This window comes from Macaca thibetana, chromosome 2 (assembly GCF_024542745.1).
Source record: "Macaca thibetana thibetana isolate TM-01 chromosome 2, ASM2454274v1, whole genome shotgun sequence".
Classification (NCBI taxonomy): Eukaryota; Metazoa; Chordata; class Mammalia; order Primates; family Cercopithecidae; genus Macaca; species Macaca thibetana.
In genome coordinates, this window is record NC_065579.1 from 11056068 (window position 1) to 11175646 (window position 119579).

Here is a 119579-nt window from a genome sequence, read left to right on the forward strand (position 1 = left end):
GTGTTTCTGCATCCACATTACAATTATTAAATGCCACCCCTTTATTAAATTTACTATTATCGGTGGCATTTAATAAATTTGAATCATATGTTCAATGTTTGGTTTAGAAAATATGGCACCATGTCTATGGGTGGCCTGTTCTGGATTAGAGTTTATGCTTTCTTTCTGCCTGAGTTAATCTTATTCAATGGAGAGCAAGAATCAAAGAAACACCACCACAAAGAAGCCCTTCAAGCTAGAATTGGGCAAGAGTTAGGGAGGGGAATATAGACCACTCATATGACAGAGGTGGAAACCAATCTTGGTCTAGAATAAGTCTCAAAATCAAAAGACTTGAATTCTGGTGCAGCATAGGTTGATTCCCTTATTTATTTAATTTTCTCATCTATACATTTGTAGAATAACCTCTCTTCTGAGGTTGTTGAATCTGATGAATTAGCAGATAGGAAAGAACTTAGAAAATTATAAGTTTACTCAAATATAAAAAGTTATATGGGAAATAATAATCACTAACATTTTTGAGCATTTACTATCTGCTTGTTATACACTTTCTCTAATTTGATTTTCCACAAGAAAATATCATGAAAGGACTATGCTTATCCTCCTTTTACAGGTGAGTAACCTGAAGTGTGGTGAAGTGTAAAATGTGGGCCAACTTAGCAGCACAAATACCCCAGCAGCAGTGAGCACTCTTAGTGTGCAGGTCTTGGTTTATCATCGTCCGATAAAAGTAACACGGGCTCTTTAAAGAAAGGGCTGATTCCAGGATTGGGGCAGGAAACACACAAGTTGAGCCCGGAGCATCTTGTAGTCCCAGAAAGTGAGGAAATGCTCAAAGTGCTACACAGTGCTGGGGATATGTCAAAGGGACACAGGAGGCAAGTGAAAGAGCTCCACTGGCCAAAGCTGGAATGTTGAGCAACAAAACAACACAGCATTGGATAATAACCCAAAGTATAAAATAAATATTCACGAGTACACACTTACATGAATAAATTATTGAACAAATAAATCAACTGGGAGAATGGACAAATCTCCCATTGAAAAAATGCAAAATCGTGCATCGCTCCAGAGATGCAGCATGAGTCCCCATCCCTTAAGTGTTGGCAGCACATAGTGACTTCTTTCCAAAGAATATAGTATAAAAGGCGGGGTGGGGTGGGACCCTGTAATTCTGCTATGCAGAAGCCTGATAAACACTACCTCAGCCAGGTAATCAAGGTTAATACAAAAGTGTTAAGTCACATGGATGCTATGTGACTTTGTGTGCCATGATGAAAATGACTTTGTACCTCTGTGTTCTTCCTCTCCAAATCCCATAACCCCAGGCTAATCATGAGAAACACATCAGGTAAATCCCAACTGAGGGACAGTCTACTAAGTACCTGACCAACACTCATCAAAACTGTTAAGGTCATCAAAAACAAGGACATTCTAAGAAACTGTCACAGCCAAGAGGAGCCAAAATGGGAAAGATATGTTAAAGTCCCAGCCCTCACTACCTTCGAATGTGAACTTATTTGGAACTAGGGTAATTGCAGACATAATTAGTTAAGAAAATGTCATACTAGAGTAGAGTGGGCCCTTAATTAATCCTGTAGGACTGGTGTCCTTATAAGAAGAGTAGGCCAGGCATGGTGGCTCACACCTGTAATCCCAGCATTTTGGGAGGCTGCCAAGGCTGGCTGATCACTTGAGGTCAGGAGTTCAAGACCAGCCTGATCAACCTGTGAAACCTCATGCGTACTAAAAATACAAAAATTAACCAGGCATGGTGATGGGCACCTGTAATCCCAGCTACTTGGGAGGCTGAGGCAAGAGAATCACTTTAACCTGGGAGGCGGACCTTGCAGTGAGCTGAGATCACGCCACTGCACTCCTGCCTAGGCAACAGAGCAAGACTACATCTCAAAAAAAAAAAAAAAAAAAAAAAAAAAAAAAAAAAAAATGTGACCCAAGATCTCTCAACTAGGGCGTAGAGGAACCAGGATTTGAAACCAGTTCTGATGGACTCCGGAGCCTAATCCCTTAACTCGCACACCAGTGGTTCTCAATTGAGGCTACACACAGGCATTTCCTGGGGAGTTTAAAGAAATGCCAATGTCTGCATCTCAACCACAGATATCCAAATATAATCAACCTAGAGTAAGGCCTGAGCACCGGAATTTTTAAAGATCTACAGGTGATTCTAATGGACATCCAATTTGAGAGTCATTATTCTAGGCTATCCCACCAGTGTGCAACCTCTGACTTAGGTCACTCAGCTGGCAAGATACAGAGATGAGGTAGATTCCCTGGTATTGTAGCCCATGATCCAAAACTATTTGGTGACTCTCAGTAGCAACACCATTGCTAAGACCTTTCTGCACTAGTGTTTTCTGGAAAGAACAGTGCTGTTTTACCTTGCGGTAGTAAACCAAAGAAGAGGAGGAGCATCCCAGGCACCGGGGAGTAGCATATGAGAAAGCAGAGATATGAAAGGACTCCGGGCTTTGGGGTAAACTGAGTGATATGGTCCCTAGAGAGACAGACAGTTTGGGAGAAAGAACGTCACACCATTTGGGAAGATCTCTGTGTGCAGGATTATAAAAAGCCTGGAATACACAGCTTGCTTTTGGGAATAGGGAGCCATCTAAGGATTTTAAACCAAAGACAGATGTGATCAGCTTTCCCTTTCGAATGAGGCATTAAATGCAGTGAACTGAGGGAGACTCAAGATGGCTACAGTACATTAGGCAAGAGACTTAATGGTCCTGAATGAGGCAGGCCAGCTTACAGGGAGGAGAGGAATCTCCTTCTGGGGCTCTGATAAGCTGGGGCTGGGCCTAGAGAAGTCACTTTTAATAGACTCCCAACCTCTGTTAGCACTTCACAGTGAATTAGTAGAGAAGTAGAGAGAAAAGAGGGCAGAAACCAAAACCCAAAAGCAGAAATGGTTTTCCAGGTCCCTGGTCTTTCTGTGACCCACTGGTACCAGCACTTGTCCATAAAAGGAAGCCATGGGTTCTCTGAACTTGAGGGAAGGAGACAAATGTGCCTTTGCAACAATTTCCTGTGTTGCCATTTTTTTTTTCTTTTTCAAGAAGAAAAGAAAAATGTCATTTGCATGCAGAAACACAAGCTTAATTCCTAGCAATGAGCTTCTGATAATAAGAAAAAGAACCAGGACTATTTCAACACCTAGGCAGATCACAAAGCCTCCAAGGGAGTCTTCTGTGAGGAATGGGGTATTAGGATAAAGCAGTGTGATGACAATGGGAAGGTGTGTCGGGCCTGGATGACATCCAGGATGAGTGCCTGAATGACAAACAGATCAGCATGGGCAAAAACATGTCTTCCCCACCAGCATCTTTCAGTCCCAGTGGAGACCTCTGCAAAGTAAGAGGTTATGATACCCCACCAACCAGAGCAAGCCTGGGGATCCGAAGGTCACAGTGTAGATGCAGACCAGGCCTGTGGCCTCAGAAGATGCTGACCTAGTTTGAAAGTGAGGACTCTCTTCTCCCCATGGGCTATTTGTCCTGTGATGTTATCCCATCTTGCCCATCGCCTGGAACCATCTGGCTTATTTAATCTATGCCAGTTAAATGCTCACATGTGGCCCAGGCCTGCCAATGGGATCCAAGACAAGAGAATCCTTCTTTTAACAACTCTGACAACATCTCCCTTTGGTCTGAGTTTGCGTGTCTGACGCCCAAATCCATGATAGCAGTCTGGGCCTCCCACCAAGTCTTTTCAGTTGAGTGCATTTTAAAAATATGAAGTACTTCAAGTGCACTTAAAAAAAAAATAGAGACAAAAATCCACCTCCTGCTCAGATTCAATGAAACAATGTGTCCCATGCAAAGGACATCAGCAGGATTCCAATACGAGAAGTAGTTGGTGCCATGAGAGAGAAGGAGCCTTGGGCCAGTAGACAGAGCTCTGAACCTGGCTGTGAAGGCCTGGATTCCAGTCCTCACTCTGCTCCCAAGGCTCTGAAAGCCCCAGGGAATCCTGCTCTGTGTGTCTCAGTCCCCACAGTCTCTCTGTTGGTTTCTCCTTATTTTTCCAACCTCTCTACATGGGGATTCCCTGGGCTCAGCTCTTTGGCCTCTTTTCTTTTCTCTCTACCCTCACTCCCTAAATAATCTCATCTAGGCTTATGACATTTAAAACCACCTAAATGCTGATGGCTCTCCAATTTCATCTCTAGCTTGGGCACCTCCTCTCAACTACAGGCGTGATATTTCAACTGCCGTCTTGGCATTTCTCATGTTTAATGTCTAACAGAATGCCCATGTCCAAAACTGAGCTCCCCATATTGCCCCAAAATTTGTCCCCCACAGCCTTCCTCATCTCAGAAAGTAGACACTCCATTCTTCCAGTTGCACAGGCCAAAAATCCTGGGGCATCTTTGATTCCTCTCTCATCCTGCACATCTGAGTCACCAGCAGATCCTCTCAGCTCCACCTTTAAAGTTTATCCAGATTCAACCACAGCCGCTACTACCCTGGAACAGGCCACTACCACCTCTTTCAAGGAGGACTGCTGGAGCCTCCTAGCTAATATTTCCTCTTTCATTCTTGTATCTCTATGGTCTATTATCAACTTGGCGACAGTACATTGGGTAACATCACCCTGCCACTCAACTTCTCCAGTGGCTTCCTGTCTAATTCAGATTAAAAAACAAAGTTCTGACAATGACCTGATCTCCCTTACCACTCTGGTCCTAACTGCACACATTAGCCTCCTCGTGTATGAACATTTCAGGATGCTCCTGCCTCAGGGCCTTGGCACATGCCATTCCTCTTATTCATTTCCTTCATCTTTTATTTTTTTTCCCCAGTGTCATCTTCTTAGTAAGGCCTTCCCTCACTACCCAGTTTAGATTGTAACTTCATTCCCTACCCTTCCTATCTCCCTTGCCTACTTTGTTCTTCTTCTTAGTATGTAACCCTATCTAATATACCACACATCTCAACTTATATTGTGTATTGTCTAGCTCTTCTATCCACAATAACAGCAATTTAGTAGCTCTTCTCTCTGCCATATCCCCAAGTGTCTAGAAAAATATCTGACACATAATATGCACTCAATAAACATTCATTAAATGAATGAATCTTGAAAATACAGAATATTTTATTACATTCTGTAAATATCACTATGATCCTATTAAGATGGTGATGTAGGATTTTGGGGCTTGTTTTAAAAGAAGTGAAAGGATAAGAAAAAGACTGAAATTCCATCACTACCACCCTTGTATAAGACAACACCTCTCAAGGTAACTGCCTTTAAAAACTTGAATTCTTTTAGAGAAAAGTCAGAGAGTAAGAGATATGTTTGTTTCCAGATAGGAAAGGAAAGAAAGATGTTATGAAGGTTTCAGACAAGAGGGTCAAACACCAAACCAATCTAGGCAGTCTGAAATCCTGCGGTAACAACCAGATGACCTGTTGGAAGGGTCAGGGTTAGGAAATCATTCCAAATTCCTCTCCTCCCCCAAAATAAGGCTAAGTAGCAGTTTGTGATTAAGGCCAAAGGTGGCAGAGACCCTTCAGGGCACTTTATCTGTTTGATTTACAAATAAGGAAACTCATATCTAGGGGAGAGGAAAGACCACGTCACCCAAGGCCAGCAGCCTAGATAATGGTTAAACCAGGTCTGAAAACCAAGGTTGTTGACTCCCAGGCCAATGAGCTCTTCTGTACCACAGCCACTAACACAACCACCTCCACAGGCCTCTGTAACGGCAGAGTCATACAATAGGCGGATTTCATTTCCCTGGTGCATGTGGCAGTACCCAGGCAATGCCAAAAACGACTCCACAGGAAATTCCTTAGCTGGGAGTCCCACAGAGAACCAGAATGGGACTTGAAAAAAAAACTAAATTCCACTGGGGTATTCCAGCCAATGGGAATGGAGCCCAGAAAATCACTGGTGTTTTCTGTTTAAAGATATTTTTTTTAAATAGCTATCTTTGAAGAATGAAGAGTGGTCATGTGCTTCTGGAAAAATGAAATCATTGCTTTGAAATAAATATGAGGGAAGAAAATAAATAACTCTACATATATTAAAATAAACCAGTTCCAAGCTGCAAAGTTAACCCTTGCCTTTTTTTTTTTTTTTTTTTTTTTTTAAGTATTTACCAACCAAGCTTAACTGAAATCACAGAGAAGAAAGAGCCTTTCAGGACTCAAAGAGGAAGCTGCAAATTAAAAGGGAAAGAGGATGAAAGAAGAGCATGAACATTCAGTGAGCATGTGCCCTATAGCGGGCTTTATCACAGACAGGGTATTCTTTATTCCTGGCAATAGTCCTCCAAGGCAGATAGTATTATTTGCATTTTGATGAGGAGGAAAATGAAGCTTACTTAAGGTTATAGAGCTGGTAAGTAGCAGAACCAGCACTCAAGTGTTTTCTGACCCCAAATTTCATGATCTTCTCTTACCCCATGATATACAATGCTGGACAAGTTTCCTATTTCTCTGGGCTTCAGTTTCCCATCTGCAAAATAAGGGCCCTAGCTCAAAGCATCTCTAATTTGTCGTATAGCTCTGATAGTCTATGGACTTACTATGTTGGACATATTCCTTACTTGGTAGTCCTCTCAGTTCTCAGGGATCCTGATCCCCAGGAAGAATCCTAGCATTGAGCTGGTCTCTGTCCAGATGGGCATGAGGAAAGCAATAAAGGCAACAATTTTTCCCAACCCTACACCAGGAATTTCAGCCTCTGGAACTATAATTCAGTGCCTGTAGTTCTATTCCTGGCTTGAACATCAAGACAAGCAAACAAAAGCTCCAGTGGGAGAGGCCCAGGATCCAGGAATTTCCCTGAGGAGTTTATTTATAACACATAAGATACATCTAACAAGTTCATTATGTGGCATGTGGCAATGTATGCAAAGAAAGAACCATCATAGAGAAATCTTCGCCAAGACAGGAGCAAAGCCCATGAGCAAACCTAGAATTCCCTATATGTAGCAAGTATAAGAGGCAGTAAGAGAGGAAGGTGAGGCCTCCTTAGATTGAAACATCTTCCTAGCAGATCAGGAAGAGTCTTGGGAAACAGTTCTGGACTAAAACTAGGTGAGACTTGGATGCTTCGCTCTACCATCACCTGACAGTGGGCCCTGGGGTTAGTTACTCCCACCTTCTCATCACATTTTGTCATTTTTGAAATGAAGCGATTGAGTCTCTAATGGTTCTTCCAACTCTAACATCCCATGACTCTGTAAATACTTGCTTCCCTAAGTAGACTTTGAGAATCATAAAGTCTTACAGTTGGAAGGAAAGCGTATGAAATAGAAAGGAGAGAGAAATATATGAGTTCTTAGCAGGAGCATCTATTCTATTCTCGAATGGATAAAATGAAGAGGAAAGAGTGTAGGCTGGAAACGGAATGAGTTGGAATTAGCCTGGCAAAGGGACAAGAGGAACAGATGGAACAGCATGTGTGAGGTGTCATTATGGCCCTGTGTGGAGGCCGGGTTGTAGGAAGGCAAGAACAGGGAGAACAGTTGAGTGTGTTGCAGTGAGATGGCAGACAAGGCAGATCCAAACCCATGTTCCCCTCTAGAAACATTACAACAACCAGAAACTCGACGAAATTAACTTTATAGGAGTGTTGGAAAATGGCAAAAGGTCCACAGCAAAGAAGTGAATACTCAGTCAAGAAAAAGCCACATTCGAAACATCAGGAAATTCGTGGTGTTTCTACTCACCCTTGACCCACCCTTTCCCTGGTGTGGCACAGGGGAGAGGCAGCAGCCCATGCCCAATATCCTCCCTCAGAACAGAAGGAGCAGATCAGACCTTATTTGCAATGTTTTAACATCTTTGTGGGGCTGCCTGGAGGGCTGATCTCTCTCTTTAACCTAGGGTCGCAGGCATGGGAGTCTGCTTTAGAAAGCTTCAGGGAAACTGCAGATCCACAGACACCCGTGGCGAGACATTATACGTGGAGCTACACAATAGATCATCTAAGACCCAGAGGAGAAGCTGGAGGGAGACTCTGGGAAATGAAGACATTCAAAAGCAGACCTGTATACTGGGAAACTGAAAAAGCCATAGGCCCAGGCAAGATGCATGCTCAAAAAAGAACTGAAAAGACTTCAAGCTTTCACCTCTAGCTGATCCCTAGGTACAGGACATTCCCAGCTAATTGGTGAAGAGCTTCTCTGGCACAAAGCCAGTCTGCAAAGACTGGAAGAGGTGGCTGTACTCCAAATGCCCCATTTTTGAACAACAACAAAATTACCTAAAGAATTGAAAGCAAGAATTCAAACAGATGAATCCTTGTCCACTAATGTTTGTGAAAGCATTATTCATAATAGGCAAAAGGTAGAAACAATTCAAATGTTTTTCAATGGATGAATGGAGTTTTAGGTATCCTATTAGAAACAACAGAAAACAGACTAAGACAGAAAATTGGTACCAAGGAGTGGGGTGCTGCTGGTAATGAATACCTGAAAATGTGGAATTGGCTTTAGAATCATGTAATGGGCAGAGGCTGAAAGAATTTGGAGGAGCAGTCTAAGAAATGCCTAGATTCTGATGAAGGCTTAGAAGACAAAAAGACTAGGGAAAGTTTGAAACTCTTTAGAGATTGGTTAAGTGGTCCTGACCAGAGTGCTGATGGAAATATGAACAGTAAAGGCCATTCTGATGAGGTTTCAAATAGAACTGAGGAACAAGGTATTAGAAACTGGAATAAAAGCCATCTTTGTTATAAATTTGCAAAGAACTTGGCTGAACTGTGTCCACACTCAAGAACTCTGTGGAAGGCCAAATTTGGGAGTGATGAGCTAAGGTATCTGGCAGAATAAATTTCTAAGCAAAACAAGCAGCTGCATGGTTACTTTTGGCAGTTTACACTGAGGCTGAGGAACAAAAAAATAATTGAAAGAATTTATAATTAAAAGGGAAGCAGGGTGGAAAGATTTGAAAATTTCTCAGCCCGGCTGTGTAGAGAGTAAAAAAGCAAGGATGTAGCCCAGAGGCCATTTGCTAAAGAGATTAGCATGGCTAGAACGGAGCCAGGTGCTATTCCTCAAGACAATGGAAGAAAGACCTCAAAGGCATTTTAGAGATCTTCAAGGCTGCCCCTCTTATCACAGATCCAGGGGCCTAGGAGGACAGAATGGTTTCAGGGAGCGAGCCCAGGCACTTTCTATGGGCTTACTATCCAAGACCACCTCCAGACTCTGTGCCCTGGCACAGTTCTCTGAGGCCACCCCAGCCAGAACTGAAGCAGGCCAAGGTGTAGCTCATGCTGCAGATCTGGAAGGTGAGTCATAAACCTTGGAAGCATCCACATGGTGCTAATTCCGCTGACTTGCAAGAAGCAAGAGCTATGGAGGCTTATTAAGCCTTCATCTAAGTTTCAGAAAATGTCATTGATAACCTGACAGCACAGAGACTTGTTGTGACAGTAGAGCCACCACAGAGAACCTCTACTACAGCAATGCCAAGCAGAAATATAAGGCCAGAGCTGCTGCAGAAGGTCTTCAGTAGGTTGATGCCTCATGGAGCTCTGGGAATGGAATTCCGCCAAGACCCCAGAGCTTTCAGTATGTAATGCCAGCCTAGAAGAGCTGGGTGGATGGACCCCAGCCAAGCTTCAGAAGCAGAGCTGCCCAAGGCTTGTGGGGCCCAACCCCCACACCAGTGTGTAGAGGATGCCAGAAATTGAGTCAAAGGAGACCATTCCAGAATCCTAAGACCCAATGTCTGCTTTCTTGGGTTTCTGAGTTGCTTAGAGCCTGTTACTGCTTCTTTCTTTTCTCTTTATCCCTTTTGGAATAGGAATGTGTACCCTATGCTTGTCCCACCATTGTATATTAGAAGTAGATATTTTGTTTTGATTTCACAGGCTCATATGTAAGACTTAGGACTTTGAACCTTTAAGTTGCTGCTAGACCAAGTTAAGAGCTATGCAGATGGAATGTATGTCTTTGTAGGTGGGAAGGACATGAGTTTTGGGGGGCTAGGACAGAATGCTATGGTTTGAGTGTCCCCTCAAAACCTCATATTGAAACTTAATCCCCAATGTGGCAGTATTGAAAGGTAAGGCTTATAAAAGGTGACCAGGTCATGAAGGCTTTGCCTCACAAATGGAGCAATTCATTCTTGGATTAATAGGTTAATGAATTAATGAGTTATCATGGGAGGAGAACTGATGGCTTTATAAGAAAAAGAAGAAAGACCTGAGTGAGCACATTAGCATGCTAAGTCCCCTTACCATGTGATGCCACCTTGTGATCACAGAGTCCCCACCAGCAAGAAGGCCCTCGCTAGATGCAGCCCCTCATCCTTAGGCTCCTGAGCCTGCATAATTGTAAAAAATATATTTCTTTGCTTTATAAATTACACAGTTTCAAGTATTCTGTTGTAAGCAACAGAAACTGGACTAAGACAAAATAAATAAGTAAAATGTGTTATATACATTCAAGGAAATACAATTCAACCTTAAAAAGGAAGGAAATTGTGATACATGCTTTAATATTACATACCTTGAAAATATTATGCTAAATGAAATAAGCCAGATGCAGAAGGACAAATATTGTGGCTACTATGCCACTGGAAACATGATTGCTTTCAATCAAGTGAATGCTTGAAATAAATATGAGGGGAAGAAAAGAAATGACTCTCTATATATTAAAGTAAACCAAGTAAAATAGTCAAATTCATAGACAGAAAGTTGAATGGTGGTTGTCATGGGGCTGTGAAATAGATTTGACAGTTTCAGTTTGGGGTGATGAAAAGGTTCTGGAGATAAACAGCAGTGATGGCTACACAGCAATGTGAATGTACTTCATGTCACTGAATTGTGCAATTAAAATTGGTTAAAATAAAAAATTTTATGGAAAACCAGAGGGAAAACATATTTTAGAATCAGGACATGTTGACTTTGAAACGCCTGTGAAACAGTCAAACAGAACTGTCATGGAAAACATAAATGTAAGAAGTCCAGAAGAAAATTCATGCCTTGAGATGTATATATGAGTCATTAGCATACAGATATTAAAGAACACTCAGAATAGATTCAATCAGCCAGAGGACATGGACAAATATGAGAGGATCAAAGAGACTAAGACTTGGAATTGGAGCTTAAAGAATACCAACATTCAGGAGGCAGGTAGAGGCAGAGAAACCTGTGAAGAAGAGAGGAAGGAGACAGAAAAGCTGAAGGTAAATCAGGAGGGTGCGTGTCCCTGAAACCAAGTAAAGCAAGTGTTTGGAGATGGTCAGTAGTGTTGAAGTCCTGTGAGAGGTCAAGAAAAATAAGGTTTAAATGTGTTGATTTTATGTAGCCATAAGATGCCTGCTGGTGAGCTGGATGAGGACAGTTTCTGCAACACTGTGGGATGAACACTAGCCTGCAGGATTAACTGGAAGTGTAAACATGGAGGCAGCCTATGAACAGTCCTTGAAACATTTCATTGTAAATGGAAGGAGAAAAGGCAGGATTTGGCTGGGCGCAGTGGCTCATGCCTGTAATCCTAGCACTTTGAGCGGCTGAGGCAGGTGAATCACCCAAAATCAGGAATTTGAGACCAGCCTGGCCAACATGGCAAAACCCTGTCTCTACTAAAAATACAAAAATTAGCTGGGAGTGGTGGTGGGCACCTATAATCCCAACTACTCGGGAGGCTGAGGCAGGAGAATCACTTGAACCCAGGAGTCGGAGGTTGCAGTGAGCCAAGATCACGCCACTTCACCCCAGCCTGGGTGAAAGAGTGAAACTCCATCTCAAAAAAAAAAAAAAAGAAAGAAAGAAAGAAAGAAAAGAAAAGAAAAGGCAGGATTTGGAGGGAATGTGTGGGGTTGAGGCAGGTGCTTCAGCGCAGAGAACAGAAAAGTTGGAGGTCCAGGGAGAGGGCAGATGGAGCTCTGGTCTGAGCTTTCATCGTCAGAGCTGACCCAATGGAGAAGACCTGGTGTAACAGTCAGAGTCCTTTGGTTGAAACACACAGAAATGGCAGCTGATTTAAGCATAAAAGGGCAAGTATTGAAAAGCTATGGAGAAAGTTCACAGAATCAAAAAGAAGAATGGAGAACAAGTCGCAGCAAAGGACAAAATTTGGCCATGCTGGGGATACGAATAGCAGAAACAATTTACAATCATGCCAGGGACCACCACTGGAATTGATAGGCTCCATCTGTTTTTAGTGTTTTTATCACTTTGCTCATCATTGAAATTCCAAGCAACTTCTCTTAGGCCATGTGCTTCTTGCTTGGGAGTTGAGGGGAGGTACAGAGTTCCTTGATATCCTACCATGTTATATTGCACGGGGAATAGGTAATTCCTGGAAAAGGAAGTCAGAGTGCTATTTTTAAAGGATATGGAGTAGACGTTGGGCCCCCAGAAAGAAACACAACCAGCACAGGACTGCAAAAATCAGAAACTGGAACTTTGACCTTGAGAAAGTCAGAGCAAGGCCACTAACCTTGTTTTCTGATACCCTTTCAGCACTTATTCATTCATGTTTTCATTCAGTTAGTGTACCACAACCCAAAGTGGAGGGAAGTTAACATCCTATGGGGCAACCTTCAGCCATTGAAAGATAGGAACCAGGGGACAGACACCCCTTTACCCCCAAGTGATCTGGAGATGCATTTCATCCGGCTTCTCAGATGGTTCTGTGGGACTGAAACACCCTTCACCAGTAGAGATGGCCAACTTGACAAGGCCTCCTTCCATTGGATTTCCCTCCTGCTTTGCTGTGCTCCCCCTATCTTACTCCAGCTTTCTGAGGTCACACTCCTCAGTCAAGTACTATCATATAAACCTCTGCCTTGACTTCTGCTTTCTAGAAACACAGGCTAAGGTAAGTGCAAGGCAAATCAGGAGCGAGAGGATGGGGTGGGGGAACAGGTGACAGCACGAAGTAGAAGGCCTGAGAAGAGCATCTGAGATGAGACTTGAGCCAACACTTGAGGGAGGTCAGACAGTGAGGCAAGCGAATTTCTTGGGAAAGACCATTCTAGGCAGAGGGAACAGGTAGAATAAGGTCCTAGGCAGGTACATGCCTATGTATTTGGGGAACAGCAAAGAAACCAGGGTAGCTACAGAAATGAGGGCAAAGGGTACTAGAAGATGTCAGTAACGTGGCTGAAGCCACATCACGTTTAACCTTGCAGGACTTGGCTTTTACAGAACAAAAAAGGGAGCACAAGAATGGCAGGATCTGACTTAATTTAAAAGGATTGCCCTGGCTGCAGTGCTGAGAAAAGATCTGTATGGGGAATGTGAAACATCCTCCCCTGTAGGATCCTGCTTGTAAGAACCAGAACTAGAACTAGAAAGTAAAAAAAAATTCAAACCCTTTCGAGGGAGGCTTGAAAGGAAAAAGTCTTCTTTAAAAGGCAGAACTATCCAAAGATGGCATGAGCTGCCTTAGGTGGTAATGATCTCCTGTCACTGGGGGTGCTCAAATACAGGCTGGAGAACTTGTCATTGGAAAGTGTGTGAAAATGCTTTATATGGGCTAATATAGGATGGCACAAAGACACTTCCGAATGCTTCATATCATGAGAGCCTCTAAGACCCAGAGACCCAGAGAGAATAATGACCCCCCTAAAGTCCCAGCAGAACCCAATTAAAATTGAACGAAAACCCACAGCTCCCAATGCAGGGCTCAGGGTCCTTCACCTGACCCCATGCTATCATCTTAAAACAAAACAAAAACAAAAACAAAAACAAAATGCTGTTCCCACTTCAAGTACCTTAATTTAAACTGATTTGCTTTGGGATATATAAGTGCAAGACCTAGAAAGAATGAGTGGTAAAGTGAGAAGGAGACTCCGAATACTGTCACAAGCGTAATATGCTAGAGAGGTGAGGATCTGGCTGGAGATGGCTCAGCTTATTGGTTCATTTATTCATTCAATACATTTTTATTGAACATTTGTTAAGCATTCAATAGAGGTGAATGAAATCCATGGAGCCTATGCTTCCTGGAACTTACATCCTCGCAGGGATGAGTAATTATAACTCATCTAACTGAGCTCTAACACCCTTGCTGGGACATTCATCCAAATTATAAGTTTGATGAATGTCCCAGCAAGGGTGTTAGAGCTCAGTGACAAAGACTCTCAGAGCAGAACACAGCCATTGGAGCAGCAAACCGGCAGGAGCAAGGGGGTGTGAGGGAGGGTGAAATCCCCAGAACACAGGTTGGGGACTGAGTAGGGCAGCTAGAGAAAGGGAAGCCGAGACCCAGTCCTAAAGAATCCAGGGCAAGTCATCAAGAAAGATCTCAGGGCTCAGTTTTCATAAAACTAGATGCAAAAGGAAGTCTATCCCTCAGTTAGAAGGCATTACACCAGGCAGTACAGGTCGATCACCTGGGTGTTTTATTCTAATTCAGATGCTCAGGTCCCACTCCCCCCAAATTTTGATCCCATTGGTCTGGGGTAGAGGCTAAGTACTTATATTTCTTTAAAATCTCCCCAGAATTTCTGAAGTACAGCTGGGGCTGAAAACTTCTGTAGCAAGCAGAGATGTCTGAGAAACCAGAGAGCACCCCCTGTATTCCCCTGCACTCACAGTATTCATTTCTTTGTCTAGTACACATATTCTGAACACCTGCTATCTAGCAAGTAAATCAGGACTTGCTAGATAGCAAGTGTTCAGAATATGGACTAGATGAAGAAATAAGTACTCTGTGAATGAAGTAAAGGAAGCCATCGCTGCTTACTTGCATTCGAGCCAGGATAGGAGTAAAACTGACTTTATGCTGATTCCCTGAATGACTGCCCTCCATCCCTCCTGACTGTGGACAAGACTGGCCCAGAACTGGAGCTAGATAGAGCCTCATGTGGCAGTGGGTGAGGGGGCAGAAAGGAGAGAAGGGGAGACAGGGTGGTGGGATGGAGGGGACCAACAGCTCATTACAGATCAGGGACAGTGGGGGAATCTCAAACACACATTAATGACTACTAGGCCTTTTTGAAGATATCTTGTCTTTATTAAAGTGTCCCATCTTTATATAAGTGACGCCCCCTTCCTCCATCACTACAGATGATGGTGACTTTCTAGTAAAGAGGAGAGTAGTCAAGTTTTTAACAGAGGTAGGGTAAATGAGGCCCCTCAAAAGTGCAAGGAAGGAGGAGAGGGAGTCAAGATATTAACAGAGGTGGGGTAAATGAGGCCCTTGAAAAGTGCAGCTTGCTGCCTCTCCCCACCAATTCCATTCCAGACCCCCACTGTCAGAAAGTCTTCTCTCCTCCCATTTCAAGCCATATCACATCTCATTTTAGAGCCTTGTAAGGTTCTCTCACGTATCTGTGCACTTTCCCATGGACAAAGCATTTTACATCTTTAACATCCTCTCTCTTGCTGAAGATACCCCATCCCTGTGGCTTTAGGGGACAGCTGATCTTTGGCAAGAGGCCTCAAGCTTGGCCAATGTGGGAAAGCCATTCAACTACAATTTCAGCAAAGAACCCAGGAGGCCAGGCCCCTGCTCCTGTATTTTGGCTGAGAATCCGCTAGACTTGGTCCCTGAACTCTGAAGACCCTCCATTGTAATGCTTCCCAGAGATCTTGTGCTTTGCTTCTAAAACTCTGTCTTCTAAATCTCCCCTAAATTCTCTGCCAGTTCATACGCAGTGGGTAAGAAGTCTAGCTCCACGAGACCCCACCCCAACCACCATCTTTCAGGCCGGCAGATCCCAGAATCTGGCCTGAGTGGAAAGAAGCTGGAATCTGAGAAACAAAAGCAAGAGACCCTGTGTACTCAGCAGCGAAGGAACAGCCTTATCTCCCCCCTCGTGCACTTCAACGGAAACCTCTGCTGCGTGGTGAAGGCAGAATCATGGATGAGGCTCACAGGGTGGGCAAAGAAGCTAATTTAAGGCTGCAGCTAGAGAAAGTGGGAGATCATGAGGTGCAGGGGTGAGGGACTAATAAGAGCAAGGTCGAGCTCATTACTGTGGAAAGCCCTTTTGAGATCACCCAGTCCTCTAATTTTCAAACTTTTTAAAAGTAGTTAAACCCTTTTTTTTTTTTTTTGTACAAAAATCTTAAATGGAACTCCATCTAAAGTAAAGCTGATATGATCGAAGCAAGAGGAGGAGGCAGGAGTTGGAGGATGGGTGGTTAGACCAGGAGTTGGAGACACCCACTAGCTTAGCCTACTTTCCAAATCCAAAAGTCCCTGAGGCACCTACGCAGAACTTTGGGGTCCTGGGTTTCACTATGATAAACCAATGATCTTGCCCAAACCCTAAGTTTTATAGATGGAAAAAACTGTATAATTTGTCCAAGATCCCCACTGAGTCAGTGGCATCACCAGCACTAGAAGTTGACACTGTTCCCAACCCAGGTCTCTCTTCTACCTTCCCATCAGCTGACTGGCACCCTCGACAGGCTCTGGGCCCACCCAGGGAATCTTAGACGGAGCTACGGAAGGATAACTGCAGGTAGATGATCAGCAGCAGGACCGTGGCCCAAAACAAGCACCAGGGGATAGAGCAGAAGTTCCAGCCTGAGCCCGTCTCATCCTGAGGCTTGGTGGGGCTGGGCGCCCGGGAGAAGGTGTAGGTGGTCGCCTCCTCCTCCAGCAGCTTCTCGCTGGGCTTCCAGTGCACGATGCCCTCCTGGCAGGCCTCGCAGAACTCTCCGCGGTGACGCCGGTTGTCCTGGCGGCTGGCCACGTGGATGCGGTACTGGCCGCCGCGCTCGCCGTAGCACTGCTCGCGCAGGCTGGTGATGAGGTTGTCCACCAGGCCCTCGATGTTCTCCTCCAGCATGCTGGACTCGTCCAGCCGCGCCGAGCCGCACTCGTAGCACAGCTGCTTGAAGACGCGCATGCGCACCGAGCCCGCCCGCTGGGCGCGGTCCAGGAACATGTGGAACAGGATGACCAAGTGGGGTGACTGCCAGGTGTGCCAGCACCAGGAGCAGTGGAACCTGCGGAGACGGCAGGAGAGGGAGGAACAGAAGACGGGCGGAGGTGGTGGAAACAGCCCTAGGAATGGGGTGAGGGGACATGGGGGCTCCGCAGAGCCTGGAGGTGGAGGAAGTGTGTTGCCGGTGCCCTGGGTTCATTAGCTTTCCCCAGGAAGCCACTCGGCTTTGCGAGTGCCCCTAGGACTCGAACAGGTTCCTCGGGATGTCACCTGGCATCCAGCAGTGCTCTACCTCCTCAGTGCTTTCCAGAGGCCTAATTCCCTCCACCCCAGCGCTGGGCGTCATTCTTATTCCTCATCTGCAAAATGCCCATGGTGCACTAGGCGAGTCCTTCCTGCTCACACCAGATAAGAAACACATAATCCATCTGCACATTTCTGTCTGTTAACACGTGACTGTGAATAGGCTAGATCCAAATCAGGAGAAAATGACGCCATTACTAGCTATCAGCGTCCAGGCCAGTGCCAGAGTTAATGCATCACAAGGCCTGAAGGTGGAGGCGGTCTGTGCCCAGAGCCCCAAGGCCTGTAGTCTCCCAGGCCTGACTGGGGCCAGCTGGGGATTACAGGTCCCCACCCAGGTCTGGGGCAGCCACAAGTCCTCCCCACTCAGCCCCCACAGACTCCCAGGTCTTCGAGAAGCTCCTGAGTCCCGCCTGTAAGTGTCCAGCCCTTGACACCCCTCCTGTCAGCCAGTCTAGGAGCTTCACATTTTCATTCTCTTCTTGTTCACTCACATCTTTTGAGGACTGTTTCCTCCTTTCGGACCAGACTAAAAAACCTGGATTGAAAAATGTAACTGGAGGGACCTGGAAATCACCTAATTAATCTTTTGTTTTATGCTGAGAAAAAGAGAGTGAGAGAGGCATCCATGTACACATAGCTACAGGCAGAGCCGGCGCCCAGCACATAACAGGTGCCCAGTAATGTTTCCTGAATTGAAGTGAATTGGCTGAATCGGGGCAGGCAGGAAGGCCTTGCTTCTGACTTCCAGGCTGCACCACTCAGCCTCCCCATCTTATGTCCCAAAGGTAAGCCCCTACACTCTGGACCCGTGAACAAGAGTGCTAGAAAATCATCTCAGATAGTTTTTACATACTAATCACCTAGAACTCTTCTTGAAATCAGACTCTGATTCAGGTCTAAAAGGGGCCCACGATTCTGCTTTCCTCACAAGTTCCAGGTGATGCTGACCCCTGCTGCTCTGTGGACCACAGGCTGACCTCTCACTGTGCAAATGGAGAAAGTCAGGTCCAAGAAGAAAATCGAATTCCTCAAAGGCCCTGGAGCCAGCAGTAGAGCCAGTTTCTGGCACATCTCATGTATTCAATATTTTAAATGAAATTAAGTTGAATTAAATAGATTTAAACTGGTCCCAGGACCAGAGCACAGACCTCTTGACCCTCAGTGGGCCTCAAGCCCTTCTTCTCTGGTCTTAAATTACTTTTTAAGAGATTGTTAAAATAGAAAATATGTAAAATGTCAGTGTGTAGGACTCATAAGTATATTCTATGTCTTTATTTTCCAGATGGAAAAATTGTGACGCAGAGAGGAAGAGTAACACAGGTGATCAGTGGAAGAACTGAAATCCAGCTCAAGTGTCCTAGTTCCCAGTTAGGGACTCTTTCTCTGACTTCCAGTCTATGCCAGCCTAATAGTGAGATTGAAGCTAAACACATGGGTTCTATGTAATCTTCCTCTCCTTGGAAGGTGCCCTAGAGCTAGGGACTTAGAGGCGGCCTGCAGGGATCCACCTTCCTGGGCTACTTACCTGCCTGAAGCATGCAACTCCACGTACTGCTTCCAACCAGGACTCAGCACATTGTGCTTGAGGTTGGGGTCTATGATGAGGTCCCAGCTGTCAGCCGGCTTTGCCTCCTCCATCTTCTCATAGAAGACTTTCTTCCACTCGTCTGTGGTCACGCTTTTACACATGGTCTTGTCAGTAGTGAGGGAGGGCAATTTCCACCTTAGTGAGAACACGGAGAGTGAGGGTAGGTGCAGGGCAGGGCAGCGCAGTCTCCAAGGTCTAAAAATCCTCATCGACAAGACCAGGAGGAAGCAGGACCCAGCTCCCTCCTTTGTCCGCAGTGGAACCTGTTTCCACGGCAACCAGGCAGGGTGCCAGAAGACAGAGCTTGGGGAGGAGAGAGTCTCTGAAGAGGTGTTTCAAGGCCCTGAACTGAGATTGCAGAGGCAGAGTTTGTGGGTCTAAGTGATCCAAGACAGGGTAGAGGACCTGACCAGAGGTTGAGCTTCAGACCATCTCACCCCGGCCTGGAAAGAGTATGGGGAGGTGAGGACTTGGAAACTGGCTCAGTTTCACCTTGCCACACCCTGGAGGCATCATCAGCATCTGGCTGCTATGGTAACCATGATGCCTTAGGGAGCCAAGGAGAAATAAGGGATGGGGAGGTGTAAATTTGTTAGTAGATGGAGCAATAATAATAAACTCTCCCTCGGCTCCCCCAGCCATCTTGTGACCAGCACTTTGCCATTTTCAAAACACAATTGGAGGTCTCTTAAGTTATGATTACTATTGCCGCAGTACAGATCAGGAGCCTGGGGCTCACCTAGCCTATAAATGGCAGAGCCTGTATACAAATTCAAGTTGTTGACCCCAGACCAGTTCATTAATTCATTCATGTCAAACATATCCTAATATGTGGGTAGAGTTTGCAGACATGTGCCAGGCTCTATGTCAGTGCTTGTAGCTGACTGTGTACCCAATTATTGTGCAATAGGATCCATGCTGTAATGGCCTTGTGCAAGAGCAGCCACCTGTGCACAAAGGTAGGAGCATTGCATCAGCCAGGCTGGAGTAGACAAGATTATTTCCAAGTTGATTATAGAAGTATAGAAGAGGAGCACCACCCACAGGCAAAATACCCTTTACTATATCTGCCTCTCCTGCTATTTTTAATAAATTATTTTTCCTTTGAAAAAATCATATGGGTTTATTCTAGAAAAATTACAAACTATAGATGAAAGAAAAGAAAAGGAAGACTCTTCCATAATGCCCCACCCGAGATGACTACTGTTAACATTATGATATGTACATCCCACTTACCATTTTTCTGTACATGTACATGTGTATATGTGTGTGTATACACACACACATTCTGCACACCACATACATTCTACATACCACATTATGACATTTTCAAAAAATAATATATCATGAATATTTTTCTAGGTCATATTCCATAGTAGGATATTATAGGCTACCTATATTCTGTTATATGGATAGGCATAATTTATTTAGCCCGTCCTGTCTTTTAGGGCATTTCGGTTTTATTTCAGTTTCGCACATTACACTCTTGCCATCTATTTGTATAAAACTTGTTGGCGAAGCTCATTGCAAGGATTAGAGACAACACTTCCTACAATTAGAAAACACATCTCTCGACTCCAGTCTCTCCAGAAGCCTGGTGTGGCTAGCAGAATCTGCGCAGGCTCTTCAAACAGTATGAGTTTCAGGCAGACAGCAGATCTTGAAGTTTAGTGATGAGAAAGAAGGACCTAAAAATCACCCGTCTGATAGCAGAAACCATCTTCCAAGTGCTTCTCCTGCCGCTTCATGAATGTTTGATGCCTTGATTTATACTATTTTAGCCTCAGTTTATTCATCTTCTCACTGGGATAATAACAAAACAGTATCTGCTGTGACTAAAAATAGGGGCTCTAGAATGGCTTGCCTGGTTGCTTTGTTGCTGTTGTTGTTGCTGTTGTTGTTGTTGTTGTTGTTGTTGTTTCTGAGACAGAGTCTCGCTTTATTGCCCAGGCTGGAGTGCAGTGACACAATCTCAACTCGCTGCAACCTCCACCTCCCGGGTTCAAGTGATTCTTTGGCCTCAGCCTCCCAAGTAACTGGGATTACAGGCATGCGCCACCACACCTAATTTTGTGTTTTCAGTAGAGATGGGATTTCACCATGTTGGTCAGGCTGGTCTCAAACTCCTGACCTCAGGTGATCTGCCCGCCTCGGCCTCCCAAAGTGCTGGGATTACAGTGTGAGTGCCCGCACCTGGCCGCTTTTTTAAAAAAAAGAAAATTTCCATGTAGCCTCGTAGGTAGCAATTCTAATATATGTAATCTGTATCTTTTCATCCTAGTAAAAATACATGTTAATGTTTTACACGAATATATTTTTAATTTGCATAGTAACAGCAATCACTATATAGCACTACTATGTAGCAATCACTATATAGCACTTACCTGGTAAGTGCTTAGAAGGCATTGTTCTGGTGCTTTATAAATATCAACTTATTTCATTCAATAACAACCTTGACAGGTAGGTATAGCAGCAGCAGCTCCATTTTGCAGATATGTAAGCTAAAGTCTAGAGGTTAGATAACTTGTGCAAGATTTAACAGCTAATAACTAGTTGAATTGGGACTTGAACCTATATGACTGTCTACAAAGCCCCAGCTTTAGCCATTGTGATGCTCAGCATGGAATCTAGAACATAACATCTGCTCATTAAATATGTGTTTCTTCATCATTCACATGGCCATTACAAACCCCAAGAATTGCAAATGAAGTTTATATCATTTCAGCAAATGGGTCACTGGGCCCCCCCACACTGAGGCCACATCTCCCCAAAAGAGGAGTGAGTTGTACTTGACCCACCATGCTCCCTGCTACTGCTGGGGATGCTGCCTCTGCTGCCAAACTTAATGAAGCAATGGTGTCCAAAGACCCCTGATACTCGGTGTAAATATTTTAGAACTGAGAGAGATATTTAGCTTGAAATCTTACCAAAGAAAATATGGTACAGAAAGTCATCTCTAGTCACAGCAACCCTGTAAAGCCTCAATCATTTGATGCCAGGCATCTTGGCTCAATGGAGAGAGCACTTAACAGGAGACACATAGCCCAGCTTTGCTCCTGGCTGGCACTGTGACCTTGGGCAAGTCACTAATTTCCCTTGGCCTCAGTTTGTCCATCTGTTCAATGAAGAATTAGGGGGGATGACAAAGGTAAGGTCCCCTCTGACTTTAGTCATATATGGTTTCAAACAGCTTTATACTTGGAAAACTGAATCCTGGGAGGGCAGGAGGTAGGATGGAGGCCACTGGCTGGAAGAGGGAAGCTTCTAAGAGGCATGGTAGGTAATGCCTGGAGCCAGGCTCTGTCTCCTGGGACCTGCTACATAGTTGACGATCTCTGGGGAGGTGCCACTTTACTAAATTTGTACTGAACACAGCAAGAAGGACAGAAATTAAACGTATCAAGCCACTGAACATTAACATTGGAAAAACCGTTTTTTATGTAGAGATGGAGTCTTGCTATATTGCCCAGGCTGGCCTCAAACTCCTGGGCTCAAGCAAACCTCCTGCCTTGGCCTCCCAAAGTGCTAGGATCACAGGTATGAGCCACCTCACCTGGCTGGCATTGGGAAAAACTTTTAAGTTCTTCAGGACCCTTCATTAAACTCTTAGTCCTTCAAGTCAGTATTCTTACCTCTGAATTAAGGCAACCAACACCTAAATAAGTAAACTAGTTTAACTAACCTCACAGATATGATGGGAACTGCCTCAGGTGGGAGCTACTGGCCAAAATGAGAATGGGGGCTGTGGACCTTCCCAGAAAATACATGAAGCTGAGAGGAGCTTATAACAAACAGTGCTACCCAGAACAAATCCTCTAGAAGTATTTTGCAGGTGTTGCTACAATAAACACTATGATGACAGAAGACAGAAAGTAAGAATCACCAGAGGGTGTGTGTGTGTGTGTGTGTGTGTGTGTGTGTGTGTGTGTGTGTGTGTGTGTGTAACCAGCTGATGCAATCCCCATTGGCACAAATTAAGTTTTATTTAGAACCTGAGCTTGCTGTGCAGAGGCCAGTATAATACATCCTTCTGGATAGCAGAGTATTTTCTCTAATAAAAATTTCTATCAAGACAGAAAATAACACTGTGGTATTGCAACTTGCTCTCTATCAAATGACCTCTAACACCATGGAATCCACAATATAAAGAATGCCAATTCAGATATCTCTAAAGCTGTTGGCCTCACCCTGGCCAATTTCTTAAAGTTTGTGATCATGCTTTAAGCACATAAAACGGTTCAAACTAAATTCCCAACTAGAAAATAGAGTGATGAAAAGGAAAAACAAGTCTCTAATTTTTTTTCTTGAAATGATGCCCTCATGAAAAATCATTCTCAACTGTGGGCAATTTTCTATCCCTAAATGGCATTTGAGAAGAAGGAGGGATGTGTTTTAGGGCTGGACCCATGACTAGAAGTTTCTATTGGTACCCTGTACCAAAGACCTAAATGTGCCTCACCGTCCCCAAACAAAGACTCTTTCCTCCTAGAATGCCCCAACATTGCTGAGCCAGAGCAGTAAGCCCCTCCATAATCTGTTGACTTAATGATATTAAGAGCGCATGTAGTGGTCTCAACTTCAAAGGAACTTTTAATTTTCTTCTCTAATGGAAATTTTGTTTTCCTTGAAAACTAAGATTTCTAAAATAGCAGAGCTCAAAATTGCGGGTACAGAAAGAAAAGAAAAAAAAAAACTAGTTTACCATCAGGGGTAATTTTGAGAGAACCATTCCATTCCACCCTTTAATTCTTGGAACTAAGCACTATATCATCGTGGTTGCTAATTCTGAGCATATACCAAATCCTGGAGAACATTATCCTAGCCCTGCAAGGTCCTGTCCCCCAGCTGATTCTATAACTGAGTATTCCAAAGACCACCACATTGTTCAATCAGGCCAACTGCTTCGGGATTATGGGTGATACCGTTAAGACTAATGAATTTCATGAGTGTGAGCTCATTGCCAGATTTCCTTTACATTGAAATGAGTTGCCAGTCAGAAGCAATGCTATATGGAATATCACAATGGTATATAAGGAATTCTCTAAATCCACTGCTGAGTGCCTGATATGGTTTGGATTTGCATCCTCACCCAAATCTCATGTCGAATTGTAATCCCCAATGTTGGAAGGAGGTCCTGGTGGGAGGTGATTGGATTATAGTGGTGGATTTCCTCCTTGCTGTTCTGGTGATAGTGATAGAGTTCTCATGAGATCTGATTGTTTAAATGAGTGTAGCACCTCCCCCTTCACTCACTCTTCCTCCTGCTCCAGACACGTAAGCCAAGCCTGCTTTGCTTCACCTTCCGTCATAATTGTAAGTTTCCTAAGGCCTCCTTGGCTATGCTACCTGTACAGCCTATGGAACCCTGAGCCAATTAAACCTATTTTCTTTATATTAATAAATTACCCAGTCTCAGGTATTTCTTTTTAGCAGTGCAAGAATGGACTAATACAATGCCCAAATTCCAAGAACAGAGAGAGATCAACACTGAACCACTGAGTGGGGCATGATTCCATGGGGAACCAACCAACGACCTGATGGCAGGTTGATTACACTGGACCATTTCCATCAAGGAAGGGGTAGACCTTTTTTTCACTGGAAGAAACAATTACCGTGAATATGGACTTCCCTTCCCTCTCCACAATGCCTCTGCCATTTGTGAACTTACATAATGCCTTATTCACTGTTATGGTATTTCTCCACTTGGGACTTTCCTTTTAGCTGCTTAGGCTTCTTCACTACATGGTAGTTTGTTTCCAAGAAGATTCATTCTAGGAAGAATAAATGGAAGCTTCCAATCCTCCTTAAGGCTAGAGTCAGAAGTCCCAGAACATCACTCCTGTCATATTCTGTTGATGAAAGCAATCACAGGGCCAGCCTGATTTCAGGGAATGGGAAATAAACCAATTCTTGATGGGGAAATGACTTGTGCCTATAGGAAGGGAAGGAATTGGTGGCAGCCATCTTCGGAGACTTTCAACCACAGTACCTGATTATTTTTCTTCATCCTTCAAAGAGCTTAGTGCCTTGAGAACACTATGTCGAATTCTATGATGTAGGTAGAGGCTGACATTATTTTGCAAAAGCAAGCAAACTAAGGATCAAAAAGGCAAAGTAGCCAAAGCCAAAGAGTAAACTAATCCAGCAAGTCCAATCCCAAAACATAGGCAGATAGGAACAATAGGGCTGCTCCCTTTGGAACAAAGCAAAGGAAAGCATTACAGGTTCCCAGCCTGCCAGTACCACCCCCCTCTGCATGCCCAAAGTCATGATTTATAAGAATCTCTTCCTCTGCTTCCCCTCCACCCTGACAGCAACCATTGAACTTCTTTTCCAAGCTCTTGCTCAATCAAGTTTGTGAGGCTTATGTGCCTACCATCAGCAAGGGGGCCCTTCAGAGATATACAGCCCAAAATCCAAAGTCCCCCAGTCTTCATTCTGTTGAAGTTTTATTGCCATAAAACTGTGCTTTGTTGTTTTTTTGTTTTGTTTTGTTTTGTTTTTCAGAGATAGGGTCTCTCTATGTTGCCCAGGTTACTCTTGAACTTTTAGGCTCAAGCAATCCTCCTTTTCAGCCTCCTGAGTAGCTGGAATTACAGGCACACACCACTGTGCCCAGTTTATGTGTTTTGTTTTTTCTATGTTTGTTTTTTGAGACAGGGTCTCACTCTGTCATTCAGACTGGAGTGCAGTCGTTCAATCATGGTTCACTGCAGCCTTGATCTCCTGGGCTCAACGGATCCTCCCATGTCAGCCCCACAAATAACTAGGACTACAGGCATGCACCATCATGATCAGCTGATTTTTTATTTATTTATTTTTTTGTACCGTTAGGGTCTCACTATGTTGCCTAGGCTGGTCTCAGACTCCTGGGCTCACGCGATCTTCCCACCTCAGCCTCCCAAAGTTCTAAGACTACAGGCATGCACCACTGTGCCCAGTCTCTGTGCTTTTTTTTTTTTTTTTTCAAGTGCAAGATCTTGTCTTTGAGAAGAGCATTCATTAGAAAATGTTCTATGGATATTACCAAGGGAACAGGGCCATGGTCCAGGAAGTGAAAAAGGGCATACTTGAGATAAATTATCAAGTCCTCAAAAACTAATTTCCCCATTTTCAGGATATTCGATCTAGAATAAAAGACAGCTACCTTCCCCTTATTCTGAAGAAGGGGCAAGGTAACATTACATGTGGGGAAGCAACAATTTTATTCATTTATTTGTTTTTTAAAAAACTCTGAATTATCAACTACCATGTGCCAGGCTCTATTCTGGACTCATGGGATGTAGAGATAAATTAGTCTCACTCATTTCATGTCCAATGAACATCAATAGCCAGGTGACCCACACTAACCCAGAGCCTTTGGCTTAGGACATGAAGACTGAGCCTTAAGCATGTTCCTGTTGCTGAGCAGCCACTACTATGGGAATGTATCTTCAGATTGTACCCCCAAGAGATTATTCCTGAAGCAGTTTTGGAAAGACATGCTACTGTTCAACCATAATAACATTTCCTGGAAGGTCTAGTAGGAAATGAAGTCACCGTACATTATCAGACCATCTTACTGTGGTTGAATGGCATATTCATGGGGTTCAGAGGACAGGACACAACTTTCCTTTACTCTTCATCAAGTCTCCAATAGGTTCACTGAGAATCCACCTAGAATGCATGTCCAGAACTTTCCCTTATTTTTCTGGTCTCCTTTCTAGGTCTTCTCTTTGATCTCTTCTGCTCTTCTACTTTCTCTTCAGGACTTTGTTCAACCTTCAGTGCAGAGTATCTATAAGCTAATAACCTTTCTCCCACTAATACTGACCACATTCTATTGCATAGCTGTCATTTCTTACTATGCTAACAAAGTTTATGTCCCTTCATTCTTTTATATCAAAGACCTCTACTCACTAGGGTAAAAGGAAGAAAGAAAATAGAGGAAGGAGGAGAAAAAAAAATCCATTCTGAAACATATTTGCCCCTCCTCTGAGCATGACCTTTCCAAGAAAAGCAATAAAACAAGAAAACTTGGTTCTCTCTTTTGGAAATGAGAGGAAACTACTCTGGACAGCAGATGTGTACTTCACAGTGGCCACAAAATAAACCTGAATCACATTTGCATTCAGTCACTTTGGCTGAGTCTCTACCACATGACCTGAAAATACAAAGATGTATAAAACAGAATTAAGAGTAAAAGGGATCCTGGAAATTATCTAGTCTGATCCTGATCAGATGTGCCAGTGACTCTGAGACATTTCATGTGAAGATTTAAATAGGCATAAAATAATCAGATTTTAATTTACAGAGAAGGTGATTCTTCACATAGAATGAGGAGACTTCATTGTCTATCTTTAGACAGACCCAGTGATCTGGGATTAGGGTTGCCTCTGAAATCCAAGTAATAACCAATGCCTACTGAGAGCCAAGCAGTTACCAGCCTGAATGTGAACATTTCCAGTGACATGGAGCTCATTATCCACTGGTAGCAGCACTATCTAACCCCTGGCTATCAAGAAGCTTTTCTTTACTGAGTGCCACCATCTCACTTTCTAAAACCTTGGCTCTCTGTGCCTTGCAATAGAAAGCACTTAACAACATGCCAGTCCACATAAGTAGGCAGCTAATAGTGACTACTTTTGGGGGGTAAAAGGGGTGTTGTAGTTTTATTGTTACCACTATTAAAGCCTATGTTTATAAGTTGTAAAATTCTGCATTGCCAGAACACCACTGGCTTGTTTTATTCTTTAAACATGAAAGCTTTTTAAAAGAATACCTTGTAATGAGCTGAAATGCAATTTTAGGAGAAAGACGGAGCACTATTTATTCTCTTCTTTGACACAACTTTCCATAATGGCTAACAATCTCTACTTGCTAATCTGAATATTATGGAAACTTTCAAGCACATAGAAAAGCGAAACAGACAATGAAACTCCACGTGCCCATCACCCAGCTTCAGTAACCATCAGTTATATGTCTTCTAAAATATTTTCTTTAACCCGGTATCTGAGATTTCCTTCAAATAACATGGGTAGGGGTGTAGACGAAATATGATTGACCATGAGTTGGTAATGTTGAGGCTGAGTAGTTGATACATGGACATTTATTATACTATCCTATGTATTTTTTTGTATATTGAAACTTTCCATAATAGTAAATAAATAAATAAGCATTTTTTCTTTTGCTTATTGCATTAGTCAGAGTTCTCTGGAGAAACAGAACCAATAGGAAAAAGAGAGAGAGAGAGTATAAGGGATTGGCTCACATAATTATAAGGACTGAAAAGCCCATGATCTTCCCTCTGTGAGCTGAAGACCTGGGAAAGCTAGTGGTGCAGCTGGTTCAAGTCCGAAAGCTTGAGAACCCAAAGGACCAATAGTGTAGCTCACAGTCCAAGAGATGTCCTAGTTCAGGTAGTCAGGCAAGAGAGTGAATTCTCCCTTCCTCTGCCATTTTGTTCTATTCTATCCCTCAACAGATTGGATGATGCCCCACCTACACTGAGGAGGGCAATCTACTTTCCTCAGTCTACAGATTCAAATGCTAATCTCATTTGGAAACACTTCACAGAGACACACCAGAAATCATGTTTAACCAAATATCTGCACTCCGTGAACCTGTCAAAGCGACACATGAAATTAACCGTCATTGTTCTCTCCTAAATTTTTGCTTTCAAAACAGTGAACTCATGTTCTTGTTCCTTGTATCTATAGACTTCCAGTTTAAACTTCTGTGTTCTGAATTTTTCCATACTGTTCCTATCATTGTAATGATAACCTTATATATGTAAAACAGTTCAAAAATGTTCCTCGGCCGGGCACGGTGGGTCATGCCTGTAATCCCAGCACTTTGTGACGCCAAGACGGGCGGATCACGAGGTCAGGAGATCGAGACCATCCTGGCTAACACGGTGAAACCCCATCTCTACTAAAATACAAAAAAAAAAAAAAATTAGCCAGGCATGGTGGCGGGCACCTGTAGTCCCAGCTACTCGGGAGGCTGAGGCAGGAGAATGGCATGAACCCGGGAGGCAGAACTTGCAGTGAGCTGAGATCACGCCACTACACTCCAGCCTGGGCGACAGAGCGAGACTCCATCTCAAAAAAAAAAAAAAAAAAAAAAAAAAGTTCCTCTTACAGCCTCACATATACTTACCAATGAATGTCTGTATTTGAAATACTCAGGGCATACATAAGAAGTAGGTAATTAGCATAGTAAGTAGGTCTATTATCCAGAAGCCTGGCTTCTCAGGCCAAAAGAATTATCATTATTCTAAGGCCTCAACTTTTGATTGGCTTTTCTTTGGAGGTTAATTTATAAGTTTACATGGAATTTCGGGGTTGCAATAATTTGACATAGGTGAATGAAATTGGAAAGTCATGTACATCAGGCAAACAGGACAAAAGACAGTGAAACAACCAGGTGCATCCTTCACTGCCAGTCACATCAGCTGTGAAGTCCATTGCTTTATCAAAATCTGTTCTCACATTCTCTTGAAAGTCAGTGTTGGTCTCTCAAGGATCTAAGTTAATTCCTTTGTAGACCTCGTTCAGGAGAAGAGGGCTAAGGGAGTACTCACTTGTTAGCCACTAAGGAACCAAGAATCCTCAAACTGCAGATTCTCTCTTTGGTGTCCCAGAGCAGATATTTACTTCCCTGGGATCCAATTCTTGACCTAGATTAACTCCTGTATGAATCACAAAGAGAAGTTCCAGTGAGAAAGAGTCCTGATCTACATATCCTGGAGGGAGGTCCTTCCCTTGAGCTGGGTATAGGCCACGCCTCACTTTGTGGTTAGGGGTGGCAGGATGGTTAGTGCCAGACACAGCCTGAAAGAGAAGTAGGAAAGGTGAGCCCTGAGGCTAGACTGGGCAACGTCCCAGAACTGAGAGGCTGGCCAGCAGGGCAGGTGTGAGGTCAGTCCTATTGCAGGCTGTCTGAGGCAGCAGCTCCAGGAGGTGCACCTCTCTCAGCTTCCAGGAGCCAAGCCCTGCTCAGGAAGAGACATGGCTTTCATACCAGGTAGGAGGCCAAGGGGCCTAAAGCTCTTTATCTGTAAGCCCATGGGGAACAGATTCAGAAGGCCCGATCAAATAAACACTCCAGCCCAGAACTGGCCAAGTCTGCACCAGAATAAACTCATGAGTCATACTGACCCTGGTGTTGCCTTACATGGCAGCTAACAAGGCTGGCTAGTCTAAGGGCTTTGGCATCCATAGCCATTTTGACTTAGCACTACCTTTACTATTTTAACTTCTTGCCGTTGTTTGACTGACTGGTATTTCAGGCTTCTTGGACCCATGCTTCTGAAAGCAACTGACATCTGGTGTGATAAAATGGTGCCTTGTACCCCTGCATATCTATGCAGGTCTGTCTTAGGCGTAAATATGAAACTCAGTTAACACATTCTACATTGATAACTCTCAGAAACTACAGGGGAGAGATAGTATTAGCAAGACCTGTGTGGAAAGAACAAGAAAGGGAGAAATGAGAGGTCCATATTCTGTCACTGCTATGAGACTTGCCGTGTGACCAAAGAACGTGGCCTCTCTGCTTCTGCATTTCTGTGTACTTAAAATCAGCGGAAGTGTATTACGTGATCTCAAAGTTTCCTTCCTGCTCTAGCAATTTGTGGGTCAAGATTACATGAAACACCTATAGCTCTGGTAAAAGCAAAATTCTCCTCTCCCAAACCTCTTAGATACTCAGAAACATATAGAATGAGCTACTTTCTATTTTCCCCATGAAGGAGTATTGCTGTGCTCATAAAGTTTTTCTTATTAAATATTTTCGGAATAAATAAGAAATGATGGCTATCTAGAAACCTCCCCCAATTTTTAATGTCCAAAGTTGTAATCACTCCCTGATCTAGACAGTTCTTGGCTATATCTTTACCCAAATAAATATGTCCTCCAATATTTTCTGAATCCAAATAAACTCAGCAGGACCTACAAAAAAAAAAAAAAAGGTATGTAACCATGGAAATCAATCCCTGCTCTCACACTGTAGGACTGCCCCACTGGGTGAACTGCTTAACAAGTCACTCAAGTTCCAACCCATGATCTGGTCTTATTTAACTTGCAAAGCACAGCTCCTACCACCTGACCCTCTCTCAACAGACATAGCAGATGCTTTTCCTTTCCCACAAAAGGATGCACAATCCCACCTCCATTTCTTTGCTCTTACTCTTTCTTCTACCAAAATTTCGTTCCCCTCTTCATGGAGCACTATTTTATCCAGCCTGGTGTGCTTCTCTCCTATACTTGGGCCGAGGAGGAGGCAAGTTTCTATGCTCTCTTTAGCAGCCCACATTTTCCATACCACAGCATTTATAAGGATTGCTAGCATTTAATGAACACTTACTATACGCCAAACAGGCACCCTGCTAAAGATTTACATTTTCTTCTGATATCAACCCTATGATAGGCGCTTGCTTTTCCACCTTTCATGGGTGACTCAAATAATCCATCCACTTCCCCCAGTGTGCGTGTTGAGCTCCAGTCAGCTATGGGCATGCCCACACAAGCCCTGGGCAGGTTCCCTCATCTGCACAAAAGCATCTGCTGTAAACACTTGTGGGATGGGTCAGAGATTCCCTGGAGATCACTTTTTATCTGCCTAGGTATTTGGCTGTCTCTAAATTGTATTTAACTAATATGGTAAATGTTGAATAAATATTAGTCATTATTGTATTATTTCTGAGCTAGAATGAGCTTTGAAGATCATCTAGGTCAACTGCTCATCCCAATGAAAGAATCCTCTTTAACCTTGTCTGCATTTCAAACGTCTGCTTGAATACCTCCTCCTACACTTACTCACTACTTCATACCCTGCTGAATTTGACAAAGCACTGCCTTTTTTATACTATTGCTTGAGAGTTTAAAATAAAACATGCAAGCCACCTGTTTTCATCCATATAGTGACCTTAGGTTTGCTTTTCGGACTCACATTGACTGCCTGCTATCCTTCCCACAACTTCATGGCACACTTCAGATATTTAAAGGCCGCAGCTATTATGATCTTTAGAGCTTTCCCAGCCTTCATCTCAAAACACAAGCCTCAGAAAATGGCTCTGTGACTAACTTCCATTATATACAGGATACTAAAGTCATGGGGGAAAGTAAAGAGGTTTCCAGGTGTTGATGAAAAAAGTTGAACTCTGTGAAATATTTGAAGAGATTTATTCTGAGCCAAATATGAGTGACCATGGCCTACGGTACAGCCCTCAGGAGGTCCTGAGAACATGTGCCCAAGGTGGGCAGGGCGCAGCTTGGTTTTATACATTTTAGAGAGGCATGAGACATCAATCAAATACATTCCTAGCTACTCAGGAGGCTGAGGCAGGAGAATGGCGTGAACCCAGGAGGCGGAGCTTGCAGTGAGCCGAGATCGCGCCACTGCACTCCAGCCTGGGCAACAGCGTGAGACTCCGTCTCAAAAAAAAAAAAAAAAAAAAAAAAAAAAAAAAAAAAAAAAAGAAATACATTGGTTTGGTCCAGAAAGGCAGAACAACTCAAAGCAGGGGCTTCCAGACCATAGGTGAATTTAAACATTTTCTAGACAACAACTGGTTGAGTTTGTCTTTAGACCTGGGATTCATACAAAGGGAATGTTCAGGTTAAGATAAAGATTGTGGAGACCAAAGTTCTTTTAAAGTCTTATAGTGGCTGCCCTTAGAGACAACAGGTGACAAACGTTTCCTATTCAGATCTTAGTTAATCTCTTTAGGATTGGGAAGGTCTGGAAGAAAAAGATCTAGCTGTGTTAGTAGAGATTCTTTACAGATGCAAATTTTCCCCCACAAAGAACAACTTTGTATGGCTATTTCAAAACATGGCAAAGAAAGGTGTTTTGGAGTAAAATACTTTTATTTTCTTGTCTCATAATGTTATGCCAGAGTCGGGTTGGAAAGCAAATCATGATATACAGGGTTCAATCAAACCCATCTGATGGGAATTTATGAATTGTAGGGCATGACTCCCCAGACCCCTTAGACAGGAATTCAGGCAAGATAAACAAATCAGAGTTTAGTCCTCATGGGGAACGCCTCCATATCCGCAGCTTCCAGCCATCTTCCAGGTATTAACACGTGGAAGCACCTGCAGGGCAAGGCCTCTTGGGCTTCTCTTCCCTCTATCCTACTCATTCGAGGCTTTGCTCCAGGTCTTTAAGGGATATTTATTTTAAGGAACCAGGACTTCTTTCTTCACAGTGATTTGCAGCTTGGAGGCCTGCACAGACTTCAGGGTGCAGTCATCACTCAGTATCCATGGGGGGGTTGGTTCCAGGATCCTCGATGGATACCAAACTTCAGAATGCTCAAGTCCCTGATATAAAATGACATAGTACTTGCATGTCACCCACACACATCCTCCTGTACACGTTAAATCATCTCTAGATTACTCATAATTTCTAATGCGGTGTAAATGCTAGGTAAACTGTGTTATACTGTATTTTTTAGAGAATGACAAGAGAAGGCCCGGCACGGTGGCTCACACCTGTAATCCCAGAACTTTGGGAGGCCAAGGAAGGAGGATCATGAGGTCAGGAGATCGAGACCATCCTGGCTAACATGGTGAAACCCCATCTCTACTAAAAATACAGAATAATTAGCCAGGCGTGGTGGCAGGTGCCTGTAATTTCAGCTACTCAGGAGGCTGAGGCAGGAGAATGGCGTGAACCGGGAGGTGGAGCTTGCGGTGAGCCAAGATTGTGCCATCAGGCGACAGAGTGAGACTCCGTCTCAAAAGAAAAAAAAAAAGAAAGAAAAGAGAATGACAAGAGAAAAGGTCTGTACATGTTCAGTGTAGACCAACCATCATAGGCATAACTACATTATCTGCAGTTGGTTGAATGAATAGATGTGGAACCCACAGATACAGACGGCCGACTGCACTGAAAAAGATGACTTCTGTCTGCGTTCCTGCTTCTCTGCCACTTACCTCTATCCTTCAAACTCTGGCCTTTTCCCTCAGGCCCAGTTCAAAGTTACCTCCTCAGGGGGCTTTTCCAGATTGTCCCCTGAAAATAATATATCCTCTTCTTGATTTTTTTTTTCTTGCTTTAAAGAAAATTATTTTGGTCATTATCTCTTTGTATGAAGGTCAAATTCATGTCTAATTAACCCATGTCTCATTCATCATTATGGCTGCAGAAGAATGGAGTATACTGGATGGGTGAAGACAGAACACCCATATTATGTGTACCCTAGATATAACTCCTAGATCGCCTCCTCTCTGCAGATGCCCCCATTCCTCAGCTGGGAATACTGGCTGCTGATGGCTCAATAGGAATTGCCCTTCACAACTGGTGCCCAAGACCAATAACTGGCTGACTGAAGGACCCAAAGGCCTGTACCTGACTGAGGACAACTCTGAAGAGCCATCTCAGATCCAGAGCTGCCCAAAGGATGAGCTGAGGCTCAGTTGCAATCTCATTGCATGTCAGTTTCTTGTCTGTCTGTTCCTGCCTTCTTCGTCTCCCTGTACATATTAACTCCCAAAAGCACTTCCCAGAAAATGCTGTATGCAACTCTCCATCCCAGAGTCTGTTTCCAGGAAACTCAACTGAAAGCACCCTTAGCTTCACCGTAGAACATCACCATGGCCACACACCTGGTGCATCCTCCCTTCCTTAATGAGTCTCAACAAATGGACATGGAGCCAAGGGAATGCTGATGTAAGGTGTGAACTCAAAGGCTGCAAGGGAGGGAGTCTCAGGAGAAGAGATTTGCCCCTCAGGATGGAGGAGACCTGTAGCTTCAGACCCCAGCACTCCCTCCATGACATGGGACAAAGAGCAGAAGGAGCCTCAAAAATGTCTCCCCTGTTATCCTCAGCAAGGACTACATAAACTGAACGGAATGAAGGGGAAAATAAGACACAGAGGAAGGGAAGACAAGTGGAGGAGAAGAAAGAGGAGAGAGAAATAAAGAGGACAAACTAAAGGGAGAGACAAAGGAGCCACAGAGAGAAACAGAACTGGAGCGAGAAAGAAGGCAGATTCTCCGTAAGTGCACTTCCGAAAACGGTAGAGACTCATTTCAGTCTATGCTTCCTTTGCATCCTTGTGGCTTAATTGTTTTTACAGGTTCAATTTGGGTTAAATTTTTATTTTGATTTGGCTTCATTTGGTTTGTTTTTGTTGTTGTTTAAATTGGTATATATTACACTTTTATTAGTGAATATGCCTCTGAAATGAGCAACAATATTTTTTAAAATAATCATTTCACTACTTAGTCAAGCAGAACTAGCAAATTTGATTTTTTAAAAAAGTACAAATCTCTCAAAAATTTCATATATGTGTATCATATAGACATATATATGTATGTATATATATATAATGCAACATACTAGTTATGTTAAATGCTAAAAACCGGTATAAAAGCAATGGAGTGGAAAAAATACATATTTAAGCTATAAGAACCACTTTTTCTCTGTATATTAGCATTTTCTCAAATACATACAAGGGGAAAAGTAAGGTAACTAAAATGTGAAACAAATGGGCCCCCAAAATTACATGTATTTATATATATATAAGTATATATATATATATATACACACACACACATATATACATATAGGTAATTATGTATTTATATGCAAAACCTTTCTGACACCCAGAACATAGGCCCTGGGCTAGGGGAAGGTGCCCACTGTCATGCCTAGGCCAGAATTTGGTAAATACAAGAGTAAACAATGACAAGCTGTCAGCACAGGAAATCACTGGTAACATGGCATCTACAGCAAGGTTGGCAAATTACAGGCATCCTAAGTAATTGTTTTATAATATTTTTTTGAGAGGTTTCATTCTGTCAGCCAGGCTGGAGTACAGTGGCTCAATCATGACTCACTGCAGCCTTGACTTCCCAGGCTCAAGCAATCCTCCCACCTCAGCCTCCCCAGTAGCTGGGACCACAGGTACATGCCATTATGCCTAGCTTATTTTTGTTTTTTGTTTTTTGTGTTTTTTTTGTAGAGACATCGTTTTACCATGTTGCCCAGGCTGGTCTCAAACTCCTGGGCTCAAGCAATCCTCAACCTCAGCCTCCCACTGCTGGGATTACAAGCATGAGCCACAGCACCTGGCCAATCTTTTTTTAATGATGATTTTTCTGTAGGTTGTGTTCTCCCACTCCCCAACAGTGCCTGCCCCGCCCCACCACCACACACACACACACACACACCCTGGAGCTGCTTTTTGGATTCATCGCTGCAGCCAACACACAAGCTGTGAGCCTGTTTCCTCCTGACCCAGGAACCATAAGAGTTTGGGAAACCTTTGGTTGGGGGTGGGAAGGAAGGGGGTTTGGAACACCGCTATAAACATAGGATCATCACCTGGAGTTACATACAGTAAGACTTTGGGTTCTCCATGGGGGTGGGACCAGGCTGATGGGCCCACAGCAGGCTGGGATGGAAGGCGGAAAGCGAGGCCTGCTGCAGGGAAGACCGAGGTGGCTGGAGCATCCCTGAGGCAGCAGACACCAGCAGTGGCCTGCCAGGATGTGTGGCCCCACATGTGGTTTGCTCTGGGCAGCAACCTCAGCTGGGGGGAAGAAAGGAAAGGAATGAGACCAAGGAAAGAGAGTTGGGAGCTCAGCCAGACACTATTGAAGCCTCCTCCAGACCTTGGAGGCGAGGGATCAGGCTTGCTTTTTGCTTTGAAGATTTGTTTTTGTTTGAAGATCCACAGAAGCTCAACTGTCTCCCAGCAGAGTTGGCACAGATTCCCCTCTGTACTGCCTGCCTGCCTGCCTGGGCCCCCTCCTCAGATCACAGGACAGGGGATGACTGTCCTGTAGACATGCATCAAGTCATTCACCCAGACTAAGAAGTAGTCCTTTGTTTCTTCCACTGCCCGTTGGCATGACCATGCAGAGGAGGTAAGTTTGGACCACCTCACAGTCATTCACTACACAGAGCCACAGCAAAAAGAAGCACATTGCAAAAGGGCATTGAAAAACAATTGGCATGATTATTAACATCTCTCCAACAGGTGGCAGATGAGGAATTTCCCTATATAACACAAAGCAGTGTCCTAAGCTTCCTTTTCACTCCTTCATTTCCCATTTACCATGACTATTCTTCTGAAATCTTTTTCTTCTTTTTCTCTCCAGCCCTCTGCCCAGTAACTCATTCCTTGCTGGCTCCCCTGAGTACCTTCCCCCAACAAAACCTGTTAACTCACGTGCCTCCTTCTCCCCAAATCACTTGAGTTCTTTCCTGAGTGGCTTTATGGCCAATTTGACTTCTCTTTGCTCCTTCCAGTTCTCCCTATCAACTATTTCTGTTGGCACAACATGGGCATGACGGAGGAGGGAGGAACAGGGCAGTGCTGTCTCAAGAAACCAGCTCTCTGACCACTCCACTACCAGGCTTTAACTCTCTGCCTAGGCTGTTTTCACTTTGTTTTGCTTTGTTTGAGATGGAATCTCACTCTGTCACCCGGGATGGAGTGCAATGGCGCAATCTTGGCTCACTGCAAACTCCGCCTTCCAGAGTCAAGCAATTCTCCTACCTCAGCCTCCTGAGTAGCTGGGACTGGGCATGCGCCACTGTGCTCGGCTAACTTTTGTATTCTTAGTAGAGACAAGGTTTTGCCATGGTGGTCAGGCTGGTCTCAAACTCCTGACCTCAGGTGATCCACCTCCCTCAGCCTCCCAAATTGCTGGGATTATAGACATGAGCCACTGTGCCCAGTCACGCCTAGGCTGTTTTCACATCTCATGCTGGGAAGAAACTATCACAGACCCTACTGCTGTTTTCCTCCCATTCCAGACAACTGCTGTGTTCAGTGCATATGGCGAGTTAGAAAGCGGGGATGGCACGGCCTAGAGAGAGGAACAGAGAGAGGGAGTGTTAAATCTGCTATTAGACATCATCATGACCAGCCTTGCCATTTTGTTTCACAGGTCAAAGTGAGTGTTATTCACCTAAAGTTTGTCATTTGAAGCTCCGCCATGTCTCACTTAGAATTTTTCCAGACATTGGCAAGTGGTCTGTTGCCATCTTTATTTCTCAATGCTATGGCAAAATGTGCTTTTATGGCCGGGCACAGTGGCTCACACCTGTAATCCTAACATTTTGGGAGGCCGAGGCGGGTGGATTGCCTGAAATCAGGAGTTCGAGACCAGCCTGGGCAACATGGTGAAACCTCATCTCTACTAAAATACAAAAAGTTAGTCGGGCATGGTGCCATGAGCCTGTAATCCCAGCTACTTGGGAGGCTGAGGCAGGAGAATTGCTAGAACCCGGGAGGTGGAGGTTGCAGTGATTCGAGATCAGGCCACTGCACTCCAGCCTGGGTGACAGAGTGAGACTCCATCTCTTTAAAAAAAAAAAAAAAAAAAAAAAAAAAAAAATGTGCTTTTACGCATTTCAGTGGGAAGTAGAGATGGCATATCAAGGATGGTTAGAATGATGGTATATTAAACAGCCATGTTTTAAAAAGAGCCAGTTAGCTGGCAGCCCGAAGTCTGGACTGAAATGAGGAGAAACAGCAGAGTGACTTTTTGAAAGTCATAGCTGAGGCAGGAGAATCGCTTGATCCTGGGAGGTGGAGGTTGCAATGAGCCGAGATCGCGCCACTACACTCCAGCCAAGGCGACAGAGCAAGACTGTCAAAAAAAAAAAAAAAAAAAACCATTTACTTTGGAGTGAGGCAGACAATGCTGACTCTACCACTTAAGTGGGCCTGTAACTTTCAAGGAGTTTGTACCCTCTAACGCCTTATTCCCGCTTTTGGCTGATGGAGGGAGGCAGTTAATTATTGCTACCTCACAGGGTTCTTATGAGGATAAAGGAGATACATATATGGAAATTTTACATTTACTGTTAAAACTTTAAGGTGAAACCACAGCAGTGAGCAGGAAAAGAAGGAGCTGCCCTCAGGGCAAATGCCAATATCAACGCAATAATCCAGAGCTGGACTTTGAGCAGAGGAAGAGCAGAATCGACTCGGGTTCCCAGATTAGCCTGACACAAGGAAAGGGGCTAAAGGAATTGCAGGTCTGTAGCTGTCCAAGGCTGTTGCAAACACAAGCCCAAATCTTCTCTGGAAGAAAGAATCCTGAATTCAGCTCCTAAGTTTTCCACGGACTGAAATAAACTAAATCGAGGATTACAAAACCCTTCTCTCAGGGAATGCATTTCCAGTCAGTCCTAAATGCCATCAGGGACTTGGCCCAGAAGGCTCCTTTCCAGTGAATGAATTCTGTGTGTGGCAGGATCTGGCTTCTCCTCGGGCTTTGATCTGGGGCAACCTGACCTCAGTTTCTCCTTAGAGGGAGAATGTTTGCTAACATTTTGATGCCCCGGACTATTCTGTTTAGCTAATGTACTGGCTTTGCTAAGAATCAGATTCTACTTTCTGTTGCTATGGGGTTTTTTGTTCTTTTTTAGATATTTTGCCAGTGATCTTATATAATTTTATGCCAGAAGACTTGGACTCAAGCATTAAGATGTAAGTGGACATCTGGTGTGACTCAGTCTTGCCTTATAGGTCTGCTTATGATTAGAAAGAGGCATACCTGCATTGTAGGGATCTGGGTGGGCTTCAGTTAGTATGTAGGCTACAGCACTTATATTAATTCATACATAATTTATTTATGTATGAATGAATTTATTAAGTTGGCACTGACAGCCAACTTAGATCTCAGTATTGTATTATCTGTAAACTCTCAGGTGTTTTCATTACGAAGACTTGATGCCCTGTGGAAGTCACGGTCCATATAGATCAGTCTCTATGTGGTGTCATGTTCAAGATACACAGTATAAGAGCCAGAAAAGTAATTATAGAATAATTTTGTTAACTTGCTTTTCCAAAAGAAGATGAGAGTGGATCAATCTCATGAGTTATAGCAACACTTCTCATATTCCTAGGTCTCTTCCCCTCTACTTCTTCCCTTCTGTGTCCCCCAGCACCTTTCGTTTGCTGCCTCCACCTCTCCAACACGTTGTGCACCTTCAGCCTCCCTCGCCTCCACTTTTCCCACCTCCTATCCCTCCAACTTTCTCCCTGGGTCATTCTCCCCGCCATGAAATCTTTCTTGATCCATTCTTACAAAAGTCTAGAGACTGGTCTGGCAATGACAAATGTAGGGAGTGAGGGATGAGAAAAGCTTGTGGAGGAGTGGGGAAAGGTCCATCAGGCAATTGCATTCACTTTGGTGGACCAGGGAAAAGGGAAATTTGTGGATAATCCCTGATGAATATTAACTTTTATAACAGCATCTTATGCCTATAAAAGATAGATACTCATATAATTATAAATGTATGCCGGGCGCGGTGGCTCAAGCCTGTAATCCCAGCACTTTGGGATGCCGAGACGGGTGGATCACGAGGTAAGATCGAGATCCTGGCTAACCCGGTGAAAACCCCGTCTCTACTAAAAAATACAAAAAAACTAGCCGGGGCGAGGCGGCGGGCGCCTGTATTATCGGGAGGCTGAGGCAGGAGAATGGCGTAACCCGGGAAGCGGAGCTTGCAGTTCCGGCCACTTTGAGTGTCTCAAAAAAAAAAATAAAATAAAAATAAATAAATAAATAAATAAATAAATGTATGTTATTTAGTGCTTGATATTGTTATTATAATAAATATTCAAAGTAATCTATACCCCAATGTTCTTTTTTTAAAAAAGTTTAAAGTAGCTTTCAAAGATGCATCCAACATAATAGTAAGTTCTATTTTTAAAACAGTCAAAAATATCTAACAAAATAATACATGCATTTCTCTTTGACCCAGCAATCCTATGTCTAGAAATCTATGCCTAAGATATGTTGGCAAAAATAGAGAATGATATACACAAATTGCTATTCACGACTATGTTGTTTGTAGCAGTCAGAATTGGAAACAACCTCGAGTGTACTGCAGACCTTACCTATAGTAAGGTACGAGAGGAATAAAATATGAAACATCACCCAGTGAAGAACTATGGAGCTAAACAAAGGAATGAGGATTATCTCTATAAACCATTATGGAGTGATATCCAGGATAGCCTCTTAAAAACAAAAAAAGAAAAAGAAAAAACCAAGGGGCAGAACTATATATAAAGATTGCTACCTTTCCTCTAAGGATGAAAGATACATATTTGACTATATTAAAAATAAATGGGAAGATAAGTTAAAAACTAAGGAATATTATTGCTCACTGGGGAGGAGGGAACAGGGTAGAGGAGACACAGGTAGAAGACAAATATTTCTAAATGTGTTTTGTTGTGTTGTTTTGTTTTGGGTCCATGTTATTTTTTACATAGTTATAAAACAAAAAACTGAATTTTTAAAAATTCTGAAAACTTGGGGAAAAAAATTAATCTCACATTATGAAATCTGTAGCTTCCTCAATAGTGAATTATTTCAAATGACTTTAAAACATAATAATTTGACTGTTTCCGTATATCTCAAAGAGGTTGAAGTGTGGGGATGGGGAGTAATTATAGTGTTATTATTTTTATTTTAATAGAGTAAGTAACACATTGTATTAGTCCTTCCATTAATGTTACTGGGAACCAAGATTTGTATGGTAATCAAAAAGAGATTAGAAATACATAAAATCTAAGATGGTAAATAAAAACTCCTATTATCTGAATTTGAATTGGAAATATAAGTACTGTATCATAATGAAATTGTATTGCCAATAAAAATTACGAACTTCCTAACTTTGTCTATTACACAGACCTGAAAGAAATAAATCATCAATCCATTAGCAACAAGTGCCTCTCATTACCTAGATCACCAAAAGTGATCAGAACTTTCTGGAAAAATAACTCCTTCAGATCTAAGTCAATAAATGCATAAAATGAGCCCAGAATATTTTCTTGCACCAGATTTCAAAAATTCCTAGGGTCACATCAAAAGACAAAAGGCAAATGAAACTAACCTGAAGAAGCTTTCACTGGCCAAAAACAAAATAATTGGGTCATCAAAAAGAATAATGACTGCAACTCATTGAAATACATCAAATATGCTAAAAATCCGTAAATTAATAGTGATATTTTAAATAAAAGAATACCAACTTTTTATTTCAAAAATAGGCAAGGGAAAAATATGACATATTTATCTTGGCTTTCTTATGTAATCTGCATTTTGTGATAACCAAATAATAGTTGAGGGAAAGCTATTATTTATAGAAGAATTACAACTAATAAAAGAAAGGGGGCTAGGTGCAGTGGTTCACACCTGTAATCTCAGCACTTTGGTTGGCCAAGTGGGGAGATCACCTGAGGTAAGGAGTTTGAGACCAGCCTGACCAATGTGATGAAACCCCGTGTCTACTAAAAATACAAAAAAAATTAGGTGGGCCTAGTGGCCCACACCTGTAATCCCAGCTACTCAGGAGGCTGAGGCATGAGAATTGCTTGGACCCACATATGGCGGTTGCAGTGAGCTGAGATTGCACCACTGAACTCCAGCCTAGGTGACAGAGCAAGACTCTATCTCAAAAAATAAATAAATAAAAAATCAAAGGGAACCATAGGATCAGAAAATCACTATGCTGCAGTCCTAATGAAATAATGATAAAGATAAAAACAATCTAAATCTGCTAAACTCATTAATTAAGATGTTGTGGGGAACGTTATAGTGGATGGGTCAGGCTGACACCATCTGATCTTACTGATAAATTAAGAAAAGAAAAGCAATCAGACATCACATGTCTCCTAATATAACCCTGCAGGAACTGTCCAAAGCTAGCACTGAAATATTCACATTAAAAAATCCAAATCTGGCTGAGCGCGATGGCTCACACCTGTAATCTCAGCACTTCGAGAAGCCAAGGTGGGCGTATCACGAGGTCAGAAGTTCAAGACCAGCCTGACCAACATGATGAAACCCTGTCTCTATTAAAAATACAAAATTTAGCTGGGCATGGTGGCATGTGCCTATAATCCCAGTTACTCAAGAGCCTGAGGCAGGAAAATTGCTTGAACCCGGGAGGCGGAGGTTGCAGTGAGCCAAGACTGTGCCACTGCACTCCGGCCTGGGTGACAGAGTGAGACTTCAAAACAAACAAACAAACAAACATATCTGATCAGCCTGTAGATAATCTAGAAGAAATATGAAGTATGAGGAAACGTCTCAGACAAAAACCACAAGAATGTATCAGCAAAGTCCAAAATGTGAGCAATTCTACAAGATACATGAATATTTTTTTTCCAAATAAAAGAGGGAAGGAGGACTGCTACCAAGTTAAAAAGAATTGAGATGTACAACCCAATGTGATGTGTGGACTTTCTGATTGAATCAAATCAACTATAAAAAGGCATATTTGAGATAACATTGACAATTTATTTATGCACTAAATTAGATGATTTTAAGGAATTCTTTTTGAATATGAGGAATTATGAAGAATGATTAAGAAGAATTTCGAGGAGTTGCATTTGAAAATTTGAAATTAAAAAAATGTTTTAGTAGTAAAAACAAAAGCAGAAGGTAAAGGGGAATAAAACTGTAAATAAGATGGATCCAGGACTGGATTTGGTGCACAGATGTACACATGTGTACACATGTGTTACAGGAGTACCACAAAACAAGCTCTATGTTTGCAGCTACCAATGTGAGAAGGGAGAGAAAAATAGTGAGAAAGTGTTCAGTACCTATTCAGCAAAAACAAACAAGATTTTCGGGTAGAGCATCATTCTAGTGCTAAGTCCTGAGCAAATCCTCTGCCCTGGATCATCACTTAAAACAAACCCAGGACAGTTTCCCTTCAAATCAAATTAGATTTGCCAAACATTTAAATCCTTTACTCCATACCCCAACTACCTGAACTATATGAGACCAAAAGACCCCCCATCATTTAAGAGACATTTGCTGAACTCTACTATATTTCAGTATGTGTGGTAAGAGTAAAGTATTTATTTACAGAGAAGGCAGGCTCTGCTGTCAGTGAACTTAGAGTCTATGGGGATTCGCTGGCATTCATCTAACCATCAGATCATGCAAAGATGAGATGGGTCATGAGAGCGAATAAGAAAGATCTCTGGAAGTAGGGAAGGATTCCACTTCAAATTCTCAGGACAAGTTAAGGTTTCTTAGAGAAACGCCATAACTGTGTGTCGTTGCACAAGATGGGTTTTGCTGGGGTTGGCATTCCACATAAACCAAAGGCAGAGGTGGTCTGCACATTCTTTTGTGGTGCTTGGTACATGAGCTCCCCTCTTATCCGAGGTTTGCTATCCATGGTTTCAGTTACTCATGGTCAACCACGATTTGAAAGTAGGTGAGCACAGAGCAACAAGATATTTTGAGAAAAAGAGATCACGTTTACATAATTTTTATTACAGCATATTGTAATCATTGTTCTATTTTATTATTGTTAATTTCTTACTGTGTGTAAGTTTTGTTTATTTGTTTGTTTTGTTTTTTGAGATGGAGTCTCACTCTGTCACCCAGGGTGGAGTGCAGTGGCGCGATCTTGGCTCACTGCAACCTCCACCTCCCAGGTTCAGGCGATTCTCCTGCCTCAGCCTCCCAAGTAGCTGGGACTACAGGCATGCACCACCACACCCAGCTAATTTTTGTATTTTTAGTAGAGATGGGGTTTCACTGTGTTGGCCAGGATGATCTCAATCTCTTGACCTCGTGATCCGCCTGCCTTGGCCTCCCAAAGTCCTGGGATTACAGGCATGAGCCACTGCACTCTGCCCACTCTGTGTAATTTATAAATTATCATATATCATATAATTTATCATAGGTATGTGTGTATAGGAAAAAACGTAATATATATAGGTTTCAGTACTATCTGCAGTTTCATGTATCCACTGGAGATCTTGGAATGTGTCTCCCATGTACAAGGGGAGACCACAGTACAGAGACAAGCATTAAATTAGTGTTTACAATTGACCATCAGTCAGAAAAATTATACACAAATTTTGATAGGCTCCCACAGTGGTAGAGATGTTTACAGGGTTCGAGGCCCTTTAATGACTATTCTTCTCCTTCAAGTAAAACTGATAAGTTATTAGTTAGTCAGACAGTAGCAGGGGTTTTTGTTCATTTGGTGGTATTTGTCCAGCTCTTGAGGTGCATGTGGTCTTCTGTGTTGACTTTTAGAAATGTCAGATTTCTAGAAATTCAAGTCTATATAATTTTGTTCATGCATACATATATAACATGTGAGTTATTTGATTAAATACATATATGCCTAAAAAGGTATATCCACATGTAAATGTATTTATATGTATGTATGTATTACATATAAGCACCTAATTTATGTAAACATCCATGGTTTTATTTTTAAAAACTTAATGCGATTGTCTATTCTCAGTGTCTAGAGAATTATTCAGTATGAGCTCTGTAGCAACACATAAGTGATAAAGTCTATAACATAATGGCATCTCTCGAAAGCCAGCCTTGGGCCCTGTCCAGGTAGCTGAAACATTTGGCTGCCCAGTGCTCTGGAGGATTGCTAAAATTAGCTAGAGAGAAAAGAGGCAAATATATCTTAAGGATGGCCAGGAGCTGAGTCTAACTTCACTTCTTTTCCAATAAAGTGACTGTCAAAAACCTAAGATCTGGGCTAAAAAGGGCTTCAGAAAGCCATTTGATTTCAGTTCCAACTGATGTGTGAATTTCTTGTACAGCACAAAATTAGTTATCTATTGCTACATAAAAAGTTGTCCTAAAACTTGGCTTAATTCACCCAAAGCAGTTATTATCTGATAAAGTTTTTGTGGGTCAGGAATTAACACACAGCTTAACTGAGTCATTTGGACTCAGGGTCTCTCATGAGGATGCAGTTAAGATGTTGACCAGGGTCACAATGCCCTGAGGGTTTGTCTGGGGTTGGAAGATCCATTTCTGAAACAGCTCATTGGCATTGCTGGCTGTTGTTAGGAGGCCTCGGGTTTCTAGTCTCATGGGCCACTTCAAAAAGCTGCTAGAGCACCTCCTGACATGATGACTGGTTTCTCCAGAGGCAATAATCCAAATACCAGGGAGGTAGAAACCACAATGTCTTTTATAACCTAGTACCAGAAGTAACACTGTCATTTCTGCAGTATCTTACTAGTTACATAGTTAATGCCATTCACTAAACAAGGTACGAACACCAGGAGGCAAGGATCCTGGGGTGCCACCTAGGAGTCTGGCACACTCACCCACAGTCCTCCCACTGTTGCTTGAATGCTTGCAGTAATGGAACCTCATTCCACAAGGCAGCCTACCTTACCATTAGCCACTCTGATGGAAATTACTCTCTTGCTTTGGGTTGTGATATGGTTTGCTTGTGTCTCCACCCAAATCTCACCACGAATTGTAATAATCCCCATGTGTCGAGGGTGGCGCAAGGTGGAGATAATTGAATCATGGGGGTGGTTTCCCCCATATTATTCTCATGTAAATGAATAAGTCTCTTGAGATCTGATGGTTTTATAAATGGGAGTTTCCCTGCACATGCTCTCTTGCCTGCTGCCATGTAAGACATGCCATTGTTTCTCCTTTGCTTTCCACCATGATTGTGAAGCCTCCCTAGCCATGTGGGACAGTGAGTTCATTAAACCTCTTTCCTTTATAAATTACCCAGTCTTGGGTATGTCTTTATTAGCAATGTGAGAACAGACTAATACAGGTTGTAAATATTATCCCCATCTTTTTAATTCTTTTTTGTATAGGGAGGCTGAGGAAACAATGCTAATCCCTTCTGGGGAAAAGAAAATAATCCTTCAGATATTCGAAGATGGTAATTCTGTACCTTCTAGTCATCCTACCCTATGCTCCACCCCATTCTCCAGTTCCTTCACTTCTTTTTGTCTATGTGAGGAGCTTTAAGACAAGACTCCTTACCTCAAAATATTTATTTAAGAATAGGTGAGGGCACTTAACCCCTCCCCAGCTCTTCCTTCACCTGCTGTCTAGCTGTTGTGTCAGTGTCCTCACCTCTCCTAAGCAGGTCATCTACCCTGGGGGAGTGTCCACAGGCCATCTCATCAGCTACCAAAGCTCAATTTTCAATCAGGAGTTTCATCCTTCTTTAAAAAGATCAACTGAATCCCATACAAATTTTATGTGGTAACAAGAGAAGGAAAAGAGAGCCCTGGCCCAGTAGGGCTTCTCATCAACTTCATGACCCACACAAACCCCAATGATCACTAACCTAAGACTCAAAGGTCTAAGCAATAAAGAACTCTGTCTTGGGGCAGTCTATATTCTAGGGTGATGGGAATATTTCTGTCAGCAATAATTTTCTATTTTACCATCCTACTTCCCTTTTTGTCACCTAGATTCATTTTTCTGCCCAGCAGTCAGAATGACAGCTTAAAAATATAATTTAAATCATACTGCTCCCCTGCTCAATTCTGCAATGGATTCACATCACTTTCAGAGTAATATCCAATTTTCTCATCGTACATACAAGGCCCTACCTATCTTTCCATCTCATCTCTTGCTACTTCAGCCTCCCTCACTCTGCTCTTACCAAACTGACTTTCTTGCTGTTCTTCAAACATACCAGACTCTTTCCACCTCAATGCTTTTGCCCTTGAGGTTTCTTCTACCTACACTCTTCCCCGGACCTTCCCATGACTTGCTGTCACTTCATTCATGTTTCTGCGTATCACCCTGAGTGGTTTCCATGAATCACCCTATTACCCTCTATTTCTTCACCATTAGTTCATTTTCATGTTAGTACTTATCACTAACTAGCATTATATTGCACTAGTTGTTTGCCTATTTGCTTATTGTATTTGTTCAGCTTTGTTTTCTAATGCCAAGAACAGTGTCTGGCACTCAGTAACATCAGGTAAATAAAAGAATGAAACACCCATTAAAATGAATTTGCCTAGCCTGCTTTCTGAGTAGCGCTTGGTATCTGAGTTAATGACATTACAAAATACATCTTTTTTGAAAGCATTCTATTTGGTACCTGAGTACTTGCTGACTGTATCTTGGTAAATCTATTCATGCCGAATTTCTTTCTGTTCTGATGATTCAAACCCTAGCAAAGTCAGACAGAGCTGAACTTGGTGCTGGTAATAAAAGCCTTTCCCTTAGGAGAGCTCTTTGCAACTGAGAGATGTGGTCTCCTAAACCCCTAGGTGTAATTTGAGCAAGCAGGCAAGGTGAAACCCGAGCTGGTAAGCAGTAAGACCGGATACAAATGATGATATTGTTATGGCTGTTCTAAGACACAAGGGGGCAGCAAATCCAGTTCTTATTTATTTATTTAACCAGGTAAGAATCTTATTATTTTTTTTTTCAACTTTTATTTTAGATTCATGGGGAATATGTGCAGGTTTGTTACCTGGGTATACTGTTTGGTACTGAGCTTTGGAGTACAAATGATCCCATCGTTCAGGTACTGAGCATAGTACCCAATAATTATTCAACCCTTGCCACTGTCCCTCCCTCCCCGCTCTAGTAGTCCCACTGGCTATGGTTTCAGCTCTTATTTTTAAAGGTAAAACAGGAATTTTGACAACTGTCATTAGTTATCAAAACTGATGGAAATGTTCAATAGATTAGATAAATCTATGGAGATTCAATCGATTAGATAAATTTCAGTATGTCCACACAATGAGTTTCTTCTGGAGGAATGCAGTAATAATTTCAGCTAAAATTTAAACCTTGGCCTAAGTTATAAAAGGACTGAGAGGTTAAGGAGTGAGGGCTTAACCGTTACCAGGGAGACAGCCCATGTGTTCTCTCGGGCCACTGGGAACTTTGTGAGGACGTGAGCCACAGGAGAACATGCTTTCCAAGCAGGAAGTGGGGCTTCTGTTGAAATCAGGATTGTAAGATGCTTAAAACCTAATTGCCACGCCCTTGGGCCTACACACTGGGGCAGGAAACTTACCAAGGTGTCCCTATCAAAACGTGCTTTGCAGCCCACACTCTTAGCTCTTTTTCCACCCAAACTTTATAAAAACATCAAAAAGTTCAAAAATATTGAGTAATCACCTGTAATACCCTGAACAACAAGGAATAGCGTCATGAACGAACCAGAAACTTAAAAACATTTTTTCAGGAAACGATCCAGATGGGAAGAGATTGCACAAAGTCTTGACCAACTAGTCACATGTGAAAAGAGGGCCTGAGAGAAAAGTAAATTAATAAACCCCTTACCAGAACCTGAGAAAACCATCAAAGTAGAGCAGAAAGGCTCAGGGTGAGGGCAGGCATGGGCAGCTGAGGGGATCTGACCGAAGGAAGATGGGATAGAAAGAAAGTTGTCCCATTCCAGCAGGTATAGCTGAAAATAAAAATTAAAAAAAATAGAAAGTCATGGAAAGCAACAATGTAATCATTTTAAACATAGTTATGGAACAATGTTAGGTTACTATGTAATTCTTGAGTGATAAAGTATGCTGTAAAAAATCAATAATCCATATAACTTAATACTAGATAAGCTTTATTGAGCAACTACTATGTACAGGCACTATGCTAAGTGCTTGACATGCATTATCTCATTTAATCTTAACATAATTATCTATATGGTAAATTCCATGGTTATAGCCACTTAAAGGATAAAGAAACAAACTCAAAGAGAACTTGACCAAACCCACACAGCACCAAAATGCTACGTAGGCTGGTCTGACTCTGAAGCCCACACTTTTAATGACTACAGGCAAGCCACACCTTGGCATCTTACTCTGACATCACCATATTCTCGCTGCAGACCATTGCGACTAAACAAGCCACAACTTTGCCAAGGATTCCTACCTTCCAAGCACCTACAGATTTCTACCTTCAAGTTATGAGCCCAGAAATTCCCTTGGTACTTCATCCCTACTTCATACTACACACCTATTGATTTTGTTCTTTCTTTCTTTTTTTAAGAGAGGGTCTCACTCTGTTGCCCAGGTTAGAGTGCAGTGGCATGATCATGGCTGACTGCAGCATCAACCTCCTGGATTCAGGCAACCCTCCCACCTCAGCCTCCCAAGAAGCTGGGACCACAGGTGTGCACCTCCATGCCTGCTAATATTTTTTATTATTTTTGTAGTGACAATATCTCCCTATATGGCCCAGGCTGGTCTTGAATTTCTGGGCTCAAGTGGTCCTTCCACTTCAGCCTCTCAGAGTGCTGGGATTACAGGCATGAGCCACTGTGCCCGGCCTATTAATTTCATATCAGAATTTTCCGATCCAGCAAAGCCTAGGATCTACTGACCAGCTTTAACAAAAACGCTAAGAGACCTCCACTGCTTCTCTCCCCATCTCTAACTGTTAAAGCAAATCCATCTTTCGGGGGCTAGCCCAAAAGCCATCTTTTCCCAGAAGCTTTCCTGATTCTCCCAGAAACAATTTCTCTCTCTCAACTCTGACTCCAGGGGTCAATTGTGGCTTTCCCTTACAGTCTTCATCCATGTAGATAAAGGTGCAGCCTCACACAATCCTAGCAACATGCACAGAGCCTATCAGAGAAAGCACTGGTTGTAGGTTCAGGCTCAGCAACAGGTAGATTACTCATATGGTCCCAGACCTTGCCACTGTGTCCATCCTGATTAGCTCACATTAGCGATCATAATTTTTCTGGCTTAATCAGTACCTAACCCAAGAAGCAGCTATATCAGGAACACCACCTCAGCTGAGACATGGGCAATGTGGGATACACAGCAAAGGACCAACCCACAATAAGGCCTCCTCTCAGCTTCAGCTAAATATGCATTCTGGATGGAGAATACTCACTGACCACACACATAGTCACTCCCTAGAAGGAGGTATAAGCAAGAGTATTCAGGAATCATTGCAAAGAGAATGCAGGCAGACTCGAATCTTCTTGTTGCCTACATAAGGCCAAGCTAAAGGGTTCTTAGAGGCTGCCTGATCAATATTAGAGCTGAAAGTTCTAATATTGTGGCTCACAGTTCCAGAGGCCTGAGAGAGCATGATCATGGGAGCTCCTCCGTCATAAAATTCGCCATTACCAGGATTTTTCAAAGGGGTGCCTTTGCACATGTGCGGGAGGAGAGAGGAGGAGTTAAGGGAAAAACAGTTTGTTTCACATGGACTCTGACTTTACGCAGCAGCAGGCCCCACTCTGGATGTTCCTCAAGATGACCCCTCTCCCTGGGGGTGGGGTCCTGACTTCTTTGGCCTCTCTCAGCGCTGCGAATATGACAGCCAAGGTCATGCTCCTGCAAGCCTGGACCTATTAACACTGCCCAGAGGGGAGCAGCTGAGGAGAGGCCCCAGAACAGGGAAAAGCCGCAGCTTCAGAAACCCACAAGCCAAAAAGAAGGAGGTAGCAGCTACAGGACTTCACTGTTTTTCTTGGCTAGGGTGGCTAGGGGAGATGGCAGATCACAGCAGAGGAGAAAGTAAGAAAGGAAAATGGGGAAAGGAGAGTGGATGGAGAGGAAGGAAGAAAATATAATAGTGATAAATGGGTAAAAGGGAAGAAGGAAAGAAGGAGGAAAGGAGGGTCAAAAAAGGAACACAAATAAGAGGGAATCTTTAGAAAAAATAAAGCAGAGACTCAGAGAGAGAAACAGAGGGAGAAAGAGTAATACAAAGAAGAAGAGAAGCCAAGGAACAGTTAGAAACAAGAACAATAGGAAGAAATAAAGGGGAGAGAGAGCAAAAAAAAAAAAAAAAAGGATAAGACAGAACGTCACTGTCCTTCTTGGCTAGGGTGGAAAGATCAAGGAACAGAAGAGCAAGAAGAAAGCCACCAGGGGAAGTAGAGGTAGGAAGGGCAGGAATAAAGAAGAGCAAGAGACAGAACCAGGAAGATTGAGAGACAAAGAGAGACATGGGGAAGGGGGAGGGAGAGTCCTTGAGATAAGTGATATAGGTGGAATGAAGAAAGGAGAGAAGAAAAAGACAGTCCAAGAGTACCAAAAAGAACCAAAAGAAGAAAGGAAGGGAAAAGAAAGAGAGAAAAGGGCAGAGAGCATGAAATAGGAGGAGGGAATTCAGAATGTGGAGACAAAAGACATGGGAGAAACAGGAAGCTAGAGAAACAGAAGCACAGAGGGAGAATTTGAAAGGGAAAATTTCTTCCCTTAACTTTCTACCTACACACCTGGACATTATCCCCTCCCAAGGGCCCTCTTAGGAGTCAGTTGCCTTGATGAACTAAAGGGGCTTGAAAAAAATGTAGATAACAGGAGTGGGTGTTAAGGAGAAGAAGGAAGCGGAATGGGAATAACAAACAGAAAAAAGAGAAGAGCAAATGAGAAAGGGTTGGGTTAGAAACAGGATGCAGGGGCTTTGTCCACCCATTGTCTAATTGCAATCCTGTCTGAGCCTCAATTTTCTCACCCATTAAATGAAATGCTTACTTTACTAATTTTTTAGGACAATTAAACTCAAGAATGTACATAAAGCACCTGAAATGCCAGACTCTCTTAGTGATTCTTTTTATTTTGTGGGTTGTAGTTCTGATGCCAACAATGAACTAGGTTACAGAAAAACAGGATCTCATTTTACTCACCTTTATATTCCCATCCCCTAACACATACCCTGTTACATAGATGCATCTAATGTGTCAAATGAATTGAACAAAGACAGAGAAGGGAAGATACAGAACTCTTAGAAGCAAAGAAGAAAAGAGAAATAGAGACAAGAGAGATAAAGAAGAAAAGAATTTTTTTTAATGGAGGAAGAGAAATAATGTAGAAGAAAAAGAAAAAGGAAGCAAAGAGCTTTGCTATGGTGACAACCAGGCAGCTCAGTACAGAGCTCCCACTCACAGTGAAATCTGTAGTTCTGTGGATCTCACCCTGATGTAAAGCTGCCAGACTGACATTGAAGCCACCTTTGCAAAATTATGACTGAGACCGTGAAAGAGATCTAACTTAATCAACTCCATCTTGCTTCTAACCTCCAAGCTGTCCTTGTTCATTCTTGGGTGTAGGCTGAACTAACTTTGGGAGAAACTTAGTGTATAATTTATAGTTTAAAACGAAAATGATAACAGCTCTTTCCCAAAGCAGAGCTCCTTCTTGCCTGGGGACTAGACTGCCTTTGTAGAACTAACATTAGCCACAAGATTAGAAATTATGGTTTGGGAGTCATGCAGCTGGAGGCTACAGGATTCTGACCCTCTCTAAACTGCTCCTAAGGTCAGTGCTTGAGATATTTTGCAGACCCTGCACGTGATGGATCAACTGGCACCACCCAGATCAATAAACTGGCTCATTTGATCTTGTGGCCCCCATCCAGGAACTGACTCAGTGGAAGAAGACAGTTTTGACTGCCTATTATTTCATTCCTGACCAATCAGCACTCCTGGCTCACTGGCTTCCCCTTACCTCCCACGTTGTCCTTAAAAACTCTCCTCCCTGAATGTTCTAGGAGACTGATTTGAGTAACAATAAAAATCCAGTCTCCCACACTGCTGACTCTGTGTGAATTACTCTTTCTCTATTGTAATTCCTTTGTCTTGAGAAATTGGCTCTGTCTAGGCAGCAGGCAAAGTGAACCCCTTGGGTGGTTGCAACATGTCTGCCTGAGACCTGGATCTTCCATAAGATCCAGGGCAGGAGGCAACCCTGAGGAGGGTCACAGGGATGTATGGAGGATTGAAGAGTAGCTCACAACCATCTGTCACCTTTTGGGATGAAATTAAAACAAAACCCTCTGCCCAGCCTGACTTCTTCAAGCTTCATCTCATTTCAGCATCTATTCCCAGGCAGTAAGCTCTGTTTGTCACAGCCACACCATCATCCTGCTGAACACTAGAGAGCTCAGCCCATGGTCACCTTCAGCAGAAAATGAAGTTACGAAGTTAGTGAGGGCTCAGCAACCATCTCACCAAACAGAGAAGTTTGCCCCAAGCTGCAGAAGAACTAGATGGGATTGAATAATGAATGAATGAATCAGCCAAACACTTCCCTTAACTTTCTGCCTACACACCTGGACATTATCCTCTCCCTCTTAGGAGTCAGTTGCCTTGATGAACTAAAAATGGGGATTTGGTATCAGAATCTATACCTTATGTTAGTAGATATCTGGGTAAATAGTGAATTGGCTAAATGAGCTCATTAAAAGCAGTGAACATGAAAAACAGGGGAGAAGTTCGGGCAGAAGAACTTGATAACCCAGTGACATCAGATGGGAAGGGACCATTCTGAGTATAACATGCTGTTTATCATGTGTCCTGGGAACAGGGTTGGGGTGGAAACTAGAATGAAAATTAAAGAATGATTTTGCTAGATACCATGTTGAACCCTGAGGCACAACATCATGGTCATGGTGCCCAGTAGCCAAATACAACACCCAAAAGAGAGGGATGTTCTTTCCCATAGAATGCTGAGGAGTTCTGTCATATGACAGCACCACTGCATCATGGTCACCCATCCCAGTGGGAGTTGTAGCACCCAGGAGACCAGCAGCAATGCCCAGTAAGGCAAGGCGCTATCCAATGGGAAATGGTAGCTCCTGAGAACTACCACCAACAGCCAAAAAAGGATTTTTGCAAAGGAGCAATCTCTTCAGGACAGGCAGATTGCAGGGCTTTGCTTCCAATATCACCAGGTAAAGTGTCTCTGTGGAGTTTCATTTCAGGTGTTCCTAGAAGGTAGGAAACATTGAAGTCCATTGTTGGGCAAAGACTCAGGGTACATCAAGTGTGTTTCTAATAACAGGAAAATTTTAGGTGGCTCATGAATGAGATGGAATCTAGTAAGGCAACAAAAGTTGTGACAATATGCATCACACAGGGAACAGGGAACCCGGGAAAAAGACATGCTTTTCCTAGGCTATAAGATAATACCACTTATCTGACTAGAAGTGCTCATGGCTAGGACAAAGGCCAGAGAAAAGTCACCATACTAGATATTCAACAGGAAATGTGCAGTAAGACAAATATCTACTACTATAGTTTATATATTTGTGTCCCCTACTCACCCCCAAAATTATGCTGAAACCTAATCCTCACTATAAGGATACAAGATTGGGCTTTTAGGAGGTGATTAGGTCATGAGGGTAGAGTCCTTATAAGTGGGATTAGAGCTGTTATAAAAGAGACTCCAGAGAGCTCATTTGCCCCTCCACCATTTGAGGATGCAGCAAGAAGATGCTATCTATGAACAAGGAAGTGAGCTCTTGCCAGACACCAAATTTGCTGGTGCCTTGACCTTGGACTTCCAGCCTACAGAACTGTGGGGAATAAATTTTTGTTTTTTATAAGCCACCCTGTCCGTATTAGTCCGTTGTTGCATTGATGTTAGGAACTACCTGAGACTGAGTACCGTATGAAGAAAAGAGGTTTAACTGACTTACAGTTCCACAGGCTGTACAGGAAGCATGGCTGGGGAAGACTCAGGAAACTTACAATCATGGCAGAAGGTGAAGGGAAAACAGGCACAACTTCACGTAGCAGAACAGGAGAGAGAGAAAGTGAAGGAAGAAGTGCTACACGCTTTGAAACAACCAGATCTTGTGAGAACTTGTTATCTCAAGAACAGGAATGGGGAAGTCTGCCCCTGTGGTCCAATCACCTCCTACCAGGCTCTTCCGCCAACATTGAGGATTACAATTCAACATGAGATTTGAGTGGGGACACAGACCCAAACCATATCATTCCATATCTGATGCTTCCCATAGCTCATGTCCTTTTCACATTTCAAAACACAATCATGCTTTCCCAATAGTCCCTAGGAATCTTAACTCATTTCAGCATTAACTCAAAAGTCCAAGTCCAAAGTCTCATCTGAGACAAGGCAAGTCCCTTCTGCCTATAAGCCTGTCAAATCAAAAACAAGTTAATTACGTCCAAGATACAGTGGGGATACAGGCATTGGGTAAATGCTCCTGTTCCAAAAGGGAGAAGTTGACCAAAATAAAGAGGCTACAAGCACCACACAAGTACAAAACCCAGCAGGGCAGTCATTAAATCTTAAAGCTTCAAAATGATCTCCTTTAACTACATGTCTCAAATCCAGGCCACACTGATGCAAGGGGTGGGCTCCGAAGGCCTTGGGCAGCTCCACCCTGTGACTTTGCAAGGTACAGTCCCCATGGCTGCTTTCACGAATTGGCATTGAGTGCCTATAGTTTTTCCAGCTGCACAGTGCAAACTACTGCTGAATCTACCATTCTGGGGTCTGGAGTATGATGGCCCTCTTCTCACAGTGCACCAGTGGGAACTCTGTGTGGGGGCTCCAACCCCACATTTCCCCTCTGCACTGCCATACTAGAGGTTCTCCATGAGGGCTCCACCCCTGCAGCAGATTTCTGCCTGGACATCCAGGCATTTCCATACATTCTCTGAAACTAGGTGGAGGCTCCCAAGCCTCAACTCTTGCCCTCTGCACACTTGCAGGCTTAATGCCACGTGGAAGCCCCCAAGGCTTGCAGCTTACACCCTCTGGAGCAGTGGACTGAGATGAATCTGGGGCCCTTTTAGCCACAGCTGGAGCTAAAGTGGCTGGGATGCAAAGAGCAGTGTCCCAAGGTTATGCAGAGCAGTGGGACCATTATTCTCTCCTAGACCTCCTGTGATGGAAGGGGCTGCCTTGAAGATCTCTGAAATGGAAATGGAGACATTTGTCCCACTGTCTTGGCTATGAACATTCAGCTCCTTGTTACTTATGTAAATTTCTGCAGCTGGCTTGAATTTCTCTCCAGAAAATGGGTTTTTCATTTTTACCACATGATGAGGTTGCAATTTTTCCAAATTTTTATGTTCTTCCTCCATTTTAAACATAAGCTCCTGTTTTAGCTCATCTCTTTGCTCACAAATATAAGCATATGCTGTTAGAAGCAGCCAGCCCACATCTTGAATGCTCTGATGCTTAGAAATTTTTTCTGACAAATACCCTAAATCATCTCTCTCAAGTTCAAAGTTCCACAGATCTCTAGGGCTGTGGCACAATACTGCCAGTCTCTTTGTTAAAGCATGGCAAGAGTGACCTTTGCTCCAGTTCCCAATAAGTTCCTCATCTCCATCTGAGACCACCTCAGCCTGGACTTCATTGTTCATGTCACTACCAGCATTTTGGTCACAACAATTTAACAACTATCCAGTAAGTTCAAATTTTTCCCTCATCTTCCTATCTTCTTCTGAGCCCTCCAAACTGTTTCAACCTCTGCCAGTTACCCAATTCTAATGCTGCTTCCATATTTTCAGGGATCTTTATAGCAATGCCCAACTTTTCAGTACCTATTTTCTATATTAGGCCATTCTCGCATTGCTAGAAGGAACTACCGGAGACTGGGTAATTTATGAAGAAAAGAGGTTTAACTGACTCACAGTTCCACAGGCTGTACAGGAAGCATGACCGAGAAGGCCTCAGGAAACTTACAATTATGGCAGAAGGTGAGGAGGAAGCAGGCGCATCTTCACATGGTGGAGCAGGAGATGGGCAGGGCAGGGAACAGGAAAGTGCTACACACTTTTAAACAACCAGATCTCATGAGAACTCACTCACTATTATGAGTCCACCCCATGTTCCTCCCACCATACCCCTCCTCCAACATTGAGGATTACAATTCAACATGAGATTTGCCAGTGGGGGGAGGACACAGTGTGAAACCATATTGCAATCTATGGCATTTTGTTATAGCACCTGAATGGATTAAGACATCTGCCACTGGAAATTTCTCACTAGCTACATTTCCCCCACATACTCGAGTCTCCTATAAGCATCAAAAAAATCTTCAGTAAGTCTTGATGATTGTATATTGGTAACTACAGTTGACCAAACTTCAGCAAGATAAGAGTCTAGTGTAAGGACTTCTGGTTTGAAGACTGGGGCATGTTTTCCTCTCTTTCTTTTCTTGAAAATTAACCCAAAGCAACCAGCAGAATGAGAAGCAGAAATATAAATCCTTCCTTCAAAAAATCTAGATTGGGAGAAATGGAAAGAGAACACTGACAGCTACAGATCTTGGAAAGAGATGATAAAGTGTATAAAGTATACTTCTAAGCACAGGGCAAGCTCTGAGATGGAAAACCAAAATCTTTTGTTCATAACTGAAGGAATATCATGCACGGACAATGGCAGTTTCCCTAGACCTGGCTTTGATATGACAAGTGGAGAAGGCAGGATTGAATTATACAGACAAGACATATAATTTCAAATAACAGTCGACCTATGTGGTTGGGGGAGAAGAGAGACTTATGAAGTGAAAAACTCTATAGCCCCCTTTTCCCATTACTGGAGACAACTAAAGGCTATAAAAATTAATGCTTAAAACTCAGAGTCTAAGGAGTATTTTTGCTCGCCTAAAACTAAGGCCTGGCTCATCTTCAATATGAAACTCCCATAAATATCTGATGCAGGAAAACCACACCTCATTCAAAAATGGGGTTGCCAAAAAGAACTGCAAAAGATCTATGCAAAGACCCTATAAGAATAAATAACACACAAAAAAAGGAAAACAAATAGGATACAAAAGACATTTATCAGGAGAAAAAAAAGTTGGCTTGGACAACTTGAAAATCGTGAATATTTAAAGATTTAATAAAGAAGACACACACACACACACACACACACACACACACACACACACACACAGAGTTAGTCCTCCATATTGATGGGTTCCACATTGGTGCTTCAACCAACTATGATCAAAAATACTTGAAAAAAAAAGTTGCACTTGTACTGAACATATACAGACTTTATTTTTGTCCTTGTTCCCTAAACAATGCAGTATAACAACTGTTTACCTAGCATTTACATTGCATTAGGCATTATAAGTAATCTAAAGATTATTTTAAACATAAAGGAAAATATACATAAGTTATATGCAAATCCTACTCATTTTCTGTCAGGGACTTGAGCATCCATGAATTTTATTATCAGAGGGAGGTCCTAAAATCAGTCTCCCATGGACACTGAGGGACTACTGTGTGTATACGTACATGTGTGTGCACACACACACACATATTTAAATGCAGAAATACAAGAGATCAGGGCAGAATTGACAAAATCATGAAAACAGTGAATTATGAGCTGGCACAGCTTAGGAATGAGGTGAACAAAAATTAAACCATCACAAAAAAAGGTGAGTGTTAATGGGAGCAGCACAAGGAAAATACAAAATGTGAAAAAGCAGCAATGGCCATAGGAAAAATGAGACACCCAAATAAATGTCTAAAAGGGATAACAGAAAAAAATAATAGATAGGAAAGATATACAAAGGAAAGCCTATATAAATCAATACTTGGAATCTCTACATTCAAACATGGACCAGATAAAAATTAAAGAAATGATTCAGAAACACTTTCCAAAAAAAATACAATTTGATTAAAATTGAAAAAACACACTATATCCCAGGAAAAAGTAACAGAGACATACTGTAATAAAGTTACTTAACTTCAAAGACAAAAAGTCCCTTGGGGAATTATGAAAAAATATTAAGTCATTTGCAAAGGAGAAAAATACAACTGACTTCAGATTTCCTCAGAGGAAATTCCAAATCAGAAATTAGTACAACAATGCTTATAAAATCCTCAGGAAGACAAATTGTAACCAAAGACTATTTTAATCACTCAAAATGCCATGCAAATATGATGGCAAGAAATGCACATTTTGAATATCTGATGAGCCCTTCTTGTAGAAAATACTAGATGATGAACTTCAGTCAGCCAAGCAATAAATGAAAAACAAGAGTACTGACGTTGAGATTGAATCTACTTTACTGTAGGACAAAAATTAAAGCAAATGCAGGGATTATAGTAACAGAGTAGAGTGCAAATGTAGTAATCTTGGCAGTACGGAAATCATACATCTAACAGACCTGAGAAAATAATTGGCAGAATAAGTAGATATTAATGTATACTGAATTCACTCATCCTTTATAGCAAGGGGTCAAAAGACATCATTGGAGGCTGATAAATCAAGCAAAAATAATGGAAATTTATTTAGTAGTGCAAAGGTAAGTGCTAAAAAAATAGCAACTAAAATTTAATGGGAAGGTGATAGGCAGGAAAAAGAGAATACACTAATTTGAGACTGCTCAGTGTGGAGTTAATAGATTCTGTCTAAAGAGAGGATTAAAGGTTTTATTCTAAGTTATGTTCATAACAGTAATCTTTAGATTAAAAACAAATACTTTCTAAAGCAATAGAAAAAACACACATTCAAAAAAATACAAAACACATTTTATGGTAGCTATTACAATACAAAAACGTAACATGAAATCACATGAAAGAAGGAAACCAAACTCGGTGATAGCCAGTGGTGTGCCGGTAAATGTTTAACAATAGGACTTGAGATGGAATCAGATGAACAAAACAAATACACCTTGACTTGTAGCTTTGATAATTTCCATGGTGTACGTAACTTTCATCATGGCCAGCTTCAAGCTGTGAACCTGACATTGCTGAACGAGGAGCTGAGAAGAGATACACGAATTTGGCTCTCATGAGCTAGTATGAGCTGGCTCCAGCACACCACTGTTGATAGCAGTAAATCAAAATCAGCCAAGGACAAAACTTTTGTATTGTGTCACAAAGCAAAGCCAACTTAGTACTGTATATAAGAGACTCTTAAAACAAAGGGGTCGAAAACTTTGAAAGTAAACTGGTGGGCAAACATACATGTACTAGATAAGTGGAGGAAAAAAAGTGAAGAGAGGGATCATTCTCTTACATCAGACAAGATAAATTTAAGGAAAACAGTATCAAATAGGATGTCTCAAGAAGTGCTTTTATAGGCCGGGCACGGTGACTTACACCTGTAATCCCAGCACTTTGGGAGGCCGGAGTGGGCGGATCACCTGAGGTCAGGAGTTTGAGACCAGCCTGACCAACATAGTGAAACCCCATCTCTACTAAAAATACAAAATCCCAGCACTTTGGGAGGCCAGGGCAGATGGATCAGTTGAGGTCAGGAGCTCAAGACCAGCCTGGCCAACATGGTGAAATCCCATCCCTACTAAAAATACAAAAATTAGCCAGGAGTGGTAGTGTGTGCCTGTAGCCCCAGCTACTCAAGAGAGTGAGGCAGGAGAATCACTTGAACCTGGGAAGTGGAAGTTGTAGTGAGTCGAGATCGTACCACTGCACTCCAGCCTGGACAACAGAGTGAGACTCCCTCACACACACACACAAAAAGTTAATCACTATTAGGCCACAAGAAAGCATCAATAATTTCTTTAAATAGAGAAATACTATTAATAGACAACTTTCTCTAATAGTAAAGATGAAAACTAGCAATATATAAGTTTTTAAAACAAAATTCTACCACCTGGAATTTTTTTTCCCATAAGTTATGGGGGTACAGGTGGTATTTGGTTGCATGAGTAAGTTCTTTAGTGGTGATTTGTGAGATTTTGGTGCACCCATCACCCGAGCTGTATACACTGCACCGTATTTGTAGTTTTTTATCGCTCGCCCCCCTCCCACTCTTCCCCTCAAGTCCCCAAAGTTCATTGTATCATTCTTATGCTTTTGCAACCTCATAGCTTAGCTCCCACATATCAGTGAGAACATACGATGTTTGGTTTTCCATTCCTGAGTTACTTCACTTAGAATAATAGTCCCCAGTCTCATCCAGGTCACTGCAAATGCTATTAATTCATTCCTTTTCGTGGCTGCATAGTATTCCATCGTGTGTGTGTGTGTGTGTGTGTGTGTGTGTGTGTGTGTGTATGTATGTATGTGTATGTATGTGTACATATATATATATATAACAATTGCTTTATCCACTCTTTGATTGATGGGCATTTGAGTTGGTTCCATGATTTTGCAATTGTGAATTGTGCTGCTATAAACATGAGTGTGCAAGTATCTTTTTTGAATAATGACTTCTTTTCCTCTGGATAGATACCCAGTAGTGGGATTGCTGGATCAAACTGTAGCTCTACTTTCAGTTCTTTAAGGAATCTCCACACTGTTTTCCACAGTGACTCTACTAGTTTACATTCCCACCAGCAGTGTAGAAGTGTTCACTGTTCACTGTATCCACGCCAACATCTACTGTTTTTTGATTTTTTGATTAGGGCCATTCTTGCAGTAGTAAGGTGGTATCACATTGTGGTTTTGATTTGCATTTCCCTGATCATTAGTGATATTGAGCATTTTTTCATATGTTTGTTGGACATTTGTATATCTTCTTTTGAGAATTCACTGTTCATGTCCTTAGCCCACTTTTTGGTGGGATTGTTTGTTTTTATCTTACTGATTTGTTTGAGTTCATTGTAGATTCTGGATATTAGTCCTTTGTCAGATGTATAGATTGTGAAGATTTTCTCCCACTCTGTGGGTTGTCTGTTTACTCTGTTGACTGTTCCTTTTGCCATGCAAAAGCTCTTTTGTTTAATTGGGTCCCAGCTATTTATCTTTGTTTTTATTGCATTTGCTTTTGGGTTCTTGGTCAGGAAATCCTTGCCTAAGCCAATGTCTGGAAGGGTTTTTCCAATGTTACCTTCTAGAACTTTTATACTTTCAGGTCTTAGGTTTAAGTCCTTAATTTATCTTGAGTTGATTTTCGTATAAGGTGAGAGATGAGGATCCAGTTTCATTCTCCTACATGAGGCTAGCCAATTATCCCAGCATCATTTGTTGAAAAGGGTGTCCTTTCCCCACTTTATATTTTTGTTTGCTTTGTTGAAGATCAGTTGGTTTGCTGAAAGTATTTGGGTTTATTTCTGGGTTCTCTATTCTGCTTCATTGGTCTATGTGCCTAGTTTTATACCAGTCCATGCTATTTTGGTGACTATGGCCTTGTAGTATAGTTTGAAATCAGGTAATGTGATGCTTCCAGATTTGCTCTTTTTGCTTAGTCTTGTTTTGGCTATGCGATCTCTTTTTTGGTTCCATATGAGTTTTAGAATTGTTTTTTCTAATTCTGTGAAGAATGATGGTGGTATTTTGATGATGAGTGCATTGAATTTGTAGATTGCTTTTGCCAGTATGGTCATTTTCACAATATTGATTCTACTCATCCATGAGCATGGGATATGTTTCCATTTGTTTGTGTCCTGTATGATTTCTTTCAGCAGTGTTTCCTAGTTTTCCTTGTAGAGGTCTTTCAACTCCTTCGTTAGGTATATTCCTAAGTATTTTTTTTTTTTTATAGCTATTGTAAAAGTGGTTGAGTTCTTGATTTGATTCTCTGCTTGGTCGCTGTTGGTGCATAGAAGAGCTACTGATTTGTGTATGTTAATCTTGTATCCGGAAACTGCTGAATTCATTTATCAGTTCTAGGAGCTTTCTGGAGGAGTACTTAGGGTTCTTAAGGTAAGCCATCATATCATCAGCAAAAAATGACAGTTTGACTTTCTCTTTACTGATTTGGGTGCCTTTTATTTCTTTCTCTCATCTGATTGCTCTGGCTAGCACTTCCAGTACTATGTTGAAGAGGAGTGGTAAGAGTGGACATTCTTGTCTTGTTCCAGTTCTCAGAAGGAATGCTTTCAACTTTTCCCCATTCAGTATTATGTTTTCTGTGGTTTTGTCATAGATGGCTTTTGTTACATTAAGGTATGTCCCTTGTATGTCGATTTTGCTGAGAGTTTTAATCATAAAGGATGCTGGATTTTGTCAAATGCTTTTTCTACATCTATTGAGATAATCACGTGATTTTTGTTTTTAATTCTCTTTATGTTTTGTATCACATTTATTGACTTGCATAGGTTAAACTATCCCTGCATCCCTGGTGTGAAACACACTTGATCATGGTGGGTTATCATTTTGATATGTTGTTTGCTTTGCTTAGCTAGTATTTTGTTAAGGATTTTAGCATCTATGTTCATCAAGGATATTGGTCTGCAGTTTTCTTTTTTGGTTATATTCTTTCCAGGTTTGGGTATTAGGGGTAATGCTGGATTCATAGAATGAACTAGGGAGGGTTCCTTCTTTCTCTCTCTCCTGGAATAGTTCAAAAGGAGTGGTACCAATTCTTTGAATGTCTGGTATAATTCTACTGTGAATCCATCTGCTTCTGAACTTTTTTTGTTGGTAATATTTAAGTTACCATTTCAGTCTCACTGCTTGTTACTGGCCTGTTCTAGGCATTTAATTCTTCCTGATTTAAGCTAGGAGGGCTGTATTTTTCTAGAATTTATCCATCTGTTCTAGGTTTTCTAGTTCATGTGCATAAAGGTGTTCATAGTAGCCTTGAATGATCTTTTGTATTTCAGTGGTGTCAGTTGTAATATCTTCTTGTTTCCTTTCTTAATGAGGTTATTTAGATTTTCTCTCTTCTTTACTTGGTTAACCTTGCTAGTGGTCTATCAGTTTTATCTATGTTTTCAAAGAACCAGCTTTTTGTTTCATTTATCTTTTGTATTTTGTTTTGTTCCAATTTCATTTAGTTTTGCTCTGATCTTGGTTATTTTCTTTCTTCTGCTGGGTTTGGGTTTGGTTTGTTCTTGTTTCTCTAGTTCCTTGAGGTGTGACTTTAGATTGTTTGTGCCCTTTCAGACTTTTTGGTGCAGGCTTTTAGGGCTGTGAACTTTCCTCTTAACACCTCCTTTGCTGTAGCTTAGAGGTTTTGATAGGTTGTGTCATTATTGTCATTCAGATCAAAGAATTTTTTAATTTCCATCTTGATTTCGTTTTTGACCCAATTCTCATTCTAACAGGTTATTTACTTTCCATGTATTTGCAAGGTGTTGAAGGTGCCTATTGGAGTTGATTTCAAGTTTTATTCCACTGTGGTGTGAGAGAGCGCTTGATATAATTTCAATTTTCTTAAATTTATTGAGGCTCATTTTATGACCTATTATATGGTCTATCTTGGAGAAAGTTCCATGAGCTGTTAAATAGAACGTGCATTCTGTGGTTGTTCTGTATATATCTGTTAAGTCCATTTGTTCCAAGGCATAGTTTAAATCCATTGTTTCTTTGTTGACTTTCTGTCTTGATGACCTGTCTAGTGCTGTCAGTGGAGTATTAAAGTACCCCACTATTACTGTATTGCTCTCTATCTCATTTTTTAGGTCTAATAGTAACTGTTTTATAAATTTGGGAGCTCCAATATTTGTTAGGTGCATATATGTTTAGGATTGTGATATTTTCCTGCTGGACAAGGCCTTTTATCATTATATAATGTCCCTCTTTATCTCTTTTAATCACTGTAGCTTTAAAGTTTATTTCATGTGATATGAGAATAGCTACCCCTGCTCACTTTTGGTGTCCATAAGCATGAAATGCTTTCTTCCACCCCTTTACTTTAAGTGTATGTGAGTCCTTATGTGTTAGGTGAGTCTCCTGAAGGCAGTAGATAGTTGGTTCGTGAGTTCTTATCCACTCTGCATTTCTGTATCTTTTAAGTGGAGCACTTAGGCCATTTACATTAAATGTTAGTATTGAAATGTGAGGTACCATTGCTTTCAATGTGCTCTTTATTGCTTGTGTACTTTGGGGTTTTTTGTTTTTTGTTTTTGCTTTTTAACTTGTATTTTTGTTTTATAGGTCCTGTGTGATTTATGCTTTGAAATGTTCTGTTTTGATTGTGTTTCCAGAATTTGTTTCAAGATTTAGAGCTCCTTCTAGCAGTTCTTGTAATGGTGGCTTGGTAATGGCAAATTCTCTCAGCATTTGTCTGAAAAAGATTGTGTCTTTCCTTCATATATGATGCTTAGTTTCACTGAATACAAAATTCTTGGCTGATAATTGTTTTGTTTGAGGAGGCTGAAGATAGGTCCCCAATCCCTTCTAGCCTGTAGGGTTTCTGTGGAGAAATCTTCTGTTAATCTGATAGGTTTTCCTTTATAGGTTACCTGCTTCTTCTGTCTTGCAGCTCTTAAGATTCTTTCCTTCGTCTTAACTTTGGATAACCTGATGACAATGTGCCTAGGCAAAAATTTTTTTGCAATGAATTTCCCAGGTGTTCTTTGTGCTTCTTGTACTTGGATGCCTAAGTCTCTCACAAGGCCAGGAAAGTTTTCCTCAATTATTCCCCCAAATATGTTTTCCAGGCTTTTAGAATTCTCTTCTTCCTCAGGAGCACTGATCATTCTTAGGTTTGGTCATTTAATATAACCCCAGATTTCTTGGAGGCTTTGTTCACATTTTCTTATTTTTTTATTTTCTTTGTCTTTGTTGGATTGGGACCTTGTCTTCAAGCTCTGAATTTCTTTCTTCTATTTGTTCAGTTCTATTGCTCAGACTTTTCAGAGCATTTTGCATGTGTATCCAAAGTTTCCTGAATTTTTTATTGTTTTTTATTTAAGCTATTTATTTTCTTGAATATTTCTCCCTTCATTTCTTGTATCGTTTTTTGGATTTCCTTGCATTGGGCTTTGCCTTTCTCTGGTCCTTCCCTGATTAGCTTAATAACTAACCTCCTGAATTCTTTTTCAGGTAAATCAGGGATTTCTTCTTGGTTTGGATCCATTGCTGATGAAGTAGTGTGATTTTAGGGGGGTGTTGAAGAGCCTTGTTTTGTCATATTACCTGGGTTGGTTTTCCGGTTCCTTCTCATTTGGTTAGACTCTGTCAGAGGGAAGGTCTAGGGCTGAAGCCTGTTGTTCAGTTTCTTTTGTCCCACAGGGTGTTTCAGGTTTCCTTGACTCTCCCACTTTTCCTATGGATGTGGCTTCCTGTGAGCCAAACTGCGGTGATACTTGTCTCTCTTCTGGGTCTAGCCACTCAGCAAGTCTACCCAGCTCCAGGCTGATGCAGGGAGTTGTCTGCACAGAGTCCTGTGATTTGAACCATCTATGGTTCTCTCAGCCATGGATACCAGCTCCTGTTCCACTGGAGGTGGCCGATGGTGCAATGGACTCCATGAGGGTCTTCAGCTTTGGTGGTTTAATGCTCTATTTTTGTGCTGGTTGGCCTCCTGCCAGGAAGTGGCACCTTCCAGAAAGCATTAGTTATAGTAGTGTGGAGAGGGACTGGCAGTGGGCAGGACCCTAGAACTCTCAAGGTTATATGCCCTTTGTCTTCTGCTACCCCAGTGGGTAGGGAAGGACCATCAGGTGGGGGTGGGGCTAGACATGTCTGAGCTCAGACTCTCCTTGGGCGGGTCTTGCTGAAGCTGCTATGGGGAATTGAGGTAAGATTCCCAGGTCATTGGAGTTGTGTACCTAGGAGGATTATGGCTGCCTCTGCTGAGTCACACAGGTTGTCTGGGAAGTGGAGGAAAGCTGGCAGTCACAGGCCTCACCACGCTGTCATGCAAACCAAAGGGCCAGTCTCACTCCTGCCGTGCTCCCCTCAACAGCCCTGAGTCTGTTTCCAGATGGAGGACCAGATGCGCTTGAAAACTTGCCTGAGGCTATCGTCTCCCAGCTGTGAAAGAAAAGGGCTTCAGTTCTTCCCCGACCTGTGAAGTCTGCATTACAGATCCCTGCCCTCCCCTGAATTCTGGCCAGGAGGCTTCTCACCCTGTTCAAGTTGTTATAAAGTTCAGCTACAGAATTCCTTCTTCCTGTGGGGTTTTACTCCCTGCTCCTCTGGCCACCCTCCCTATGGCTCCCTGTGGCGCCGGCAGGAATGGGCTGCTTGGGGGCCCAGCAAGCTCCTGGGACCTTTCTGCTGCTTCCCCTACTGCTGTGTTTCGCTCGGCTCTCTAACTTGACTCAGCTCCAGGTAAAGCTGGAAACTTCTCTTGCAGACAGATCTTCAGCTTCTCCAGTGGGGGTGTGTGTTTGGGAGAAGAGGGTCTCCCTTTCCCTCTTCCGCAGTTGGGGCACTCACAGTATTTGGGGTGTCTCCCAGGTCCCACAGGAGCAGTTCGCTTTCTTCCGAGGGTCTGTAGGTCCTCTCGGGATTGCCGTTTCTTTCTTGCAGTCGATCTGGAGCTAAAATTCACAATGCAAACCTCTGCATGCTGCTCTGTCCAGAGCTTCAATCTAGTCCTGCCTCCCGTCCGCCATGATCCCCTCTACCTCTCACCTGGAAATTTCGATTTCACAATTTTTAAATAATATTGGATAAAATGGAAATTTATCAGAACCTGTGGGATATAACTATAGCAGTGTTCAGAGGAAATTGTATAGCCTAAATTCTTACATTTATAAACAAAACTAAAATAATTGAAGTAAGTATCCAATATTAGAATTTAGAAAAAGAGCAATAAAAATAAATAGAAGGAAAGTAGAGGGATGGCATTAATAAAGAAAAAGGCAGATATTGAATAAATCCAAATTTTTTTTTTGAGACAGAGTATTGCTCTGTTGCCCAGACTGAAGTTCAGTGGTGCAATCTTGGCTCACTGAAACCTCCGCCTCCCAGTTTCAAGTGATTCTCCTGCTTCAGCCTCTGAGTAGCTGGGCTTACAGGTGCCTGCCACTAGGCCCAGCTGATTTTTGTATTTTTAGTAGAGATGGGGTTTCACCCTGTTGGTCAGGCTGGTCTCAAACTCCTGACCTCAGGTGATCCGCCCACCTCAGCCTCCCAAATTGCTGGGATTACAGGCCTGAACCACTGCACCCGGCCAAAAGTCAGAATATTTTTAAAGGGTCCAAAAGTTGGTTCTTTGCTGGGCAGTGTTCAAAGCAATAAATCTGCTGTTTTTCTAATTTTTAAAGAAAAAATTTAATTATACAAAATGAGATATAATAAAGGAAATAATTACAAGTAGAGATTAACTTAACAAAATGATAATACTTTACTAAACCCTGTGCTACTAAATTTGAATACCTGGATATAATATATATGTTCTAATAAAACAATTTTATTAAAATATAACTTCTCAAAATTGGTCTGAATAGATCAGTTACTGAAAACTTATTTAAAACTTTTTAAAGACTTGTCTTCTCCAAATTACTATGTCAAGACAGTTTCACCTGGGACTCTTTTTCTACAGGGTCTCACTATGTTACCCAGGCTGGAGTGCAGTGGCATGGCATCCCCACTCACTGCAGCCTCTGACCCCCCAGGCTCAGGTGATCCTCCCACCTCAGCCTCCCAAGTAGCTGGGACTACAGGTGTGTGCCACCACACCTGGCTAATTTTTGTATTTTTTATAGAGACGAAGTTTTGCCGTGTTGCCCAGACTGGTCTCAAACTCCTGGGCTCAAGCGATCTACCTGCCTGGGCCTCCCAAAGTGCTGGGATTACAGTCATGAGCCACTATGCCCAGCTGGGACTATTTCTAAGCCTATAAAAAACAGATAATCCTGGCAGGGTGCTGTAGCTCACTGTTATCCCAGCACTTTGGGAGGCCCAGGAAGGCAGATCACTTGAGTTCAAGATCAGCCTGGCCAACATGGCAAAACTCTGTCTCTACTAAAAATAAAAAAATTAGCCAGATGTGGTGGGCATGCCTGTGGTGCCAGCTACTCGGGAGGCTGAGGGAGAACTGCTTAAACCTGGAGGCAGAGGTTACAGTGAGCCGACATGGCACTGTGTCTCAGCCTGGGTGACAGAGCAACACTCTGTCTCAAAAACAAAAAACAAAAAAGACAGGTAGTCCCAATGCTATTTAGACTGTTCAAGAGCAGGTGTCACAAATCCCCAGGCCACCAACCAGTACCCATCAGGGCCTGTTAGGAACTGGACTGCACAGCAGGAGGTGAGTGGTGGGTGAGCAAGCATTAAGGCCAGAGCTCTGCCTCCTGTCAGATCAGTGGCAGCATTAGATTCCCATAGGAGCACAAACCCTAATGTGAACTGTGCATGCGAGGGATCTATGTTGCCTGCTCCTTATGATAATCTAATGACTGGTGATCTGAGGTGGAACAGTTTCATCCTGAAACCCTCCCCCCATCCCCCAGCCTGTCCCCAGTCTGTAGAAAATTTGTCTTCCATGAAACCAGACCATGCCACAAAGTTGGGGACTGCTGCTTTAGAGCATAAAAAAACAGTTTCTATTTCGAAACTACTTCTCCCAAGAAAAGGTTCTATAGAGAAAAAAATATACAGGAAATAGACATAAAATTCTAAAGAAAATATTAGCAAACAAAGAAGTATATTCAAAATCAATACCAAATGACCAAACATGGTTTATTCTAGGAATAAAAGACTGGTTCAGTATCAGGAAATCATATAATTACTATAAATTACTATATTACTATATAGTAATTACTATATAGTAAATTACTATATGATAGATAAGTATCATCTTAATTATCATTTCCTTAGATACTAAAAAGCCATTAAATAAAATTCAATACTTGTTCTGGATAAAAATCTTGAACTATAAAATATATATAATATATTTTAACTGTAAAATGATATATGTTTAATATGATAAAATATTTTTTTCTCAATCTTCAAACCAGCATTTATATTAAATAAGGGTAGATTAGAAGCATCCTCATTAAAGTCAAGAATAAGACAGATATGTGTATTTCATAGTACTGGATAACATTTCATCTTACCAGCTGCACAAAAGCATATCAGGGTAACAATGGAAAAAATATAAGTTAAACATCTTCTTATTCCATGTGTAATTATGTTTTTAAAAGAACCAATGACAGAGTAAAATGTATCCAAAAATAAAATGCAATCAAACGAATTTTTATTGCTATGCATTAAAGCATCCTGTATGATAATACAAGATAATGAAGCTTTGCTGTTCACCTCTTTAAGGTTTTAAGGGATTAAAAGATGTTAGAAATCTAATTGGTGCTGGAGCACTTGCATATCTGCAGGTGATATGATTTGACTCTGTGTCCCCACCAAATCTCATCTTGAATTGTAATCCCCATGTGTCAAGGGAGGGACCTGGTGGGAAGTAATTGGATCATGGGCAGTTTCCCCCATGCTGTTCTTGTGGCAGTGAGACAGTTCTCTCAAGATCTGATTGTTTGATAAGTGTCTGGCAATTTCCCCTGCATGTGCACTCCTTCTTTCTTTCTTTCCTTCTTTTTCTTTCTTTCTTTTTCTCTTTCTTTCTTTCTCTCTTTCGTTCTTTCTTTTTCTTTCTCTTTCTTTTTCTTTCCCTCCCTTCCTTCCTTCCTTCCTTCTTTCCTTCCTTCTTTCCTTCCTTCCTTCCTTCTTTCTTTCTTTCTTTCTTTTCTTTCTTTCTTTCTTTCTTTCTTTCTTTCTTTCTTTCTTTCGTGCTCTCTCTCTCTCTCGCCTGCTGCCATGCAAGACAAGTCTTGCTTCCCCTTCACCTTCCACCATGATTGTAAGATTCCTGAGGCCTCCCCAGCCATGCAGAATTGTGAGTCAATTAAACCTCCTTTCTTTACAAATTACCTAGTCTCAGGTAGTATATTTATAGCAGTGTGAGAAAGAACTAATACAGAGAATTGGTACCAGGAGTGGGGCACTGCTATAAGGATAACCTGAAAATGTGGAAGCAGCTTTGGAACTGGGTAACAGGCAGAGGTTAGAAGAGTTTGGAGGTCTCAGAAGACGACAGGGAAAGGAGGGAAAGTTTGGAACTTCCTAAAGACTTGTTGAATGGTTTTAACCAAAATGCTGGTCGTGTTATGGACAATGAAGTCCAGGCTGAGGTGGTCTCAGATGGAGATGAGGAACTTTTTGGGAGCTGGAGCAAATGTTACTGTTGCTATGCTTTAGCAAAGAGACTGGTGACATTTTGCTCCCGCCCTAGAGATCTGTTGAACTTTGAACTTGAGAGTGATAATTTAGGGTATCTGACAGAGGAAATTTCTAAGCAGCAAAGCCTTCAAGAGTTCATCTGGCTTTTCCTGAAAGCATACTGTTATATGTGTTCACAAAAAGATGATTTGAAATTGGAACTTATGATTAAAAGGGAAGAAGAGCATAAAAGTTTGGAAAATTTGCAGCCTGACCATGAGGTAGAAAAGAAAAACCCATTTTCTGGGAACAAATTCAAGCCAGCTGCAGAAATTTGCATAAGTAACAATGAGCTGTCATAGCCAAGACAGTGGGGCAAATATCTCATTTCCATGTCAGAGATCTTCAAGGCAGTCTCTCCCATCACAAGCCCAGAGGCTGAAGAGGGAAAAATCATTTTGTGGGCCAAGCTCAGGACCCTGCTGCTCTGAAATCTCACAACTTAGTGTCCTGTGTCCCAGCCACTCCAGCTCCAGACCTGACTAAAAGGGACCAACGTACAGTTTGGGCCATGTTTCAGAGGGTGCAGGCCCCAAGCCCTGGCAGCTTTCATGTGGTGTTGGGCCGTGGGTGCACAGAAGACAAGAGTTGAGGCTTGGCAGCCTTTGCCTAGATTTCAGAGGATATATGGAAACACCTGCATGTCCAGTCAGAAGCCTGCTGCAGGGGCGGAACCCTCATGGAGAACGTCTACTAGGGCAATGCAGAGGGGAAATGTGGGGTTGGAGCCCCCACACAGAGTCCCCACTGGTGCACTGCCTAGTGCAGCTGTGAGAAGAGGGCCACCATCCTCAGACCCCAGAATGGTAGATCCATCCACAGCTTGCACCTTGTGCCTGGAATAGCTGCAGACACTTAACACCAGCCCATGAAAGCAGCCATGGGAGCTGTATCCTGCAGTGTCACAGAGGTGGAACTGCCAAAGGCCTCTGGAGCCTACATTTTGCATCAGCATGACCCGGATGTGAAGCATGGAGTTAAAGGAGATCATTTTGCAGCTTTAAGATTTAATGACTGCCCTTTTTGGATTTTGGACTTGCATGGGGCCTGTTTTAGACAATTTCTCCCATTTGGAACGGGAACATTTAGCCAATACCTGTACCCCCATTGTATCTTGGAAGTACTGACTTGCTTTTGATTTTACAGGTTCATTGGTGGAAGGGAGTTGCCTTGTCTCAGATGAGACTTGGGACTTGGGCTTTTGAGTTAATGCTGGGATGAGTTAAGAATTTGGGGGACTGTTGGGAAGGCATGACTTGTTTTGAAATATGAAAAGCACATGAGATTTGGGAGGGGCCGGGGTGGAATGATATGGTTTGGGTACGTGTCCCTACCCAAATCTCATCTTGAATTGTAATCCCCACATGTTGAGGGAGGGACCTGGTGGGAGGTGATTGGATCATGGCAGGAGTTTCCTCTATGCTGTTCTCATGATAGTGAGTGATTTCTCATGGGCTGGTTTCTCCCGTGCTGTTCTCGTGATATGAGTGTTTTCACGTGAGATCTGCTTGTTTGATAAGTCTGGCAGTTTCTCTCTCTGTCGCCTGTCTACACCTTGTGAAGAAGGTACTTGCTTCCCCTTTGCCCTCTGCTGTGATTGTAACTTTCCTGAGGCCTCCTCAGCCACATGGAACTGTGAGTCAGTTAAACCTCCTTTCTTTATAAATTACCCAGTCTCAGGTAGTATCTTTATAGCAGTGTGAGAATGGACTAATACAGCAGGCAGAAAAGAACTCACACCTTATACACAAATTAATTAAAAATGGATCACAGACTTAAATGTAAAATGTCAAACTATAATACTTTTAGAAAAAAAATAAGAGAAAATCTTTAAGATCTAGGGCTAGGCAAAGAGTCTTAACACTGAAAACATCACTCGTAAGAGAAGATTTGATAAATGTAACTTCACCTGTTAAAAACTTTTGCTCTGTGACAGACCCTGTTAAGAGAATGAAAAGGCAAGCTACAGAATGGGAGAAAATATTGGTAAAACACGTATCTGAGAAAGGCCTAGCATTTTGAATATAAAAAGAGCTCTCAAAATTCAGTAGTAAAAAGAAACAAACATGGTAATGAAAAGAGATTTTACTGAAGAGGATACACAAGATTGTAAATTGGCAAATGAAAAAAGATGTTCTATATCATTAGCCATTAGGGAAATGCAAATTAAAACTACAATGAGATATTGATATATACCTACCAAGGTTACTAAACCAAAGAAGTGACAACATCAAATTCCGGTGAGGATGCAAAGAATCACTCTTATTTTACTAGTGGGAAAAAAAAATGATATGGCCACTCAGGAAAACAGGTTGTCAGATTCTAAAAATTTAGCATGCAACTACCATATGGCTTAGGAATTGCACTTCTGGGCATTTGTCTCAAAGAAATAAAGACTCGTGTTCACACAAAAACCTAGACACAAATTTTATAGCAACTTTATTCATAATTAGCCCAGATGTCCTTCAACTGATAATGGTTAAACACACTGTCGATATTATGGAGCATTACTCAGCAATAAAAAGACACAAACTACTGATACAGGCAATAAACTGGATGAATCTCCAGAGAATTATGCTGAGCAAAAAAAAAAAAAAAAAAAAAAGCCAATCCCAAAAGGTTGCATGCTATAGTTCTCCTTTATATTGCAATCTTGAAAGGACAAGGTTCTAAAAATGGAGAACTAATGGCATATAGGAGGGGTGGAAGCAGGTGGAAAGTTGGTGTGCCTATTAAAGAGCACCGTGAGGGATTCTTAGGGTGATGGAAGTGTTCTGTATCTTGACTGCAACAATGCCAGTATCCTGGTAGTAATATTATTGTAGAGTTTTGCAAGGTTTTACCTTTTGGAGAAACTGGGCAAAGGGCACAAAGAATCTCTGAACTATTTTTCTTTCTTTCTTTTTTCAGAGACAGGGTCTCTGCCAACCAAGCTGGAGTGCAGTGATGTGATCGTAGCTCACTGCTGCCTCGAATTCCTGGACTCAAGTCATCCTCCCGCCTCAGCCTCCCAAGTAGCTGGATTACAGCTGCACACCACCATGCCCAGTTAACTTTTAATTTTTTGTGGACACAGGATCTTGCTGTATTACCCAGACTGGTCTTAAACTCCTGGGCTCAAGTGATCCTCCCACCTTGGCCTCCCAAAACACTGGGATTATAAGCATAAGTCACCACACTCAGCCCCTATACTACTTCTTAGAACTGCAGGTAAATCTGCAATTATCTTGAAATGAAAAGTGTAAGTTTAAAAGGCTGATTGCTATACTTTGGACATTTGTCCCCCAAACCTCATATTGAAATTTGATCCCTAATGTTGGAGGTGGGGCCTAATAGGAAACGTTTGGGTCCTGAGGTTTAAGGTGGATCCCTTGTGAATACATTAATGCCCTCTCTGGACGATGGTGACCTCTCACTCTTAGTTCTTTCACGATATGGTTTGGCTGTGCCCCAGCTCAAATCTCATCTTGAATTGTATTTCTCATAATCCCCACATGTTGTGGGAGGGACCCAGTGGGAGGTAATTTAATCATGGGGCAGTTACCCTAATGCTGTTCTTGTTATAGTGAGTGATTCTCATGAGGTCTGATGGTTTTATATGGGGCTTTTCCCCCTTTTGCTCAGCACTTCTCCTTGCTGCCACCATGTGAAGAAGGACATGTTTGCTCCTTCTTCTGCCATGATTGTAAGTTTCCTGAGGCCTCTCTAGCCATGCAGAACTGTGAGTTGATTAAACTGCTTTCCCTTACAAATTATCCAGTCTCCGGTATATCTTTATTATCAGTGTAAAAATGGACTAATACACCTTGAGAGCTGGTATTTCAAAGGAGCCTCCCTCTCCACTCTCTCTTGCCTCCTCTTTTGCCATGTGATCTCTGCACAAGCTGCTCTTTACCATGAGTGGAAGCAGTTTGAGGCCCTCACCACATGCAGATGTGGGCGCCATGCTTCTTATACAGCCTGCAGATCATGAGCCAAATAAATCTTTATAAATTATCCAGCCTCAACCGTTCCTTTATAGCAACGCAAATAGACAAAAACGGTGATAGAGAAGGAGTTTTTTGTTGTTGTTGTCCTCAAAATTACTGACAAGGAATACAATGGGGTGTTAAGATTTTACACACACATTATTTCATGATGATAAATTTTAAAATCATATCCCAATGTCATTATTTGAGCCTCAGCTGTAGTTGGGTAGAAAAGTATCAAGCTTTTGGCAACTGGTTGCATTGTTCACCAACGCTAAGTCACCAAGCTTAAAACATCACAACAATGAATTTAATCAGTGAACAATGAAATGTTATCAAGTCCATTCACAAAATTAAAAGCAGGACCGGCATAGTGGCTCACCCCATAATCCCAACACTTTGGGAGGCTGAGGCAAGTAGATCACCAGAAGTAGGGAGTCTGAGACCAACCTGGCCAATGTGGTGAAACCCCTTATCTACTAAAAATACAAAAATTAGCCAGGCATGTTGGCATGCACCTGTAATCCCAGCTACTTGGGAAGCTAAGGCATGAGAATTACTTGAACCTGGGAGGCAGAGGTTGCAGTGAGATCGCACCACTGCACTCCAGCCTGGGCGACAGAAACTCCTTCTCAAAGAAAAACAAACAAAAAAACTATAAAGAATCTCCTGAGTATTTTTAAATCTTACATTAACAACAAATAAGAGTTTGAATGTCTTATCCTGCATATGGAAATCAAGTCTTTGAAGAAAAAAGTTTTTTTTTTGTTTTTTTTTGGAGAGAGTCTCACTCTGTCACTAGGCTGGAGTGCAGTGGCGTGATCTCCACTCACTGCAACCTCCGCCTCCCGGGTACGAGTGGTTTTCCTGCCTCAGCCTCCCGAGTACCTGGGACTACAGGCGCGTGCCACCACGTTTGACTAATTTTTGTATTTTTAGTAGAAACGGGGTTTCACCATGTTGGCCGAGATAGTCTCAATCTCCTGACCTCATGATCTGTCCGCCTCGGCCCCCCAAGGTGCTGGGATTACAGGTGTGAGCCACTGCGCCCAGCCAGAAAAACATTTTAAAATACTTTGTACACTATTTGAAATGACTATGGAATGCTTTGTTTCAATCAATTTTAAAAAATGGGAAATTGCCTTATCTTTTAGATACATTTAAAATGTCAAAGTCCTCCTTAAACTTCAAGAAAATAAAATCAATCTCCTTAAAACGAACCAATTATGATGAATTTGTCAAAATATTTATATTGTGTTAACCTAATTTACCAAGACGTTTCAAATTTACATCTCTGCATCAGTTAAAGACAGATTTACAAATATACTGATTTTCTTCAAATACAGTGTTTGAAGTTACGATGATTAGATTTAAAGATATGTGTGATCAGTTTATGATTATGTAAAATAACATGTCAATAGTTACAGGATAATGCAGGTAGGTAAGACACCTGTTCTACTATTGTGTGATTTCAGGATTTAACTGGTGTAATTAGGAAAGGTTTTAGATCTAATTTGAACTGTCATATCCACTTTTTTTTTTTTTTGAGATGGAGTCTCACTCTGTTGCCCAGGCTGGAGTACAGTGGCATGATCCCAGCTCACTGCAACCTCTGCCTGCAGGGTTCAAGCAATTCTCATGCCTCAGCCTCCCGAGCAGCTGGGATTACAGGCACCCGCCACCACACCCGGCTAATTTTTGTATCTTTGTAGAGACAGGGTTTCATCATGCTGGCCAGGCTGGTCTCAAACTCCTGACCTGAAGTAAACCGCCCACCCTGGCCTCCCAAAGTGCTGGGAAGATACACTTCTAATCACAGTATTTCCAACTATATATTTGGTAGAAACAGTTGAAATTGCCATTGCAGTTACAGCAAAGGTAACAAGAGGTAAATTTCTAATATGTAACAGGAGAGTTGACTTTTCATCTAATTAGCACCAAAATCATTAAATCTGTATAGATATTTGCATTAGCAGAAATCCCATTTAGTTCATGTTGTTTTTAAATAAAGTGACTCATTTAAAATTTAGTTGCATTTTAAAAATCTGTGTTATGGGAGTGGTAATATTGATTCCAGGCAGGGAGATGAGTGAGACATTACCAGATGAGAGGCAGGGATGGAGCTGAGTGGTCCTCCTGGTCTCCAATGGCCTGGCGGTGGCGCGATGGGAGGGAGAGCGCCCCCTGGAGGCCTAGGCGGTTCCTGGCTCGTGTGCCCGCGGGAACCCAAGCAGTCAGCCTCTGGCCCCGCCAGGGCGTACGAATCCTTTCCTCGTTTATCCAGTATTAAGTCACGCTGTGTGCTAAGTGCCGTGGCCAGGCAGCAGCTACACAACGAGCTGAGGTAAAATAGAGAACTAAGGAAGAATGGGGGACCCCAAAGCCAACTTGGTGACATCACACGCCGGAGTCGGACCCACGGCCCCCGGGCCACAGCTCAGAGGGGCGGGACCGCCCGGACCGGGGCGGGGCCGGGGCGGGGCCAGGGCGGGGCCTGTCACCAGGGAAACCGCCCTCCTAGTGTCCGCGCGCGGCGGTTGAATTGCGCCCAGCGAGACAACGGCCTGCGAACGCCAGTTAGGGGAGAGGCGTCTCGGAGACTCAGAGACACCAAGGCCCCTGCGACGAGGTGGCTGCCGCTAGGGGGCGTCAGGACGACGGACCGGGTTCGAGTTGGACCCGCCTTTTCCGCCCGCGCCCCAGGCCCGTGCAGTTCGGCATTCGCGTCCGAGAGCGGGAAAGAAGCAGTGGCCAAGGCGCCGGTAAGTAAAAGTCTGTCCTCACCGGCCGCCTGGGCCCGGTCCGCCCAGCGAACAGGGCGGCGTGAGGGTCACGGGCTGGAAACAATGCCACAGCTCAAGCCGACTCCAATAGTAGTAGCTTTTTTGTTGTTTTTTTGAGACAGCGTCTCCCTCTTTTGCCCAGACTGGAGTGCAGTGGTGTGATCTCGGCTCACTGCAACTTCCGCCTCCGGGATTCAAGCGATTCTCCCGCCTCAGCCTCCCGAATAGCTGGGGTTACAGGCGCGCGTCACCACACCCGGCGAATTTTGTATTTTTAGTAAAGACGGGTTTCGCCATATTGGTTAGACTGGTCTTGAACTTCCGACCTCAGGGTGATCCGCCCACCTCGGCCTCCCAAAGTGCTGGGATTACAGGCGTGAGCCACCGCGCCTGGCCTACAGTACTGGCTTCTACAGGCCACTCAGGCACCGCCTGTTTCTAGCTTGGAGAAAGGGAAACCGACAATAAAGTAGCCTTAAAGGGATCCATGTTCCGGCCTGCCACCTTTTCCGATGTCAGTGTTGTCCAACTGGTGTCCCTAGAATTACCCAGAATGTGCGTGGCACTGATTGATCCGTGGTTTAATCGGCAGAACCAGGTGTCTTACCTACCTGCCTCATCTGCTCACTGCCCCTTTCTAAGGCGTTCTCACAGCCGCACACACTTTCTCTCCCTCCATTAATTCCAGTAGGTAAGATTTTGGAGTCTCCTCTAAGGTCCCCAGTTTCTCGAAGATAGCCCAAGGAATCTCGCCATTTCCTTGCCTTTTACACATCTGGATTCATCCAGAGACGTAAACCCTGACCACCACTAGCTTCAAAGGGGTCCGACCCGTGCAGTCACATGGGGCTTAGAAGGGCCCTGTACTTATTTTCGTGCTCTGCTATGGCCATCTTGAAATTCTTAATTTTTAAACCAGCACCCGTCTCCCCTCCCTGCCCCCCACACACATTTTCATTTTGCACTGGGCCTGGCCTTAATTCTCATTTTCTCAAAGGCTGCCATACAACTATAAAAATACAGTTAAAAGAGATTCTTCTGTAGACGTGTCAGTAGTCACTAGGACATCAAGAGACAGGTGGCATGATTCTGTTAACTAGCTAGGAGTTGTTGGAATCATAAAGCCTTTGTGATCCAATGCCCACCCTCCTCCCCTTCTCAATTTCGGAACCTGAGAGACTGCTTAGAGAAAACCTGAGAGGTTGTAAAGCTGAGCCGTCCAGTACCAAAACTCACTGAACCACATGTAGCTGTTCAGCACTTGAAATGTGGCTGGTCTGAAAAAAGATGTGCTACAAACGTAAAACGCATACCAGCTTTTAAATTCTTTTGTTTTCCTTTTTTTTTTTTTTTTTTTGAGACGGAGTATCCCTCTGTCGCTGGAGTGCAGTGATGCAATCTTGGCTCACTGCCACCTCTGCCTCCCAGGATCAAGTGATTCTCCCGTCTCAGCCTCCCGAGTAGCTGGGATTACAGGTGCCCACCTCCACACCGGGCTAATTTTTGTATTTTTAGTAAAGACGGGGTTTCACCATGTTGGCTGTGGTTGGCCAGGCTGGTCTCGAATTCCTGACCTCAGGTGATCCGCCTGCCTCAGCCTCCCAAAGTGCTGGGATTGCAGGCATGAGCCACCACACCCAGCCAATTTTTCTTTTTCTTTTTTGGAGACAGAGTCTTACTCCGTTGCCCAGACTGGAGTGCAGTGGCCCAACCTCGGCTCACTGCAACCTCTGCCTCCTGGGTTCAAGTGATCCTCCTGCCTCAGCCTCCCAAGTAGCTGGGACTACAGGCATGTGCCACCACGCCGGCTAATTATTTTGTATTTTTAGTAGAGATGGGGTTTCACCATGTTGGCCAGGCTGGTCTCGAACTCCTGACCTCAGGTGATCCACCTGCCTTGGCCTCCCAAAACGCTGGGATTACAGGTGTGAGCCACTGGGCCTGACCCTTTTTTTTTTTTTTTTTTTTTTTTTTTTTTTTTTGAAAGAGTGTTGTTCTGTTGCCCAAGCTGGAGTGCATTGACTTAATCATGACTCATTACAACCTCGACCTCCTGGGCTCAAGCATCCTCTTGCCTCAGCCTCCTGATCACAGGCATGCACCACCATGCCCAGCTAGTTTTTAGTTTTTGTGTAGAGATGAGGTCTCACTATGAGAAACATACTCGGGCTGGTCTCAAACTCCTGAGCTGAAGCAATCCTCCCGCCTCCCAAAATGTTAGGATTACAGGTGTGAGCCACTGCACCCAGCCTAAAGTCTCATTTTTAATTTAAAATATTTTATCCATCTTTATATTAATTACATGCTTAAATGATACTTTAAATAAGTCAGATTAAATAAAATTATTCAAATTAATTTCACCTGTCCCTATTTATTTTTAAACATGACTCCTAGAAAATTTTAAATTGTAAGTATATGGGACTCACATAATATTTCTTTGGGAAAACACTATTATGAAAGTTTTAAGATATTGGAAACTTCTTATAATGTTCAGAAAAACTGCTTTCCCGCCCCCCCAAAAAAAAACTCACATTGACCCTTATTATCTCCCAGAAAATACCACTACCTACTCTTATTCTATGTGATCCATATCAAACAACCTTACTAACCTAGCTTAACTCAAAGGCCTTGGCAGTTAAAGAACCACAGCCTAACTACAGATGGTCTAGGACTGCAGAATTATAGTCACTTTTAAGAGAAAGGCTCAAACTTCCCCAGCTGTTGCATTAGACCAATTCAGTTGTTGGCAGACCTATCTCTACTGTTTTGGCTGTTTGTCTCGTTTTGCATAAGTAAACTGTAAAGAAATTATAGAGAAAGGAAGAAAGACGTCATCAAGGAGGGTGGTCACGTCACCAACTTTCACTCCAAATTATATTGTTACAAACTCTGGCATTGCAGCATCCTTGGCCTTACTTCTTTTTGTCAGTCACTCCACTTAGCTTTAGTGAAGAAATTGCCGAAGCTCTAGTCTGAAGCATAGATAGGGACAGAAAATGATCTCTAAATTTAAACTTTCACTTGAGCAGTCTCCATTAGTTATGGAATATAAAATGGGTGGACTCCCGTATCTTAACCTTTCTTTAGTGTTTTGAATGGCTCTCAAAAGCAGTGTGATGCAGGAAGATGTTAGCTCTACATCAGTATGTACTGGATGAGGTCCTAACCCAGTCCTCCTAGAGCCTCTAGTTCCATGAAAAATAATAGGAAAAGAGTTCTTGCTGTTAGTTCACATGAGTGCTGGTTGTTCAAAAGAACCTGGCATCTCTCTCTTGCTCCCTCTCTCGCCATGCAACATGCCTGCTCCTCCTCTGCCTTCTACCAAGAGTTAAAGCATCAGAAGCCTAGCAGATGCTGGTGCCATGCTTGCACCGCCTGCAAAACTGTAAGCCAAATAAAATTCGTTATGAATTGCCCAGCCTCAGGTATTCCTTTACAGCAACGCAAAATGGATCCACACACGTGGTTTATGTCTTCCTCTGGAAAGATAAGGCTCTGTTTGTGAGCTACCTCACCCACGAGTGTGTTTTGCCTATTCACTGCTTACCCATCTGTATTAGTCTTCCACGCCGCTGATAAAGACATACCCTAGACTGGGCAATTTACAAAATAAAGAGGTTTATTGGGCTTACGGTTCCACATGGCTGGGGAGGCCTCACAATCATGGCAGAAGGCAAGGAGGAGCAACATCTTACGTGGGTGACAGAAGGGCAAACAACTTGTGCAGGGAGACTCCCATTTTTAAAGCCATCAGAGCTCAGGAGACTTATCCATCACAAGAACAGCACAGGAAAGACCCGCCCTCATGATTCAATTACCTCCCACCGGGTTCCTCCTATGACACATGGGAATTGTGGGAGTTACAATTCAAGATGAGATTTGGGTGAGGACACAGCCAAACCATATTACCATCTCATCATGAGGCTCAGTCTCAGCTATGCTTCTGAACTGCTTTGCCTCAGGAGCCACAGTATTTGACAAAGGCTTAGAAGCTGGATCTCCACCCCAGTAGACACCTGCAGGTGACTGAAATGAGATTGCCCCATCAGGGTGGGAGGATCTATCATCATACAGCCATGTAATTTCTTAAGAAATTAAGAAAGGTTTAAGCGAAAAAGCCTTGGCAAGTTGAGTTGGGAAAGAATGTCTACCACTGGCTCAAATTACTGCCTTTCTGAGGCTTCTCTTTCACCCAACATGCAAAGGTCAATCAGATCTGCAACAGCACCTTTCAACCATGATCAACCATGATCGGGTCAGCACTCTGAGATAGGATTGAGGTGTGTACACCACAGAATGCAAAATATGTGGGAATCCCTGGAAGCATGACAGAGGTGGGAACTGGAAGTTGAAGCTTAAGCATTCCTCCTGGCACTGAGAAAGGCTTGGTCTTGTCCTGATCTCTGGCTTTTGGTAGTGAAGCCACTTGGGCCTGTAGTTTTGTTACAAGATTTTTAACTACACAATTCAACATCTTTAATAGACATAGAACTACTTAGGTTATGCACTTACATGAGCTTTGGTAGTACCCATCTCGTAAGAAATTTGTCCATTTCCTTACAAGACTTTGATGACTAAGTTGACTTTATGGGCATACAATAATTTGTGATATTATTCTATCTGTTTAATGTCCTGAGACCTGTAGCATTATCCCCTTTATCATTGCAGATGTTGGTAATTTGTGTCTTCTCTCTCTTTTTTTTTTAATCAGTCAGGCTAAAGTAGTTTGGGCAATACTGACATTTTGAGCTGGATAATTCTTTGTCATATGGAACTCACCTGTGCATTGTAGGATGTTCGGCAGCATCCCTGGCCTCCACCCACTAGAGGTAGCAGCACTCCTCCAGTGGTGACAGCCGAAAACATCTCCAGACATTGCCAAATGTCTCCTGAAAGGCAGAATTGCCCCTGGTTGTACACCACTGCTTTAAACTACTTTATCTCTGTTACCATGTTTTCTGTTTCAAGCATTTTCATTTAATGTATACAAATTTTTATATGCTGAAATTCCCCTCTGGTCATTCATGTTCCTGTCTATTTTTTTCCACTAGAACCTTCAATATATATGATTAATATATTAATCAAATTTATTTTAAGTTCCCTCTCTCTTAGTTCTAACACTTAGGTTATCTGTGAGTGTGGTTCTGTTGATTACTTTCCCTCTTCACAATGAATTGTTTTTTTCTTTTTCATGCTCATAATATTTTATCAAATGTCGAGCATCTTGTGTAGGACAGTGGGGGGTTGAGATAATCTGTGCCCCAAAATAAGCATGCTTTTTCTGCTAGGTCAGTAATGTGGGGTCTTGAATCAGTCTACTCAGTAGTTAAGCCGGGTTTGGGTTTTATTGGTCCATCTTCAGTACACCAGCAGGTTCGATTTCCTCTATTACCTTATGCTTAGGGTAGCGTGCTAGAGGGATTTTCTCAATATCCTATTTCATTCTTAGCTTCCAGACTTCACATTGAGCCTGTACCACACAGGAGTCTCTCTCCATGCTTTTGCCTTTCACCCTGCTTGTTACTTGGTGCTTGCTATCTTGGTAGAGGAGGCCAGAAGACTATTGGTCATCCTGGTCCAACCTCAGTCTTGGGTAAGGAATGGTCTGGGCAGAATTTTTGCCTTTTCCACAGTAAGAGCTTACTTCCCTGTATCAGTCTGATTTCACACTGCTATAAAGAACTACCCGAGATTGGGTAATTTATAAAGGAAATAGGTTTAATTGACTCACAGTTCCACATGGCTGGGGAGGCCTCAGGAAACTTAACAATCTGGCAGAAGGCAAAGGGGAAGCAAAGCACATCTTAGGTGGTGGCAGGAAAGAGAGAGAGTGAAGGGGAAAGTGCCACTTTTAAACCATCAGATCTCATGAGATCCTCCTCACTATCACAAGAACAGCGTTGGGGAAACTGCCCACATGATCCAATCACCTCCCACCAGGTCCCTCCCTCGACAGGTGGGGATTACAATTTGAGATGAGATTTGGGTGGGGACACAAAGCCAAACCATATCATTCCCCTAACAGATCTGCATCACCAAGGGAGGCTCTCTCTAGTCTCCTGCCTTGTGCCAAGTCTTTTTCATCAGTACCCAGTAGAGATGATGGAAGAGAGACTGAAAGTGGAAGCAAACTGTCTTTATGTCTGAGGCTTCCAGGGTTTGGTTTTGTTTGTTTGTTTTAATTATTATACTTTATGTTCTAGGGTACATGTGCACAACGTGCAGATTTGTTACATATGTGTACATGTGCCATGTTGGTGTGCTGCACCCATTAACTCATCATTTACATTAGGTATATCTCCTAATGCTATCCCTCCCCACTCCCGCTACCCCACAACAGGCGCCAGTAATGTTCCTCTTCCTGTGTCCAAGTGTTCTCATTGTTCAATTCCCACCTATAAGTGAGAACATGTGGTGTTTGGTTTTCTGTTCTTGTGATTGTTTGCTCAGAATGATGGTTTCCAGCTGCATCCATGTCCCTACAAAGGACATGAACTCATCCTTTTTTATGACTGCATAGTATTCCATGGTGTATATGTGCCACATTTTCTTAATCCAGTCTGTCATTGGTGGACATTTGGGTTGGTTCCAAGTCTTTGCTATTGTGAATAGTGCCGCAATAAACATACGTGTGCATGTGTCTTTATAGCAGCATGATTTATAATCCTTTGGGTGTATACCCAGTAATGGGATGGCTGGGTCAAATGGTATTTCTAGTTCTAGATCCTTGAGGAATCGCCACACTGTCTTCCACAATGGTTGAACTATTTACAGTCCCACCAACAGTGTAAAAGTGTTCCTATTTCTCCACATCCTCTCCAGCACCTGTTGTTTCCTGACTTTAATGATCACCATTCTAACTGGTGTGAGATGGTATCTCATTGTGATTTTGATTTGCATTTCTCTGATGGCTAGTGATGATGAGCATTTTTTCATGTGTCTGTTGGCTGCATAAATATCTTCTTTTGAGAAGTGTCTGTTCATATCCTTTGCCCACTTTTTGATGGAGTTGTTTGTTTTTTCCTTGTAAATTTGTCTGAGTTCTTTGTAGGTTCTGGATATTAGCCCTTTGTCAGATGAGTAGATTGCAAAAATTTTCTCCCATTCTGTAGGTTACCTGTAAAGCCAAAATTGACAAATGGGATCTAATTAAACTAAAGAGCTTCTGCACAGCAAAATAAACTACCATCAGAGTTAACAGGGGTTTTATGCTCTCATGCTAGTCCACACTTGACCTTTAGCAATTCATTAACAATTTTAGCTGAATTCTTACCAGCGTATGAGGTACTTGATGTCTCTTCGTCAGTGCTCATGTCCCTTTGCTCCTTTGCCAGGCCAGTCTTTCCTTGGATTTCAAGCTACTTTATTGGTCTGTGACCTTAGGTAGGGTGACCAGTTGTTCCAGTTTGCCTGAATCTGAGGAATTTCCCAGGATATGACTTTTAGTTCTAATATGGGGGAAGTCCAGTTGGTCTTCCTAACCTCAGTCCTCTGAGTTTCAGGAAAAATTATTTCGTAGTTTTCTGGTTGTTGGCATAGGAGCGATGCTCTTTCTAGGTTTCTACATCCTGGGCAGAAGACAAATTACTGAAATATTTATGCATGTTGAATATGGACAAAAGTGGCACTTGAGATAGTGAGAAACCATACGGGGGAAACATCTGTTTCTTACTAAAGCAGGGGGGTTCTTGTGAAATCTTCCCTAAAATAGAGAATAAGCAAAATCATTTCAGCATCTGCCATTCTTTTGTCTGTCAGCATCAGATTTATCTGATTGCCTAAATGAATGCTCGTTGAAGAGCTGGGTCCACACCTATTCCTTCTACACCTGTAGTCAGCATTCAACCAGCACCAGACTTACACTTTCCCCCAGCAACTGAGCATCAAAAATCTTTTGCTAGATTTTTGAGCAAAATTTTTTTCAAAATAAAAATCTGTATTCTCTCTCATCAAAGGAAAATGGCTGAGTGTAGCAGTAATCTTCGAATATTAATATTGACCATTTCTGGGTGAATAAGCCCATGTGTGTACACATGCATGTATAATCTTGCTATCAGCTGCCTGGGGGCATATTTGGTTTATGTTGCCGTGGGCAGTACCTCTGGTATTGTGTTTTTTATTTCAGATATTGTGGGAACCAGGAGTATTTCTGACTCCTACAATCATCACTAATGGTTATGTGGTAGGCAGCCTCCAGGAAATGCTCTGTATCTGGTGTGATGACGAAAGCTTTATCATGTACTCAATTACTCTTTTGAGCATCCTTGAGTATCCAAGAAAAATATAACCTCTTGAGGATCTTATGGTCTGTGTATGTGATATCTTCCTATTAAATAGTCAAGATAGTGACATTAGTACAATAGAATCAACACAGAAATCTTAAAACTGGGAACATTTATAATTTCAACAACTGTAGGCTTTATACAGCTGTAGATATAAAAATAACAGCTAAGACCTGTATTATGTTTTTTATGTGCCAAGCATTGTCCTAAATGTTTTATACTCATTGCTACACTAAATCTCTACCTATATAAGCTTCATAACAACCCTATGGTGTTGAATGTTATTATCCACATATTACAGATTAGAAAAATAAGGAACAACAGGGCTAAGAAATGTTTTCAAGGTCACACTAATAGCAAGTGGTGGCAGTGAGACTTGAGCCTGTGCAGTTTGTTTCCACAGTTCTTTTTTTTTTTTTTTTTTTCCTTAATGAGAAGGAGTCTCACTCTGTCTCCCAGGCTAGAGTGCAGTGGCGTGATCCTGGCTCACTGCAACCTCCGCCTCCTGGGTTCAAGCAATTCTCCTGCCTCAGCCTCCCAAGTAGCTGGGATTACAGGCACCTGCCACCACGCCTGGCTAATTCTTGTATTTTTAGTAGTGATGGGGTTTTACCATGTTGGTCAGGCTGGTCTTGAACTCAAGACCAGGTGATCCGCCCGCCTCAACCTCCCGAAATTCTGGGATTACAGGCATGAGCCACTGTGCCCGGCTCTCCAGAGTTCTTTTTAACCACTGTGACAGTGGTCGCAAATACAGAAGACAGAAAATATTTCAACTTGCAGGATGATGTAGAGAAAGTGAGAGTTGTATATGTGAAAAAAAGCCTTTTAAATACCACTTTGATTTTAGGCCATGTGCCAACCAAGGAGGTACAGAAAGCTGAAAGAGAACTTGCTAAGGAAAATAAGTTAGCAAGTGGTACAGTGATGCCCTGGGCTCATAAGTCAACAAACAGCATGAAATATACAGACAGTTGTGCCCATTTGATGGAAATGTCATGTGACGCAGATGACTCAGTAACAGTGGAAGTGCTAAAAAAAGAAAAGAAAAAAACTTGCAAGAACAGCCCTACCTCTGCATATAAAATACTTGAGTACTTTCAGTTTCAAAATTAAAGATTGCTCAGAAACTACTTGCCATACAGAAGAAATTTAGGATGAAAATTTTTATCAAATGATTGAGAATGTGTTAGGTCATTCTTAGATTGCTATAAGGAAATACCTGAGACTTGGTAATTTATAAAAAGAGGTTTAATTGGCTTGTGGTTCTACAGACTGTCTAGGAAGCATAGCACTAGCATCTGCTCTGCTTCTGAGGAGGCCTCAGGGAGCTTTTACTTATGGCAGAAGGTGAAATGGGAGCAGCCATGTCACATGGCAAAAGCAAGAGTGAGAGAAAGAGTTGGGGAAATGGAAGTACCACACACTTAAATTACCAGACTCACAAGAACTCACTGTCACGACGGCAGCTCCAAGCCACGAAGGATCCATTCCCACAACCCAGACACCTCCCACCAGGCCCCACCTTCAGCACTGGTGATTGCAATTCAGCATGAGAATTGGGCGGGGACAAATATCCAAACTATTAGGTTGGTGCAAAAGTAATTGTGGTTTAATACATCAGAGAATAAAACCAATGAATGGAAAGTAGAAAGAACTTTGCTTTGAAGATGACATCATGGATGTGATCAACTCACGTGAATCAAAGTAGATTCACAAATGAGTAGAATATCTCACAAACCCTGAGACTGGTTCTTGTAAGAGAATACATAGGAAAGACAGGACAGTCAACAAGAATATTCAAAGCATTTGGCGAGGGTGGAGTAGGATGATTGATTTTCAAGTCAACTGATTATTACAACAAAATATATGTAGGAGATGAAGTATTTTAGCCTAGCCCAAGGGAAATCACTAATATCCTCTCTATACTTACTGGGTAACCTAGATGATACAATATAGCTCTTATTAAGTGGCACTTATATATGTGTGAGTCTGATATTCTCACAGAGGCACAAAAAAAAAAAAAAAGCTGGGGGGTGGGAGGGTATAGTGGTGACCTGGGAGTAAGGAGGAAAACTCAGATTGTGTTAAAAGATACAATGCAGAAATTTTGTAGGTTGGTTTCTTAAGGTTAACTTTATAGTCCAAAAGGTAGAGAGTGTTGATAATCCAGTACAATTTGTAGACATTAATGAAAAGATACTCCATACTTTGTGCTTTACTGTAACACATTTTATCCTTAAGACAAGGTAAACAACCATTTAATGTAACAAGCTTAGCTAAGTCTTGATAATTTAGAATTTTCTACTCAAAATAATTGAGTGAGGATGTCCTTTTGTAGAACGAATTACATGTTTAAGGTATTGTTGTCAATGAGGAGGAGGAGGAGCACTGCTGTCCTAAGATCAACTCTATTCTGAGGCCATGGTTATTCTTTTGTTTAAAAAAAAAAAAAAGATTATTACTTTCCAAATAGACGTATCCCGGAGAACACTGGGTTTGAGGCTTGGTGAAGGTTACATTTTGAGTAAAGGACACAGAGGACATTGAATTGGCAGTGTTCAGTGTGTGTGGTTTTTCATGTCTCCCCAAATCCTCCCAGGAGATGTATTTAGGCTGCTAAAACCCACTGTTTTACCTGCTCAGGAAGCGAGCTTATCAAACATCTTTTATCCTCAAGTATATTATCTTGAAATTGCAGCGTATTAACTCACATGGTTGCAAAAACTGCCTTTCACTTGTCTGACCATCTGGATCTAACATTCAGTATCCATGAACAATCCTTGCTAAGCTATCATCATATCATCACTGTCTTGCCACATTGCCTGCAGTTGATATGATAATGATTAGGCATCATAACATAGAGTCATTTTGCAACAGTGGAAGGAGAGGACGTTGTAAGGGATGTGTGCATACAGCTCTCTGCAAGCAAGAGGTATAATGGGGCTGAGCAAAGCAACAGGTATAATAGGGTCCGGCCAGGTGTTACTACATAAATGGGGAGACGTATCTGGACTTCAGATGTGTTGTGATGTTTACAGGCATAACAAAACCCAGCTGCATATTTTTTTGTCATAGCCTCAGCCAGTAGCTTGCCACAGGGAGGCGTTACACACAGACCTTGCTGTGGGAACTATTTGGTTGTTCAAATACCTGTCTAGTACATCACCAGGCATAGGCAGCTACTGACTAGCTGCCAGAATCAGTAACTATAATAACTGTTACAGGCCAGGCATGCTGGCACATGCCTGTAGTCCCAGCTACTCAGGAGACTGAGGTGGGAGGATGGCTCAAGGCCAGGCATTTGAAGCTGCAGTGAGCTAGGATCATGCTACTGTTGTCCAGCATGGACAACAGAATGAGACCCTGTCTCAAAAAGAGAGAAAGAAATGTATATAAAAAAGCTGTTATAATGGTTTCCTCACAAACGAAAGGTGAGGAGGGCTTGTATAATAACTATGTTGATACCATGAATCAAAAAATGGCAAATATTACTGTTTTTTGAAGTTTTTGGAAGAATCTAATTCCCAAAAAGAGCCTATTTTTCATAAACACAAGAAACAGGTGTACACATCCCAGATTTTATTAATGTTGTTCGAGGGTTTGTGAGTGGGAATTCAAAAGCAAGCACAGGCTGCACTGCTCAGTTTAATATTATATATTTCAATTTTTTTTTTGTCATTGCCTCTCTTTCTGCAAAAAGACTTCCTATATTTTCTCTTAAGGTTTTCACAAATTTCAGGCCAATTGATGAACACTACTTTCACCCACAGGTAAGGTTTAACTGAAAATAGTAAGATCTTGCTGTTGCTCTTACACACTGGATATTTTCTTTTCAGATTTTATTTGGAGAGAAGCAAGCATAACTTTGCCTCTTTGGAGTAGGAAATTCTGACTTGAAAAAGGTAGGATTTTCTTCCTCTTTTTTTCAACTTGTGAAAAAAATTAAAGTGTAGTTTTCAAAAGTGGACACGTTGTTAAAAATTTAAGATAGTTTATTTTTAGTTTTGTAGATACTTGTAAATTAGGGATGAAGGCTGTAGATAGTATATCTGAATTTTAAGCAATGCTTTAAATATGGTTTTCAGAAACTTAAACTTTTCTCGTCTTAATTTTCAAAACTATTTAATTTTGTGAACTAATTACATTTCAAACTAAAGTGAAAGGAGTTATGTCTTGGAACTTGACAAACTTTTACATTTTATACTTTAGGCACTGATTATAAATCAAGGTGGCAGGATGATGGTAGACAGGATTTACGCCATGACATTTGAACTACATGATTGAATGGGAAAGGGAAACCAGTTATCTCATTATACATTAAAATAGGCACTAAAGTGTAAATGTGTAGTTTAACAATGACACCTGTATAATTACTACCCAGGCTAAGAAGTAGAAAATTACCAGCATTCTAGGAAATATATGCATATTGCTTCTAAGTAACAGCCCTTCTCCTCCCCACAGGTGACCACTATCTTTACCTGTATACTAAAATTCCTTTTTTCATACCAGTGGTTCCCAAAGTTTGGTCTGGCATCAGCTTCATCTGGGAATCTGTTAGAAATGCAAATTCTTGGGTTCATTCTCTGATCTATTACATTTATGTATTTTTTATGGGATGCATATTTATATGATAAAATATAAAGCAATGATTCTCAAACTTTAACATGTATCAGAATGACCTGAATGGCCTTTTAAAACACAGATGCTGGGTCCTACCTAGAGTTTCTAATGATCTCTTTCTATTGTCTGTTTTAATCATTGATTCCAATTTTCTTATATGCTGGATATGTTTGACCCTCTGCTAGTCATTGCACTTGAAATGTCATTTTGTGGAAATAATTGTCTGGCCTACAATTAAGCTACTTTGCCCCAAAGATCACACGTATTTGCTTTTGTTGGGTACCTGCAGGTACTACAAGTTTGGGCCCACCTGTTCAAAGTTTGATATTTCCTGGACAACTCAGAGGAGTCTCATCACATTCAGATTATTACAATTCTTGTTCACCTTCACTCTGAAATTTTGGATCCCAGATTGTTGTAGGAGAAGGTCTCCTGACAGACTCCCTAACTTTTATGAACCCAGGGTTTTGTTTTCAATCTCCTCTGTACCCTGAAAGGCTGTCAAAATGGAGGTCCTAATGTTCTGGGATTAGCAGTGCTTTCAGTGAAAAAGTGGCTTCAGGCTTGTTTACTTCTCTTGATTCTTTGCTTCTCTTTACTCCTGGCCTGATAATTCCTTACTATTTTGTAATCTCTTTGAGGCTTTTTAAAAGATTGTTTGAAATATATTTTACCCAGTTTTCTAGTTGTTTTGTTTTCAGCTGTCGGACTGACCTAAATAACCTAGGCCACCGTTACTAGAAATGGAAAATAAATTAATAGGGCACAGTATTTTTCAAAGTACTGTGGTTTTTCAAAACATTAAAAAGCAATAGATGGGCTGGGCATGGTGGCTCAAGCCTGTAATCCCAGCTACTTGGGTGTGTGAGGCAGGAGAATTGCTTGAACCCGGGAGGCGGAAGTCGCAGTGAGCCAAGACGGCGCCATTGCACTCCAGCCTGGGCAACAAGAGTGAAACTCCGTCTCAAAAAAAAAAAAAAAAGCAATAGATGTTTATATTTTTGGGAACAAAAAGTTCTTTTTGTTAGTCTACAACTTTAATCAGACATGGGACACACAAGATGGTTTGGATACAAAAACCCTTTTTTGTTAAAAGATTCCCAGAGTTCCATATTTAAAAATATTTTATGACCTTTAACCTTATGACCTTAAATACTGATATAACCTTTAACCACTCCAGAGTGCTCTGATATTTACACAGTGGGTTCCAGAAGTGCTTCCCACAACTTCAGAAAGCCTCACAAAATGCAGAGGTGTGCCTAGTACAATATCCACTTCACGATTCATGATACTGATATCAAACACTAGGGTCTCAGTCTAGGTCCCATTGCTTGCCGCACGAAAAGAAGCAAGTGTTGCCAGGGAAGGCTTTATTATTTTACAGTTGATGTCAACCAGAGAGAACAGAGCCAAACCTCAAATCCATGTCCTTGCTCCAAGCAAAGTTAGGGGTTTATATAGTGAGGAAGGAAAACAGGAGCGCAAGGAAGAGGAGTTGATCAATAGGCAGCAGGTGGTCGAATGGGGGATCTAGTATCTCACTGTAACCACGTGCACAAAGACAGTGATTAGGGCTGGGTAAGGAAGAGGAAGTGGTCAACAGGCAGCAGGTGCGTCTGGGTCTGGGTGCAGCGATTCAGAAAGCCACAAGATGCAGGAACTCCCAGTTCCGAGCTACAAATAACAGAGGGTGCTTTTCACATCACACAGAGGCTTTCTAGCCATGGCACTTCTTAAGTTACAAGGCAAGTTATGGCCAACCTCCATCCAACCCTTAGTTGATAACTTATGTTTAAAACAACATATTGACCTTTAAACCAATATGACACCACCATTATTACTTTCACACAATTTATCTCTTAAAAATCAAAATATTGCTCTCACAAGTATAAAATTTCTTAATATAAATTTCCATTTCTTATTATAAAATCCTACTTTATGAAAAGATGTGGAGAGCCAGGACCACCATGAAGCCCACTCAGTTTAACCACTTCCTTATAGATATATCTTATTGCATCCCATGTGTTTTGTTGTCTGGGATATAGGTATTTTCCTTACATAGTAGCACATGTTCCTCCTCTCTTCCTAGCTAGAATATGATCTAAAGACATGTGATTTTAGACCACATTTATTATGGCTACCATTTCTTTGGTATTACTTTTGCATAGCTGGTCATATATAATAGCTGTATCACTGATTGCTGAGGTTGCCCAGTCAACTGAACTTTGGAAATTACATAACAAATTCTGTTTCTGAGCCTAATAAGAATTTTGAGGAACCATTTAATGGCCCTAGTTGTCTAGTTATGCCCAAATAGCTGCCACTACTGTATTCCTCAGGCAGCCATTGGTGTGCCCATGACCCCTATATCCAGTAAGTAGAAGAATGAGGAGTGGGCCTATACTTTTTGCCAAAATCTGGAGTCCAATTTTTGATATTCGATGTAGATGTTAAAGAATGGGACCCTTATGAGCACCCTGATGTTACAAGCACTAGTGCCTATTCCTGTGAACTCTCAGAATCATCTAGATATGGCTGAAGATTATGCTTAGGACAGCAAGGGTCAGGAAATGTATGTCTTGGGGTTTAGGGATAGATCATCTTCCTGGCAGCTCCAGTTAAATGGCCGAGTATGATTGCATCTGATAGAGATTTGATAAATCTCATGAGCCTCCATCTCCACATGTGCTTTCTTTCACCTGCAGCAGGCTTTCCATTTATGATCACTTAATAAACTTCTCCTTTGCATAGGCTATCCAGGTTCTAGAATTTGCCCAGTTTTTAACTTGGTACCATGATTCCCCATCTCTCAGTTTTCTAGAATGAAGTGCGTATCTCCAGTACTTGGGATCTATATCACACTGTATTTGTAGCCTCTAGACTAATTATATAACTTGGCATATAGCCAGAGGTATGTGATTCAGTATTTTCTTGAGAAAATTTAACTCCTGCAGGTCCTCTGAATCACCCGAGATGTGTAGGGCAATAAGTGTAATCATTCCTTTTAAGGTAAAACTGCCTTCATAACCATTACTATTGTACTAGAATGAGGACTACTGACTTACTGGCTATAAGCTTATTTCAGTTGGTATTATAACCAGTTCTTTCAGTTCTTTTACTGTCTCCAATGCAGATCAGATATCTCTTTGAGTTTCTTTTTAAAAGTTTCCATGAGAGTTAGTTCTAGCTAAGAGCTGTATGTCACTGGCATTGAACTGTTAGGAAATACCTGGTCAGAGCTCCTAGCCCAAAGTGTCTCCAAAGGTGAGCACCCTATCATCCAGTTCACTGGAAACTAGTACTTGGAATAGTGCAGTAAACTCTTTGTCCTACTGTAGTTCTTTATCTTACTACAGTAAATTTTTCTTAGAGAAGACTTTCACACAAGATTGGCTTCAAGAACCCTAACCAGTACAACCAGGGTTCCCAAGGGAGAGGATGTTAGACCCTGGGTTTGTTGGCAACCCAGTCCAGTTCTTTCCCTGCATTCTTGAAAGCTTTTCTTCTGAAGTGGTTAGAGCCAAGTAGTCACTGATAGAGATTGTGTAGCGGGAATTCATATACAAAGGGTAGAACAGGGTCTGCTAGATAGCTAGCTAAAGTCAGCATGTGGTAAATTTAGGAAGAACTGTGATTGGTAGCTAAAGGTTCTTTGCTGCTAATGTACGGGAAGAAAATAAAAGGATTGGACAGAAATAGTAGTGTGCCTTCCCTATCTTTATCACCCATTTGTCATTTTCAGGCCTATTTGTTATTCTCTTAACCTGTAGACTCTACAAGGATACTTATGGCTTAGTTTCCAGTGTTTTATGTTTCATGAAACATTTGTATCTCAACCACACCCCACCCTATACCCCAACTTACTTACCTACTTATCTGTTCCTTGCACATAAAGTCTCCTGCTCCTGGAAGTTCCCAGTGGGAAGGTGTACAAATCTGGGGACATTGGCCTCCCCACTAGGGCAGTTGTCTCAGAAGTGTCTGAAGTTTGGATATTAGGGTTGAAGGGCAGACAGTACAATTAGCACTCTTATTTCTTCTAGTATTTCCTTACCATGATATTTATGGGTTGCCCATCACTTTGGGCTTTTTTTTCCACCCCATTTTTCAATACCTAGACTAATAAGTATTTCTATTGAGAACTTCCTTTTTCTCTTTTTTAAATTTCCCTCTATTTTCTTTTGATTATTTTGAGAGCTGAAATTCACAGAAGTATCCTAAATTATCTTTTCCCAAATTGTTATAGGAAAGACTGCTAGTTATCTACTCTGCTATTCATTCTTCTTCCTTTTTCTTTAGCAGAACCTGATTTGTGTGGGGTTGGGGGCACCATGTACTCAGCTAAAAAACTATAGTGCCCATCCTTCATTACTGATAAGGATGGCAGTGGAACACGGTTCTTGCCAACAAGGTGTAATCAAAGGTATTGAGAGAGATACGTAGTAAAGCTCCTTAAAAGCCAGTAGCCTCACAGTGTGTAGTCTTTTGCCTTTCTTTCTTTCTTTCTCTTCTTCCTGCCTGTATGTTCGGGGAGATGCTAGACATAGAATAGACATCTCACAACAGTGAGCCATAAGAAAGAAGTCAAGATAATAACTTGGGCCACATCTGAAAAGACTGAGTTAGACACTATGTGTGAACTCAGACAGTCAGAAACCAGTCATACTTTTTGCACGCTACCACTATCCCCATTATCTTAGGGTTAGAAAAAACTGCCTTTATCATGACAGATTCATACAGTTTGTATATCTCCAACACTGTTTGCAGTAGGACTTTACTGCCGTCATTTAATTACTCTCACAATCTGAATATAGACATTATTTTGCACTGGAATCATTAAAAATAACTCCTTGTGTCTCTGTGCCCCAGGTTCATATTCCTTAATTATGGAGGGCCCAAGATCTTTAAAGGGAGTGGTAGCATGCAATTCAGTAGATGGCAATGTGGTCAATTTTGATAATTAGATAAAAATATTAGTATGCACAGCCAATGGCTTTTAAAATAGTAATAACATGAAAGTACCATGAGGTAGTTTTACAGTGAATCGCATGTTTTAAATGTATACATTCATGTTTTAAGTGTTGTGGGGATGAATTACTTGTTTTATAGATTTCTATTTTCAACCATATTTTCCTATTCTGTACTATTTGCCATACTAGAACACCGGAAAAGATTTAAGACCTCCAAATGTAAAGGGTTATTGAGAAAGAGTTGCCAAAAAAGGGTCACATATTAGTTAGATAAGTTGTAGTTTCAAAATAATATCTCCGATATCTCAGTTTATAGAAAGACAATATTCTGCATATACATCTGTCTTAACTGGAAGGCTCTTATTATATTAAGTTGTTAATATTGGAGCTTTTTCTAGCTAGATGGGATAATAGTTTTTTTAGTGTTCTGTTGCTTTAATTTTTCTGTGATGAACTGGTATTACCTGTTTGTAACTTTTTTAAAAGTTGAAAAACATTCCTCTTGATGGACATTTAACAAGAGAAGCAGAAGTATGCTGCTGAGAAATGAGTAGCATCAAGTCAGGAACAGGGGGAACAAAGGGACTCCTGCCTTTGCTGCTGATCCACCAGAACAGCCATCAGACTCCTCAGACTGCTGCTGGCTCCTGAGCTGTTCCTGAGCTGCCTGTGGGATCCTGAGTGGCAGTGAGCGCTCACTGTGACACCAAAGATCCTCTTTCTTGTCTTGTTATTTCTTCATGTTACCCTATCCTATTCTATGTTAATAATGTCTCCGTCTCTCTCTCTCTTTCTCTGCCATAGTGGTGTGTGGTTGACTCTGTTTCTCACCATGTCTTCTCACAAGACTTTCACCATTAAGCGATTCCTGGCCAAGAAACAAAAGCAAAATCGTCCCATCCCCCAGTGGATTCAGATGAAACCTGGTAATAAAATCAGGTACAACTCCAAAAGGAGACACTGGAGAAGAACCAAGCTGGGTCTATAAGGAGTCGCACTTGAGATGGCACACATATTTATGCTCTATCAAGGTCACGATCACCTTACGATATCAAGCTGAAAATGTCACCACTCTCTGGATAGTTGTACATGTTTTACTGGGAATATATTTTTCTCTTTTTCTATATGTTCTGTGCTAGTAGGGTGGATTCAGTAATAAATATGTGAAAGCTTTTGTTTCAAAAATGTCTCTGTCTAGAAACTGTCCCTTCATTTATTCAATAAACATCAGGATCTGTGCTATATGTCAAACCCCTGGGTAATGCTGAGGATAAATGCTAAGCCAAATAGACCTTCAGCCTGTGGTGAGAGGGATAGATGCTACTCAGATCATACAGATGTATACAGTGGAACAAAATGAGATCAGGACTACAGAGGAAAATAAGACAGAGGAGGCAGAGTTCCTGGGCAAGTGGGGAGACCCACTTTATGCCTTCAGTATGTGTTCAGAACTCAATACAAGTTAAGACCTATAGAAGGCACGAGTCAAGCAAGTGAAGATTGTCATGAGGAGAACAAGTACTTTAGGCAGAGGAAACAGAGTGTTTGAAGGCCTCGAGCAGCAATGAGCATTATGTATTTAGGGAAGTGAAAGGAGCATAGAAAGGAGATGGCTAGAGCATAGAAAGCAGAGGGAATGACTCTAGGTGAGTTTGCAGAGCTAAGTAAAGGCCAAATCACAAAGGGCTTTAAAAGTCATAAGAACATTGTACCTTTTTCTCCTAAGCAGTAAGCAACGATTGAAAGGTTTTGAACTGAAACCATACTTCAATCAGGTTAGTTTTCACACTGGCTGTGTTACAGAAAATGGATTGGAGAAAGAGACAAGAATGGTATTGGATGGAAGAGGAGGCCATTGATAAAGTGCGAATATCAGCGATCAGTTAAGGGGCAGTCACAGATTTTGTCATTTATATGGCTACTCTATTCAATAGGACATGATCCAGAAGCAGTGGTAGGCCATGGTCTAGAATTTGTAACATTTCTAGCTAGCAGTCTCTGCCTGTCTTCTTCACTCTTCTCTACATGTGGGTTCTTGTGTTTGCCATAAACTTCTGGACAGTGGTCATGTCTGAGAATTATGAACTAAGAGTTATGAGGTAATCTTTTTGCTCTTCCCAAAGTATTGCAGCCACAGTTATTAAGAGAATTGAATGAGTAATGAGTGCTTATTGTGTGCCAGGGACTATAGTGGGCACTGGCATATGGAGTGAGTAAAGACGGAGTCCCTACTTTCATGGAACTCATTAAACTGGGAGCAGATGTTAAATCTTGCAAATATGTAATACAAACTATGACGTGACTGTGAATACTTGCCTTGTCAGTTACTAAAAAAAATCTTAAGGAAATAATCTTCATGGATCTCAGTCTCAGGGCTACCTTGTATGATCATGCAGTTTGGCTGTTAGACGAAGATGGCTGGCTAAGGGAGTTAATCAGGACTACAACTCTGCTAAAATTCCACTTGCCAAGCCACACCGTTGTGCAAAGCTACATCTGCCCATAGAAAAGGATGCATTTTTCTTTGTGCTAAGGTGTCACGTAGGTCAGCTTCATCTCTCCCTCTGATATCAGGAGTGAATTCCCTATTCTCAAAATTGAATGGGAGGCTCTACCTCATAAATATGTAGCTGCCCTGAGCACAGAAGTGTATAGGAGGTGAAGGTCTAGGAATGAGTGTAATTTTATGCTTATAAAAAAATGGAGAACACTCAATTCTCCATATTCATGGTCCCATATCTGCAAATTCAACCTACCACAGATTAAAAATGTCCAAAAATTATAATACAATAATAAAAAATACACATGAAAATATAGTATAACAATGATTTATATACTATTTACATTTTATTAGGTCTTATAAGTAATCTAGAAATGATTTTAAATATACAGAAGAAGTGAATAGATTATATGCAAATAACTATGGCCATTTCATCTAAAGGACTTGAGCACCTGTGATTTTAGTATCGGTGGAAGTCCTAGAACCAGTCCCTGGCAGATAACAAGGGATGACTGTACAAAGGCCTCAGACATAGATACATTTTAAGTACATAGATAATTTTTTTAAGTGAGCCCTTCATCTTCAGGGATTAGATCAACGTTGTATAGACCTAAGACAATGTGTCCCAGTGGTGAAACAGCGGAGGAAAAATCTGGTCTGTGCATCATGAGGTGGTTGTAGTAGGGTTAAGAAAATTAAAGGCATCATACTGGGAAAGCTATGATGGAAGAGGAAGGAGGAACCCATATGTAAAATCGAGTATTGGTTTCTATTCTTTTTTTTTGGGATACGAGTCTTGCTCTGTCACCCAGGTTGGAGTGCAGTGGTGTGATCCTAGCTCACTGCAGCCTTGAACTTCTGGGCTCAAATGATCCTCCCACCTCATCCTCCTGAGTAGCTAGGATAACAGGTGTGCACCACCATGCCCAGCTAATTTTTTACTTTTTGTAGAGACAGGGCCTCTCTATGTTGCCCAGGCTGGTCTCCAACTTCTAGCCTCAAGCAGTCCTTCCACCTTGGCCTCTCAAAGTGTTGGAATTTCAGGCATGAGCCACCACACCCAGCTTGGTTTCTGTATCTTGCGTCTAGTTAATTGAACAAGGCTTTACTTCCATAATCTTAAGATTTCTGACTCAATTTTGAAATAATGGAATCTCAGCTTGTGGGAGTGATCCTGCTTCTGGGAAGAATTCTGCCACAATAAGTTCAGAAACAAAAAGCAAAGGACTAAGATTCGGGTAGCTTGAAGTTATGGCTCTTCCCAACAGTTTTATGATGTTGGACAACTGGTAAAGACCTCTCTGGGCCTTAATTATTGTATTTCACCTGAATATATCAGAGAGCCGACTTCCTCACTGAGTTACAGGCCTTGAATGAGATTGAAAAAAGCTTCATAAAATGTGAGGCAATAAAACAAGGTTTTCATAAAATGCTGCTTTAGAGTGTCAGAGGTCTGACTCTGAGCTGAGTTGAGCTGGCTGGGTTGGCTGACCCTCTCTACCTTGGTATGGTCTGTTTCTAAGTAGGGGTCTGGGCTCATCTGTCTTTAGGCTGCACCAAGGGCTGTGACTCCATGCTAGCATTGATGATTGAAACATTTTAATAATTTGTCATAAAGATCCAAGAAAGTAGGTAGTTTTCTGAGTCTAATAGATTATGTTCTGAGCATAGGCCGTCTGTGACCTAATGAAATCTGAGGTCAATTATAGAGGATTTTTGCTCCATTTGATGGGACCCATAAAATTTAGGTCACTCTCAACCACCAGCACCAACCTTAACAGAGAGCACATATCAAAAGATACAGATGTCTTTTGTTTGCCACATATCATATGAGAAAATATACCTGAAATTGTAGGATGATGTAAATGGGCGTGTTCAGTATAGGTCTACATTTGATCCAGCAATCCTACTGCTGGGTATCTGCCCAGAGGAAAAGAAGTCATTATACGAAAAAGATACTTGCACACACATGTTTATAGCAGCACAATTCACAATTGCAAAAATGTGGAACCAACCCAAATGCCCATCAATCAATGAGTAGATGAAGAAACTGTGACATATATATATATATATATATATGATGGCATACTACTCAGCCATAAAAAGGAATTAATTAATGCAATTCACAGAAACCTGGATGAGATTGGAGACTATTATTCTAAGTGAAGTAACTCAGAAATGGAAAACCAAATATTGTATGTTCTCACTCGTAAGTGAGAGCTAAGCTATGAGGATGCAAAGGCATAAGAATGACACAATAAACTTTGGGACTCAGGGGGAAAGGGTGGGAAGTGGGTGAGGAATAAAAGACTACAAACTGGGTGCAGTGTATACTGCTTGGGTGATGGGTGCACTAAAATCTCACAAATTACCACTAAAGAGCTTAATTTACGTAACCAAACATCACTTCTTCCCCAATAACCTGTGGAATTAGAAAAATTTTTAAAAATGTGTTAGATCCACTCTTTGGAACTCAGATACCATCTCCGGAACACCCCAGTGCTTTGTTCCCAATATCCTTTCTAAGTCTGCACCAAACAGCACGGGCACTCTCCTCTCCTCGTGTATCTTCCTTGATCATCGCTGAAACCTCTGTAGAAGGATGAACTGGAGAGCAGAGTGGTGAAAACCCCTCACAGCTATCTTCTCACAGCCTTTCATCAGAATGGTATCACACTATCTAATTTTCCCCATCTCAGTAGAATCTTAATTTGCATTCATTTGAGTGAGGTTGAACACCTTTTCATATGTGTAAGGGCCGTTTTTATATCGTGTGTATGTGTGGTCTGTTCAGGTTTTAAACCCATTTTCATGTTTTGAACTTTTTTCTCTCCATTTTTAAGAGTTCTTTACATATTAGGAATATTAGCCCTTTATGATGTATGTTGCAAATTTTTTCTTCAAATTTCTCAGTTGTATTTTTACTTTGTTTATGGTATTTTTCCACACAAAAGGTTTTTTATGCAACCAAATTTACCAGATTGTTTTTATTATACCTAGATTTTGAGTCAAAATTAGAAATCCTTTCTCTATACCCATTTTTTAAATGAATTTGCCTCACGTTTCCTTCCAGTACTTGTTTCTATGCATTAATGAAATTATTGTCTACATACAAAAATCCCAAATCTTCTATAAAAATAGATCCTAGAACTAATAGGTGAGGTTAGCAAGTCACTATATATATGGCCAATATTCAAAACACAATTTAATTTCAGTATTATAAAAATAAATGTTTGGAAATTAAAAAATTTAAAATACTACCATAGTACCATTTACACTACATCAAAAAAACAAAATACTTAATAAATCTAACAAAAATATGGAAAGGATTGTATGCTAAAAACTGCAAAACACTGCTGAAAGCAAACTCTTAAATAATTGGAAAGATATACTGTATTCATAGATTGGAGAACTCAGTAGTGGTAAAATGTCATTTTTCTTCAAATTGACCTATAGATTTAACACAATTCCAATCAGAAACATAATAGGCTTTTCTGTAGAAATAAGTTGATTCTAAAATTTATAAGGAAATGCAAAGGATGTAGAATACCCGAAATAATTTTGAAAAAAGCCACAAACGTGGAGGGTTCATACTAACTGATTTTAATTTTTTTAATTTTTAAAATTTTTTGTAGCGATGAGGTCTCCCTATGTTGCCCAGGCAGATATCAAACTCCTGGGCTCAAGTGATCCTTCTGCCTTGGACTCCCAAAATGCTAGAATTCACAGACATGAGCCACCACACTGGGCCCTAACTCATTCTAACACTTATGGTAAAGCTACAGTAATTGAGCTAATGTAGGCTCGGTGAAATAAGACAGACAAGTAGAATGAAGAAACAAGACAGGAAATTTAAAAATAGATTCATACATAGAGGATCAATTAACTTTTGACAAAGGTGCAAAGGCAATTCAGTGGACAAAGGATAGTCTTTACAATAAATGATGCACATCTACATGTTAAAAAAAAAACACCTTGATCCATATCTTGTACCATATACAAAAATAAACTCTAATGGGATCATAGACCTAAATCTAATGGTATAAAGCTTCTAGAAGACAGCATAAGAGAAATCTTCCTAAGTTTGGGTGAGGCAGAGGTGTCTTAAGCATGACAAGAAAAACACAATTCATAAAATTAAAAACTTGATAAGTTGGACTTTATTAAATTTAAAATCATTTCTCTTTAAGACATTAAGAGAATGAAAAGTAACATCAGAAACGGAATATTTGCTCTCTCTAGATATCTCTGTATGCTACATATATCAAATAAGAGCCTTATATCCAGATTATAAAAAACTATCAAAGCTCAATAATAAGAAAACAACACAATTTATAAAACAGGCAAAGAATTTGAACAGACACTTCATCATAGATGATCTGTAGTTGGCAAAAAAGCACATTAAAAGATGTTCATAGTGATATTCAATTAACATCATTATTAGGATATACAAAACAAAGCTACAGTAAACCACCACCATTGACCTATAAAAATGGATAAACATTAAAAAACAAAAAAAAAGCAAAAGAATACAGTTGACAATACCAAGTGCTGTCAAGGGTGCAAAGCAACTGAAATTCTCATACATTGCTGGTGGGAATAAAAAATGGGGAAAAGTTTGGGCATTTTTAAAGTTAAACCCGTATTTACTCCTGGAAAGTTTTCTTCTTCTTTTACAGTTCTGTTTTTGTTTTTTAGGGACAGGGTCTCACCCTGTCATCCAGTTCAACAGTTCAATTATAGTTTTAAATGATAGTTACATTGTTTTCTATTTCTTCTTCATGTACTCCAGTTATACCAGTGTTGCTTTGGACTGTCTTCCCTGTCAATCATTTTCTTCCTGACCCGTTTTACTACTTTATTTCATTTTCTTGCCTGTCTTTCTTCAGTGCCTTATTAAATTTCCATCTGAGTACATTCTCCTTTGGGTGCTATAGCGAGGTGATGATGACCACTCCCACCCCAACACCCCAAAAATGTCTACTCAGAACCTGGAATATGATCTTATTTGGAAAAAGGGTCTTTGCAGGTGTAATTAAGTATCTCAAGATAAAATAATCCTAGGTTTTCTGGGTGAGCCCTAATTCCAATTGCAAGTATCCTTAGAAGAGAAGGACAGAAGACACATAGAAAAGACGGTAATGTGGGAAGGAAGGCAGAGATTAGAGTGACGCGTCCACAAACCAAAGAACAGCAAGGATTGCTGGCAGCCCCCAGAAGCTGTGAAGGAGAGATAGAGTAGACCCTTCCCTCAGAGCCTCGGAAAGAAACAAGCCCTGCCAGCCCCTTGATTTCAGACCTCTGGCCTCCAGGACTGTGGGAGAATAAATTCCTACTGTTTCAAGCTTTCGGTTTATAGTAATCTGTTAAGACAGCCCTAGGAAACCAACACAGGTACCCTCTTAAAATTTATGTTTCAATCCTAAGATTATTTTTCTTTTTCTTTTATTTTCTTTCTGAGTTCAAGCAACATGCTGTTCATTACTTCCCATTTTTTTTCTAAATCCATTTATATTTTAATTTCTGATTAAAGATAGTTTTTCAGGCTAGGTGCAGTGGCTCACGCCTGTAATCCCAGCACTCTGGGAGGCCGAGACGGGTGGGTCGCTTGAGGTCAGGAGTTTGAGACCAGCCTGGCCAACATGGTGAAACCCCATCTCTACTAAAAATACAAAAATTCCCTGGGTGTGGGGCGCATATCTGTAATCCCAGCTACTTGGGAGGCTGAGGCAAGAGAATCTCTTGAACCTGGGAGGTTAAAAAAATGAACAAATAAATAAATAAATATAGTTTTTAAATTTATTGTTTGAACCTGGGAGGTTCAAAAATTAAATAAATAAATATAGCCCATGTCTGTACACTTGTTTGAGGTTATTTGAGTCTGGAGTGTTGCACTGCAGTTTTCCTCTGCTTCATGGTCGTTTTTGTGTTTACCACCCTTGGAGTGGTGGAAAATTTTTACTACTTGAGGTGTGTTGAGTCTCTTTCTTTCTTTAAGTAGCTTTGCATAGATTTATTCCATTTTTTGTAATTCTTTTTGTGGATGTGGGCTAATTTACAAGAATCTTCGTTTAATGGTGCCCTCTTCTGTCAATGTGATGAAGTACAGCTTTAATGATTGTGTTTTGGTACTGGGGGGAAGAATATTGTGTCTTCTAGGAGATACCCAACCCTGTTATGCACACTAAAAAATATAAAGCTCTATCTTAAAGGCTTTACCTTTCAAATTCAGTATAGTTGAAATTTATTCTCTGAAGGATGAACCTCCAAGAGCACACAACACGGTATCCTTGCATTACCATCAGGTGATAACTTCACATTTCCTTATATGGGATGTTTCCTCCGAGCCATCCAATCCCACCTTCACCCTGCTGCCTCCTCCCGTGTGCCCTCTCTCTCTAAAAACCACTGTTTTGGTATGTCCCACAAAAGCCAGGAGGTGTAAACCAAGAAGGAAGCAGTGTGAGGGAAAAAGGAACAAGATTCACAGAGGAACAAAGGAAATTCCTGAGATGATGATGAAATGAAGTTCTAGGAGAACACTTGTTTAATGCAGGGTTGGAGATCACCAGTTCAGGAGGGGCAGTGCCCCCACAGACTCCCTTCAAAAATGAAGCTTATCAGCAGGGCATGGTGACTCACCTGTAATCCCAGCACTTTGGAAGGCCGAAGCGAGCGGAACGCTTGAGGTCAGGAGTTCAAGACCAGCCCGGCCAACATGACAAAACCCCGTCTCTACTGAAAATACAAAAATTAGCCGGGTGTGGTGGCGCACGCCTGTAGTCCCATTTACTTAGGAGGCGGAGGTGGGAGAATCGCTTGAGGTAGGGAAGTGGAGGTTACAGTGAGCCGAGACTGTGCCACTGCACTCCAGCCTGTGTAACAGAGTGAGACTCTGTCTTGAAAGAAAGAGAGAGACAGAAAAAAGAAAGGAAGGAAGGAAGAAAGGAAGAAAAAAGAAAATAAAATAAAAGAGAAAGAGGAAGGAAGGATTTTAAAAAAGCTTGTAGAATATTTAATATTGATAAATAATTGTACCAACAAAAGTTTGACAGCTGTGTCAGAGTTTGGGGATAAACTGGTGATATTACAAAAGAATACTAAGCAAACAAAAAATGTAATCATTAACTCCAGGGTAGGAGATGGTTAAAAGAAAAGGAAAGAGGCCAGGTGCAATGGCTCATGCCTGTAATCCCAGCACTTTGGGAGTCCAAGGCAGTCAGATCACCTGAGGTCGGGAGTTCGAGACCAGCCTGACCAACATGAAGAAGCCCCTTCTCTATTAAAAATACAAAATTAGTCAGGCGTGGTGGCACATGCCGTGATCCCAGCTACTCGGGAGGCTGAGGCAGGAGAATCACTTGAACCTGGGAGGCAGAGGTTGCTGTGAGCTGAGATGGTGCCATTGCACCTGGGCAACAAGAGCAAAACTCTGTCTCAAAAAAAAAAAAAAAAAAAAAAAAAAAAGGCGGGTGGGGAAAGAAAATGTAGCCATGAAACCCATACATAGCTCAGCTATAAATAACATTTACATAGTCAAAACATATAATCTTTGAATATTGACTTCACCAAATATGATGCTATCATAACTACTTTAGGAGTGGGGTATAGAAGAATTGTGTGTGGATGAGGGGTGAATTGTAAGATGGCTAAATCTTAATCTTCCATTGTAGTAAATAATATTTAAAGTCAAAAAACAAAAACATGGCAGTATAATCATATCCTTTAGGAAAATGAAAGTAAATACTATGATAAATGGCTGAAGATTTGAAAGTGGTTGCCTCTGGGAACAGGAATGTATAGGTGAATGGGAGAGAAGAAATGGAGAATGGGTGCTTTCATTATGATACTGAGGTGATGGTCTGAGGATCATGCAGAAGAAGCATTAATGTAGCATTCTCCTGACTCTTCCATATCAAATACAGTCACTCCTCGACTTAAGGTGGGATTAAGTCTGAACAAACTGATATTTTCAACTTATAATTGGTTTATCCTGATGTAACCCCATTGTAAATTGAGAAGCATACTGAATGCGTATCACTTTTGCACCATCCTAACGTCAAAACATGTGAAGTTGAACCATAGAAAACCGGGGACCATCTGCGTCTTCAGTGACGCACACTACCACTCCTTCGCAGGCCAGTTTCCCTCCACCATCTCTACATCTTATGTTCTAAGACTCAAATCAGGTCCCGTATTCTCCTGACAGTCTTCCCTGTTTGCTTGAACAAAACTGGTCTCTGAGCACTCATATTCATAGTCTATTACACTTCTTTGGGCAGCTCATCATATTCTCTTTCATTGTATTAGGTAAGAGTGATTTGGAACTTGCAGCAAATGCTAAGCCCTCAGAGGAGGCAGGGAAATCATAAATGCTTGTTCAATTAAAACAAACACATCCTGAGAGAGGACGCAGTGTCTTCAGAGCCCTTACTGGTGACCAGCACCCAATACGTAGAAGAGAGAAAGGGATGGGAAGGAAACAGTGGGGAATGGAATGGGGAGCAGGGAAATTAGGTAAAGGTAGTCAGCACTCACCCCTCCAGAAGACATTTCGTAGAGGAGGACTTGAAACCAATATGCAGGAAAGATTAGTGAGAACAGGTAGATAGTTAGGATGTTTGTGTTTTTGTTCTTTTTTTTTTCTCTAGCCTAAGAAGGGTGCTAAGAAAGTGTCAAAGAATCTCAACAGCAAGTACTGTGGTGATCAAATCCTGTTCCTCACATGCTTTTATGTTCTAGCCACTATTTACAGCCCCACTAAACGTTAACTGTGATGCCGTTGGTAATAATTGGAGTCAAGCGTCCACTGACTCTAGATTAATCTACCTCAAGTCTGACCTCCTCCAGGAATCCTTTGACCACTCCATCCCACACAGGATTGCTTAATTCCCTGAACTCAGCACATTTCTTCCTGTAGCACTGTGCAGTAGGCGTAATAGTGCCCTGGCCAGATCCCCTGAGATCTCTCTTCCCAGTTCTGTGCCTCCATCCCCCAGCTTCTACACGATCTGCAGAAGCAGCCAACACCTGTGACCTCCAGAGACCTTCTCCCAGGCACTAGGGCTGGCTGCCCCAGCTGAGAGCAGGAGGTGCCTGGGTGCTCTCTATCTACTTCTACCCCACTCCCCAGCTCCTTTGCTGTGAAACTAAATGAGGAGTCAATCATTACTCTCTACAAATTTGGGTTGAAACTGAGACTTCACCCAAAGTTGATGCCTTCTTTAGTCTCTTTTCCTCTCCTCTGCTGCTTCTCCCACTTCCTTACTGGTTTTTCCCTTAATAAATCACTAGCACCTGAGTCCTTGACTTAGGATCTGATTCCAGGAGAGCCTATTTTAAGACATTTGGCACCAAAAGTGGTCCTAGGATGCACACTTTATGGATGAAATTCTGACCAGATGAAAATGACTTCATGTCTTGTGTTAATAGGCCTGGCAGGCTGTAGCAATGCCATTCCTAGAACTTTCAACTGTGGTTAACTGAGACAGGAAACAGAAAAGAATGCTCTGACTTGTTCAATATCTTCAGCTATTGAGAGATACAAGGGAAATCATTTATAGCTACTGCAGAACAATTTGATGGCTGTTGCTGAGTGTCCTCGAAGACAGAAGGAGACCATGCCATTCAAAGCATAAAATTATATACCAAATGAAGAGCAGCTCCTGGCAAGGTAGGTATTAAGCTCTCATAGAGACAGAGCATCTCATCAAGTGACTCTAGGATCCGAGCTACTTATCTTGAGCTGAGAACTTTCAGATGTTGGGCGGGCTCAGTAGCAATCTATCATGTGATAGAAGTGGTAAGTTTTAGATGCAGCTGCGGCCGATCCAGAGGGCATGGTAATCTGCATGAACAGGTGGCCCGAAGCCGCATCACTCATCACCAATACAATGATACTTCTTCTTTACTAACCCTTTGGCCTCATGTGGGAGTTTCCTTTGACCAGCTGTTAGAGGAGGAAAATTACCAGGTCTGATTCATGGATACATTATTGAATATCTTGGTATGAACCAAAAATTGACTATTGCTGAACTGTATCCCCACTCCTGGGTGGCCCTAAAAGACAATGGTGAGAGACGTTCTCTAAGTAGACAAAGTTTGGACATTGCATCTGGTCTCCTACCTTATGTAGAGTGGGAAGTGCTATATGGTAATGATATGCATACAGGAGGTCCTCTATATCCACTGGTTCTACATCTGAAGATTCAACCAACTGCAGATATCGGAAATATTTGAGAAAAAAATGCAACAATAAATAAAACAAATTTTAAAAGCAATATAAGAACTATTTACATCGCATTTAAATTGTGTTGAGTATTATAAGTAATCTAGAGATGATTTAATGTATACAGGATTGTGTGCGTAGGTTATATGTAAATACCATGTCATTTTATATAAGGGACTTGAACATCCACAGATTTTGGTATCCAAGGGGAATCCTGGAAACAATCCCCAGTGGATACCAAGGAATGACTTTATATAGACTCACAGACAGTAGTGAATGGCTTAGCTGATTAACCAGGGGCCTAGAGGAAGAAAAATTGGAAAATCAGTAATCAATAGTCTAGAGATGAACATGTGGATTAACCTATGGAAGTGGTCGCAAAGTGTGAGCATCTTTATAGCACATATTTAAGGCCCACAAGTAAGCATCTACCCAGAAGAGACATTAACCAGCTGGACAGAGTAGCTCTTCCAATGGATGTGAGCTCACCTTGGTTCTTGGCCATCCCAATGTTTGTGCGATAAGCCCACGAACAGAGAAGCCAGGATAGCAGAGACAAAGACACTATGTACAGACCCATGGGCTCCCTCTTACCAAGGCAGATCTAACTACTGGCATTGCTGAATGTCTGAGCTGTCAGAAACAGAAGCCAACACTGGGCCCCAAATATGGTACTAACCCTCAAGTAAAACAACAAGTCACTTGGCAGGAAGTTGATTACTTTGGACTCCATCCACTCTGGAAAGTCAAACATTTTCTTCCCATTGGTATTGTCACGTATTCCAGGAATGGGCTTGCCTTTCCTGCTCACAGGCCTCAAACAACATCACTATCTGATGATGAAAGGTTAAAGAGCATCTGATTAACCAGCAGGGCATACTGTGTGACAATGCCTTGGATGTCTGGCCATGGGCCCAAGACTGTGGAATCCACTCGTCCTATCACGTACTATATCATCCAGAGGCTGCTGGCCTAACGGTGTTAGGCAGAGTTGAGGTGCCAGCTTCGAGATGATAATCCCCTGAAGGTAGGGTCCTATATTGTCAATAGATAGAATAATTGATTCCAGAATTCAAGTGGTGAGAGTAGAAAGTGAACCTACTTACCATCATTCCCACTGGGGGAATTTGGACTTCTTGTCTCCCTACACTCAGCTGCTGTGAGTCTCAAGTCCTGTTTCACAGAGGCGGTGTACTTCCACCAGGGGACACATTAAGAATTTCATTTAAAAAGCTATGACTGCTAACTGGTTGCTGCCACTATACCAGAAATGAAAGTCACCATACTAGCAGGAGAGTTGGCCCTGACATCATGAGGAGGTAGAATTGTGCTACCTAATGAAGGTGTGGAGGAATATGTTCAGAATTCAGGTGGTTCACTGGGACATTTCTTGATACTCCCATAACCAGCATTGAGAATGGGTAGTTACAGCAACCATGGCCTGATAAAAGCATGGTAGCCAGGGGCTCAGGCCTTTAAGGGTTGAAGATCTGGGTCGTGTCACCAAGAAAGCCACCTAAACTAGCAGAAGTGGTAGCCAAGGGCAAGGGAAATTGAGAAAGGGTGGTAGAGGAAGAAAAGGACAAATAGATGGTACAATCTCAGGACAAACTGCAGTAGTGAGCTTATTCCATTAACTATTTCTTAGAAGTTTCCCCAGGATGTTTAACCAACCAGAATTTTGAAGAAGCTGTGATGAGATGGAGTGAACTTAAGGATGGAGTGAGAGAAGCAAGATCATCTGTGAAGTACAAGAGGTGAACTATAGCAGATACGTTGATACTCACCCTCCAGATCCTCTCAGACCTCTACTATCAATTCTGTGTATCCCAGCTTCTGCATGCTTTGGTGCAAATGGCTTAAACCCAAGATAATAAAAGGACTGATCTTGGGCATTGGAGCTGCCTACCCTGGTCCGCCTTTTCCACCACTTGACTGACATACCTAGTATGCATGGAATTTTTACATTTTTCCCAAGCACAGGGAGACTCATGAGCCAATTATTGACCGGGGGAGCATTCAAATGCTCAGTTCCCTGGCTTCTACGCAGGAAATCCGTATTAGTCAGGGTTCTCTAGGGGGACAGGACTAATAGGATAGATGTATATATAAGGGGAATTTATTACAGAGTATTAACTCACACAATCACAAGGTCCCACAATAGGCCGTCTGCAAGCCGAGGAGCAAGGAAGCCTGTCCGAGTCCCAGAGCTGAAGAACTTGAAGTCCAATGTTCGAAGGCAGGAATCATCCAGCACGGGAGAAAGATGTAGGCTGGGAGGCTAAGCAAGTCTAATGTCTTCATGTTCTTCTGTCTGGTTTTATTCTGGCCAAGCTGGCAGCTGATTAAATGGTGCCCACCCAGATTGAGGGTGGGTCTGCCTTTCCCAGCCCACTGACTCAAATGTTAATCTCCTTTGGCAACACCCTCACAGACACACCCAGGAACAATATATTGCATCCTTCAATCCAATCAAGTTGACACTCAGTATTAACCATCACAACTTCCAAGGTATAATTTATACTCCAATGTTCTCCATGGAATTGGGCTGAAGCTAGACCTTCACCTGAAAGTACCCTTGTGCTGGCTTCTTCCTCTTTCCTATCTTGTATCCATTCCTTAATGATTCCTCTAGAGAGCAATTTCCTAATCAATCATGACCACCCAAATCCTTAACTCAGTGTCTGCTTTTGGGAGAACCTGATGTAAGACACACTCCCTTGTACAGTATGAAACTATCCTATGCCATTAATTTTGCAAGCTTGTGTTGATACTTAGAACCACCAATGTTAACTTCACTCTTTTATGCATATACAATTTAACTTCTTACTACTCTGTAAAATCCTTTGAAAGCAAAGACTATGTCTCATTAATCTTAGTTTCCTCATCTGCATATGGTAATAATAGTATCCTCTCATAGTTCAACAGCTAACAACTTCTTAATAGTTGTTACAAGAATTAACAGTTAATATGTTAAGTGCATAGAAGTGTTCCTGGCAAGTGGCAAGTGATATATAAGAGTTTGTCACTAATGTTGGCATTGTTATCTTTGTAACCCCCTCACATGGCACCAAGACGAGGCACAATGTATTTATGCTAATATCTCTCGGTTGAATGAACAAGTGAATGGGTGGATGGATGGATGACAGAACAAATGTAGTAATTTTTAAATTACTCTAAAAGAGTAATTTTTAAAAAAGCTCTAAAAGAGGAGGGTGCAAAGAGATAGCTGTAAGATTGGGGCACTATATTCAAATACTTTAAAATGTACTTTAGGTCCAGACTAGAGAATCTGTTATAACTGAAAGTTGCCGAATTAGGCCATAGTTAAAAAAACTTCAATGTAAGGACAAATTTGGAAAGTGTTACACTTCGTAAATTCCACAAAAAGGTGTGTTTCAAACTTGCTGAATCAAAACACAGGTTCCACTGTATTGTATAAAATAGCACATAGCAAAGCATTTTCACAGATAACTTGTTTCTGGTTTTTAGGGCTGGATATTCATGTGTTAATACAAGGGCTCAATAGACTCAAAAATGTCACTACTTAGATTATACGAAAAGTGCCTTTGGGACCTGTTTCCTCAAAACGCAGGTTCAATTCTGTCCACTCTTGGATAGTGGGTTGGTGTTGGTGTCCTTCCCGCTGGTAAATGTGAAGCACTGCTATGAGGCTCCTAGTGGAATTTACTGTGGTCTGGTGAGAAATAACTCACACAAGTGAAACTGACGGAAAAAGAGGTGGAGATTACTAACCACTGGCCAAGCACAGCAGACAGTGAAGTCAGCTTGGTTACCACAGGCCAAACCACTGACCCTTTTTGCTTGGTGAATACTGCCTGGGACATTATAATCTACCACTGTTGTATTATTTGATTGGAAAAGCAGCTACTCAGGGTTTCTCTATATTTTGGCTTGCTCCTAGAACTCTCAGTGGAATACTGCTTTATAACTCAGTACTACCCAGGGCCACACACTTTCCCTGTGCAATATGTTCCAAGAATAGGATGTTCCACATTTGGAAAAGAAATGCTCATATAAAGTCCTCACAGACATTTCTCTTTTGATTTCCTTCTACCGTGATTTATGAAGCTGCCACAGCATTTGCCTCAACCTAAGCCGCAGAGTTTAACAGGTTTTCATCATTTTCAGAGGAGTGTGCCTGTGCCTACAGACCGATTCTTTTCCATTCATGTAACCGGGTCCCCAGACGTGCCTTTGCCAAGCGGTTTTCCGAGCTTCCTGATGAAGAAATGTATGAAACTTCTCCCCACCTGTTTTAAGGCTCCTTCAATCTCTCTTTGGCAAAATGGTAACACAAACATCTGAGGAAGCACCAGTGAGTGCTTGGATCATGCCCAGCCCTGAGCCCCTGTTTATTCAGCTGGGCAGGCTCACCAGTAGGCTTCCACAGAGCAGAGATGTGGTGACAAACATAAGACCTCATCATCGCAGAAAGACAGGCCAGATCTCACGTCCGGGGGGAAAAGAATCACTCTTTTCACTACTGACTTTAAAAATTCACTTATTCAAGCAAGCACACTACACTGCGGCTCCCACTATCATCCTGACTGGCCTGTGTATGTGTGTGCTCAAGGACTTCCCTGTCACAGGCCATTTTTGCTTCCCAAGGCATTGCTTTGACCTAGATCCTTTAGTTGGGGATCTCACCCCCTGAAATGCCTACCCGAAAAGGACAGAGAGGCACTGACCTGAAGTGAACCTGTCATTACAACAGCCATCACTTTCCTCCTTTTCTGTCTTTCTTCTATGAGCACTAATGCCAGACACCAACAATTCTTGTGGCTTCTTCCTACTATCACGATGCTGCTACAGAAGCTGCAGACTCCTCATGCCACACTGAGATTTCAATATTTCATAGGTATTGCAGATAATCTGAACTCATGGGGTCTTCTCATATTTTCACTGTAGTCCTCTCGTCCTAGCCCACAAGATAGGGTCAAAGAACAGTCAGTGTTCTTATTCCCTTCTATTGTGGCCTCTTGAACTTAGGCCTCAGGTTCACCTAAGCTCTGCCGCCTCCCCTGTGGATGATTAGGGAGCTCCTTACCAGTGGGGCCTGGGGTACTGAAGGCTGGGGGCAGTGAGGGATACAAGACTACATATTCGGTACAGTGTACACTGCTCGGGTGACGGCTGGGGCACGGGGAGGCCCGTAGGGTCCCTATTTCCAATCTCTGAGAGAGAGCCACATGCTTGAATGAACCCAGATTCTGCTGAAGTAAAACTCCTATAACATACTTATTTCAAGTTTTAATGAAGAGACATTTCAATTTCTGGCCAAGAGGGAGCAAAAGAGACTGGATTTACCCTCTTACATGAAACGAAGAACATGAAAAAAACCAATATTTAAGACATTAGAAATCTGGTACAATGAACAGTGGATTCCTGAGGAACAGGAAACAAGCTTAGAAGTGGTATCCAAAGGGAACAAATTGTTGCCAGGAAACTTAACTGCATCCCAGAACAAAGCTCAAGATATTGATCAAAATACAAAAATATCCAGCACCCCAAAAGAAAATATTTGCAATGTCTGGCATCCAATAAAAGATTACCAGTCATGCAAAGAAGCAGGAAAACGTTACCCATAGTTAGGAGTAAAATCAGCTAAACTGACCCATAGATGACACACTTGATATCATTACTAGACAAGGACATAAAAATAGTTGTTAAAACTGTATTTTACATGTTCAAGCAGCCAAAGGAAAGATCAAAACTATAATATCTCAGATAAAAACACTCTGGATGGGATTGATGGCAGACTTGATATTGCGGAAGAAAATGTAAGTGAACTTGAAGACATAGCACTAGACACTACCCAAAATAAAATAGAAGAAAGAATAGTTTAAACAATTTGAAAAGGATTAATGAGCTATGGAACAGCCTTAAGCAACCTAATATTCATGTTATTTGGTTCTCCAAAGGAGGGTGGGCATGGGAGCCCACACCTATAATCCCAGCAAATTGGGAGGCTGAGGCGGGGGGATCACTTGAGCCCAGAGGTTTGAGACCAGCCTGAGCAATAAAATAAAAATTTTCTTTGAAGAGACAAGGCCTTTCTGTGTGGAGGGAACCAGGCATGGTAGCACGCACCTGTGGTCCTAGCTACTCAGGAGGCTGAGGTCAGAGGATCGCTTGAGCCCGGGAGACTGAGGCTGCAGTGAGCTCTGATCACACCACTGCACTCCAGCCTGGGCAACAGGACAAGACTCTGTCTCAGAAAAAAAAAAAAAAAAAAGATTTTCCAAATCTGATTAAAACTATAAACACAGATCCAAATAGCTCAAATAACCCTAAGCAGAAAAACACACACACACTAAGAAAACTACATGAAAGCGTATCATACTCACATTACTTAAAACTATTGATAAAGATTTAAAAATCTTAAAAGCAGTAAAAGAAAAAAGACATTGAGAATGACATCAGCAAGATGACAGAATAGGAATTTCCCAGCTCCATGTCTCCTCCCCCACCACACATACATACACAAATCCACTGGCAACTACTTACAGACAAAAACACCCTTGTGAATATTCCAGAACTTGAGAGTGAAGCTAAGACAACCCCTTGCACCACAGAACTGAGAACAGCCACATGCCAAGAATAAGAGGAGTAGTTTCACTTTGGCCACATTGCTCCTCCCCCAATCCAGCAACGTGCCACACACAGGATTCTCTGGGACCCACGGTTGTTACACAGGGAGGAGAGAGTTGGAGGTGAACATTCAGCGTTGCCACCATTCTGAGACACTTCACAGGAAGCATTCTCTTGTCTCATCACACAGGAAGCACTGGGAGTATCAGCAGAGCTAAACATCTGAGATCACTTGGAGATAAAGAACAGATGTGGTGCTCACATCAACTGGTGCAGGAATCTTGGCAGCTGTCCTGCATTCAGGCCAGTGGAGGTACACCACCAGAGAGGCTAGCCAACAGCGCTACTCTGCACGAAGCACAGTCAACTGGTCTCTCAAGTTCAGGTACCTGGCCAGCTTCCACAGCCAGTCCTGTTACTCTCCTTGAAATTTACCCAGGCTGGGAGATAAGGGCAGGTCAGTGATTATCTGTAAAGGGAGTATCTGGCCCCATCAAGCTCCATCAGCCAAAGAGCTAAAACACCAAGCCTCAGTGCTCTGCTTAAGGTTACCCTGGAATGAGAAGCAAGCTGAAGTTCACGCATATCTGTGAAGCATCACTTCTGGCCCCGTCCACTCGGAGTAGTTAGGTAGTGATCCGAGAAGCCTTGCTCAGCCTCAGAGCCCAGCATGCAGTCCTGCCCAACTACAGATTAAAACTGCAGTACTGGCCAACCAGAGAAGACAGCCTACAACACGGCCTGCCCAGGAGCAATCAAACAGCTCAGCCTTACTGCAGAGTCCAGCCACTGGTCTCATCAGACTGCAGAGCACAGCCAGCAGTTCGGGTTTTGTGTTTTTTTGTTTTTTGTTTTTTTAAAGGAGAACATTTTATTAATACTAGCTATTTTCAACAAATTCTTTGAATTCGTGTAATGTTGTCTTTCTCTGTACTTGATGCCCTTAATATTACAGCCATTTCTTTTATATATATGGTAAATTTAATTTCTAATTTCTTAAAATTATTATTTTATTTCAGCAGCTTTTGGGAGTACAAGTGGTTTTTGGTTACGTGGATGAATTCCACAGCGGTGAAGTCTGAGATTTTAGTGCACCCGTCACCCGAGCTACAAATGTGTAGTCTTTTATCCCTCACTGCCCCCAACCTTCCCTGCCCCATGTCCCCAAAGTCCATTATATCACTCTGTATATCTTTGTATCCTCATAGCTTAGCTACCACTTGTAAGTGAGAACACTTGGTATTTGATTTTCCATTCCTGAGTAACTTCACTTAGAATAATGGCCTCCGGCCCCATCCAAGTTGCTTCAAAAGACATTATTTCTTTCCTTTTTATGACTGGTAGTATTCCGTATACCACATTTTCTTTATTCACTCATTGGTTAATGGGCATTTAGACTGGTTCCATATCTTCACAACTGTGAATCTTGCTCCTACAAATATGTGTGTGCATGTGTCTGCTTCATATAATGGCTTCTTTCCTTTGCATAGACACCCAGTAGTGGGATTGCTAGATTGAATGGCGAATCTGCTTTCAGTTTTTTTAAGGGATCGCCATAGATGTTATACTAATTTACATTCCCACTAGCAGTGTAAAAGTGTTCCCTTTTCACCACATGCTCATGAACATATTTTGTTTTGTTTTGTTTTTTAATTATGGCCATTCTTGCAGGAGTAAGGTTGTATCTCATTGTGGTTTTAATTTGCATTTCCCTGATGATTAGTGATGTTGAGCATTTTTCATACGTTTATATACTTCTTTTGAGAATTATCTATTCCTGCCCTTTTCCCACTTTTTGAAGGGATTATTTGGTTTTTTACTTGTGGATTTGTTTGAATTCCTTGTAGATTCTGGATACTAGTTCTTCACTGAATGAATAGTTTGAAATATTTTCTCCCACTCTGTGGGTTGTCTGTTTGCTGATTATTTATTTTGCTGTGCAAAAGCTTTTTAGTTTAATCAGGTCCCATTTATTTATTTTTGTTTTTGTTGCATTTGCTTTTGGGGTCTCAGTCATGAATTCTTTGTGTAGGCCAATGTCCAGAAGAGTTTGTCTTACGTTATTTTCTAGAATTGTTATGGTTTCAGATCTTAGATTTAGGCCTTTGATCCATCTTGAGTTGGTTTTTGTATAAGGCGAGAGATGCAGATGGTTTCATTCTTCTACAGGTGGCTTGCCAGTTTTCCTAGCACCATTTATTGAATAGGACGTCGTTTCCCCAATTTATGTTTTTGTATGCTTTGTTGAAGATCAGTTGGCTATAAATATGTGGTTTATTTCTGGGTTCTCTGTCCTGTTCTATTGGTCTACCTGCCTATTTTTATACTAGTACCATGCTGTTTTGGTAAGTATAGCCTTGTAGTATAATTTCAAGTCAGAATGTGATGCCTCCAGATTTGTTTTCTTTGCTTAGTGTTGCTTTGGCTATGTGGGCTCTTTTTTGGTCCCATGTGAATTTTAGGATTGCTTTTTTCTAGTTCTGTGAAAAGTGATTATTGCATTTTGACGGGAATTCCACTGAATCTGTAGATTGCTTTGGGTAGTGTGGTCATTTTCACATTATTAATTCATTCCATCCACAAACTTGGGGCATGTTTGCATTTGCTTGTGCCATCTGTGATTTCTTTCAGCAGGGTTTTGTAGTTTTCCTTGTAGAGATCTTTCACCTCTTTGGTTAACTATATTCCTAGATATTTTACTTTTTTTTTTTTTTTTTTTTTTTTGCAACTGTTGTAAAAGGGATTGAGTTCTTGATTTGATTCTCAGTTTGGTTTTTGTTGGTGTATAGCAGTGGTACTGATTTGTGTACACTGATTTTGTAACCTGAGGCTTTACTGAATCTGTTGATCAGATCTAGGAGCCTTTTGGATGAGTCACTAGGGTTTTGTATGTATACCATCATATCATCAGCAAACAGTGATAGTTTAACTTCCTCTTTTCCAAATTGGATGCCTTTATTTCTTTCTCTTGCCTCATTGCTCTGGCTAGGACTTCCAGTACTATGTTGAACAGAAGCGGTTAAAGTGGGCATCTTTGTCTTGTTCCAGTACTCAGGGGGAATGCTTTCAACTTTCTCCCATTCAGTATGATGTTGGCTGTGGCTTTGTCATAGATGGTTTTTATTATTTTGAGGTGAGTCCCTTCTATGCCTAGTGTGTAGAGGGTTTTTTATCATAAAATGATGCTGGATTTTATCAAATACTTTTTCTGCATCCATTGAGATGATCATATAGCTTCTGCTTTTAATTCTGTTTATGTGATTTATCACATTTATTGACTTGTGTATGTTAAACCATCCCTGCATCCTTGGGATGAAACCCACTTGATCATAATGTATTATCTGTTTGATGTGCTGTTGGATTCAGTTGGCTAGTATTTTGTTGAGGATTTATGCATCTTTGTTCATCAGGGACATTGGTCTGTAGTTTTCTTTATTTGTTATGTCCTTTTCTAGTTTGGGTATTAGGGTGATACTGGCTTGATAGAATGACTTGGGGAGGATTCCCTCTTTCCCTATCTTTTGGAATAGTTTCAGTAGGATTGGTACCAATTCTTTGAATGTCTGGTAGAATTCAGCTGTGAAACTATGTGGTCCTGGATGGGTTTTTTTGTTGGAAATTTTTTTATTACTGATTCAGTCCACTGCTTGTTATTGGTCTGTTCAGGATTTCTATTTCCTCCTATTTAATCTAGGAAGGTTATATGTTTCCAGGAATTTATCCATTTCCTCTAGATTTTCTAGTTTGTGCACATAAAGGTGTCCATAGTTGTCTTGAATGATCTTTTGTATTTCTGTGGTATTCTGTGTAATGTCTCCAGTTTCATTCCTAACTGAGCTTATTTGGATGTCTCTTCTTTTATTGGTTAATCTCACTAACAGTCCACCAACTTTGTTTATCTTTTCAAAGAACCAGCTTTTGTTTCATTTGTCTTTTGTATTTTTTTAATTGTTGATGTTTCAATTTTGTTTAGTTCCACTTTGATCTTTATTTCTTTTCTTCACCTGGCTTTGGGTTTAGTTTGATCCTGTTTCTCTTGTTCCTTGAAGTGTAAAATTTGGTTGTCAATTTGTGTTCTTTCAGACTTTGATGTAGGCAGTTAATGCTATGAACTTTCCTCTTAGCACTGCTTTTGCTGTATCCCAGAGGTTTTGATAACTTGTGTCAATTATCATCATTCATTTCAAATAATTTTTAAATTTTCATCTTGATTTCATTATTAACACCAAAAGCATTCAAGAGCGGATTATTTAATTTCCATGTATTTTTATAGTTTTGAGGGTTCCTTTTGGAATTGATTTCTAGTTTCATTCTACTGTGGTCTGAGAAGATACTTGACATGATTTCAATTTTCATATATTTATTGAGACTTGTTTTGTGTGGCTTATGATACAGTCTATCTTGGAGAATGTTCCATGTTCTGAAGAGAAGAATGTGTATTCTCCAGTAGTTGAGTACAATGTTCTGTAAATATCTGTTAAGTCCATTTGTTCTGGTGTATAGTTGAAATCCACTGCTTCTTTGTTAACTTTCTGTCTCAGTGATCTTTCTAGTGCTGTCAGTGGAGTATGGAAATTTCCCACTATTACTGTGTTGCTGTCTGTCTC

At 41.7% G+C, this 119579-nt stretch overlaps 2 protein-coding genes across 4 annotated transcripts; one reads left to right on the forward strand and one right to left on the reverse strand.

Moving 5' to 3' along the window:
- Positions 1–14722: 14722 nt before the first annotated feature.
- On the reverse strand, positions 14723–77419 carry RTP1 (receptor transporter protein 1). Of its 3 annotated transcripts, XM_050776506.1 has the most exons (4): positions 77073–77419; positions 48779–48905; positions 18673–18870; positions 14723–16902 (listed from the first exon to the last, which is right to left on the reverse strand). In XM_050776506.1, the coding sequence occupies exons 3-4, from the start codon at positions 18834–18836 to the stop codon at positions 16383–16385; spliced, it is 684 nt and encodes a 227-aa protein (XP_050632463.1). In that variant the 5' UTR covers positions 18837–18870; positions 48779–48905; positions 77073–77419; the 3' UTR covers positions 14723–16382. The 3 variants fall into 3 exon arrangements, with proteins under 3 accessions (XP_050632463.1, XP_050632464.1, XP_050632458.1); XM_050776507.1 differs by lacking the exon at positions 48779–48905; XM_050776501.1 differs by lacking the exons at positions 48779–48905; positions 77073–77419 and having other exon boundaries at positions 18673–18992.
- Positions 77420–77486: 67 nt separating this feature from the next.
- RPL39L (ribosomal protein L39 like) lies at positions 77487–96816 on the forward strand. The gene is made up of 3 exons (XM_050776516.1): positions 77487–77733; positions 89876–89941; positions 96434–96816. The coding sequence occupies exon 3, from the start codon at positions 96462–96464 to the stop codon at positions 96615–96617; it is 156 nt and encodes a 51-aa protein (XP_050632473.1). The 5' UTR covers positions 77487–77733; positions 89876–89941; positions 96434–96461; the 3' UTR covers positions 96618–96816.
- Positions 96817–119579: the final 22763 nt, after the last annotated feature.

Coding starts and splice junctions, on each gene's coding strand:
- RPL39L (XM_050776516.1), top strand. CDS start 96,462: ATGTCTTCTCACAAGACTTTCACCATTAAGCGATTCCTGGCCAAGAAA.
- RTP1 (XM_050776501.1), bottom strand. CDS start 18,944: ATGAGGATTTTTAGACCTTGGAGACTGCGCTGCCCTGCCCTGCACCTA. Junction 16,903..18,672: donor GAGTTGCATGCTTCAGGCAG/GTAAGTAGCCCA, acceptor CCGTCTCCGCAG/GTTCCACTGCTCCTGGTGCT.